This window comes from Rhipicephalus sanguineus, chromosome 1 (genome assembly GCF_013339695.2).
Source record: "Rhipicephalus sanguineus isolate Rsan-2018 chromosome 1, BIME_Rsan_1.4, whole genome shotgun sequence".
Classification (NCBI taxonomy): Eukaryota; Metazoa; Arthropoda; class Arachnida; order Ixodida; family Ixodidae; genus Rhipicephalus; species Rhipicephalus sanguineus.
The window spans coordinates 111,800,482-111,922,377 of record NC_051176.1 but is presented as its reverse complement, the minus strand read 5'-3'; the positions used below and the strand labels follow the sequence as shown (position 1 = coordinate 111,922,377).

General features: G+C 45.2%; 3 protein-coding genes across 4 annotated transcripts; 2 read left to right on the top strand and 1 right to left on the bottom strand.

Annotated features, from left to right (window-relative positions):
* Window positions 1-624: 624 nt before the first annotated feature.
* LOC119396195 (carboxyl-terminal PDZ ligand of neuronal nitric oxide synthase protein) lies at window positions 625-50,854 on the top strand. Of its 2 annotated transcripts, XM_037663297.2 has the most exons (11): window positions 625-1,277; window positions 1,577-1,648; window positions 1,818-1,907; window positions 2,326-2,384; window positions 3,209-3,317; window positions 16,611-16,761; window positions 21,315-21,562; window positions 25,172-25,393; window positions 27,385-27,537; window positions 28,166-28,408; window positions 38,240-50,854. In XM_037663297.2, exons 1-11 carry the CDS (start codon window positions 1,170-1,172, stop codon window positions 38,597-38,599), a joined length of 1,815 nt encoding a protein of 604 aa, XP_037519225.1. In that variant the 5' UTR covers window positions 625-1,169; the 3' UTR covers window positions 38,600-50,854. The 2 variants fall into 2 exon arrangements, with proteins under 2 accessions (XP_037519225.1, XP_049271850.1); XM_049415893.1 differs by lacking the exons at window positions 625-1,277; window positions 1,577-1,648; window positions 1,818-1,907; window positions 2,326-2,384; window positions 3,209-3,317 and adding an exon at window positions 12,946-13,366.
* An 8,983-nt stretch (window positions 50,855-59,837) lies between these two features.
* LOC119386527 (uncharacterized) lies at window positions 59,838-60,711 on the bottom strand (the record flags this gene model as incomplete). The annotated part of the gene is made up of 1 exon (XM_037653798.2): window positions 59,838-60,711. A coding segment is annotated over exon 1 (750 nt), but the record flags the coding sequence as incomplete, so codon positions are not given.
* Window positions 60,712-81,919: 21,208 nt separating this feature from the next.
* Window positions 81,920-83,373, top strand: LOC119378949 (trichohyalin-like). The gene is made up of 4 exons (XM_049412008.1): window positions 81,920-82,070; window positions 82,423-82,506; window positions 82,893-83,265; window positions 83,364-83,373. The coding sequence occupies exons 1-4, from the start codon at window positions 81,920-81,922 to the stop codon at window positions 83,371-83,373; spliced, it is 618 nt and encodes a 205-aa protein (XP_049267965.1).
* The last annotated feature ends 38,523 nt before the right edge of the window (window positions 83,374-121,896 follow it).

Here is a 121,896-nt window from a genome sequence, read left to right as displayed (position 1 = left end):
CCAGCACGTCGTAGTAGTCGCACATGGCGAATTCTGCGACCACTGTGGTGAAATGCTTCAACTTCTTGCGATGAATCATCAGAAACCGATAATAGCACACACAAACGAGTGGCACTTGATCATATTGTCCGAAACCGCGGGAAACATCACAATGAGGAAACCAGAGAAACACGTGCACGTGCGTCACAGGTCCGCAGCTGCTGCCCATTCATTCGCATTGGGGAAAGTTGAGAGTAAAGTAACAAACTATGAGTATCGCAAGTGACGCCATGTCATTAAACATAAGTTAAACGAAAAAGTAACAACGTCGTAACGTTGCCGTCTCTGAACTCTGTGAAACATGTGAAGCCTCACTCGTTCAGTGGGAACTGCTGAGCGAACGTTTTCAGTTTTGGTTTTGGTTCTCTAGTTTTGGTTTCCACTCCAACCATCGTTATGCTGAGCTAGCTGAGCCGAAAACCGCGAAAGCTACGTTTGCTAAGCGCAAGCGCGCTAACTTTTCGCTGTTGCGTCTTTATTTAGCAACTATTCTTGAATTCTGGGCTATGGTCATTAAGGAAGTGGGTGTACTTCCGTATTGAACATACCGTTCAATGTTTACTATCATCATCATTAGCGAAAAATACAAAAGAGAGCAAAGTTGATTTTCAATAGGCCAAAGTTGTAGCGGCTTGACGGTCGTGTAAGGTCTGTCGAAGTAGAGAAAAACAAACGTAACATGTCTTCCTGCAATTCGCACGCATTATGAACCGGGCACGTTTTGCAACGCTTCGCCGTGACCATGCGCCACTGTGCTGTGGGTGCTGGATAACCCGGCACTTAGATCAACGGCACCGATAGAATCGTTTCACCTGCACGCTTGTACAACGTGAGCATCAGAGGCGCGCAAAAAAGGGAACGGCGACGAAACTCGGATCGCTGAAGATTTGGAGATACGAGAGGAGCATCCTAGTGCAAGAGCATCCGAGGAGGGCGTCTCTTCGGCGGGATCGCTGGATGTGAAAGTGCTCCGGCGCATCTTTTGCAACTTTCACCTGCTCGTTGTGCGCCTTGTATCGAAAAGATTCCAAAGCTCAGTCTTGTGATGTGCACCGTCCGGTGCCTTTCAAGTATTCGGGTGCCAGTGGCCGAGGCGTCATAGCGACAAGTATGGTGTGCACAGCTGCATCATGCCATCCAAGAAGCAGTATAATTTAGTAAGCGATGATGCGTACGACAGCAGAATTCCCCTGCACAGTGAAGAAGCTTTTCAACATGGAATATCGTTTAACGCCAAGGTAAGCACTTCTTGCTTTCACCGACTGCCTGCTCAGTCTCCTTGCTTAAGGAGAGTAGCTATTTGCTGTTGCTGAGAATACGGTGCAAAGGTCATCGTGCGAGAATCTAGCCAGCGTATTCCAGGAACCAAGTGTGAGAGTTCAAGAATCGCCAGTTTTCTCTGCACGTTTCTTCGTGTGGGGCGTGTCACGCTAAGTTTTCGGCTCTGTTGTTGCATGTAAAGGACTGTGCAGAATCAGTGCCACTTAGAACATTTCCCGTTTAAATAGTGGCGTAATGTTGTGCTTTTCTTTGCAAGTACATTGGCACCATGGATGTTCCTCGACCCAGCAGCCGAGTTGAAATCGTCGCAGCTATGCGCAGAATTCGGGTGAGATCTACGGTCGTTCGTGTTTTGTTGTGACATTATTTGCACAAATGACTTATTGTGATGCGTTACAAACCCCTTTGCTGTTTTGGGACGTACTGCAATAATTGGGCATAGATTCGCCTCCTTAGCTATCACTGGTGTTGAGCGAAAACATGTTAATCTATTTCAGTATGAATTCAAAGCAGAATCTGTCAAGAAAAAGAAGGTGACAATTACCATCTCGGTTGATGGGGTGAAAATCATCTTGCGCAAGAAACATGTGAGTGTCTCTCTCACTTCCATGTTAATAGTCTTGGAACATATGCTCGGAAGCATATAACTGTGTTACGGTTGTGTGTCTTTTATACCATTCAATTTTTTTACTTTATTTTTAATGCATACATGTATCCGAAGGTGTAATGTAGCAGAAATTTACACATTTCCCCCTTTCAAATGTATATTGCAATATTGTTTTGTCATACACGCTCCATTAATTGTGAAACACCGTATATCCAACTGCAGCAACTGTATCATTTGTATTAGTCATCCCCTTCATTTTGTCTTGCGTATATATATATCAGCAAAAGTTTTAGACCATGTGCATGGGTTAATTGTCATGCCGTCTTGTGTCCTTGGTACTTCATTAGTTAATGTACTTTAATGAAGCGATTCTCATCTGAAACCCATTACGTTTTTAGAAAAACCAGTGGGCATGGGATGACAACAGATACCTCATAATGAACCATCCGATCTATAGGTGAGCCCTCACTCTCTTATGCATGTAATAAATGTAAAGGCCATGCAAAAGTGATCACAGCTGAAGTGCATTAAAATAGCCTAGTCATTTGTGGCATAAATTTATGGTTTAGGCTAGTTTCTGTACTATATACTGTAAAAGTTTAGTGCTTGATAGTTTCCATGGGTGTTAATTATAGCTCTGTTGTTAGCACTCTATCCACGCATTAAAAGTTACTCCTCCCTCTCATGGTAGGAGTAACTTTTAATGAAAGAAATATAAATGATGATGATTTCACCGTGTTTAACTGCTCTTTGTTGTTGCACCTGAAAAAGACAAAACCAAACCTTGTTCCTTGGTGCCTTACATCAATAACAGCTGCATTTTTGTCACTTTGTTATTGTTGTATTTGACTGAAAGTAATGGTGAGATGCAGAACGTACACGCGGTACAGTGCTACAGTCCAAATTGAGAATAGTGCCAGTCTGACGCTATTCCCAATTACCACTGCACTTTTTTATATTTCAAATGGATTTGGTGTTGTGTAGTGTTGAGTGTAATTTTGATAATGACAATTTGAATTTTGTGACGACGTTCATTGGTCCGAGCATGTAACTTGTGGTTTATGTATTTTACTGAGACAGCCTGAATATATATGCTTACACTTCCCTATTTTTTTTATACGAGGTGACTTAGGTTTACATATGTGTCCGTATATGTGTACATATTTTGTTTCATTTTCCTATTCAAGATTTCAGCCCTGTGACATTATCATTTTGTCTCTGGTACTTTTGTCTGACCTGTTGTGCCTGCTGAATTCTTACCGATATTTCTACACATTTCAGAATCTTCTATGTTTCACATGATTCTCAAGACCTGAAGATCTTCAGCTACATTGCACGAGATGGCGGTGGCAATGGGTTTAAGTGCAATGTATTCAAGTCCAAAAAGAAGGTATGCCGTGACTTCTTATTTCGCTTCTCTCTATTCTTCTTTGTTATTTTGCTGAGTCTGTGGAAATCCTTTTACTGTTGCACATTTCATTTCATTTCATTTATTTTACCCTCAATCGCAAAAGCTTTACAGAGGGGAGTGGGGTACATGAAATAACAGATTATAAACAAATCAAACAAAATAACATCAAAATAATAACGATTACAATACATATGAAGATACAATGTAAGGCTAATACAACTTAATACAAATGCAGGTACAATAAGAAATATGGAACAAAAAGTTGAAATAAGAAATATATATATATATAATACGAACTTCACGCGTCATCAAGTAAGTAATTCTGTACGGTGGAAGAAAACAGAGCATGATTTGAAATGGAAACGATGTCGAAGGGAAGGTGGTTCCAGTCCGAGGACGTGCGTGGGACAAAGGAATGATAAAAAGTGTTAGTGCGGCAGCTAATGACGTGTACCTTATGTTGATGATCTAAACGAGCTGAGCGATAAGATGGGGTCGTAACGAACTGAGGTTTCAAAAATGGATGATTGAAAATCTTATGAAAAAGTATGAGACGAGATGCTTTGCGACGTGATTCAAGTGACTGCAAGGAAAGGGTGCGTTTCATTGACGTGACACTGCTAGTGCGATGGTAATTAGATAAAATGAAGCGTGCTGCGTTATTCTGTACCATCTCAAGCGAATGAGTTAAGTTCAGTTGAAAAGGGTCCCAGATGGAGCATGCGTATTCAAGTTTTGGACGGACTAATGTTTTATACATTGTTAGTTTCACGGCTTGAGGGGCGCGACTAAAGTTGCGTCGCAGGTATCCTAACGTACGGTTACTATTGTTAATAACGTAGTTTGACAGCTTATAAAATGTGATATTCACATTGCCAGCCCATTTGAATGTGAAAGTGTTAATTCATATAGTATTGCTATTAATAGTGTGAGGAGCAATTACACCACAGTTTTCACCTTCTTTTAAACTCATGAACTTGAGCCAGGCGCAATGGTAGTATCACAACAACAACAACAACAAAGTTGTAGTTGGCTGGTTTATTACGCTGTTTCAGTTCTTTTAAGAAACATGCCACGTCCTTTTCAGGCCCTTTATTAATGAAATTTTCTGACATCTGAAGCATTTGTGGAGACTCAGCATTTTTAAAAATTATGTTGACTGCAAGAAATGAATACTGTAGATCCTCATTGATATGTTTCTGTTTCGTGCGATTTCCTGGTGCCAACATTTACGATATCGTTATCAAGGGAAACTGCGCAATGTTTTAATGAATTTGAATTGTATGTTTTCTCGGATAATACATTCTTTCCCGTGTCTTTTTAAAAAGCGTACGAGCGAGGTTCTACTGCATAATCCATAATCGAATTATTTGAGTTCAAGCACAACATTTTACTGTAGCATTCTGCAGCACTGTACTGATGAAGTTGCCGTGGTTTCTTCATTCTTTCTCATTGTGCAAATGGATGGCACAAGCCAGAAGAAACACACAGTGCCAGCATTTTGCTGTTATGACTTTCAGTTAGGGAAACATGCGACCGACATTGCGATACAGAAGCGCAGAGCTGAGGTGCTGCTAAATATCGAATGTGTAGTATTTTGCAAACTTCTGTCATTACTGTGGAAATGTTAGAATACTTGCTTGTACCTGAATGCTAAAGGCGTGCCCTAGCTCTTCAACTTTTAATCATTTAATCATTTAACGTCGTAAGTGGTACATTGAAACTGTGAGGATTTTTGTTTTGTTATCTATATGTTGTCGCCTCTGCTACATTGGTATCTTGTAGGTGTGTATGTGTTTTTTAAGTTCATGTTCAAGTTTATTCACTTTTTCATGAATACACAATTAGGGATGTTTGTTACCTTTGAACATTCCATAGTTAGAAAAACCATTGGAGGCACATCCCAATACTAAACACATGTATGTTGAGTGCTGATTACAGCATGAAATACAAAGCCTACATCCACAATAAATATTACAGAAAAGTTTGGGAAAATGCAAAAGTAAAAAACAGAAAACAAATTAAACAAAAACATGGTATAAATACATGAGTGTACGCAATAGTTAGTTTAAACAGGTCACATATAACACAGGCATCATAAAATTATTGAAACAAAATGAGTGCGATAAAACCAAAGAACAAACTACTATACAACACATTGCAGCTAAAGAACAAATGCAAATTGAATTCTTCTAGGAACAGTAAAAAAATTCCATATTGAGAAATAGTGATAGGAAAAAAAAATAAAAGCAACAGATAATATTGATAACAAAAGAATGTCAAAATTGTAAGTTAGTGCAAGTGTTCACATAACTTGTCTAGAAAATATTTCTTGTTGAAGCATGGAAATATATGTACCGATGACAGTGATTAAATTTTTTATTGTGTAAAAATCCAAAGTGCTGTTTCAGAGAATAAGGCAATTAATTTTATAACAAGGTGGCTGCTTGGGTTGGTTGGTAAAACATGCTTGACAAGGAAAATTTTTTTTCAGTGTTCATAGCATTGTGTGCCCTGTCCTATCTTGTCCTTTTCTTCAAATGTTACACATACTAAAAAAAGGTTTTCCTTGTCAAGCAGTTAATTTTCCATAGTTTGCCTGAATGTTGGGATGAATAGATTATCGCTTGCAAGAAACCTGCTAATGTTAGTATTCTTAAGATCACTTGGATAAGCTGGGTTGAGCTGAGGTTTATACATATGGCCATAAAGCACATTACACTTCTCAGCGGCACACGGTGCTCTTATATTTCCATTAACTGCTACACTGTGGTGGAATAAGCCACCATAGCAGATGGAAAACCAGCTACATAGTGCAAAAAACAAAAAGAAAAAAGCTGCTTGCGCTGAATATGCTGTACTGAAGCAGCATTTCTATATGTCCCGAGCTGGAGACAATTGGATGAGATATTTTCGTATACACCAACTTGTATGCTATCCTTTATCGCTTGTTGCTCAGATTTTGCCAAGCATTGTTCTTGAATGGTGAAGTTAGTTGCATAATGTTATTGTTCTTGTTTGATAAAGACGCAACTGCGTTTTTTGTACTTCAGCGTATAATTCATGCTGGGGAAACACTGATTGTGCTTTGCATATGGTTGCTAGTGCAAGCATCGTTCTTTTATTGTCAAAGTGTATGCACAGTGGGTGTGGGATGAATTGCAGTGGCATGGTCCTTAGCATGGGGCTGCTGCTGTGTGCATTGCTTTTGTTCCATGGCAGGTGACAGTCATGTTGATGCATTTGCTTTATCTCATTTGGTGCTTGGGAATTGATTTTTTTTAAACGTTTTTATTTCTGCATGAACTAGGTTAGAACTTGCGGCAAAATGAAATGATTATGTCCTGTTTATTTGTGACTAGAGGCTGTATGTTTAGGCAGTAAAGGAGGGTTTTGACACAGAAGGAGGCAGAAGTGGGTAATGTAAGAAAAGTATTTCCTGGCCAAAGGGTTCATGGGTGTCACTGAAACATGGCAGTTGGCTCATTTGTGAGTTGCTCATTGTCTCTGTCACAAACAGCTGGTAACGAGGAGGATGGCAACATGTTTTAATGTGTTTGTCCTGGCTGAATGTCCGGGCCATGATTCTTTGTAAAAAATGAATAAGACAATCCGTGTTCAATCGCATCATGCAACAAGTGGGAAGTTGTCAGTAAAATTCTTGAAAAATTGTGAACTGCGAAAGAAATAAGCAATAACAATATTCTTGGAAGACAAACCAGAAACAATGTATGCCACAGGACAAAGATTGTGGTATCTGAATAGAGAGTGCTATAATATTATTTAGAGAATAGTGACCAGAATTTTAAGCGTGGTAAACTTCCTGGCAGTCCTTGAAGGAGGTATGACTGTTTTATATTTGTTGCCATTAACCAGTAAATATACTAATTACCATTTAGAGACAATCCAAAAAAATTTTGTATGTAGAATAATGGCTTGCTTCTGATGATTGAGCACAGTAAATTTCTTCACAGAAATCGAACAATAAATATTAAATTAAAGCAACAATGTTTAATGCATATATTGCAACACTTGCAGCTAGAATGATCAACATCGGTTTAAGAAAAACTTCATAAGTCAGTGGAACTTTTCTACTTTGCCTGTTGCTGCAGCAAGTTGTTTGCGGACAGTTTTGAAAGATGTTGGAGATTATTACAATGTTTGCTTTGTGAATCATGTAGTTTTGAGTGTCTGTTTTCTTCATTTCAGCAGGCATCAGTTTTTGTGTCTTTTTTTTTTTGTGGGGGTATCTGATATTCGCAAAAGGAGATGGAGGCTGTTTATAGCTTGAAAACAGAGGTCCAAATGTTTTCTTTCTTTTTGCAAAGTACAATGGTCACTTGGAAAATAAATATACAGCTCACTGAGAGGTCATATGCATAGAATGGGTACATTCCTGTTGACAGTAAAATAGCTGGAAAAATACTGAAGGATGTAACTTGTTAGCTCGAAGGGTGGGCAGTGGTATAGAAAGTTCTGTAATCTTGTCTGATCCGCAAATATTGTGTATGGCACTGTTGGCCATTAACAACAAATTCATCAATATGAAGCACAACCTCGTAAGGTTGTTTTGCAATGGGAAATTCTGGGTGGTGGGGAAAGTCACAAACAAGTCAAGAGAGCCGGTCAATGCGGCCAGGTTCCCAGTGACTGAAAACCAAGATTGTGCCCTGGTATGAAATCTTTTTTTGGGGAAAGAAAGCGAAAATTGCAAAATTTTCGACCCGAAAATTTATAGTAGACAACTTTTAGTTACAAACATCCAAAATAGTCCGAGTGAGTTATTGACTCATAATTTTTGCTCAAAAGAGGGCAATAATAATAATATCTGGGGTTTTATGTGCCAGAACTGCGATATAATTATGAGGCACGCTGTAGTGGAGGGCTCTGAAAATTTCGACCATCTGGTGTTCTTTAACGTGCACTGACATTACGCAGTACTCGGGCCTCTAGCATTTCGCCTCCATCAAGCAAAAGAGAGCAGACATAGCATGAACAGAAAAGGGGCGCCACTAGTCTTGTTCCTTTCTTCCTTGGTCCTTGTTTCTGTGAATGCTGCACGCTCAACAAGATGGCTATGTACCAACTAGCTCAGTTAGCAATTTTAAGGGCATTCGAAGAAGGATCAGACCTTTGTCACTCTTTTTTTGTCTATGCACTTAATGACTAATTGTCTTTAAAGGAAAGTGAGATTGAGTTTACAATACTGTCTTTGTTGTACGACTAGAAATGAGCTGAGCATATCCTTTCTGTTGTAGAGTTATGAGTTGGTGTTATAAAATGCAGCAAAATATTTCACTATGCGCCCTTTCTGCTTTACATTCTCCTAGCATTAATATACTGCTTACCTTGGCTAACACGGCCTGAGAAAAAAATAGCCCACATAAAGGAAGAAAACACACCAGAAGTTCTCTTTTTCTTTCAGTGTTCCGACTTGTTCATGCTGTGTTTTGTAATAGACTGCATTGCTTAAGTCAATTTGGGCATTGTATATTGGGTAGGGGTGTGCGAATATCAAATTTTTCGAATACGAATCGAATACGAATATCCACCTTCGAATATCGAATCGAATATCGAATATCAAAGGAAAAATGCCTCCACAGCAACAATATTTCATTTAACATGTAGCTATTTGAAAAAAAAACACATTAACACCCTGACTGGCAACACAACATACACTGCTATCTCCAGAATACAATGTCCAGGCTAGCACAATGCACAACACAAGCAAGTAATACGGCACAATGAAAGTAATGACTAGATGTTGTCATGAAGCAATATGAGTTGCTCCACATGATCAGGCAGCAGGCGCTCCCTTCTAACAGAGACACCCCCCCCCCTGCCACTGAAAAGGCACGCTCGCTTGGAACAGAAGTGGCTGGTATAGGGAGGTACATGGGGCAAAGCTATGCCAGACTGGGGTATCTGAACAATCCGCCACCAGTCACATGGGTCACTGTCTTTCTTCAGAAGTGGTCCCGCATAGTGAACGAGTGGTAGTGCGGCACGTTACGGCCGCATAATATTGAAAATGTACGGTTACATGATCGCGAACAGCGCTGCACGTCGGAGATGCACCAGCAATAAATCATACGCATTGGGGCGCTCGTCGCAGGCAGATATCATGCCTCCGTGTAGTTACGATGTGTATCGCTCCTCTCGGCAACGTGTTTAGCTATACGAACGCAGCAATGTGGAAGACGAGTTATTTTATGCATGATAATCGAATCGCATATTCGAATTTTTCGAATATTCGAAGTTATCGAATATTCGAAACTTTTCGAATACACGATTTTCGAATCGAATACGAATATTTCGAATGTAATATTCGACGAATATTCGAAACTTTCGAATATTCGCACACCCCTAATATTGGGTGAAGTTCTTGTGTGGTGTAGATCATGAATGGCTTTCCTCCTGAATCACGTTGTACTTTACTAAAAAAAAAGTAGAACTCTTATATGTTTTCTTCTTTTATTGAACAAAGCTATGCTAAGCAGAAGAGGTAGACCGGTTTGAAACTATTTGTTTTATGCATAATGTCATTATTTTATAATTGGATTCCTTGTTTTGACTATGGGATGTATCAGAATTTTTAAACGTTCAAAACTTTCTTTTAGTAAACAAAGCAGTTGTGCTGAAAAGAAAGTGGTGGGTGCAGGGGTGTTGTCGTCATGGGTAATGATCTGAGCTTTTTTTATTTTATGTGTGTGCTACACACGGTATATGAAAATGCACGTTTTGTAGTAGGTTTGCTTCTGGCTATGGAAGGCTCACCAAGTTAAAAGGTCTTAGCAGTTTTGTTTAATATATGTGACTGAGTTTTTGTTTATCTTGCTGCGAAATCGGTCGTGGCAGACAATATGTAGTAGTAGTAGACAGTATTAAGAGGAAACTTTTATCTCGGACTCTTCTCCGATTCTTCTATTCAAATAATACATATGAAATACAGAACTGCTTTCATGAGATAACAGTTGGGTCTCTTTGAATGAGATTTATTGCATTTGACAGAGAAAGTTAAATTCTGGTAACTTTGTGAAGCGCTAACTTGATTTTGGGTATGAAAAATTTTTTTTTCAAGTGTTCCAAGAGCTTAGCAAGCCAAAAAAAAAAAAATTGCAGCAATAATTTACAGATGCCTAACTTCACACATATTGCAGTTCTGTGAAGTACATTTTCTAGAGCACCCGTAGTTGACAAATTTGATATATGAGTTCATACATTACGCACAAGTTCTACAATGCTCATGAGGGATTTGCAAGAGTCATATGTGCAATATAGAGGTATATTTCAGAGTGGTGTTTAACACATCAAATTTTGCCTGCTTTGTTTGTCTTGTGCAATTTACAGAATTTCGATATTGTTATTTGTAGCACAGCTACAGTATTGACATATTTGTGCTGGAATTTTCTTTAAATTTTCTAATTTTTTAATAATGTTTGTGAGAAAACTGGCATTCAAAGCCATGAAATGCTTTCTACACTCCATAGATTTCAACTTTCTCTTTTGAATTCAACAGCCCTGATGAAATTCTATGCAATGGGTGCCAAAAAAAAAGCTATCTCTTTGATTTTGTGTAGTATGGAGGTAGGAGCTCTCATGCTAAAGCTTGCTCTTACAGAGAGAAAACATGAAAAACATTTTTATAGGACTGATTCTTTTTGGTTCTGCCCATTTTTCTGCAGTAGTTAAAATGAAATGTGGTACTTTCTTTTGCTACTGAATGTATTCTCTTTGTAAACTAGAAATGGGACTATATTTGCTTCTGTAACAATTTTGGTATCTCATTATGGGAACAGTCTTGATGTTAAAACCTTTCGTGCTCCATTAAATAATTTTTTGTGAAATAGAATATTTCGTTCTATATTTGTGAGTGGTATTAAATGCAGTGACTTCATTTTGCCAATTTAGACAACTTAGTTTGTTTTACGCATCTTGTAGAATAATAATCCTAAAAGATTGCAAGCCTAGATATTTGTTGTGAGCAACAGCGTAGTTTTATTCAGTAATTTTCTTTTACTTCAATATATTTTATGCTTATTACGTAATGCACACGAGAGAAAAATGCACCCAAAACATTGCAATGAAAGAAGTTACAGGTTGTCATTATGGTGTTTATAAATGGCACACCTTGTAGGAAACTGCCGTTGGTTACCTTTGTACTGCTGCTGACAGCATTCATATTATTGGCTGTCAAAAAGGTTCTTTTATCCATACTTGCACCACAATGCAACTGAAAAGTTACTCCTTATAGTCTGTAAATAACTTGAGCTGCTCTGTGACACTGCTCTCTGTATGGAGAAAAGTGCAGTCTTGTGATACTCTTATGTAAATAATTTAAAATATAAGCTTTGTTTTTGCCTTTTAATTGAAAATGCTGCTGCAATCACAAAAGGGTGTAATTAATCTGTCCTGCACTTAGAAAATAGTTCTTTTATGCAATATAAAATGGTTGCTTCTGTTGAAGGCATTTCAGTGTGGCTTATTTTTTTATGAAGCTGCTGAAAGTGGGTAGCAGGCCAAATTTGTTTACCAGCACAGATTACTTGACGTTCCGCAACTGTGAGGGATGTAGTCTGACACACTCTCCGACACTTCTAACTATATGGTCCTCCTTCATGCCCCTTATTCTGCGAAAGAAAAGGCTTAAAACAACAAAAGCAAAAACAATTGGCCGGGGAACAAAGGAGCCAGCTGCTCGTGGACTCGGAAGTTAGAGATTGTTTTTACAGCGTGCCAGGAACAAAGTGCACGCCCTCATACACTGTGCGTGTCGCATGCGTCGCCACAGCAAGGGAAGGGAGGCGGAGCTGAGCTGCTGGCCTCCCCCTGGAGGGTCGGTGGCGCGCTATTCCAGTGCCTGCGAGGGAGAGGGCCCAATTTAGAATGGCTGGGGAGAGGGGCTGGCCGGCTCACGACGCATCTGACGTAAAGCTGGGCAATCTGCCTCCGGCTTTTCGTCTGGCCAGCGAGAAAAAGGCATTTTATGCCCTGTGAAAGCTTGTGCGAGGGAGTGTTGGACAGTTATTGCTCATGCAGTGTTTTCATTCATTCATTTGCGTATCTGAAAACAGATTGTCTACTGTGTTGCCCTCCAGCTTGAGGAAATGATTTTGTGTGCTGTTGGATGAAAGAAGACCGATGTCACTCTCTGACGCTTGGTTTGTTGGTGCACATCGAGGGAGCTTGTTCCTATGTGCAGTGCTAATTTAGTGTAGCATGAACTGAGTAGGGACACCGAGTACTTGCTTTTCTCGAACTTGTGTGGTGGAGCGCCAGCTCGTGAAGTGATGCATCCTTTGCTGGAAGAAAAGGAGAGTGATTCCATTGTGATTATCGATAGAGAGCCTACTGGCCTGGTGCATGCATGAAACCTTCAATTAATGCATGCAGAAGTGCAAGTTTGGCCTTCAGAATTTATGCACTATTCTTATTGCTTTGAATTTCTGTGTGCACAACTGGCTCTTTTTTCGTGGGGCTCCAGTGGCACTTGCTGATTGAGCACAAATTAAGTGTGGATGGAATGCTTCATTTGTTGGTGGTGTTGCCATCTTCTTGCTGCTCCGTGAGCAGCATCCCTCTAATGAATTTTCCCAGTTTATTTAAGCCATTTTCTGACTTTATGCCATAAGAGATACCCTGTGGTGTGACAAACAAGCTGGATACATGGTGATATGGAAGGCTGCCAAGAGTGATGGCAGCAGCCACATGCTTCAAGGATGCGTAGAGCATTTTCGCAAAAGTTTGGAAGGGCTGGCTCCCGCACAGAGAAGGGAAAGGCAAGTCAAGAGAAAGAATCAGCTGCACAGACAAACAAGGCAGTCAAGAGAATTAGCTTTCGCGAACCAGAAGTGGACAATGGGTATGAGGCAAACACTGGCTGTATTTCAACCAAGTCGACACGGAATGTGATACACGGCAGCAAAGCTCTTGTCAGTGCTGGCGAAAGAAGCTCTGATTCACAGAAAGACTTTGCAAGGACTTCAGGCCTTAGGAGAAGCATTAGTTTAGAGGACATAGAACTCCAGGTGAGGGATGGCATGCTGTGAGTTTAGTAATTTATATCCCTTTTTGTCTTTAAGTTTTTTCAACAATGGAGTAAAATTGTGCTTGAATTAGCGAAGAAAAAAAAAGTCCAAGATTACTGCTGGGTGTGTTCAGATTAGAATGTTGGTGCATGTCCGCGGACCCCCTTTAATTTCGCTGAAAAAAAATATATGTTGTTGTTCGAGTTTCCAGGGCCACGAAACCATTTTGTGAAAAAAAATTTGGCCTTAGTCAAAAAAATTGGGAAGTCTCGCCCGAGCAGAACCGCTTTTTGCTAATTGCGCGAAAATGGGATTTTCACGAGGTCCTACGAAATAATATTGTAGCTGCGAGTCTCAAAATTTTTCTTGGCATACTATGAGTAACGTGCATTTACAAAATGTCATCTTGCAGTTTTGTTGCCTATTTGCTCAATAATGCTCTAGTTTCAGATTTTATTGCTTCGCTTCTATAAATTAATATTCAGAATTTCCAAAATTTCCCAGGGTGTTGTCACACATTAGTTTAACAATTTTGTTAAATATGATTGCCGCGAATGATGTCAAACGCAAACCAAAGATGCATAAATGAAGGCATGTCCAAAAATACAATAATGTGAAATGCAATAAAAAAAAGCCATCTTTGACTTTCTTTAAACTCCCCAGAATTAAAGCCCAGTGCGTGCTCTAATTTAATCTTTAAAAACATGTTGCATTATTTTTGTGTGATTCGAGTTACAAAGCCGCCAAAGTATCCAAATTGATGTTCACGCGCAACCACTTAAATCAGCGAGCTTGTACCTATAGTTGTCATTGTCATGATTTTTAGGTCTTAAGTATGTTCTCTTGTGTTCATGAAACATCAAATTGACAGAAAAAAAGACGAAGGGTTGCTTTAAAGTGCAAATTTGTACATATGCGTGTTTGTACTTGTCGTAATATATTGTTCCTGGTGAGAGCAATTATTGGGAAAAGTTCGTCTAGATGCATACTCGAGTCGGGTTTTCGCATGCAACAGTTTATTGTGCCCTAATGCATATGAAACGCGAGACAGGCAATGAAGGAAGATTGAGTTCGTGCAGAAAGTGTCCTGGAGATGGCACCCACGATCTCAGCCTTCTTGTGCCTGGCGTAGGACGTCCGACAATGACGTTTCCCTTCACTGCCATCTTCAGAGAAGACATTTCTGTTAAGTAAATTACTAAGTTTAGCTCCTCAGCACCATTTTGCTCAGGAACAAAATTTTTGACAGGCACAGATGCATCTGTACATTTTACGACGATCCGTTTGAAGAGGCTGAAGCAGTTTCCGAGACGGAGAGAGTTTCTTCTGGCATAGCTCATGAACAAGGTGTTATCCAAATCTTTTATACTCCGAAAGTTCTGCTTATAGCTAATCTTTTTCTTGTGCTTGTTCAGATAGCACTCAACGCTCGCTTTGAGCTATGCAACTGAGCCATACGTCTCAAGAAGCGCATGAATACTCGCATAGCCATCTCAGTAGAGGACTGCCGGGCAATCGACGACACGACTGACAGACGTGATAGCTCATGCGCTGTAGCAATTTCAACCTTTCTGAAGTGTACTTAGCTGTTTATTTTTATGTATCTCTTATTATCCTTTTTTTTGTACTTTTCAGCGCGCTAGGGCTGCAGAAGCACAGCCTGCACCACCGCAATTTCTAGGCTGTAAACATGTCCTCTCGTGTTCACGAAACGACAAATTAAAACTAAACGACAATAAAAATAAACAGCTCAGTACGCTTCAGAAAGGTTGAAATCGCAACAGCGCATCAGCTTTTGATTGAGGGATCACGGCGCCGAAATCTTGCGGCAAGCACATTGCGCGTTTTCTGAGCAGGAAGCACGAAGGCATGAGTGGGCTTGGATCCTTGTGGTTGGCAGATAATTCAACGGGCGGCTGTTGGAGCTGCTGATGGGACTGTTGCTAGATCAGGCTCTGCTGTTTTATCTGTGCTTCTGCTGCTGAAGTTGCTGGCGATGCTGCATCGTCAATTGCTGCTGATGTTGCATCTTTGACTTTCATAAATGCGGCATGAAGAAGCATATGACAGTGTTCTGCTGACAATGCAAAAAACAATTGCGAAGCAGTACACTTTCTTTGGGTGCTTCATTAAAATATTTTGTGTTGGCAGTCGAACAGTGATTTGCTGGGCAATGCATAAGGTCAATATCAGAGATTGCAGATTTCAGGAAAATTCCAACTTCGAGAAAATTGACTTCCTAACCTGCGTTTTCATGATTGCGTGACAAGATTGTTAGGCCGTTCTAGAGGCTCACGAACACTGGAAAGAAGATGAGAGACGCCATGCCAGTTCTGCCTGAAAACAGCGTTCTGGGGACGGCCGTTACCTACAATAAAACTGAACACTTATGTTAGAAGAGAGCATTTTCAGTGCGAAGGAAGGAAAGAAAAGCAGTAGGTCAGGCATGCCGACACCAAGCTTCGCTTGCCCCCCATTGGCCCGAAAGTGAAGGGCTCCTGAACTTTTTAAAGCGTGTTGAAATAATATTCAAGCATAAAATGTTAACATGTGGATCAGGCTTGTTCACTTGATAGTCCTAAGCTGGCCTTATGCTTGAGCCAAATTTAAAAAAAAATCTTTTATGTAAAAACATCTCTAAGGCACCTCTGTTCTCTTTATTCAGTGCTCTCTGATCATTTGTATATTAGCATTTATGATTATATTTAGTGTCTAAATTAATGAAAGAAGAAATTTGTATAAAGTGAAGTACTAGCGTTTTTTTGTATTATGTCACTTCTGCATAGGGTAGAAATATTACGAGTAGACCAAAGTTCAAGTGTTTATGTCATAGAATGTACAAAATTATTAAATTAATTTTAGCTATTTTGGCAAGAATGCACAGCGTGCACTGAAATACACGAATAGCAAAAATGCAATAGTTTCGTCATGTGTATCAAATGAAAATATATAATTTAAAGGCAGGTGATAAACCGATATATGGGGCACATGCTCAGTTGGAAATTTTGCTAAGTCACATGAATGCTTCCGGCAGCCATCGTTTGGGGCATGCTGACAAAAATAACTTGAGATGAGACCTCCATGTTTTACTGTATGGATGTTGCCCCAACACCAAGTCAATTAAAAAAAAGTTACGTGCTCCTCTCAAGGAAATAATTCTGTGTGAGATGTAGCCATAGTACTGATGCAGCGCTATTCAGGTGCTCATCACGTCAGGCTAGTAATTTCTGTGTTTTTGTTGCAGAGCCAGGCCATGCGGGTGGTGCGCACCATTGGGCAGGCCTTTGAGGTTTGCCATAAACTGAGCCTGGCCAATGCCACGTCAAGCTTGGTCGCCAGCGACAGTCTCCCGTCAGCTACTCGGCACAGCAGCAGCGAGAACTCCATTTCCAGAGGTTTGCCAAAAAACTTGTCTCCTGAGCACTGTAACAGAGCAAGCGTAAAACAAGTGCCTTTTTTTTTACTTGCTGAGCTTAAATGAGCACATGGAGGCCTACCCGATGAAGGCTTATATGTTTTTGTTGTTGTTAGAGCATAGGAATAATAAATATTGCATGTAGGAAACTACATGTATGAAGGGGTCACATGCACGCCAGTTTTCTTTTTAGTAATTTCTATGCGGACCTGCATGCTTTAAACACATAGGGAAAGTTGGCAGAGCTCGGTGAGTTTGTGTGGTAGCATGTAAAACATATGTAACAAATGCAACTTATAAATAATACATTGTGCCCATTAGTGCACTAAATGGAATTTAATGACTCTTTGGGCATATCTGGCACATGCTAGTAGTACTGTTGAAAGCAGCCTTAGTCTGTAACTGTCATTGGGCCATAAAGGTTCACTAATGATTAGCCACTATACTTTAATGCTGCTGAAAATATTTAGTTGGACAAACTCTGCCTTTAAGAAAGGGGAAATTGGCTTTCACAGGGTTTGAACTCGAGGCCAGACCTGAATATGGCAAATCAATTCTCCATATTCAAGTGTCCATGTGCATCTCAAGAGACACGTTAATGAGAAACGCTGATATTGTGGTTTTTATTCCCGATTACAGCAGCCACACATGGTGGTGGTGCAGCACAAGAAAGATTGTGTATGTACTTATTCAGGTGGTTGCTAAGCATAATTCTTTACAAAAGCTACATAGAGGAACTGTGGTGCTTGCATCTACGGGAGATGTTAGTATGTCGATGCAGCCAGCATAGGAGTAATGGGCTGCATATGGATTTTCATGGTTTATCGTTCCAATTCCAAATACCTTAGTGACCTAAAATTGATCATTATTAACTAATGCATTATGAATGCAGCAATTCGCAGTAATTATGCCTGCGTGGATTGAGTCACTGCGCTTAGAGAACTACGAATGGATTTCAACATACACATATTACTTCAATTGAGTGCAATGGTAATATGCGGGAACTACATCCAATTAGGTGCTTCCCAGAGCTTTTATGTAATACATTTTAACACACAATGACACTTTCACAAAAAGCAACTAATATGTACGTTTTATGTTTGCAGTACCATTTGCACATTTTATTTAGCACATTTTGAGAGCCCTTCATCTGTCATTATCAACATAGGTACAAGCTTCCATTAGCTGCTTGCAAAGTAAGAAAAGTTAGAAGACTGAATTTGCAACTTTGCAGTGTCAAGAAACCAAAGTTAAAACTAATCCTGTCACTTGCATTAAAGCATCTCTCATAAATTACTCTGCAACATGGACATGAATCTCCACTGAAATATTTTATTGAAAAAAGAACATAAATTGTTGAACACCAAAATTTTTAGAGAGACAAAAAGATCTCAAATTTTAACTTCAAGCCAGAACACTGCCAGTAAATGTCTTAGTGAAACCTTGTTTAGCAATGGCATCGGTAATTAGAAGTGCTGAAAAATATAAAGATCCCAGGTGAAAAAGTTACTGTGTTACAGAAAGATTGTTATTAACATGTCACCATTTCTCTGATAAAAAAGGTTCATTGGGGCTATGAAGCAGTGATACATTGCACATCTCTGGCATGAAATGCTTGTTCTTTGTTTTTTCTTGTGTTTTTCTTTAAGCTGGTTCTGGGGCACTTCTGGGCACCTTCTGGTTCTCTTAATTGTGATCCCCATGATGTAACGCCTGAGTGTCTAATCACCATGACCTGGAATGTGTGACTGTACTCTTTCACCACATAAAACATTAGTGCCCCATTTTAGTATAGTACAGTGGCAGTTGTGAATGAGCAGTCAAAACAAGGAGAACGAAGGGTCTGAATCTTTTGGCATTGTGTGATTGAGGGGAGAGACATGGGCTGGTTTATGAGAAAACTGGTATTTTGAAAGAGGCCTTGAAATGGTTTTAATGCGATAGCATTAAAGAGCTTGTTTCGCAGAAATTCCGGTGTCAGCGTTGTTGGTTGTGAGCAAAAAATTGGCATTGTCCGTGGGCGAAAATTCGAAATAGATGCAAATAAATAAATGAAAATGTTTGGTCCAAGTGAAAATCAAAATCGAGTCTTCTGCATGGCAAGCAGGTGTTCTACCACGGAGCCACACCAGTGCTTAAAACAGCTTCGTTAAAAAACGCTATAAGAATGTCATGTAGGGGGAGGAGTCATCTTAACGCATGTAATATTGCGTTGCACAATCATAGAATTGCACCAGGTGTTAAAACACGTGAAGTGCACAACGAGTGGGTGGTTTAACCCTTTGTGCGACAACGGGACACATGTGTCCCACTGCCCCACCCGTGCCCCACCCGTGTCCCACCCGTTGCAATTAGCGCATATCTTATCCATGTCTTCGTAATCTCAAGGAAAATTCTTTCACCACGCTTTCGAAGAGCGGAAGTAGTGTTACAATGGCGTTAAATTTCCATCAATTTTTTTTTTGATAGCTTCGAGTTTTCCTCCTCTTCAGATAGAAAGAACCTACCAATCAAAATGCCGGATAATTTACTCTTTTTCTGGTTTTTCAGAGAGGTGACTTTACCTTCTAGTCATCCCGTGTTTTTGTAAATTTGCGCAATAACTTCACAGATAAATGCATTGAAACACAATCCCTTGCGAAATTGCCACGCTCATCCCTCAGCGTAATTGCGGATATTGGTGCGTGGAAATATTTTTCTTGATATCAAATACCTTCTAAAAAGTAGGCACATATTCAGGGACAACAGCCGTACTCGACAATTTCGACAGCCAAAGCAAGGACAGGCAAATGGACAAAAATATGGTTGGTGCTTGCGGTGAAGTAAGCTTTACAGGAACAAACCACAGCGCTAAGAAGGCTCACAAGAGGCGCACATGCAGGTGGTGCTCTACTGCTGGAAATGAGGTCCGCACAACTTTCCTCAGCACAACTTGAGAACTGATACTCTGTGCCATTTGCTTTGGCTGTTTCATCGCAAATACCCGTTGATGAAATCGCGAGATGGTGCCCTCATGAGTCAGTGGGACAATGTTTTCCACTTTTTGAAAACACTCTCATGAGCAAGTGGGACATATATGTCCCACTTTTTTTCAGTAAACTACTGGCTTGATTTTGATGAAGTTTGTTTTATACTATTTCTTTGTACTTTATATCAAAGTACCACAACCGGTTTTTATATCATCATCATTCATGTAAAAAATATAGGCAAACCTACAAAAGGTGAAAGCTGCCCACCCACTACAAAGTGTGCAGCTGCGTGTGGCACCTTACGGACGCGTAGTGGGTACCTCGCCAATTTGCAAAAGGAAGAATTATGGCGTAGTGGGCACTTCGCAACTGCACTTGCACTAGGCATTCTAGAATAGTTTGAAACAGTCAATGTTACACGCACAGATGTCCCTTCTTGTGGCATGTAGCTCAAGAAGAGTGCAGCTCAAGCTTCCCATAAGTTCTTTAAAACTTTTTTACAAATCCATTGAGCTGGTAGCATAAGTGCTTTGGATCATTAACAGATCGATTGAAATAATGTGAAGTTTTAAGTATGTGCATTACTACAAGTCGCAGTGCACTGCCACATGGAGTTTTCATCCGCCTCTGTTTTGGGACGTGGCACTTTTCAGGGATGTCACTTGTGTGACTGATCTGATTGGATCTGATCTGATTGACAGGAGGAGAGAGCGGCCTAGCGGCAGGGTTTATTGTAGCACCTGGTAAAGCAGGTATGAACCAGACAAACATGGAGCGTGGCATTTGTGGTCTGCCGGGTGCGGGCGGAGGATTGTGAAAGCAGAGCTTAGCCCCCGACCGCTCAGCAAAGAAGTTAAGGGAAAAAAAAGCACGACTTGGGAGGAGGATAACCTTTAATTGTTTGTAGCTCCTTTGATACTAGGTGCTTCACTTAAATTATTGTGCTAATGAATTACTCGAGTTGTAGCCTAGCCACTTACACAATTTAAAAGAACCATTTCAGGGACCCTTTAAGGCCAAATTTTAATTAGGGTCTAGTGAGCCTTTCTACTGAATGTGTTTTACTACTGGAGGCAGTAGTCGCTAAGGCAGCAGGGAAGGCAGTTGGGAATAGTGTATGCAAGCTTCTTCACTTGATTCAAATCCACATGCTTTGAATAACTTTAGACTTTTTTCCAAGGTTGCCATTGTGCTGGAACATTTACACTATAGCACCCAAGTTTTTGTGCAAGAGGCTGGTGTGTAAGAATGCCATAAATAGCAAAATCTTCTAGGGAAGAAAAAAAATGAAGAGACAGAGACAAACAACATAGCTGCCTTTCTCTTTTTCTCCTTAACTTTGTGCCCGTTGCTTCTTTTTTTTTCAGCACTTAAAGTAGTGTAGTGTTTGTTGACCACCAACTCGCCCAAAGATGCAGCATAATGAGGAGTGCCAAGTTTGATGTGTCTTTGTCAGCATAATTCTTCACATTATGAAAGACTTTGTGCCGTTTTTTTATAGTATCACTTGTGGCTTTTTTTACTGCGGGTTTAGAAATAACCACTGTGATGTAACTGCTTGCAGAAAAGGACCAGAGTGAAAAGTTTGACAGAGACAGCACTTGCGACGACACTAAGCCACTAGCACCACAGTCGGGATCTAGCCCTGTTGAATCGCCACACCAAGAGTCTCACTGCAGTTCAAAGGCCTCATCCTCATCCCCAGCAACAGGGAGCTCACAGCAGACTCTGCTGCAGCAGCAACAGCAGCAGCAGTCACAGTCACAATCACCTAAGCCAGCTGTCAACCAGATTGCTTGCACCCAGCCTGTGGTGAGTAGATTGCTCATCAGGATGCATTGTGGTTATGTTCACTTAAGTTTTGAAGGGTCCTTGTTCGGGCATGTTGGTATATTTCATAACTGCAGCATGTATTAGTGCGACACATATGGAAAAAGAATCACGACACACGCAAAGAGACAGGTAGGTGCTAAACTTCCAACTGTTTATTTCATGCCCTTCAAACTGCTTCTTATATATGCACGGAAAACACAACTCATCTTGCATGTGCTCATAATCCAAGGTGCAACATCTCCATTCCAGACAAAGAAATAAAGCTTTATGGAGTGAAGTTGGTTAGGCAAATTTTCACTAGAATGGAGACTTTGTTAATACAACACATGTAAATAATTGACATTGGTTTTTGTTTCTGTTCCACGTAGAGACATAAATGTGGGGTACTCTGGATAAATTTTGACTGTCCGGGGATCTTTAAGGGTCCCCTCATCAGGTTTGGCATAGGCGTGCGCAGGGTTCTCCATTAGAGGAGGGGGGAGGCAAAATTTCACCGAAGCGCCTCCCCCTCTTATTGGTCGAGTCCAAAGAAAAGAAGCTTCGCAATGGATGCAAAAGTGAAAATGAAGGTGATGACGTGCTTCTCACAATGACTTGCCCTTGGCCCCGGTTTTCCGAGAATAACGATAGGAAGTAAGTAGTTCTTGGACTGCAACGTCAGGCGTCCTCTGTCGCCATTGTCGTCAAAAACCTGCGTGGCCATAGCCCTGCACTTTAAACAATGACGGGACAGGTCCAACTGAGTTAAGGTGCGGGGCAGACGGCTGCACACCTATGACATTTGGGCATTGTAAATGAACATAACTGAGCATAGAAATAGAACATACAGTAACGACTGTGTTTGCAAAGTATGAATTTGATGCATGGCATGAAAATGGCAGAAATTTTCAACCGCAGGCTGCAGCTGTCTTCTCTCAAGGGAGCCCATCATTGACCACAGCACGTGTCTTCAGTTAAAAATAGGGCACACACAATGCCACCACTGGAAATTTGTCACAAAGCAAAACAGGAAGAAAAAGAAAAAAAGGAAAAGGGCCTTTTCGTGTGAATGCAACATGGTGCATTGGCTCTGCTATGTAAGAAAAAGTAGTGAAGGAACACTCTTTGTGCAGGCTAGTTGAGGAAAAAGAAGAGAGTGTCTGAAGGAAATTTCAACAGCGCGGGAATAAACACGAATGCACGAAAAGAGAGCTGACACAAAAAGAGTCTGCACTGACAGTGAAACACATCTCCTCGTGGCATGGTAATACGATAGGTCAATTTACTTTACCTCCTCTTACAATTAACCGGTTTAAAAAATTATTTTGTTAAAATGCTGCCTAGACCTTACAACATTAGTGTGCAACTGAAATTTGTGATGCCCTTTAATGTTCACTCAATGCACGTTGTGCAAGGGTCATGCATTCCATTCCATCAGAGTGCGTGTGCCGCAATCTGGGATTGAACACGCATCCTTACTTGCTGTTGTGGCTTAACAGCTAAGCTGGTGGCTGCTAAGCACAAAAACGTGGGTTTGATTTCTGGCCATGGTGGCTGCATTTCAGTGGGGAGTGAAATTCAACAGCACCTGTGTACTTGTATTTAGGCGCTTGTTGAAGAATCCCAGGTGGTCCAAATGAATTAGTGCCTCATAATTATATTGTGGGTTTGGCATGTAAAAATTCACGGCCTCTTGAACACCAACTGTCATGCTATGCTATTCTCACAGCATAGCCCACACGTTGTGCACACAGATTTCTTATTCCAGGAATGTATTGTGAGGAAATAATTTTCATTAAAGGGGCTATGACACCCAATTTTCGATCATAATCTGTGTTATGTGGGTTAATCCTCGTGCATTCGCAGACAAGCTGGCAAAGTTTTAGCATACTTGGTCAAAAACTTCATTTATAACTGAATATTTTTTGAAACACATGAGTGGCCTTAGAGTCCGGCAACACTGATGCACTCGCGAGCCGTGACATAACAAGATGCTTACTTTTCGAGCGTTTGTATTTCGGTGAATGATTTTGTTCCGAGGTCAGCTGTGCGTGCAGTCGAGCTATTTCAGCTTTCTTCAGCTTGGCATTGAAATTGAAGATTTGCAACGGATGAAACTTTGGTAGAAGACAGCGGCTTTGCTACATGCAGTGTATGACGTCACATTAGCCGTGGCAAAATGGCGGTCTCGTAGGTGGGCAGGGTTTATAGCCGGAAACTTCTAGGGCTCATTTTGCATTGAAATGTTCCTTTACTGTCCATTTTTCATATATATACAGGCACAATAGACCCTCTACTTCTTTTTTTCCCGGAAAACCACAAATTGTTGGGTGACCGTGTCATGGCCCCTTTAACGAGCGTGTGAAAATACATGTTCGCTATAGAGTGAGTTTAATAACTGGAGGTTAGCATAGCAAAAGGCTCGGCATGCTCATTTATTATGTCATAGTAAATCAAAGGACAATAGAGCAGGAGATATAAATAAACGTTTATTGATGAAACAACTAACATAGCTTATGCCAGTTTGAGGTAAGGGGAAAGAGAAAGCAAACATTGACTTGAACACAGACCTGGTAATGTAAGCAACAATGAGTGCCACAAAATGAACAAAGTGGTTGTTGGAGCTTTGAGGCACCATCAATAAATGTCCGTCTTGTTCGTTTCATAGCAGCAAGTGCACCCTGTTTGAAATTATTAAAAAAAAAATCAGTTTCGCTGCGAGGGTGAAGCAGTGAATGTTATAGCAACAGCTTGGAATGTTATGCGACTAAGGCTGGCAGCTAACTCTTCTGGATCTGATCTCACGTAACTCAACAAAATGCTGGTTTAAGGCAATACAGGCTCTTCAGAACTGAAATGGTTTTCATGCTGTCAGTCCTGTAAACGTGAAGTAAGCGTTGAGAGCATAGCAGGTGTGATGTCTGTCGAGACAGCATGCATGCCAGCTCTCGTGGCCACACCCTTATGAGCAAACTTCGCAGTTGCTGCTCGAGCGACGCAGCCCTCTCCCCTTCCCAGTAGTGCCCCCTCACGCTTCTTCGCGGGGCATTTCCTCTCTACTTGACCAGCCATCAACGCCAGGCCTCACATGCGATGTCATCACATGTGCCCTTCGTGCGACGGAGATGGCTGGCTCTTTTAATTTCTGCTTCAGCCGCGCTCGTCCCAAGCACTCGTGCGCTTTTACTAGCTCGTAGAACATATGATGCGCAGGATGATGTTATCGATTTGGATTTTATACAAAGCATGACGTCGATGTGAACGGCAAAAACCCCCAGAGAGTGCCCATATATTTGCTATTGCAATAATAATAGACAGCAACTGATAGTTTAGAAATGTAGGTAATGAATTCTTCACAGAAAATCACGATATGCTACATTTCATTCACTACTTTATTTTCAACTCAGAAAGCAACGCAAACACTGTTGTGTGGTATGGACTTGTAATACCTGATTTTGTTTGATGGTTGTCAGTAGTCGTTGTTTAATCCGCCATGTTTTGTGAGCTAGTGTCCATGTACCATTTGCTGATATGTCTTTGTTTCTAATACTGTATATCAGTACCCTGAGCCGTGAGTGGGTTGTGATGTGGGTGGGAATGGTTGTGCAGGTGAGTGCTGCAAGTGATGGCGGGTCGAGCCTGTCCCCACCATCACCTGCTGCGCCTGCCTCTCTCGTGCCAGAAGGAACATCACTGTCCCTGTACCACCAATTGCAGCTGATGCGTGCTCAGATGGAGCATCAGGCCCAGCAGGCCCAGTCAGCTATCAGCCAGGCCCGCCATTTACGTGACCAGCTCTCGGCAGAGGCAACAGCTCGTTCTGAAGCCATGGTGGGTACCTTACTTCAAAATGCTCAGTGGTTTTTTCCTTCTTCCATCCTCCTGACCCAGTACACATATTTATTCTGTTATGTTGCATGTGTTATGGTGAGTTTATCCACAGCATCTTTTTGGAGGGACTCCATTTAGTCATGAAATTATGCTGAGGTTAATATCCCTTAGTTGTGTAGATCGTTTTTCATGTTACTGCAGCATTCATTGTACTCATTGGCTGAAGTACTTTAGCTAAACGAGTCCCAACAAGTAAGCATACAAACGACTTTAGTTAGAGCGTACTTAAAAAGCACAAATGACCAAGACGAAACACATACAACAGTCCTGTTGTATCTGTTTCGTCTTCATTGTTTGTGCTTTTCAGGTATCCTCTAATGATGAAACAACCCGTCTAAATCAAGGTATTGTGACTTTAGTTAGTTGCACAATGAAGTACTTTATCCTCTCTCATCTTTCCACTCCCCTTTCCCCCAGCGTAGGGTAGCCAACTTGAATGCTTTCTAGTTAACCTCCCTGCCTTTCCCGTTTGTATTACCTCCTTCCTTATCTTTAATTCGGTATAAATTGATAGCAATGAAATAATAGTTTGTGCACCTGTCTAGACAAGTTGCAAAACAACATTCTGTTTCCGTGGTTGCATGAATTTATATTTTTCAGGTTCATAACCTGAAAAAAAAAATTAATTATGGGGTTTTATGTGCCGAAATCACATTATGATTATGAGGCGTGCTGCAATGGAGGACCCTGAATTAATTTTTTACACCCAAGGTTCTTCCACGTGCACATAAATCCAAATACACTTGTGCTGAAGAATTTCACTCCCATTGAAATGTGGCTGCCATTGCCAGAAATTTAACCCTTGTGCTCGAGCTTTGTACCACACCTTAGCTGCTAAGAGCAGGTAGTTTATAGCCTCTGCTGGTGGCTTAGTGGCTGTGATGTTCTGCTACTGAGCACAATGTCACAAGCTCAATTTCTAGCCACTGCAGCCACAGTCTAATGGGAGTTGTAAGGAAAAGTGCTTGTGTATTGAGACCTAGTGGCACATTTTGAATACATATGTTCCAAATTAACTTTAACTGCTCTGCTAAACCATCTCGATAGGGTCATTCCACGCCAAATGTCCCAGCCATTTCGGTGACCATCTCAAATGTACTTCAAAAAAGTCCTGCTCATTTGCTGCATTGAAAACAGTGAATTGCTAGAATATTTCGCAGAGAAAAAATTTTTTGGTTACGCAGGAGCCTTCCGAACTTCGCAGAATATCGTTTAAGTATTGTTTGTCAGAAAAAATATTCTGAGAGTATCGTTTCTTGTTTCAATACTAAATTTGGGTTATATATTAAGGAAAGGCATTCGTATAAGGAGTTCGAAGCCCAATAATATTACTGCAATTTTTCAGTCTTATATGCCTATAGCAAATTTGCCAAAATGTTTCATGTTTGCATTTTTTCCCTTATAATATTGCGCTATGTATGAACATCTGAGTAATGAAAACTTACTCTACAGAAGGTATATTCTGTGTTAAATATATTTTCAGGCCACTGATATTTCTAAATTTTACAAGAAAAAATCACAAATTTGAGAAAATCATCATTTTGGTCCACATTGAGACGCAATTTACGCCACGTGGTTCTCCAAATAAATATTAGCTTTATACTTCAATCTAAATGAAATAAATAGTTCTTCTTATTTGGCTAGTTTTATCTTTACAATTTTTTTTTTTAGGAAAAAAAATAATTTGTTAAGTTCTCCATTGACGGCTATGGGGAACTTCAACGAGGAAGCTGCCGTATGATCAAATGGGAAGATAGGCATCAATGGGGAACTTCAAAAATTATTTTTTTAAAATTGTTTTTAAAGATTCAACTTGCCAAATAATTTTACTAATTCTCTAGTTAATGATGGGCAACTGTATGTTTAGTAGAGCTGGCAAACAGTAAAAAAGCAAACCAACATCTTCTGTGTTTTCTCATGCCCATGTGCAGTCACAGAACCAGCAGCTAATTGTGCACAATCGGGAGCTGCTGCAGCACATTCACTTGTTGGTGAAGCACATCCAGGAGCTGGAAAAGAAGATAAACCGACTTGAAGGCAAAAGTGACCATCTGCAGCCTGACCTGTCGCCATCCCCACTTCAGGTGATATGCTTGTACTGCCTAGAGCAGTGCTCTTCCAACTTTTCGGCACTTCCGCATCTCACTTCATTCAATCTTGTAATGTTAGAATTCCATGGCTGGGAACCCTCTTGGTATAGGGTGAAAAAAATTTGAAAGGATGTAAGAATGGGCTCGTTGTTGGTGATAGATGGTGAAACTTGTGGCGCACAAAAAAGACACAGACAAAGAAAGTGACGACTGGACCATGCGAAAAGCATTTCCCTTCCTTTATTTTCATTTTTTTTGTGCAGCTAGAGGTTATGTAGAGGCATCCATGCAGAATTCTTTGCCATTTTTTTTTTTCATTGGTATTATCACATTTAAAATTGTCATTGCAATATCTAAATGATTCTTTTGAAAGGAATTTTTATTGCTTGTACCTCTGGGACAAAGCCTACAGCTTTTTTCTATTTGCTTTGAAAGAAAAAATGATGCAAACACGCACTTGTGTGTAGTATTTTCTTCTTGTACATACACATACTACTGGGGATGTTTGTGCTTGTCGGCATGAGAAAGATGTAATCACGTTTCGGCGTGGAAGAGGCTTTGTTCTAGTCGGTATTGGTCATTCTGTTTGTCTTTGTGTGAAAAGGGTGTTACCACCTTACAGATTGGTCCACCACCCCGGTTCTTGGACCTGCTTTCTGGGGCAACAGCTGCAGGGAAGACGCCATCTCCAGTGCCCCCTAGTGGAGAACCCTTTGAGCTGGGAAGCCTAGCTTGGCTTTCAGGGCCATCGGGAGCACCAGCCAGCAGCAGCCCCCCGCCAGCCACTCCTCCACACCACAATTTGACTGCTGCCTCCACAGCCAACTCATCCCCTTCGGTCACCACGAGCAACCTTCAGTTGCGGGTCAGTTGGGCATTTATGGCTGATTTATTTGGCTCCATAGCCCAGCAAGCTTCTGTGTTTGGCTAGTTGCTGATAATGTTGTTACAAGGGAGTTGATCGAAGTAAATTGGGAAGCAGCTCACCACTGGCCCAATCTACATTCTATTTCATTGTTATAGATTATGGACTTGTTGAGTTATACGGCGCATGTTTTACTTATTCACTGTGACAAGGTGATTACATAGCAGGCATGTGCATAGGATATGCATACGTAAATGTTTAACACTCCCCTTCCTGAATTTTAAGTTTCTTTTTCCTGGAGTTTGTGACATTGTTTACATTTGTTATGAGTAGAGCTGTGCGAATAGCAAAATTTTTGGTGCGAAGCGAATTCGAATATTGAAGTGTGAGTGTGAATTGAATCGAATATTTTTCGAATATTTCTAGAATATTTCTCGAATATTTTTCTAATACTTCGAAGTGAAATTCCAGAAAGAAAAGTTGGAGAGGATTCCTAAGCATATTCTTATGAGATAGCAACATGAAAGTGTTTCTTTTCGCTGGGTTGATGAAGTGCTGGCAGGGTGGTGTTTCGTAGTTGTCTTATCAAGAATGAGGCAATGTAGAGGCCGAATTGTATTTATGTACATGATTTGGTGCAGCCAAAGTGTTGCCGACAACACTTTACACGTGATAGGCAAAGATGCCATTTCCTCAGCTTCTCCTCCTCTTTCAACTTCTGTGGAATCCCAACTGATGTGGCGGACAAAGGTGTGCTCCCTTGTCCGCCACATCACGGAGTTCCAAATCTGCCTCGTAGACGTTGATATATAAGAACATCTGAAATTTTGGATGCTAAAAAGCTTTGGCACCCGATTTTTCGGACTTCCTGCCCAAATTTTAGGTCCAAAACAGCATTAATTGAGGCACCACCTCTGCCACATCTTTCATCTCCATGTTGGATGAATTTCATCTCCATGCTGGAACCAGCGTTTTCTGGAGTTGATACAAGTGCGACCATAGCGGAGATTGAAAGGCAGCTTTGCCGCAATACGGGGGTGCGATGAGGTGAGGCATATTGAAAATCTAGGGATTACTTCCAATGGGACGTTGACTGGGTCTTGGCTAAGTTCGACCGTAATGGAGCTTGAAAGGCAGCTTTGCCGCAATACGTGAGTATAATGAGGTGAAGCATATTGAAAATTTGAAGGAGTCACTTTCAATCGAACGTTGACTGTATTTGTCTTTGGGAAGTTTGAATTGTTCGAATAGTAAAATTCCAGTGTGAATCAAATGGAATAGCAAACACTATTTAAAAAATATTCGAAATTTCGAATATTCGCACACCCCTAGTTATGAGCTTTATGGGCAAAGTTGTTGGGTATCTACCATATCTTAGGACTGCCATAACTCTGTTGACTGGGAGAAATGATGAAAGCTGCCTGCTGTAAGATAAATATATCCACCCTGCCTGAAGAATGAGAATAGGTGGAAGAGATTGATAGTGAGCACGAGCAGAGTCCTGTTGCCAGTACAGTCAAACCTCGATATAATGAACCTTAATAAGACAAAGCTCTCAAGCTAACAAACTTTTTCCTTTCCGATTCCTGCGTCCATTGAAAGATATTTTTTTAATGATATAATGAACTAGTCTTGCAAAGCAATATTGATGTAGTTGCGAAGCAATATTGATACAATGAAGTTTTTGCGAGTAAAAAAAGCAAATTTGGAAAAATTGCATGAATGTCAAAACATGAAGGGTGTTGGTACAGGCATGACAGGTAAAAAAAAATTTTTCTCCCTCTAGGTTCGTATTGAGTATTGCACCATTGAACGTCGTCTACGTTTTTGATGAACGGGAGGTCAGGCATTGTGTCTCGCGCAGTGGACGTGCCGAGGCGCGTGGTATACGACCTCGGTAGTGATCATTCGATCCTCGAAATCACTCTTCTCCACCTCACAGCACTAATGACAAGAACAAGGGGGTTCGCATGGGTGGACTGGGACGCCTTCCGCGAACATCGCACAGCAAAAGGGACAGACACCCCAATTTCCAATATGTATTGAATTACGGTCTCGTGACCTTCAATCAGACACCAAACTGGCCACGTGCACTATCCAGACCGACGCTCCAACCGAACGCACGGACAGCCGGCTTGCTTATCTCATTGAAGCCAAGTCGTCCATCCTCACTCACTGAAGGGCCAACGACTTAATAACATAAAGGCTCCAGAAAACGGTGGCGGTACTCAATAAACATACAGTTAAACCTCGGTGATACGAATCTTGCGGGGTTACCAAAAGTATTCGTATCATCCGAAATTCGTATCACCAGAAAACATGAAAAATTTGTATGCGACAAGAGAAAGTTGGCATACGTTTTGATTCAGTGTTTCTCAGGGCCGCGGTGACGTCATGAACAGCTCTGAATGATTGCCAGTAAAGTTTTTAGACGTCAACGATCATATCTGTACTCGTAAATATACGGTGCATGCGCACGTGTGTAATTAATCAACTAGATGTGTTGTGCCCCGTAACCGCTAGTAGCCCCTTCCTAATCTTGTACGCTTTTCTGCATGGCACCAGAGTGCTGCGGCGAAAGTGACTTAAGAAGCGCTTTGCACACGACAGATAGAGGCCAAGCTCCATCGCCAAGACCGTCCGCTTGGTCTCTCGGGGTTTTCGTCCACCTTTAATGGGACTTCATGACGGACCCGCAGTCCAAGTTTCAGTCTTGTTTCATAGAACGTCTGATTGCGGGGACATGGCTTGCATTGACGTGGCAGGCACATGTTAACACAGCACAAAGACGCTGCTGCCTCGAGCACAGGAGCACGCGTCAACGCGTCCTAAAAAAAAAGTGCGACGTTAACATCATCTGCAATCTAAACGTGAAGGCGCTTAAAGGCCTCCAAGATTTGCGTGCACACTCTCGGAGGAAACGAGGCATCGTTGATGGTCACACAGTGCGCATGCCCGCGCCCGCGCGTGACTGCCACGTCATCAGCGACAGCGCGGGCAGCACCTGCTCGTACCTGTGTGCTAGCGTACGTTCGTATCACACGTCGCAGGAAGCAAATCGGTTCGCAACAACTGTACTCCAATACATTGCAGGCTAATGGGCCTTGGCCGGGACCGCAGAAAAGTTCGTATCACCCTGAAATTCGTACGAGCCGTGATCATATCACCGAGATTTTACTGTATCAAGGAACACTGCCGCGTCCTCAACCAACAACAGTAGGCGGAGCTTTGTAACTCCCTCGACGGGAAACTCCACCACTCCCGCTTGTGGAAAATCCTCAAGAATCTTCTCGACAACACCAATACCCGTTCACAACAACAACCAAGGCACACAGCCAGGACCACGTAACTAGTACCTTATGCCAAAAGTGCACCCCTTCTGGTCCCGCAAAGACTCGTGAGATGCGGCCTTTGAGATAGCTGTTGACTGCTGTGTGGGAGTCGCTCACGATGGTGTCGCAGTCTGGGTCGAGGGCGGCCAGGACGATGGCCACCTCTTCGGCCGTCTCAGCTTTGTGGGTTACGATGCTCGCAGCGTGTCTGAGCGAGCCGCCTTGAGTGGTAGCTGCGGCGAAGCGGTGCCTGTCTTGATATTCATCCCGCAAAAAGACTGGTCCTCAAACGTGACCCTCAATCAGGACTTCAGCGTGGCCGAGATACACGCTTCCCTGCGCAAGCTGAACAGCTATTCAGCCCCCGGCTCAGGCAGCGTCACCAACAAAACCCTAAGAAACCTAGACGACCCTTCTGTGGAACAGCTCACTGCGTACATTAATGACTGCTAGCACCAAGGATCCATACCCCAGTCGTGGAAAATGGCCAAGGTAATCCTCATTCCAAAACCCAGCAAGCCGTCCAGCCTGGCCAATCTCCGTCCCATTTCGTTAACATCGGGAGTAGGCAAGGTTATGGAGCACGCGCTCCTCACCCGCATAAACTCCTACCTTGAAGACACTACCGCCTACCCCCACTTGATCTTTGGCTTCAGGGCGCACTTCTCAACTCAAGATGCCATGCTTCTAGTACTCAAACACCACATCCTCGATGGCAAATCCTGACACACAAAGGCGATCTTGGGACTCAATCTACAGCGCGCCTTTGATAACGTCGCGCACTCCACCATCCTCCAACGCATATCACTACTCAACGTTGGCGAGCGCACCTATAACTACGTTCGAGACTTTCTATCCCACAGAAGGGCGTTCCTCTCGGTTGGGGACATTCAGTCGGAAGAACTCGCTCTCGGTGGCATGGGCACCCCGCAAGGCTCTGTCATCTCCCCAATGTTGTTTAATCTAGTCATGATCGGTTTAGCACAGGAACTCCAGAAGATCGACGGCATTAAACGTACCATTTATGCCGACGACACTACGATTTGGGCCGCGAAGGGCAGCGATGGCCAATTCGAAACTGCTCTGCAAAATGCTATTGATACCGTTGAAACTTCTCTCCAAGACACAAGACTCCGATGCTCGCCCAGCAAGTCGGAACTTCTCTTATACCACCTCACGCTCCGCGGACGCCTACCGCAGCGCTACAGTCGAGCCCACATATAACGGCCCCACTTAAAACGAACGGTACCCGCGTGACCGTGGAAATATACATTATTTCAATGGCACATAATCACACTTACAACGAACGCCTTTGAACCCTGCCGATCGGTTACAGCGAACGGAGTCGGCCGGCGACTGCGGAGACACCCCTTTCGACCACCTATAAGCCATCGGCGAGCCAAACGCCGATTCTGCCCCCACAGGCTTCTCATTGTCGTTCTCCCCGACAGTTTTTCGTTACGCACCCCTCCGTCCTTTGTCCCCCTGCTGCTCCGAGCACCCTGCATCGCCAGTGGGTGTGGGGTGCTCACCGACTTCGATATTTCGCGATTGGTTCCGTGTTCTCGCTCATTTTGCACTCCGTTCAGCATGCCCTGCACGCGTGCGGAAGGGTAAAAATGGCTTACGCGGAACGAAGTGCGAATTATCGAAGTCGGTGGGGCCGCGCAAGGTGGGACGCGTGGGCTCGGAACATTCCGATAAGTGGTTCTATAATGCTGGCCAAAGCGAAAGACTTCGCATTTCTGTTGGATTTTCCCGACTTCTGCCCAGGAAATGGCTGGCTACATCGGTTCAAGGTGCGTCATGGCATTGTTTTAAATCGATTGTCGGTGAGGCGGCCTCGGCCAGCGACCAAAACGTTGCCTCGTGGCTTGAACCAAATCGAGACACTATTTTAAGCTATGCGGAGCGATACGTCTATAACGCAGACGAAACTGCGTTATTCTACCAGATGCTGCCAGGAAAAACGCACGCTATGAAAGGCGACACGTGTGCTGGCGGCAAGCACAGTAAAGTGCGCGTCACAGCGCTTTTGTGCACTAACATGGATGGCAGCGACCGGCGCGTGCCCTTTGTAATCGGCAAGTCAAAGAAGCCACGTTGCTTTCGGGGCTATGTGCCTGTGCGTTACAGGCATAGTGCTAAAGCGTGGATGACGCGCAATTTATTCGCAGAGTGGCTGAGCGAGTTAGACCGCGACATGCACAAGCAAGGCAGGCGTATGCTGCTTGTGGCCGACAATTTCTCCGCGCACCACGTACAAGCCTCTCTCACGGCAGTGACCCTGCTTTTCCTGCCGCCCAACACAACGTCGAAAGTGCAACCGCTTGACTTGGGCATAATCCGTGCGTTTAAGGCTTATTATAGGCGCCGCGTTGTGGAGCGCATGCTCATAGCTGTTGACCAGCCGGCAGCCAACCTGCCGTTTCGGGTGTCACTGTACTCAGCTCTGGAGATGGTAAAAACTTCGTGGGTGGAGATAACGGCTACATGTGTGCAAAACTGTTTCCGCAAGGCCGGCTTCGCCGACGTCGGAGCCGATGCCGACCCTGAAGCTTCCGAAGAGGACCACTCCGGCGGCGATTTGTGGCAGCGTGTTGTCGACTCCGACATGGGAGGGAGGGACATCTGCTGGGATGATTTCGTTATGGCCGATGATGATGCCAACACTGCAGAACCGTGCACGGATGAGGGCATTGTCAATGAAGTGCGCGGCAAAAGCGACTCGGAGGAATCAGATGACGACGACGATGAAACGTTGGAGCCAGCGCCCACAAGCGTGCCTGTAGCAATTGGCTACATAGATAGCCTCAGGCAACTTGTCTATGCCAAGGGCCTCGGCGAGGAGCATGCTGCCTCTTTAAATTAACTGGAGACCACCCTTATCGCATTGGCACTCTCGAAGCAGACGTGCATCACGGACTTTTTTGCGAAAAAATAAATTTTGGGTTTTCACTTGTAACTTTTTAAAAGCTGTTTTTTCGATTTATTACGAACTTCGGGATACAACGAACGGACGCCGCGTCACGCTCAGGTTCGTTATAAACGTGCTCGACTGTATACGCACAAACGCCGCTATGAAGAAATCCAGCTCCACAAAAGGAACGGTGGCACCATAACCATAGTTTCCGCCATCCGGGTCCTTGGCATGACTATCGAAGCCAACGGTGCGAAGTCAACGGCTGTATCCAAGATCTTCCGACAGATAACCAACACGTCGTGACTGTTAAAACGGGTGACAAACCGAAGGCAGGGCATGAAGGAAGAAAGCCTCATCCGCCTCGTATACTCATTTGTTATCTGCCACATCACGTACGTCGCCGCCTTCCATACCTGGTACAAAGCAGAAAAGACGAAGCTGGGCATCATCATTCACGGAGCCTACAAGCTTGACCTCGGTCTACCAAACGACACCAGCACAGAATTTCTTCTACAGTTGGGACTCCATAACACCCTCGACGAATTAATCGAAGCGCAGCGTCACTCATTTGGAAGGCCTCTCCCTCACAGAAACGGGACGGCACATTCTGATGAAACTCGGCATCACTTACCCCCGCCAGCACGGAGACAAAGACCCAATCCCAGGACGTATCCATCCAGGCCTGGCTACACGCCGACCCCATCACCAAAAACATGCACCCTGAATACAACAATGAACGGCGGAAGGCACGGGCCGCACCCCTCGTCAAAGCTTACGGTGACACCACAGGTGTCACCTTCGCCGACGCAACTGAATATCAAGACGGGCACTGCTTCGCCGCGACTACAACTCAAGGCGGCTCGCTCAGACATGCTGCGAGCATCGTAACCCACAAAGCTGAGACGGCCGAAGAGGTGGCCATCGCCCTGGCCGCCCTCGACCCAGACTGCGACACCATCGTGAGCGACTCCCGCACAGCAGTCAACAGCTGTTTCAAAGGCCGCATCTCACAGCAAGCATTACGCATCCTACACCAAGCCTCTCACTCAGCAGATAACCAAATCACGCTCGTCTGGATTCCAGCACATGCCGGCAACGTTCATCCGCACCTGACCAACCTCATTGAGGTCGCACGCTCCGTAGCACGAGGCCTGGTCAATCGTGCCGGAGACAGCACAGGTGTACCCGCGGAACGTGATTGCCTCACCAGCTACGACGACATCACAAAAGCATTTTACCTCGAAAGAAGAACCTTCCCTACCCTTCATCACAAGCTAAACGGAGCACAGGCAACCACCCTCCACCTGTTGCAGACAAACACGTACCCGTCACTGCATCGATACCACAAAATATACCCAGACATTTATCTTAACCACACTTGTAAGATCTGCAAGAGTCAGGTCACCTCGCTCCCGCATATGCTGTGGGAATGTAAACACCAATGCCCATCCATTAACACTAAGATCCTCTCGTCGAGATGGCACGCTGCACTGTGCAGCTCCCACCTCAACGACCAGCTTTGGGCGACCCAGCAGGCCTGCGAGGCGGCGGAGAGCCAAGACCTCGACGTCCCCACGTGGGAGGCCTTGGCCCAGCCATCCAAAATGCTGGTTTCAATAAATGTTTATTCCTCCTCCTCCTCCTCCTCCTCCTCCTCCTCCTCCTCCTCCTCCTCCTCCTCCTCCTCCTCCTCCTCCCTCTAGGTGCTTTGCACAAGCAGCCAATTCAAATTGGTTATGTTTAGGGGTGTGGGAATATTTAAATTTTCAAATATGAATGAATGAAGAAACGGTCTTCGAATATTTGATATGAGTGTATGGTTAAATAGTATCAAAACAGGAAGTAACAATAGCTCTTCTTACTTCCTATCCATGATGATTACTGTAAAAAAATATAGTGTGCATTTTTTTTGCTGTTTAGTGTCTGTTATGAATTGCTTTCTTCTCGCCACAAATGCTACAAATAGGCTGGTTACAATTTTTTTTTCCTTAGTGTCTTTAGTGTCTGTTGTATGCCTCTACTGCTAGTGTTTCACCTTTGCTGCATGAAGTCTGTAAAGTAAATCTTTCGAAGGGAAAACACATCTTAGTGATCTTATTTAATTTCAGAGGTCACTATTGCCTTTACTATAATTGAAGTGACCATGGGGTCGATATGTTATTGTAACAAGCATGTAGTGTAGATTGCCAGCTTTGTGGCACGCTGTGCGGTCACATTTTGCATACAGCACAGATGCTGTTCACTAGTAGGGACAAAGGGCCACATAAGGCTATTGCTTAATACTCGGTGTCGCCTCAAAAATGGCTGTGGCATATACTATACTTCGGACTCCGTGTTTTCGAATAAATCCAAAAAAGTCCGATAAACACTCGCTGGTAAAATTTTTGGCAGTTCGGATTTATCCGATAATTCCAATTTTAACAGCCAATATGACGCTGTTTTAATAATAATAATTATTAATTGTTTGGGTTTAACGTCCCAAAAGCACGATATGTGATTATGAGGGACGCCGTAGTGGAGCGCTCTGGAAATTTCGACCTCCTGAGGTTTTTCAACGTGCAACTAAATTGAAGCACACGGACCTCAAGCATTTTCGCCCCATCTAAGATGCGGCCGCTGTGGCCGGGATTCGATCCCGCGACCTTCGGGTCAGCAGTCGAGCACCATGACCACTAGAACACCGTGGTGGGTATGACCCTGTTCCGTTCTTTATAGAAAGGGCATGTTCTAAGCGGTCATTGATACATTGGCTGGCTTGGTCGATATAAACTTACCTAACATCAACAGCATCGGTCAGCAAACTCACTCATTGGTCGACTCACTCAGACTCAGATCGAGCCGTGAGTCCGAGTCTGAGTGAGTCCGAGGGTGTAATGTTTTCCGAGTTTGAGTCCGAGTGAGTCCAGTTGAGGAAACTTTTGGCGAGTCCAAGTCCGAGTGAGTTCTAAGGGCAAAATATATTTCATGAATGAGTCTGAGTGAGCTCCACATTTTTTGCTGACCTATGATCAACAGTATCTCGTCGATTGCACACATCGCACATTTAACAAAGGGCTTGTCGCACACAGAGGGAGAGACGTCAATGTAATGTAGGTCCCCCGGGAGCGCGAGACGACATGTTGATATATGGTCCCCTGGCGGCACTAGGGCGCGCCAGACATCGAATATATAGACCTTGTAAAGTATGCTTACGTCTATTACAACAAGCTTTAAGGTTATAATACGCACAAACGTAGGTGCTTTGTATTTTGAGCTTGTGTGTATATGTTTTTTGTGCATTCAAACTTTACAGACGAACTAAAATAGGCTTCATATATTCTGATGCTTTCGTGTTGAGATATTGTGTCATCTAAGACATTGGAGTATTGAGAATAATGAAAACTAAACTCTGGTTTACGAAAAATAAACTCCGATAAACGCTGAATTTCTGCCAAAAAATGTAAACTCCACAAAACACCGTCCGAATTTGAAGGAAAATAAAATCCGAAAACACGGAGCCCTAACTATACTATACTAGACTATATACATAGTATGTTGCTAACATGAGGAATGACTGGAAGTCAATGACTGCTGCAGCTAGATGACCTGAGCTTCTCGGGCGCCATGAAGGGAGGAGTGAATGAGGAGGCGCGAGGGGTCAGCCGGTCGCCAGCAGCCCGTGCAGCCACAGGTCCTGGCAGCCTGCCGGAGCTGCCTGTGTTCGCAGACGGGGGTAGCAGCACATCATCCGCATCACCACCGCCTTGGTCAGCAGGACCTGTGCCACCATTCTCTGGGGGCAGTGGGGGCTTGTTTTTGCGGCAATTCAGTGCCCCCTTGCCAAGCTCGCAGCCACCTCTGAGTCGACTTCCGGACATCAGCCGGCTTACCATCGACGAAGGCGAGCCAGGTGGCCTGCAGAATTTTCTTGGAACTGGTGCCATTGGCAAGAGCTGAAGGGGCGTGCTTCACCTCTGCACCATGACAGTTGCCCTTTTCCTGCGCCAACTACAAGCTCTCCTTCTGATAGATCCTGCTTGTTCTTGGTGTGTGGCATATTTCCTTCTGCTGCCTCGAGGAGCTTTGTGTCTGCACATTTCTCACCTTGAGTTCAATCTTTTTCGTTATCGAGAAATGGAGATTGAGAGAACTTTCCTTTCTGTAATGGCAGTAGTTAACTCGCACTTTTGATCACTGTCAGACTGATTTCCTCTCACCCCACTGGCCTTCCAGCATGCATGATGCTTCATATTTATATAAAGTCTCACAGACATTTAAAACAGCATGTATATGCAAGTTAGGGGCCTCATAGTGCTTTTGTGACCATACTGCCTACTAATTTGACAATGGACTCTACGTTCAATCCCCTTCCCCCTTTTTTTTTCTTTTCCTTTTTTTTAATGTGTTGAATTGCATGATGTGACACCTCTAGAAGCCCTGCCTAAGAGCGACATTCACTGTGAGTCCCATCACTGTCATTTCAGTACTGATTGTTTGATGTCTTGTAAGCAAAACATTGCTCGGAAATATTCCTCGCCTCACTGCTCTTCTTTTTAAATTGCATTTCTTAAGTTCGCAACCTGCACTAACGAAACCTTTAGTTGTACTATGTGCTAGCTTGAGATGTTCTCTGTTATCTACCACGGCATCTACTGCATTTCTGCAGCAATTGTGTCTGCAGTTATTCTAAATATTACTGCAGTGCTCATCATAGTGATTTCTTACGTTGTCTGAGACACCTTTGTCCAAGTGATATGTGCTTACTGCCATGGTGTTTTTAAGTTTTGTGTGTGCTTATAGGTACTTAACTATTCAAAATCTACTTCACATTCAAAATCTTCTCCACGAAGTTACTGTTGAAGTGGGCATTAGCTTTACCTGAGCACACGAAATACACCGTTGTTTGTTAATCTATAAAAATGCCTTGATAAAACTTAAGTGGTTATGATTCTGGTGCTTATTAATTTTTATTTTTGTTGACAAAATAATGAATTTTCTGGCAGGCATGACATCTAGTATCATATTTCTTGAATTTAGTTTTACGTGAACGAGCCATGAGAATACCTGCTCATTGCATATAATTTTTATAGATGAAATATGAGCTGAAGCGTAACGTTTTAGCACGTTTAAACTATACATGTGCTTTGTATGACCGTATGCTGCTATGCATCTGTACGCTTCCATTAAATGTTCTGTAGCCATTTTAAATCTGGTAAATTTCTATTGCATTTTCTGGGGGAAAGAGGAGGGGGGTGCCAAAGCTGTGCTGCAAGTGTGGTTTATCCAATGTTCATACAAAATGTGTGATCCATGTGGTATCTTAATACTTATATGCTCTATTAAAGGGGCCCTGCATCACTTTTTCAGCATGGTCAGAAAACGCTGCCGATCGGTAGTCGAGGCTCCCGAGAACACGCAAGCCAAACATTATAGCGCAGCACGTGGCCTGGGATTTACAATAAATTCGCAAAGTCAGCTAAAAAGCGCTTCTTCTTCTCTCGACAAAAAATGATGCTTACGGCGTCACAGGCAGTTTCCATGCCATTGGCTGATTTGAGCATGGCGTGCTCTGTAGTTACTGCGGCCGCCAGGAAAGGCCGCCTCTCGACCACGCGCACGATCGCCCTGAAATACGCCATGCGTTAGAAGAAAAAAAAAAGAAAATGTGCTCAAGGTCAGAAGGCGCACGTGACGTACCTTCTTCCCCCGTGCCATCCCCCCCCCCCCCCTTGCTCAGCTTCCAGCACTTTCGTTGGGGCGAGAGAAGAGGGAAAGCAGTTACAGCGTGTGACAAATCTTTGCAACTTCGCTTGTACTGGACGGATTCTAAACATTTTTGCGGCGTTCGATTCGTGAGGCAATAAGTTCCTTCAGTGAAGCCATTCCATGGCTACTTGGAAAAGTGTTGCAGGGCCCCTTTAAGCAGGAAACAGCTCAAGAGATGTACTTCATAAAATGTGTATATAGTATTGTTTAGCTGTCTAAACACTTTTAAGCTGAAGAAGTACTGACACAAAATTAAAAAAATTAAGTACTGGTTCCTCGATTGTGGTATGGGAGAAAGCCAGAAATATAAGTTGGTTGTGGATGCCAGTTGAGCCAGGAGGACGTAATGTTTATGTTGGCAGTGAAGCCTGCCTCCTGGTAGCTTAGCAGCATGACATTTCAATTTTTCCTATCTTTAATAATGGACCAGTTAAAAAAAAATTCTTGCTGTAAGACATTACCTAGACATGGTCATACAACTTCCAGTGTGTAACCAAAATCGGCAGTGGGACCTGGAAAGAACTCTCTTAAGTCTGCACAAGCTTGAAACTGTTGTACCTTGAACACTGATGCCGCTGCCACGGTGGTACAGTGGTTACGGTGCTCGGCTGCTGACCCGCAGGTTGTGGGCTCGATCCCGGCCGCAGCGGTCGCATTTTGATGGGGCGAAGTACTTGTGGCCCGTGCACACGTTAAAGAACCCCAGGTAGTCGAAATTTCCAGAGCCTTTCACTACGGTGTGCCTCATAATCATATTGTGGTTTTGACACATGAAACCCCAGATATTATTAATTATATCGACACTGATGCCAGTGTGATGTGTTCCAGTCCCCATCAAGGTCCTATAAAATAGTGATGGTGGCTAATATCACTGCTTGTGGTGCATGAGGAAGCATTGCTGTAATCATTCGCCATCCTACTTGTTTCAAATGTATGGTGTTGCTCTGCTAAGCTCGAGGATGCGGGTATGAGTCCGGGCCACGACGACTGCATTTCTATGGGGGCAAAATGCAAGAACACCCATGTACTTTGATTTAAGTGCACATAAAACAGCCCCCCCCCCCCCCGGGAACGAAATTAAACCCGAGTCCCTCACTACGACGTGCCTCATAATCATATCATGGTTTTGGCACGTAAAACACCAAAATGAAAATTATTATTATTGTTTCAAACCCCTGACTAACAGTGTAGTGCTTCTTACTACTGCCTCACCATATGCACCATCGTTTAATGTCTAGAGGCATGGATATGTAATGTCATGAACATGTATAGGCAGAAGATAAAGTGCATATGTGCTATTATACTGGATGATCTATCTGGAAACAGCAGTGCTGGCAGTGGCACCTTGGGATGCTGTGGTCAAATATAATGTATTTGAAGCATTCTTTTACAGTACAACTTGTATCTTCAAAAAGGGACAGATACAAAAATATCTTGGATAGTTGCAGGCAAGAAACGCGGAGCTCACTCAGACTCACTCAAGAAATATATTTTGCACTTAGGGCTCACTTGGACTCAGACTCGCCAAAATTTTCCTCAACCAGACTCACTCAGACTCAATTTCACCCAAACTTTCCTCAACCAAACTCACTCAGACTCGGATTGAGCTGTGATTCTGAGTGAGTCGACTCACGAATGCGTTCGCATATAACTAGCATTTTCGGTTGGTGTCAATGCTCTTTAACACCAATAGTTCACATAATGAGTGCTCTACGTGGTGCCTTTTGATCTTGTATCTTCAAGTATGAGTTAGCAGCGGTTGCAATCCAGTTAAAACATCTTTATGAAAGATGCAACTCTTATGAGATATTTTTATCAAGACCTTCTCGTGAAAGTTTGCGGGAGGAAGTCAAGGCACCCCCCATCTGTAACTCGTGCCTCTGATCAATAAATATTGAGGTGGCGTATGAAAATTATTGAGTTGAAATATGTGTGAGTAGACGTGACTAAAAACATGAGTAGACATAAGGCTGATAGTAATGCTGAAGATCAGTGGATAGGACCATAGGTTGGCAAAAAAAAAAATGGAGCTCACTCACTCATTTAACCCATATATGCCGAAACTCAGAAAAAATGACAAAACAAATATTTTTTTCACAGAAAGTGTACTTCTACTCTCAAAAGAAAGCACAAGTTGTTTATTTACTGCCAGGTAAACTCAACACTGTTTTTCAAGCCGTCCTATACATATAGGACACTGGGCGTTAGGGGTGCTATATGCGGGTGTGGTAAGCCTTGAAACATTTCACGTGCACACCGACGTTGCACTTCTTCCTCTCAATGACATCTTTCGTACAAAGCACGCGTTTGCCCGGAGAAAACGGTCGGCATTTCACGTGCATTTCTTCCTCCCCATGGCGTCTTTCACGCAAAGCACGCGTTTGCCTGGAGAAAGCGGTCGGCACGTGGCAGCATGAAAAGCAAGCAATGTCTAGGCTTGCACACGTTGAGAATGAGGCCTGCTTAATGTGCTGTAATTGGCGCTAGTCATCAGCTAAAGAAATAGCGATGTTAGAGTGCATCAGAGAAGCGTCCTATATGTAGGACACTGGGCATATATGGGTTAAGAAATATATTTTGCACTTAGGGCTCACTCGGACTCAGACTCAGCAAAATTTTCCTCAACCGGATTCACCCTGACTCATACGCACAAAAATATTTTACAACCGGACTCACTCTGCCTCATTCTCGTCAAAATTTTCCTCAACTGGAGTCGCTCAGACTCACTGTCATGGGCTGATATGAGTCTGAGTGAGTTGACTCATGAGTGAGTTTGCTGACCTATGGTTGTGGGTCTGCTAATGTGCTTACATCACCAGACTAGTGGGGTGCACTTGGGTAGTGATGTAACAGTTGCTTTGGTAGCACAGTGGCTGAGGCATTATACTGCTAAGCTCAGGTTCCCAGCTTTGGCACTTTTATTCCAATAGGGGTAGGTACAAAAACATAATATGATGCCCCCTCCCCGATTGTGTGCTCAATTTTTGGCGCACAGTAAGGATCCTCAGGTGGTCATAATGAATCTAGAACCATTTACTATGATGTCTCTCACAGCCCTCATGTTGCTTTGGTATGATGGCAACTCTGTTGATCGATAAAACTTTATCAGCTTCACTCGACAACACTTCAGACAGCAGTGGCATAGCACATGTGCAGCCACTAGATAAATTCTGTTAGTCATAAGCAACTAACAATATACTGTGCTATGAGCCCATGTGATCATAGCATCTATCATCATGGATTCAGCACTCATTTTGAATCAGGGCTTGAACTGGTCATAATGATATCATAAATCACTCATAACATCAAATGAGCGAGGTTTTACTTGGGAAACAAAAACTGTAGTTTTTACCTCTACTTGGGATTGGAATGAAAAAGTGCTTGTTCTCTGTTAGCTTCAGTCAGCACAACTCTGTAAAATCTCTAGATTGCAGCTAATGTAAGGTTGTTGCATTTGATCTCTTCATCCAACATTATATGTTGCATAAGGCACATTTTCCGCTTACCTGTTTTTGTGTCAATGCCATTGATGGCATTGAGGTACATGGGCTACACCATCTGGTGGCACTTGCAAAAAGATCACTTAAAATAAATGTGAAGCTCTGACGTAAATTGCAGCATTTCTTCATACAAGACCGATGTACCAAATTTGTCTCAGTAAGTGCAGATCTATGAACAGCTGCAGCAGTATTACACTAATCCTGTACCTTTCACAGTGTCCCGTGCTAATGCTGCTGGCTGTGTATTCAACACACAACACTGCTATGAGGCAGACTAAAGACCATGGTGCTCCAACATTGCTTTCTGCAGCCTTATCTTTTAATGCATTATCTGTAAGTGTGTGTCATGTTCTCAGAAGTTACCTCAGAAGACATGCAATCTATATTGCATGAAAATGACATGGAATTACCCTTCTAGCACAAAAAAAAAAAAAAACCATCTGCTGCCATTTTCTGCTGTTGGCTCCCCCCCCCCACTCCTTCTTTTTTCTTCTACATTTAAGGTTTCTCAGTTTCTGTCTTGCCATGTGCATACACCTAATGAATGTGAGCCTAAACTTCTATATGCAATCCTCTTCGGAACATGAGCAAAAGTAGACTGCTGTGATGCCAATTTACATGCATTTTAAGAGTGCAGAAATGAATCTCGCAAACTTTTCACAGGCCTTTAGATGCATTTGAATGGAACCTGCTGTCAATCAATGATATGAGCTATGGAATTTTGTCTGCCATAAATTGCCATGCAGAGTTTTTTCTCATGACATTATAAACAAGTGCTAATGAAGTGTTTGTAAGATGTTACAAATGCCTCTCTTGGAGTTTGCAAATGTTTTTCAGACTGTGCGCGTTGCGGTTGCTGGCTGTTTGTGCTTGAAAGCCTCTCATTTGTGCCAAACATGAGCCTGGTGCCTTGTGTCACGTTACGTGCTTTTGTTTTGATGCAGCAAGAATTGATGAGAAATTTAATGCCTTAGGAAGCTTTTGTGTGCAGTGGCTTTCAGCATGGCGGTGTTGTCCCCATTGATTGGTTTGATGTGAATCTCATGAATCGTTATCGAGAGTTTTAGATTGCTTATGTATAAAAGAGATATTGACGCCGTGTTTTACGCGTGGTACCATGAAAGAAATATGGCACTTCATTTTGTTCCTACCTCTTCTGGGTCATCCACTACTCATTTAAAGCAAGCTTTAAGTTTTGTGCCCCAGTTTTGTTTTAGTAGCCACGTTTCTTGTTTGTCTTCCCTTATTGTTGCATAAAAACATTGCAGTCTATTGCAGCATTATCTGGTGTCGCTTCAGTGGACTGGCTACTGTATTACTCATTAATTAAGGGGGTCACATTCACACATTCCTAAGTCCTGATAGCGAGCCCCTGAAGATTCTAGTGTTTTCCTCTTTCAGAATTTAGCTTGCTGAACTCTTTCTTTGTGTGTGTGAGTGTGTATTCATGCTCATTCAGTAAACTTATCCTTTGTCATATCAGTGTAGATAGACATATTCTGTTAAGTTCCTTAAGATTACGAACTCTTGCACTTTTGTACTTGCATCAAAGCCTCTTTGTGTTGCATGAACGTTGTTCAGGCAACCATTACTCTGTTGTGCCAAATACTCACTACTGCTGTCTTTTTATTTTTTGTAATGCCTCTCTCATGTGAAGACATTGTACCATGATTCTGGTACATCATTCTTTTTTCAGTAACCAATACATTGGTGTCAAATCTGTCACTCGAAAATTTTACTTCTTGAAAGAGCAAAGTGATATGCTGGCTAAATATGTACCCTGAAAAATCGCTATGCTCAACAGTGCCTTTACACATACTATGTCCATAACATCAACTATAGGCAAGTTACTGAACAATGCTTAAGCCTTAAGCAGTCTGCCTACAAGGTGTGGCTGTGTTGCATATTTTTTGCACAGTGAGATTCTATTACATCACTGATTTCATACTGAAAATGGCAAGATAAAAGTTACAGCCAAAACAAGTTGGGAAAATTGCTTTTAATAACGTCCAAATTATAAGACCTTTTAGCCACTCGCACATAGATCACTGCCAAAAAGTACAACTGCTGTTCATATTATTGCATATAAAGGCAGTGAAAAAACAGTTTCAGCATGATGCACTTTTTATTATGGTTGCTAGACGTGATAACTTTCATATGAGTTTTCTGCTCTGCACAAAGCTGGGTGCTTTCATTTGTAGTGAGTGTTTCTTTTTTTTGTGTGTGTACTGGTTCCTAAGAACCTTTGGTTCTCCTCTTTCACGCACTTTGAGCCCCATTCACTTTACATTATCATTGAGGAAGGTGCAAGGTGCTCTGTGTAAAATACTCATTGCAGCATTGGAGGTGCTGCCCATGTTACAAGTGCCCACAGTGAGTTCAACAGCCATTTTCTGAAAGTTAGCCAACATTCATTTCTCTCGCTTGCATGCAGGGTCATTTTTTGTTTTATTGTAACTGTTCTTGGCAAGGCCATTTAGCCAACACCACATACTCATTTGGAAATGCTGTATTGATCTTATGTTCTCCTTTCCTGTATTTAACATCAGTGCTTTCTGTCCTGAAATGGAATGTTTCTTCTTTTTGCATTTATTTGTTTTTCTCTGTACCTGTTTTCTTGCGTGTGTGTTCGTGATGTCCACTGTGTAACTGCAATGTGCCAGTGAACTGATGCAGTACTAGCTTAACGCTAAAACAATAATTTGGTTTGTATAAGCTATCAGTATATGATAGACAAAATTATGTAGGTAACCTTCATTTGTTAATTTGCTCACCTCTTGAGCAGTATGTACCAGGTGTTTGAGGTTGTTGGTTTTCAAAGTTTTTAGTTTTGCCTTTTGAGCCAGTGTGCAACTCCTAGTAAAATTGCTTTGTTTTTTTTTTTCCCTGTTCCATCCTTTTTTTTCTTTGCAAAATCTCATTTTGAATAGGCAGGATGTAATTAGGCAGTTTTAGTATAGCGTATAGCAACAACCCCAAAAAGTTAACTTATCGTTGTGTATACCACACAATTATTTATTGGCTCCATTTTTAATATATGGGCTCGATGAGCGGCACAGAAGGCTTAATGAGATAGCTTGCTCATGTTTACTGTAACTGCATCAAGATGGCACCATTGCCTTATCTAGTTTTAGTGAGATAGCGTTAAAGAGCTCGTTTCGCAGAAATTCCAGTGTCGGTGTTGGCATTGTTGGTTGTGAGTGAAAAACCGCTGTCGTCCATGAGCGTAAATTAGAGTCAAACACAGGCCTTCTGCGTGGCAAGCAGGTGTTCTACCACGTAGCCACGCCAGTGCTTGAAACTGCTTCCTAAAAAAACACTATAAGAATGTCATATAGTGGAAGGAGTCTCCTTAACAAATGTAATATTGCATGGCACAATCGTAAAATCACACCAGGCATCAAAAACATGTGAATTGCGCAACGAGTGGGTGGTTTAAAGCTGCCCACCCATTACAAAGTGTTCAGCTGCGCAGGTGCACGTGGCACCTTACGGACGCGTAGTGGGTGATTTGCCAATTTGCAAAAGGAAGAATTATGGCGTAGTGGGCACTTCAGAACTGTGCTTGCAGTAGGCATTCTAGGATAGTTTGAAATGGCCAATGTTATGCCCACAAATGTTCGTTTCCTTGCGGCACGGTTGAAGGCGATGTGCACAGGGCCCGATTACGCTGTCGTGTTCTACTCTTAAAGGCAAAGCTCAAGCGTCCTCCAAGTTTTTTTTTTGTTCATTTGCACATTTTAAAGCATACAGCCACAAGCCAAGCCAAGACATGTCATGTTTTCCACAGCAAAACAAAGTGAAATGTGGTCGTATGGATTTGGTTTGAATACTTTGTTTTTTACATCTGGCTGGTGCCATATATGTTCGTGTTAGTCACTCCCTTCCACTATTCTAATGGAGTTTGTGCCATGCAGCCTATCTTAGTGTTAGTATTCCATCACATGCTAATGCAAGTGTTTTACACTGTACTACAGCTCTCTATTGTTTGCTCTATAAGGAAGCCACCCACATTGCTCTCAATTGTGATTTGACCTCTTATTTTGATTAAATGTGATTTTTTTATTTCGATTGTCTCCAGTGGGCAAGCTATACTAAGAAATAGCTTTGGTTTGAAAGTTCTAGGAGTTGCAGACATGTCAGGTTGGTCTCTAGCTGACCTAAATTATTCTGTTGGCTTGAGTTTAAGGAAAAATCTAAGTAAGTAGAGACTGGATTATGGTCAAATGCCTATTTGTTTGTGCACAGCGGTGCCCTACCCTGTTTTTTGTGTACAAACACAAATTATGTTTTACAAAACAAAATTCTATAGCAGTGACTTCATAGAGCCTATAAATGTCTATTTGTGTTCTTTGTGCCTACAGATACCACATTTAATTTTAGCATCTGAAAAATGCTTCTTGAGGCACTCTTTGTTTCAAATGCATATTCAGTTACTTCCTTATACTGGAGCTGACAATGTTAGCAGGTGCTGTTACTAATGGCAGGACACCTGGCAATGTGAATTGGCAAATATGTGCTGTATTGTGAGCATTGGTTGAGATTTTGAGGGCCTCTCACCATGAGCTTGACAGAATTCAGCAATACCAGAGAAGAAATGTCATTAAAGTCTATATGATGCGTTGTATGCAAGGATTTGAGAGAGAAAGACACAGCATTTTGAGAGATATATGCTATAAACTGTACCTTGGAAAGACTGCGACTGTAGGTTGTGCTTTGCATCTGTTAGCGGAAGTGTCTGTCAACTGTAGCTATGCACTCCCAGTTATCAGTGCCTCCTTTCCCTTAGTGGTTGTATAGACGCACTAACTGGTCGTGGTTAATTTAAAATCTCCAATAGGTGAGCAATAAATTCTGCCCCTCACTCCACCCTCCATTACTCTTTCTATTTAAATAAGTGTACATAAGAATATACATCCTCCTGTGTTCCAAATGTGATATACAAGAAGACTCAGTGAAGAATGAAGTTATTGCAGTATACAATAAGTGCTTGTTTCTTGTGTATATTTCATCAGTTGTGCCATAGCTACCACATCGTAACACAAGTTTAACGTGTGAGCCAGCTGCTTCAGAAAAGCAGCCGTCAAAGGTGCTCAATGTTTTGAAAAAAATTATAGATTTTCTTCTGCCCAAATAAATTTCAGCAGTTCTTGCAGGCTAGCACTGAGTCTCAGATTGTGTGAAACTGTCAAATGTGTGAAATTCAAAATGCTTCTTTTACGTCTGTGGATGTTTAGTGTTTGTTTTCAGCCAACAACTTTATTCTGAGTGAGAAGTCTCATAGCTTTTAAAAGGGCCCTCACAAGGCCCCATTGCAAATTTCAATTACACATTTAAGTGCCGCCAAGGCAGTGGTTTACTGAAAGGATTTTTCAAATCGATTCATTATGGGACAAGCGTGACAAAATTTTAACTGTAATGTTACCATACTTCCAGGAGGCAAGAGTTTCATGATTATGTGACGAGCCTTTTTGGTCAGTGGAGGTCATAGATGTGCAGACGCCTTCTCTACGTGTTGGTTCGAAAGCTCGTATCTCCTCTTTCTTCTGTGCTTTCAGTCCCTTACACCCTTCCCAGTGGCACTGAGGCATGCTCCCTTGTGGGCTGCATAACATAGCACCACTTCTAGTTTCCTAGCAATAAACAATCCCCCCGCCTCCCTTCTCTTTCTACTTGCTTCATGGTGCACACATTGTACACTAACTCGCAGACCACAGTCAGTGACGTTCCAAGGAGCACCTGTCACATAGGTACTGTCTACAAGTGAGTCTCCTGCTGGAGTGAGGAGGTGCGACCTTCTGTTTCAAATTTCGCCAGTTTTCGTGCTGTGCAGGCATGTCATATTTTCCTGGCATGATTATTGCCAACTGATCTACGCACTTGTTCGTTTGCAATGACCAAGACTGGTGAGGGGCCCGTTAACTCCAAAATCTATGCTTTACGAGGTCTGTAAACACACACTATTCAATGCTTCCATTCTTACTGTTGGCTAAAATCATCAGGCACAGATTTTAACTTCTCTCATTAACCATTGAACAGCTTTCCTGGTGTATTTTGTGTTTTTTATCTTTGATCCACATGAAGCAGCATTACAAACAGGAAAGTACTTTCTATGAAGTATGCATTGATTGCTCAAAATGGCAGAACAAGTCTATTAAGCATGTTGGCTGTATTACAAGGATTGACAACAAAAATGCTCTCATGCGCTTTGGGAAATGTCTGTGAAGGGATGGCTTGCATAATATGGTTGCAACCTTTCAGTCCATGCTATGCCAGTGTTTTAAAAAACATGAAAATATGCTGCACAAATTCAGCCAATAAACAGGTTGTGGTTTGCAAACAGTTTATTTTTGGCCCCTACTGTGTTTAAAATAAGGCTCTAAGTGCCTGTTTTAGATGCTTAAAACTCAGTTTTAGCACGTAAACATCCGGTCTCTACTTAAGCCTAGTCGCTCTAATGTCAAAAATGTGGCTAATCGACATACATTTGCATTCATACTGTTATCACCACAAGCACATCTTTCACTGCACTGAGTGTGACCTGAATTGTCTAAAAAAACAGTTTTCTTGCATGCTTGTTCAGGTTGGATAAAAATGGGCATTGCACCTGACAGTAGAAGCATATTTACATCTCCTTCACTTCAATGTTTTCTTGTTATTCTGTTCTTGGCACATTGCTAGGTGTGTTGCATGTGCTCACTTTGAAGCACAGTCTCTCACAGGAGACCACCAATTGCCATTGTCACTATTTATGAAGGCATTGTTTTGTGCCATAAGGCAAGGATTTTGTATAAACCATACACAGTTTGCCACGTTTTCCTGTCTACTTAACAAATGCCGCACACATTTTTTTGCATGGTTTTCGGATATTTTTGTCTTTTTTAATGGAGATGAGTGGTGTCATAGACTCCTCTCTAGTGCACTACTAAATAAAGTGTTTTCAGCAGTTCTGGCTTTGTGTTAGTCTTATTGCATGCAATGAAGAGTGCTGTTCAATTGCTGGTCTAATTGTCTAAAAAAACACCCTGTACAAATGCGCATGGTAAAGATTTCTCAATAAGTCCGAGTCTCGACATTGTCGATGTACAAAAATGTTTAACCTACTCCTACAGCTCTTCTTTGACATACTAAACTGATTTAGTCACTGGGAAGTACTGTCACCATCTTCCAAGTAAAATAAGTGGTGACTTCTGCAAGATTACAAGCTTTTTAAAGTTCGTATCACGATCTTAGTTTCGAAAATCACCGAACATTTTTTAGTGATTTAGCAAAGTACCATTGTTTCGCAGTTTTGAATAAATAAGCATGCCTACATGTACTACGAGTCTTAGTAGCAATGACAGGCAATATAAAAGACATCGCTGAGCAGTGAAATATAGTCATTTACACGCATACTTTCCCACGCAAACATAAAGTGTGAAAGAACATCGAGTGAACGACAAAATTAAAAGTTCTGAGAGCTCCCACATGTTTGTGAACCCCCTCCACCCCCCGCCTCAAATTTTGGTGCCCTCACATACCCCGAGGCCAGAACCCTGAATGCCTTAAAGTTTTGTTTCACGTTTAATGACCCCCTTATACACCAGCGGCCAGCAGCAAAAAGAAAAAGTTGCAAAGGATCCCGAAGCATATTCTACGCTAAAACGAAAGCATTTCCTTTCTCTCGGTTGTTCTCTGTAGTGTTTAGCGCAGATTTATCAAGAGGGGCAAAGTGATATTTCCAAGCTGTGTGGAAGGCCAACTGATACGGCGGACCAGGGCGCGCTCACGTTGTAGATGTTAACACGCGTTGCAGACGTCGGCACGCAGTGCGCTGACGCGCGTTTATATATGAGTTTACAACAGCTGAGGGTCACGTGACCTGAGCAGAAACGTCGTGTATGACGTCATTGGTGGCACGTCGCTGTCGACTGGTCCTGGCAGCAGGAGGCGTAAATCATGGGGGGGGGGGGGGGTTCAGAGGGGTCCCTACACCCCTTGTGTTCAGGCTGGGTTAGGGGGGCGGGGACACCACTTCAGGTGTCCACCCTTGAGATTTAACTTCCGAACATCATAGTTTAAATGCCTGACAGTTAAATGTAGCGCACTCTCTGTAAAAAAAAAACCAACTATGAAATCTGAAGCCCTTCCAAAGGGCAGAAACGATCGAAGTAGTGAAAGCTGCTTCCCGTTTCAAAAGGCACTGTACAGCACGAGCTTTCTGAAATGTTACGGGTTACTTATTACGTGCTGCAAATGTTTGTTATGTGTTTGGGGCTTTAAAGGGGCCCTGCAACACTTTTTCAGCATGGGCAAAATATGCTGCCGATCGGTAGTCGAGGCCGGCTTGCCGTTAGGCGGATTTGAAAAGGAGCCAGAACTCAAGCTAAAAGTAGCCGAAGTAGCCATGCTATTTAGTTTTATCACCAAATTTGTAGCCGAATAGAAGCGAAGCGGTTTTAGGATTATAGATTTCATTATTAAAGATATAATTTTGAATAAGCAAAAGCATATAAATAAGAACACAATTTCTCCCTCTCGCTTATTGGCCTTCAAGAGACAGATAAGTTGCAAATAGATGAATTTATAATAAAGTCAGTGCGCCTGCATATGGTTTATGTGTAATAGATAGCGTCCTTGCCAGACACAGGGTGACTTTGGAACATTCCAGTTAACAAGTCAGTCGGAACTTTAAACGTGAAACAGTTTTTTTCCCTTTGAAGCCGCAGACTGAAACTGATTAGTAGAGTTAACACTAGTCTAGGTTAAAATGCTGAAATCTGGTTCAAGATCAACAGCCCAGCTTCATTTTGTTGCGGATCACTGTGTTTGTCAAGTTCACACGAGAACACGTACGTGCTGCGCATCAGGATTACAGCCTGCACGTAGCATCAGCATAGATGGCTAGCCACGCATCAGCACCAGCATATAGCTCGTGCTCACGCTGACCCCCCCCCCCCCCCCACTTTCAACATAACATGTTCTACGCAACTTCGCCCCTCCGTATTTGCAGGCGCGCCGCACGTTGCGTTGGATTGCCTCGATGAGCACCAGCCTGCTGCTGGGCGGAGGAGGCGCGCTTGCATCGTCTGGCACGCCAGAAAAGCTTGCAACCAGTGCATCTTATCTGCAAATATGAAAAATAGCGACATTATGCGCCAAAACAGAAGTTCAAAAGTAGCCAGAAAGTAACCATGGGGCGAACCTCAAAGTCAGATAGAAATCGCTCGCTCTTTTTTCAACAAATGATGCCATAAACTCGAATGACCGTGCCAGGGGCGTAGCCAGAAATTTTTTTCGGAGGGGGGGGGTTCAACCATACTTTATGTATGTTCGTGCGTACGTTTGTATGTGTGCGTGCCTATATACGCAAGCAAAACTGAAAAATTTCGGGGGGGGGGGGTTGAACCCCCCAACCCCCCCCCCCCCCCCCCCTTGGCTACGCCCCTGGACCGTGCCATAAACCCAAGGTCCATGGCCATTAGCTGATTTCAGCATCGTGAGCTGCATAGTTACCGCCGCCGCCACGTGCCCACGCACGCGCTCGCGAGCACACGGAAAGCCGCGCGTTCGAAGAAAAAAAGTGCTCAAGGTCATGACGCGCGCTGACGAACGAACGTAGCTTCTTGCCCCCCATGTCTGCCCCTGCGTAGCTTTCTGCGCGCTCGCTGGTACGAAAGGAGAGAGAAAGCGAGGGTGCGGCAATTACCTCTCATACTTGACGGATTCTCTCCGCTCATACTTGGCGGATTCTAAAAATTCTTGCGGCAGTCGATTCGTGAGGCAATAAACTCATTTAATGAACCATTCGATGATTGCTAATTGAAAAAGTGTTGAAAGGACCCTTTAAAATGCAGAGTTAATAAAGAATACCCAATCATTTACCATTGTTTATGTCGACGGTTTTGTGGAAGCCATTGACGATGAAGTAAGAATCCGATTGCTGGACTATGTTCACCAATGATTTCTTTTAATAATTAACACATCATAAACGTGCTCTACAGGAAAGTTTTCAGGGGTTAATCGTGAGTGGCTATGTATACGCGATAGGGATCATGCTTTGAAATAAAATTAAAAAAAAGCGAGCATGGGCGTATGGTCGTTACAGGCAACAATTAAATGATCGTTACAGGCAACAACCTTTGATTAAATCCAAGTTTTCTGCAGCTGCCGTGTAAGCGCGTCGTAAGTAGTTGAAGTTTAAACAAGAAATAAAAAGGTTGAGAAAACGTGTGAAAACGGGATGCACGACGGTAATATGAAATATTACGTATGTTGTGCGGCGTTATTATTTTTTTGCAGCATATTTTATCCCTACGTTAATAAATCAACGTTTGGTGACTCGTCAAATCTGGCACTCGTACGCGGCAAGGACAGTTTACAACCGGAGCGCCAGTTGCCGTTTTCTCAGGCGCCTTCCCTCTTTTCATATAGACGCGTGTGATCACTCTCTTCGGAGCTGCCGGCGCCTCGTTTTCGTCATGGAGGAGTGAGTGAAACAGCTTTATTAGGTCCCCAATATATGCGAGTAAACTGAACGTCACCTGGCTAGGCCCACTCGGGGACCATCAGGTTAAATCTGACGGCCCTCGCGTGGGCCCTCCAGTATTTGAGAGGTCTGGTCCTGGGCCTTAATGAGTTTCTTCATTTCCTCTTGGGTGAAAGGGGGACCGGCAGAGGCGCAGTCCCACAGGACATGCTCGAAGTCCGCATAACCACCACACAGGGGGCAGTCCGGGCTTGGGAACCGTTCAGGGTACATTGTGTGCAGTGCCGCGCAGGGCTCGCGGGTACATGATTGTTTGTAGAAGTCTGAGAGTAACAGCTTGGGCGCTGCAGGGGTGTGGCAGAGGCAGCAGTCTTCTAGACAGACAACGGTGCTTGCATATCTTGTTGTACGAGCAGACAGGCTCGGGTCGCCCAGGAGATGACGCATTAACCGGCACACGGTCAGTCAAACCTCGTGCAGATGCGCCTCCTCGTTGGGATTGAGCGAGGCACCCTCAATGGTTCCAAGGTGCGCAGGAAACCAGACCAATGAATGATTTTTGAGGTCTTTGGCTTTTTGAATGATCTGTAGGACCTGGGGAACCACCATGCCCATCTGAAAGGCCTTGATAGCGGCCTGGGAGTCTGAATAAATTGTGTCATGTACACCGTCCGTTAATGCTAGAGCAATGATGACTTTGGAATCACAGCCGACAAACACTGAGCAGAAGGCTTCTTGAGCGTACGAGGCAACATCTACGAAGCAGGCTCGATCCTTGTCCAAGCGGGCACTGGAGAGCTTTAGCCCTCGTCTTCGTGCCTCGTTGTAGGTCGGATGCACCCCTGAACTCGCACATTCCTTCATGTCTGCGTTCGGAATAAGGAATGCAGAGGTTTGGTGGGAAACTCGAGGTATAGGCGCTGTCCCATGCCGACTGCACCCAGTAGAAAGAGTCGGCCGAGGCATCCCCTTTTGTTCCAGTCAGAACCCGTCTGCGGCTGTATTTCATGTCTACCTGCCCATGCGGGCATAAGCTCCCGAAACAGGCCGCGCTCCGTGCCTTCCTCCTAGCGCCGGCCTAAGAAGAAACCTTATAAGTGGCAAGCGTGACCGACATCAGTGCGCATCATGGCGCCGGCCACGTCGCATTCCAAAGCCGATCGTAACAGACCTTACGTTGTTGGACAGCTTCATAGCGTCAGGACCGACGACCGTGGGGTTGCGTCCCAGCAAGTCGAGTATGGCGTATGGCTCTACCCGCTGGGGTGCCGGACAGTCTGACAAACTGTGAAAACTCTTGGTCTTCGACAATTTCTTCGACCGTGTTGTGGATTCCCAACTTGGAGAGGTCTCCCGTGTGCGTTGCAACGGGAATTCCAAGGGCCACCTTGAAGGCTCTTCTAATTATGGCATTGATCTTGTTGCGCTCCGACACGAGCCAGTTGTGCATAGCCGCCGAATAAGCTAGGTGGCATAGCACGAATGCGTGGATAATCCGGACCAGATTGTCCTCCCTGACTCCGCGGTGCTTATTAGCGATTATTCGAATCAACCCGAGGGAGCTTTCGGTCTTGGAACAAATGCGTTTGACGGCGGCTCCATTGGCTCCGTTAGACTTGATAAACATTCCTCGGATCCTGATAGCAGGGACGTAGCCAGAAATTTTTTTCGGGGGGGGGGGGGGGGGTCAACCATACTATATGTATGTTCGTGAGTGCGTTTGTATGTGTGCGTGTATAGTATATGCGCAAGCAAAATTGAAAATTTTCGGGGGGGGTTTGAACCCCCCCCCCCCTTGGCTACGCCCCTGCCTGATAGTGTCCACCAGCGGAACTGGGGAGCCGTTACCGGTGAATAACCTAATTTAGCTCTCCTTTGCTGGCTTCCAGGACCGGTGAGAACCGCTTCTGGGCCTCTTTTATAGAGTAAGAGCTCGGACTTAGCGGACGAGCACCTTAGCCCGGTGGGGATGACATAGCGCTCCGTCACATCGATGGCCTCTTGCAAAGCACTCTCGACCTGACCCTCACATCCGCTGAGGCACCAGATGGTGATGTCGTCCGCGTAGATCGTGTGGTTAATGTTCGGTGTCTTGTTCAAGGCCCTCGACAGGTTCATCATGCAGATACTGAACAACGTTGGGGAGACCACCACCCCCAGACGTGTCCTTTTTGGCCCAAGAGTAATTTCATGGGTCAAAAATTACGTCAATCTTCAGTCTTGTGGACCTCGAGGAAAGAGAGAAGCGCACGAAATTGTACGTCCGCTTGCTGACGTGAAACTCAGACAAGCTCTTGAGAATAAATATGTTGTCAAAAGCCATATCCAATCGAGAATCACCTTGGTGTTGGCGGAGCCGGAGTCAATGACCTCGTGCTTGATCAGCTTCATGGCATCTTGAGTCGAGAGCCCCGACCGAAAGCCAGTCATGTCAGCCAAGCCAGTCAGCATTTGTTAAACTCGAGGGGTCAGTGAGGTGGCTGAGGAAGAAAAAAAAGAGAGGCGAGCATTGCGCAATTCGATTGAAGCCCGCTGTGTCGGTCCAACACGTGATCAAAACGACAGAGCGCGCGGTAGGTTTTAGTACTCTCGGTTGAGTTCTGTTTTTGAACCACCTCCATGCACCGGCCGAATTATTGCGCGATCTCTCCGCGAAATGTCACGTGCTGGGCCGACACTGCTGGCTTCAAAACGGGTTGGCTTGCAAGGCTGACTGCGTGATGTAATGCTCCCTCATTTCTTTTATTGCGATAGTAATTATATGGACACTCTCGGCGGATTTTTTGCTGTGGCCGTCATGTCCCGGATATGTATATGTATACACAGGGTGTCCCAGCTATCACGCAGCACGATTTTAAAAAAAGAGGAACGGCGTTACGCGAATCAAACCTACAGCATATTGTTCCTAGTACACTAGAGTAGCCACTGCTATTTTTTTCGTTAATGAGGTTTAATGAATTAGTCATAATTATATTTCTAACTCGACAAGTACTCGCCTAATTGTCAAAATGTCAATGAGGCGTATGTAGGCATGTTCAAATGGCATCTAACTGCGCTACTTTCAACAACGTGCTAATTGCGCGCTCATTTTTTCCGGCTGATAAAGAAAGTCCGCTAAATATGAAAAATAACACGTGACTACGTTCCCACCCGCAGAGGAAACCAGCGCCCTCAAATAAGCTTACTGCAAACAACCGCTTTGCCTGTTGCCTGTTGCGAAAGACAGCGTTCCGCATTTTGGCAAGGGTACAGGTCGGGCGCCAGCGATATGCGTGCAATTTCGCTGGAATTCAATCCGTTCGATAGTACGCCGCAATCATCCATATCTCACGGCCGACTGTTCTCATTGATAACGCGGCAGGTGTTCCGATTACGGCGTGACTCTGTAAAACCAAGCGGTGCGTTTCTAGGCCGGGGAGTGGCAGATAGGGCGATACGTTTTTTTAGGGGCGTAGCTCCTCTTAGTCTAACCTTGTCACGTCTCCGTTGTCCGGCGTATCTCCCGGCAGCCGGCAGTAAACGGCAGTATCTGTCCGGTGGTGGTGGTGGTGTGCGGCGTGACCACCCTTACTGCGCATGCGCATACCCTCTCCACACAACTCCTCTCCACTCCCCTCACCATTCCCCATATCCTCTACCCCTCTCCCCTCCCCCATACCCCTCTCCACTTCCCCTCTCCCATACCCATTCTCCTCTCCCATAACCAGTCTTAAAAACGGAGGGGGCGTGCACACATGAAGGCTCCCTAAAGACAATACGCTTCCCCCTCTTCCTCCTCTCCTACGGTCCCCCCCCCCCTTATCTTGCCTCGCGGCGCAGCGGCGCCGACGCAGGCAGCGTCGCGAGGCAGCGTCTTGATTGAAAAAACCGACCGCTCGCGCTGCACAACCGTTCACTGACCACCCGGTATATATAGGCACTGGATTTTGACCTCCAAGGTAGTGCGTGTGTGCGATTTCTCCTGTGCGTGATTAAACAAAGAAAATTCACAGCGTACATGTAAAATTAAAGTGAGCTGCAAGTCGTCATAACTCTCATCGGACCTTTAAGGGGTATTCAGACGGAGGAGAAATGCTCGGGGGGTAAAGGCGGAGCCTAGTGACGTCAACTCGCGAGGAGAAGTCGCCACAAATGCCCCCCACTCACACGGACGGGGCGAACGGAGGGGGAGACCAGTGTTACCAGACTACTCCTGTGGCTTGTACCGCCCGTTTCACCAGCTGCTGACGACGATGACCCCAGCTACAGATGACCCCAACTGCAGACTGGACACCCGCTGCCGCTCTCTGCAGGAGCAAGTGCAACAATGTGGCCAAACAAGAGCCAGAAATTCCGCCACATCCCCCACCGCCGGGGGATTGTTTGTCCTTTCGGGGAAAATGTCCCCATCTCCTCCGAGGAGGCGCGGGGGGGTCACGCCCACTCGCTAATCCGTGACGTCGTGGTCACGTGATCCGCAACCCCCCCGTCTCCCCCGAGCATTCCTCCCCCGTCTGAATACCCCTTTAGTATAAACGCGTCCGATTTCACGTCGGTGATGATGTACTGGGCAGAATTCACGGAAGATTCACGGTTTACCGATGAACCTCCGCAGCTTCGCCCACTCATCATCATTCACTCCGTGGATATGCTGTGATTTTTTTTTCTTTCTGCATTTTTTCCTTGATAGTACTGTTTGCCTCATAGGGAACCTGTTTGAGGGCGCTGGTTCCCGACGCGCGCGACACTCTAGTCACGTGTCACTTTTCATATTTCGCGGGCTTTCTTGACCAGGCGGAAAAACTGAGCGCGAAATTAGCACGTTGTTGAAAGTAGCGCAGTTAGATGCCATTTGAACATGCCTACATACGCCTCATTGACATTTTGACAATTAGGCGAGTACTTGTCGAGTTAGAAATATAATTATGACTAATTAATTAAACCTCATTAACGAAAAAAATAGCAGTGGCTACTCTAGTGTACTAGGAACAATATGCTGTAGGTTTGATTCGCGTAACGCCGTTCCTCTTTTTTTAAATCGTGCTGCGTGATAGCTGGGACACCCTGTGTAAAAAAGGCACAAAGAAAAATAAAGCAGGAGAAAAAATTCTGAAGTACACGACCGGGGATTCGAACCACGACCCCTCGCTCCCCAACGCGCTGCATTAGACAACACACCCACACGGCATGTTTTTTTTTTTTTTTTGATCATGGTATTTAATGGAATGCGTATGAATATAGTACACAGTATCACAACAGTAGAGTTACACTACTACAGACACTTAGCGACAATGAAAGTACAAGCACTTCCACAAAACTGGAAGACTAACTTATAGTCCTTCATTCCAGGGAGAGTTCTTCATCAGGTGTTGCACAGAAAAGGTGGCGAGGCTAAGCACCTCGCGAATATTGTGTACCAGTCCGGTCTGAAATCAAGTTCGTCGTAAACTTCTTTTAAATTAATAACCATTCGGGTGAAATGTATACGTGACGAGGTGATCGGCTCTGCGTTACGGTCCTGCATTCGCGTCTTCCACAAACTGTGCATACCAATAACAAGGAACATATCGTACGGCACTTCATCAAGAGGTGTTGGCATCAAATAACGAATAGTGTACGAATTAATTTCAAATTCTTTCTGCAGAGTTCGCTGAAGGACATCCCAGAAAAGAATCGCATCTTTGCAGCTCACGAAGCAATGCTCTATTGTTTCAGGTACATCACAGAGACGGCAGTTGACCGAGGATACAAAAATGCCTTTTGTTTGTAACCATGTTTTTACGGGGAGTGTTTCAGAATGGAGTTTATAAAAGAATGTTTTTGAATTGGGAGATATATACATTTTTTGCACTCGTTTCAACACATCATGGCCTGGAAGATCAAAATATGATGATCGGTACAGCGGAGGTGGGAAGAGCATAGATATTAAGTCCTTATATAGTGTTTTGCGTGATACAGTATACAAATATTCTGTTGAAAATCGGGCTTTAAGAAATCGAACAGCAGAGTAAACTTCCTCCATAAATCCCCACAGGCATGGGCGTGCGGAGATGTTTGAGGAAACAACCAAGTCAGGGAAACAATTAACAAAGTTAACTTGCAAGAACGAACGAATGATGGGATGGGAATTGTCACGGAAAAAGAAGAAGCGTGAAACTGTTTGCCATAGATACAAATGTATTAAACCCAAACCACCGTCACTAACTTGTCTGAAAATGTTGTCACGACGCATGGGCTCAAAAGTCGAAGACCATATGAAAGTTGCAAATATACGATGGAAGCGTTGCACGTAAGACCTAGCACAATGAATAAGCTGCAGCACATAGTAAAGCTTTGTTACTAAAAAAGTATTACAAGCTTCGGCTCTCCCAAAAATTGAAAGGCGATATGGAACAAATGCCTGGGCCTGCCGTTCAATCAAAGTGACACGTTCTTTCCAATAGCGTGCACTGAATCTATACGCATCTAGTGGTACACCAAGGTACTTTGGTGGAATGCGAGTCCAGTTAACCCCTGCAAACTGGTTCGGCGTACTGCCCCATGAGCCAAACCATAATCCTAAACTTTTTGAGGAGTTTAAACGAGCTCCAGAAACAATGCCAAATTTCTCAATTTCAGATATCGCATTTTCAACACTTGGTTTATCGGTGCAAATGATCGCTACATCATCTGCATAAGCTAATATTTTAACTTCATTGCCTAATATACTGAATCCTCGGATACGACTCGATTGTACTATGCTCAAACACAGTGGTTCAAGATAAAGGGCAAACAAAAGTGGTGACATTGGGCATCCTTGCTTTACAGACGAGCCAATAGCAACTGATTTCGAAAGGTGACCATTAACAATTAGACGAGTCGAAGAATCGTTATAACAAAGTCTGACTCCGTTAAATACTATGGAACCAATATTGACATGTTCAAGGAGAGAAAAAAGAAATGAATGGCTCACACGATCAAAAGCTTTTGCGAGGTCTACCTGCAACATCGCCAGCTGTTTTTGACAACTGTAGCAGTACTGAAGAACTGTACGCATGACGTGTATATTATTTTGTATGGAGCGACCTCTAATTCCACATGTCTGATAAGGACCAATAAGAATCGACATCGCAAATTGCAACCGATTTGATAGGACTTTCGCAAAGATTTTGTAATCAGCATTTGATAACAATATTGGTCTGTAACCCTCAACACTACGCAGTTTTTCTTTATCAGAGCTTTTTGGTATCAAGACCGTATGACTTTTACAGAAAGACCGTGGGAGCGTCTCCATGTCATAGCTTGTTTTGAAGATATCCAGCAAAATCGGAGAAAGAGTAGTTTTAAACGTTTTGTAAAACTCGGCTGAAATTCCATCAGGGCCAGGTGTCTTCGATAAAGGTAGTTGATCTATTGCCTGTTCAATTTCCTGTATTGTAATTGGACTGTTCATGGCAGCACAATCATCGTCATTCAATGGGTTCAAAAGAGAAACAAAAGTAGCCTTTAGGTCGACATCCGAATCGCATGAAATGGCACTAAACAAAGCTTCATAGTACCTTTCAAACTGAAAAATTATGTCTGTTGTGTTTGTTATCAGGGTTCCGTTAGCATATAGATCAGGAATTGCTTTAGAATTAGCATGATTACGTTCATCTAGCAGAGCTTGACGTGTCGGTTGCTCAGAATTTAGTGTCCGCCTGTTTCGTGATCGAACACGTGCCCCTCTGTAGCGGATAGTCTCATAATGTTGTAGTTGACACTTAATGTTTTCGATGTCATTGGTGTACTCGCCTGGCTTTTCACATTCCATCTCATACAAGTTACAGAGGCTTTTAAGAAGTGTCTTTTCCTCATTCTTCCTGTAGTAAGATTTCACAGACCCAATCTCGATGGCTATTGAGCGAACCTCTTGTTTAAACAATTCCCAAGCAGCGAATATATGCAACCCCATAGAAAACGATTTCATCTTCGCCGCTCTAACTCGATAAATAAATTCCTGATCGCGTAGAAGCTCTGAGTTTATCTTCCAGAGCGCCCATTGTGGTCGGAATTGATTTCGGCGGTTGGCACCCATTTTTCCAATAACAATGCAATGATCTGAGAACGAAACCGGTTCAGAGTTGCATGAACATTCACGAGAGATAAGTGATGATGACACGTAAATCCGATCAAGGCGAGCACAAGAGCCTCCCTGTAGTCTGGTATACGCAGTTACGTGACCCGAAGCATCTATGTCAATAAGCCCTGCGTTAGCTACAATGTCAGACAAAAGCTCGCCACTCTTATCTCGTCGACTATCAGGATTGCTGCGGTCGTTAGGATCACACGCACAGTTGAAATCTCCCATTAACACAGTACATCGATCAGAAACAATTAGGCCAGATAAATTGTTGAATAAATCAAGGCGCTGTGAAACCTCATTAAACGCATATAGGTTAATGATTCGCCATGGCACCCCTTGCAATACAAAGTCACAGCAGATATATCTGCCTTCGTTATCGGCACTGGTAGTAATGGCTGAACAGGGTAGGCCTTTTCGCAGAAACAACCAACAGCCCGCAGATAAACCGTTTGCATGTGAAACACAAACATTATAGTCACACAGGAAAGGGCGTAAGGCCCTCTCAGTCTCTTCGTCACTCTCGATCTTTGTCTCCTGAATGGCGACAAAGTCGAGGCGCTTTCGTGCGATCAGTCTACGGAGCTGCGCCTGTTTCTGCGAAGACCTAAGACCACGTACATTCAAAGTCGCAAAGTTGAGTCGCTCGGAGTGCGCCATGATGGTTACCTACAGTTATGCTTATTGTCCCATGTGGTCAGTCCTGGAGGACGACGGTGAAGCTTCCCTTGAACCTCCACCAGTCTAGGACACCCACACGGCATGTGTGCGCCGGCGAAATAACGGCGAGCTATTTATGTTCACCATTCACCGCTGGTAGTACGCAGATCTCGGAGGAGCTTGAGCGTGTTTTCTATCACGCAACGCTCCTACATTTTCTTTCAATTTGAAAACTATAGGCCTTGAGGCGCGCACGATAAAGTGGCCCCTTTCTGTACCTACTGGAGATGTGGAATGAAAAAAAAAAAAAAACACTGGGCGCACCTTGCGTCAGAGGCCCTAGTGTGGCAGGAGACTCAGAGGGGTCACTCCACGCACCGCAGTTTAAAAGAAAAAGAAATATCTAAGAGCGTCTGAGTCTCCATTGTCGACACGCAGTCTTAGGCGATTCCCCAGAGTGGCTTTGTGCCATAATTTTGAGGAAACAACCAAACATTACGCGTTGCTCAAGCACAAAGACGTAACAACTGTGACAGTTGTTAGTTCACGCTCGTCCTGCGTAAACCTGTGCGTTCATTTCGGGCGTCCTTCTTCGTACTTCAGCGGAGCGCTGCAAGTATCGAGCTGCTTGTCGTTCTTCGTGTGATATTCCAGTTTCTTGCTATCACATTCATTACTTCGCTCTTGCGGCGAAACCGTGACTTCAGCGAAAGCTGTTATGGGATCACAAGGGCCGTTTTTTGGCGCCGTAGTTGTCCGCGACCGCCGGTGTCCGTAACCACTATCGCGCCAAATAAAAAAAAAATGAAATAAGATCCTGGATGGAACAAGGTTCGAACCTGGGCCCACTATAAGGGAGTCCAGTATTCTAGCTCAGAGCCATGCCGGTGCTTCAAAATTCTTTGCAAAAAGACCCTATACAGGCTTCATGTCGGGAAGTTAAGTTAGAGGAGTAAAATAACAACCAGGCGCCACATAACGCGAATTATGTAACCAGGCGTCACGCAATGCGAATTAGAGGTGTGCACGGGCTCCGGGTAGCCCGAAAGCCCGAGCCCGACCCGGCCCGCGGGCCGGGCTCGGGCGGGCCGACGTATTTTCACCTCGGACCCGGGCCGGGCTCGGGCTACTTGGAGTTTTATCGGGCCGGGCTCGGGCCCGGCGCAAAGCCCGACTCAAGCCCGAAATATAGAGAATGAGCGGGAACTGTTTTCCAGCACGCATAGAGCGCCTTTTCCGCGACCACCCTTCACCGCTTTTCCTTTCCATTCGCTACTTTAAACAACACGGGAGCCAGTAGCGCACCCAGGAATTCTCTCAGGGGGGGGGGGGGTTGAAATTCTGAGAAGCCTACAGGAGTGTGGGATGGGGGGGGGGGGGGTTGCGGGCACATTGCATAATACGCCATTTCGTTGCTTAGGCTGGAGGATTGCAACGACAAAGAAAATATGAGATACCAAATAGTAATAACAATACTACTACTACTGCTAATAATAATAATAATAATAATAATAATAATAATAATAATAATAATAATAATAATAATAATAATAATAATAATAATAATAATAATATCAAATGTGATGATGATGATGATCTTTCAGCATTTTACAGCAAGATCTTGAAAAACTTGAGAGGGCCAAGAAACTGTTCAGTGAAGCAGCGCACGGAGAAAATAAATGGCAAATTGAATAAACCAACGCGTAATATAGTTCCAACAAAGATGCCTGGCAAATACTTATTTTTGCTAGTTCTTCAGCTCCAGGTAGTGATAAGGGTGCTGACGTGCCGGCCTGCTGGCGGTCGCGCATTGCTGTTAAAAAAATTATTACTATGTTAGCGCAAACAAATGGGACGCAAGAAAGGCACACGAGGACACCCAGCGCCGTGTGCCTTTCTTGTGTCCCATTTGTCTTGTGCCTGATTACCACAGTAATCAGGAAATGTCATACAAACAAGTCCCATTGGTAACTTTAGCAGTTAAAGAACTCTGCAACTGAGAATTTTGTGCACAATGTGAGCAGAACATCCTATATTATACTTCCTTCAGGCTTCGCCAAACTACAAATCTGGAAGTACATCGTAAATATTTGCTATAAGCTTTGTGACATTGATTATAAACATTATATACGTACAGCTCAATGCAGCACACGTACAGTACAATTCTCAGCTCACGGATAAACTGCACTGTAGCCACGCTTACCGATTTGCCATGTCATTCGGGTGCACAGGTTCGGCGACTGAAGTATCCTCGGTGATAAGTGACTGATCGATTGACGCATCTGAAGGCGATAAGTGCTGATTCATCGCTTCCTTTTTTGGCCGCAATCGGGCATTCCGGTGCTGTCGCTGCATCTCTTGAATCTGAACACGGAATCTTTTTCGGGAAGTAGTTGAGGATCGTGTTCGACTGGCGCTTCAGCGAAATCCCTGTGATGTGGTAGCTCATTCGACGCAGATTCGCGCAGCAGACACAGAAGCAAGTACTAGCGAGCGAAAAAAAAAATAAAAAAAAAGTGCGCGGCCACCCCGCTGGCGACACCATTTGCCTGTAGAAAACGCAAGCCCCGAAAAAAAAAACAAAAAACACTCTTTTCGAAGCGCCGCCGACGCCCTCTTATCTTTGGAACTTTGAGTGAACATTTTTCCCTACTTTTCGGAATCCATACGGTTCCTTCTTGAGCGGTCGAGGGAGGGATGAACCGGGCTTCTTTTCGTGTTTGGTGGGTATGAAAGGGTGAGGCAGGCGGCAGCAGTGCTCTTCGGTCAAAGAACAGAGGAGTGCGAGGGATTGACCGGTGGGAATGAGTTGAAGAGTAAAATGTGGTGGGGAGCACCTTTGCCGTGTGGATGTGTCGAGGTGCACTGTTAGATGAGAGACAGGGAAAGGGGGATACTTGGAGTGCCGGACTGTGAGGCTGTACGCGTACATCTTTTTTTCCTTTTCTTTTTCTTGCGCTTTGCTCGGGGAAAAGCGATGTCCTGCCAGCATTCATTTCCGGTAATTGGCTTCAGCTGCGATGGATTGGGGAAAGGCTGTCCAGAGGGCCCGGGCCGTCGCCGAAGGACTCTGTCTACCGGCCCCGACCTGGGTGGAGCCGCCGGACTGATTGACGGGGCCTTCGGCACCGCTTTCTTTCACCTCAGGACCTGAATAAAGTTCGTACTCACTCACTCACTGGATTGGGGACGTCTTTTCCGTCTCTCTCAGTTCCGCTGATGCAGCTCGCGTCGCAGCCAGTACAATCAGTTTTGTTGAAGATGGCTTGGGTACGCTCTTCCGGTGGCCGGTTTTTGGGAGAAGGCATAGAACGCGCTATTGTGTTCGTAATGCTGCAAACATTTTCACGAACCGCCGGTACCCATCGTCGGCTATGGGCCACGCGCTCGGAGGAGTGGGGTGTCAACAAGACCGTTTTTTTTCCTTCTTTTTTCGGCAGCCTAGTACGCCGGCGGCTTTTCGAACATGTGGTTTCGCTTTGAAGTCGCGCGCGCCACCGTTAGCGGTTTCGAACTGGCTTCGGTCAGGTCTTTATCCCTCCCATTTCGGACTGCACGTGTGTATGGCACAAAGGCGGCAAAGCGCAAGAGCCGACGGGCCATTCGCGTTCTTACTGTCACGTTACTCAGCCGGCCGCAGAAACGGGCGATGGTTTTGCTGGCGCCACGGATAGCGGAGATATGTATTTCTGTCGTGATGTTGATTGGGGGACACCTGTTACTGGATTTCTCAGCTTGCGTCGTTGTGTTTTTGGAAGCGAAATGCTTCCTGAATAAAAGATTTTGGGTAGCCGTTCCTGGCGCGTTTCCTGAATATATCGCGTTTTTCTTGTTTTTTTTTTTCTAAAGTTGTGTGCTGCAGTGCGTTCCGGCTCTTCTTTACTACTGATGTATTGCGGATTTTTGTGGGGTTCTAAAGTGAACTGAAAATATCGACTTGTGTAGGTGTGTTTGCACAGTTTCATTTGCAAGTTACAAGGGCATCTAAAAACGACAGGGAGTCTTCTGTTTCAAGGGTGAACTGAATACTCGTTGGATAAATTTAGATGAGAGAATAATTGTGACTTATGACCTCTTGACACTCGAATGACAGTCGTTGAGACGTATCTGTGAAAGATTTTTGACTGCGGCTGCAATGAATTAAGAGCTTGTTCCTCGATGTGTTTCATTGTTATATTTGCTATGGCGACAGACATGGGCACAGGGTTCCAAATAGTGAAACGTTTATGAGAAAGTTTGCATATTTAGCAAAATTAATGCATTGTGATAAGGCAGAAAAAGAAGATTCGCACCATATGTCTCTGGAAGGGCCCAAGTGCTTCAAATGCTTTTCTCCTTTTTTTTTCGTTTTGGAGGATCGATAGTTACCTTGGTTCGGTCCTGCCAATTAGAATTACGTTAGAGCTCGTCTGCACGTAAAAAGTGGCGCTAATTGGTAACACCGTGAATATAAAGGGCATTTTAGCGGTGACACGTGGCTATATACTTTAGAGCTTGCCGTTGAATGAGTGCCTTCATTTCATTTTGTGTTTTGTCACGGCCGCTAGATGAAAAAGCTTCATCCAGAGGGCGTGGTTTTGTAGAGCCCATCTATATGATGAAAAAAGAATGTTTGTCGGGAAGGAGAGCGTACATTATTGACTATTTAAAGGAAAACAAAGGTGCTCCGTGACGGACACAATTCGTGTTCACTATAATATCAAGCATTTAAGAAAAAGTAACGAGAATGCCACCGGCATCGCAACAGGAAATGTTCATTCTAAAAAGAGACAGGGCGTGCAAACACGGACACAAGAAAGAGATCAGGACACCACAAACGCCGCTTTTCTCCTTTTTACGTTAGAGCGTTTGTGGTGTCCTGATCTCTTTCTTGTGTCCGTGTTTGCACGCCCTGTCTCTTTTTAGAATGAATACGTACCAACTAGCTCAGCTCTCTGTTATTCTAAGGAAATGTTCATCACGCTTAAGCGAGTTTTGTTTCCATGGCGAGTAAGGCATTGAATGTACATGAAAGCGCTTGTTATTTCTATAAAATGAGTTTTATGACGTAGAATTTGAAAGAAGTTGCACATTCAAGACAAAACCACCATATATTCATTGCGCAATTTCGTCGTCGCGCCATTAGTGCCAATAAATCAAGCCATGTGACACCGACAATTTAATGGTATTTAGGCACTTGATATCTTAATCTCTAATTACATTAGAAGCGTCCCAGTGAACCAGGTATAATTTGCATGTGCGCAGGTAAGTGCATTAGATTTGCCCGTGTGAACATGATAATAACGTTACAAACGGTAAACAACACTGCGAACTCTTGTTCTGGACAAACATGTATGTAGCACTGCGTACACAGCTGGATGAGCTGCTATACGTAATATTTTTCATGTCACATGCACTGTGCACCGACGTCTGTGGTCAAGTCACGCGGCGCATTGTCATTGTACACAGCCCCTTTTAGACTTCCCCCGAGAATCAAACAAATAAAAAAAAAACAATAGCTTGTTTTGAAGATTCCGAAATATCTCCTTGCTCTATTGCAATAATCAGAGGGGGCAAGAAAAGAAGAGGGGTCAAACTGACGACCCGTGAAAGCATCTTTTCTTTCGTCCAAAGCCGCTTCACTGGAAGTGAACGCAGAGCCACAGAGCACGCGGTTTGCGCTCTTTCAGTTTAGGAGTAGATGGGTGAATACTACGTATTTCTGGAGTAAATGAGAGAAAATCGACCTCAGACCACCTCTTGAATTGAAATAACAACGTCTGAAAGGCCCGTGAACGTGTACGCTGGATTCTCGGCGACAATGACCGTGAAGCAGTTACGGGGGGGGGGGGGGGGTCAGGTCGGCCTCAGGGGGGGGTTACAACCCCCAAACCCCCCCCCCCCCCCCCCGTTGGTGCGCCACTGACGGGAGCAGGTAAACCACTGCCTCTGTTGCACTACGACAAACAGCGAAGTAACACCACCTGAGCTAGTGACGGCGCCACGCGACTGTTCGCGTTAGATTTAAGGCCAAATCCCATATGAGTGAAAATGCACGCGACAGCGACGAGCGACCCGACGTATATCGCCTTCGTGCAAGCTGACGCTTGCATGGGCATACCCCATACACGTGACGGCTTTGGCGAGCGAACTCCATTGTTGCTGGCATGAGGCCGTATGCTTGTATAGCAAGAGCGCCGCACTTCGTTGAAGCCGGAATCGTTGGACTGCTTGCTGTTTTTGCTCGACAATTTGTAATGTGTGTATTATAGACTATTCTTCGTCTGTCGTTTGATCATATTTGATATGCTCAACAATGTGCCAAATTACCGGAAAACGATGCTTTTTTTTCGCAGCGAACCTTCAAAAAGCCGGGCCGGGCCGGGCCGGGCCGGGCCGGGCCCGGGATTGTGTTTTCGTACGTCGGGCCGGGCCGGGCGGGCTCGCAGCCCTTTGCCGTCAGGCTCGGGCGGGCCTTCGACAAAGTCAGCGGGCCCGGGCCGGGCTCGGGTTCGGAAATACGGCCCGTGCACAGCTCTAATGCGAACTGCGCAACAAGTTGGTTGTTGAATGCATGCAACCAATTACAAAGGGCTCTGCCATAATTCTTCATCGTTATCAGCCATAGCATCAGCAAAGGGCACAAAATGCCTTACAGGTGTTTAGCGGGTACCACGGCTCTCCGCAGAATGACGAAAAATTGCATAGTGGGTGCTTCCCTACTTCACAAAAATTATGATGATTTTGGAATTATGATGATCATGGAAGCCCATAAGGCTCCCATGATCCATTTCCTCAGGGTCTCAATAAAGTTAATTCTCTCTCTCTCTCTTTCTCACTTTAACATGTGTTATAAAGCGTGGTGGGAGAGTGAAATAATGACCGGGCGTCACACAATGCGAATTCAGTAACTTGTGGGTCGTTTAAAGCTTAACCATTACAAAAGGCTCAGCCATAATTCTTCTACGTCATCAACCGTCGCATATTAACAAAGTGCACACATGGTACCTCGCTTCTCCGCAGAGTGACGAATCATGTCGTGGTGGGTGCTTCCCAACTTCACAAAAACTATGATTTGTGTATGTTACTTATGATTTATGTACGTTGCTAGTGTACTTGTATTAGTACGCCCAAGAGAGTTTATACGGGCTCTAGAAATGCCGCTCTTCCAGCTTATCGCTGTGTCTGTGCTGCGCTTTCCGCGCAGGCCTGGGTTTTTTTTTTTTTTTTTTCTCCGGCTCGAACAATTGACACACATTTACTACTTTAGTTGCCGAGCCGTTGTACTATGATTTCGGCCCGATTCTGACAACTGATCTCCGCAATACATCACACGCTGCTCTACGATGTACTACGCGTATATATTAACTGGACAAACTTGTGCACATGAATAAAACTAATATTGGTGTGATAAGAATAATAAGTTGTTGCGTCGTCCCCGCAATTTCAGAAGACAATGCAGGAATGTTGAAGTAAATTTTATTCTGGAAAATTACACTTCGCCAGAGGAAGAGGCTCTTTTTACCAGGCCCAATCAAAACCAGTTCTAATATTGGCTCCACCTGTCTTACTTTGCCCCTCGCGTGCTTGGTGGTCTTGCCGACAGTCGTGCGCCTCCCACGTCTACTTGACGACCGGCTGCTCGGAGACTTCCTCATCTTCACACGCCTTGCTCCGTGCCTTGATGACGCGTGACTTCGGGCACGGCGACGTTTTTTGCCGCGCTTCGAGGGTATCGTGGTTGCCGAGGTAGAGCTTCTGGATCGGGCATGTCGGCTAGAGCACTGCACAGGCCCGGGTAAGGGGTTGTTGGATCGGGCCCGGGCCGGGCTCGGGCCCATGATCTTCGGGCTCGGGTCGGGCTCGGGCCTGAGCCAGGCCCGTATTAGGCCCGGGTCACATACGTATATGTTTAATTGCGTGTGTACGTTGTGTGGCTTTGTTTTTGTTGTTTTGTGGGGTTTAATTCCCGAAGCAACCCAGGCTATATGAGACGCCGTCGTTGAGGGCTCCGGGTAATTTAAACAACCTGGAGTGCATTGGCGTGCATAGAAATTGCACAGTACAAGACGTCTACAATTTTGCTCCATCGGTATGCTACACCAGATTTCAAGAAACGCCTAATATAAGTTTCCGCCATTATAGTGAGTGAAAGACGTTCTTGGGTACCGTGTAAGGAAAGCAACGGTAAACTGCCTAGATTAGTGTATATAAGATGTGCGCGTTCGTATCTAGGGAAACATTTCGAGTATGCAGCTACGCTCGCATGCCCGTAGACTGGCCAACGCGACTTGTGAGTCATTAATATCTCAGGAGCTGTTTTTCGTGCATTTTGAGTGCAATATGCGGAGCGACTCTTATCACAGGGCGAACGCCGTTGTTGATTTTGCCATTACTAGTGGTGAGGCGCCAGACCATAGAGACACCAATTTCCCCGAGTGTGGCTCAACTGGAGTGATCAGGATAGAGAAGCAATCCGGGAGTCTGGGAATAACCAACACGCAGACTGATTAGTTTTATTTAAAGCACCCTTTATTCAACACACCGTTACTGTACACACGTCTGACACGAGGACGGTGGCTCGCTCGTTAACGGGTGTGCCTTGCTTTGACAGATCTATGGCCCTGCGGTGGCGGTGACTCGGGGAAGAAACTACGTTTTCATGCTCAAAACAACAAAGAACCTTGTTGTTTTGAGCACGAAAACGTAATGTAGATTGGGTGCAGTTGCCTGCCGAGGAGTCAACACGACAGCTTTAATTTATGTAACGCTGCCCAGCCTGGTGTAATCCTCCCAGAAGCAGCTAGAGCACGTTTTTTTTTTTTTCATTGCATTGTGCGATAGATGAAGTTTGCAGGAGACTTTCTACTTTTACTCAACAGCCCTAGCTCGTATGCAGTTGATGTAGACTCAACCTAAAAATGTCTGCCATGCTTTTTTTCTCCACTTCATGCAGGTATTATATTTTGTAGTTGTTCTTTGAATGCAGAAATGAGATGGCGTGGTTAGCACTGCGTGCGTACATGAAAGAGCCAGCTATGACTCCAATTATATTTTATATTGGCCTGCAATCATTTCGCAAGAGTGTTACGCGCGTAATTCACCGAAAGTATACACAGTACCAGTGAAAGTCGTGACATTGAAATAAGTTCCTAAAACAATCTCTAGAGAATATATTAAATGCGAAGCATTTCTTAGCGAACTTCTGCGACTTTGAGCGTATCTATCTATCTATCTATCTATCTATCTATCTATCTATCTATCTATCTATCTATCTATCTATCTATCTATCTATCTATCTATCTATCTATCTATCTATCTATCTATCTATCTATCTATCTATCTATCTATCTATCTATCTATCTATCTATCTATCTATCTAGCCGCCTACGACTTTGTGCTCTCCTGGCCGTTTCGTTAATCGGATGTATACCAAAGTTGGTGTGTCATAATATGGCCTTATTACGAACATAAATGACAGGTCATATCATGAAAATCATGACACGCAAGTCATGAACAGCATGATTTACATTCCACGGCCTTAGGCTCTTGCGGCCGTTCCGTTAATTTCATATACACCAAAATTGGTACGGCGTGACAAGAATTCATGACGAACATAATGACAGGTCCTAACATGCAAATCATGGCTCGCATGTCATGTGCAGCATGATTTACATGACATGGTCTCTGGGCGCTCGCGGCCGTTTAAATGAAGGGATATATACGAAAACTGGTATGACGAGACATTTCTGTATAACGAAAGTAACTGGCACGTGGTAACATGAAAATGATGACATGCATGTCATGTACGACATGATTTACATGCCACGCTCATGGCGCACTCGCGGTCGTTTCGCTAGATTGATATACACCACAATTGGAATTGTGCGATGTGACTGTACGAAGAACATGAATAACAGGCGGTAGCATGAAAACCATGACATCCGTGACATGTATGTCATGATTTACATGCCACGCTCATGATGCATTCGCGGCCGTTTCGCTTGCATGATATACGCCAAAATTGGTATTGCGCGACACGACCGTATGACGAGCGTACGTGAGAGGTGGTAACATGAAAATCATGACATGCAAGTCATGTACGACCTGATTTACATGCCACACTCATGGTGCGCTAGCGGCCGTTTCAGTAGATTGATATACACCAAAATTGGTATTGCGCGACGCGACTGCATGACGAACGCAATTGAGAGGTGGTAACATGGCAATCATGACATGTAGGTCATGTACGACATGATTTGCAAGCCACACTCATGATACATTCGCGGCCGTTTTCCTAGCTTGATATATACCAAAATTAGTATTGCGCGACGCGACTGCATGACGAACATGAATAACAGGTGGTAACATGAAAACCGTGACATGATGTCATGTATGTCATGTTTTACATGCCGCGCTCATGGCGCATTGGCGGCCGTTTCGCTAGCTTGATATAAACCAAAATTGGTATTGCTCGAAGCGATTGTATCACGAACGTAAATGAAAGGTGTTAACATGAATATAATGACATGCATGTCATGTACGACATGATTTACATGCCATGCTCATGGCGCACTCGTGGCCGAATCGCTAGGTTGACATGCACCAAAATTGGTATTGCGCGATGTGACTGTATGAAGAGCATGAATAACATGTGGTAGCATGAAAACCATGACATGCTTGTCATGTATGTCATGATTTACATGCCACGCTCATGGTGCATTCGCGGCCGTTTCGCTAGCTTGATATACACCAAAACTGGTATTGCGCGATGTGACTGTATGATGAACATTAGTGACAGGTGGTAACATGAAAAACCATGATATGCATGTCATGTATGGCATGATTTACATGCTACACTTATGGTGCACTCGCGGCCATTTTGCTCGTTTGATATACACCAAAATTGGTATTGAGCAATGTGACTGTATGACGAACATACATGATAAATGAGAGGTCTTAACATGCGAATCGTGTTATGCATGTCATGTACGCTATGATTTACATGCCACTGTCATGGTGCGCTTCCGGCCGTTTTGTTAACTGGATATATACCAAAATTGGTATGGCATGACACGAGTGCGTGATGAACATAAACGACAGGTCATGCATTGTATATACCAGAATATGCGTTTCATTGGCATGGTGTATACTAGATTGTGCATGCATGCGTGCATGGCAAACATGCGATATATGGTGGACTAGATGCCATGGCATGAATGATTTCATTTGGCTCAAAGACAAACAAGGCGATGTATGCAGCTCTTTGCTGGCTGCTTCGCATTACATCGATTCTCACAGTGCGTGGGATCTGCCGAATTTTTTTTGTGCGGCAGGTATCTTAACAATAACCGAAGTTTGGACAGTGCCTCCTTTATGCTCAAGGCATAACTAGCTGAAACGGGCCGGGCCGGGCCGGGCCGGGCCCAAACCTTTCGGGCCCGGGCCGGGTACGGGCCACATTTAAGAACACCGGGCCGCGCTCGGGCGGGCCGGAGCATGGCATTTTCGGGCCGGGCCGGGCCCGGGCCGGAAAAATCGGCCCGTGCAGTGCTGTAATGTCGGCGGCGTTTGCTCCGTCTCTTTCTTCCGCGGCTTCGCTCCGACCGAGAGGCCGAACTTCCACGGCTTCGGCCTTTACGCGCTCTTCCTCCATGACGACTGCGGGATGAGTGCATCGATCGGCCGCGGCTCACCCTCCTCTTGGCCCTGCGACGCTTTGGAGCGTCGCTAGCCGTGTCGACGGTGCCGCTCGGAGAGGAGCTTCTCGGGCGCTTTCTACGGCTCAATCTCCGGGCTTTAGTAGGGACTGCTTTGCTGGTGGTAGGGCTTTCAGCCTCGGGCTGCGCTACATACTCTGCCTTCCGCAACTTCCGAGCCGCTGTTGCCGCGATGGGCTTCGGCGCTAGCGGCTCTACGGACACGGCCTTGGGTGGTCGACCGCGTGGCCGCTTGGCAGCCGGGGTCTCGTTGGAGGGCCCAGGGGCATCGTCAGCAGCTTGGGGCTTCGCTCGCCCGGCCTTGGGCGGATCCTCCTTGCCGTCTTCCTGCTTCTTCGGCATGGCGGCGTCGTATCGGGTCTTTTTGCACTGGCCACGATCCCGAACTGCCCGCTCTCCCTTGAGTAGCCGCCGGCTGGGAAGCGGGAGCCAGGAGAGGGCTTCGGTGCAGCAGCGGCGAGATGCCAGCTGATGCAGCCGGCCGGTCTGAGCGCAAGCCGCGTTCTTGTCTCGTGCACCGCGTGCCTGTATTTCTTCTTCCTCGGCGTCGCCATTCGTCGCGTGGAGATCTTTAGAGCATTTTAATACACAGCGCAATGTGCAATGTTAATAAAATCACATGCTCATATGCATGACAGGAAAACGCAGGGAAGCAACCCAAGCAACATTTTATCCTTGGCAAAGTGTCGACCAGACGTCGCTGGCCAACTGCACAGTCGTTGGCCCAAGCTTGGCACCCATTGAGGGCCGGTCTCGGGGATTGACATTGGCCTCACGTGGGCCTGCGTCGGCACCCAATGTAGGCACGTCCACCGTGGCCGACGAGGCTGAGTGCATGCCGCTCGCGGGTTGACCAAGGCCCGACCTTACATAAGCGTCGATTTACCGACGGCCGTAGGTCGGTTGCGGACGTTCCTCGCAAGTAGTGCTCTGCTTTTTTTGTGTGCATGTTCTAACGAAACGCATCAATTGTTTTTCTGGTGTGTTGGTGCGTGTCGTATTTAATGTCAACGGGCAGATTATAGAGGCGTTTAACTCTGTCTGAATTACGGGCGGAGTGCACATGTAAGACGGAATTAAACGCCTCTAACGGTCTGCACTTGTTAGCGTGTTAATACGTAACACACAATAAAGAAAGACATGAATATAAGTTTTCTCTCTTTAGATATTTATTTTGCAATTGTATAAATGCACTAATTTTACGTGCAACGTTGTTCGCACGGAGCGTTCGCATCAGCCCTTGTGCAACGCAAGCTTACAGTCCATGGGATCGCTGCATGATAGCGCTGACATACATATAAGACGGACGGCATTCCTGTTGGATCGGCTCCCTTCTTTCGGCCAGTTCTCGTGCTCTTGGCCCTGAACACGTACGCAGATGCGACGTTTTACCGCCGAGATGTGAGACTTGCATTGTTGTTCTGTCGGGAAAAACTGAAAGAAACAACAATGAATAATACTGTGAGAAAGGTAGACTATTTACTTGAATAGTTGCACAATCATGTCGCGTTATAGTAACTCTATTCACACAACTAAACAAAATAATTTTGTCACAGTACAAATAAGAAAAACACTGCACTTACAATAAATGCGATTGTGCTGAAATTCTGAGAAGTGCTTCAAGCTCTACAGCGCACAAACTAGAAAATATGTGGGGACAGGATGGATCGAGGTTTTCGTGGTTGATTTGGTCGTAACGGCACTGGAAAACAAATGATACAACAAATAGATTAATGAGAACACAATCGTACCTTCAAAGCGGCCGCGGGCCAGTCACATATACGCAGTCGGCATTTACAGTACACCTGCGACCAAATTCAATGTGAAAAGCGATTGCGTGAGACTTTTGTAACCAAGCATGCATCTTACCACAGTTATTTTCAGTTGGCAAGACCATCGCAGCACGCTATCCACACTTTACAGTCCTTGTTGCAGTGTTCTCTAGAAAAAACGGCAAAATATGTCACGGTCTTACAATATATTGTAAGACCGTGACGTATCTTGCCGTTTTCTCTTATAAGATGCCACAAATAAAAAAGAAGAAAACCTTGTATATACAGTGAAACCTCGGTGATACAATCGCAGCTCATACGAATTTCGCGGTGATACGAATTTTTCGTTGGTCCCGGCCAAGGCCCATTGGCCTGCAATGTAATGGAGTACGGTTGTTGCGAACCGATTTTCACCCAGCGACGTTTGATATGCTACCACCCAGGTACGAAGAGGTGCTCTCCGCGCTGTCGTGGAAGACGCGCCAAGAATGTGCGAGCGCGGGAACACAAGCGTGGGCATGCGCACCGCACCGCCAAATCGTCAGAATTAGGGTGTAAGAAAAACTTTTTTCTTATGGTCAGAATAAACCTTCAGAGACGCGTAACGGCCTCCGAGATTGTGTGCGCGAATCTTTGAGGATCTTATGTGCCTCCGTGTGGCTTCGCGTTTAGATTACAGAGGACATTAGCGCCATGCTTTTTTTTCTTACGCATCGACGCGGGCTGCTGTCGTAGTACTGTGTTTACACGTGCCTGCCTCGTGCATCAGACACCCTATGAAAAGTGGTCGTGGACCGAAAAGTGGTCGAGGACGGTCTTGGCGAAGGAGTCAGGATTCACAACATCAACGTGCGCGACCGTTGAGGTCGCACTTGTGCTGCCACGGCCGTAAATCTCGTAAAAAACGTTCGCAACATCTCCGCGATAAGAAAATCATAACACAGGACCGTGGTACTGTAATTCTGTGGCCTTGATCCATCGCGTCAAAGCGCTTCTTCTGTTATTTTTGCTGCAGTGCTCCGGTGTCATGCAAAAGAGCATACTAAAATTTGGAAGGATCGAGCTACTATTGTCGCGGGTCACAACGCACCTGGTTCATTAATTAAATACGCGCGTACGCGCCGTATATTAAAGTAAGAGTGCCAACATCTAAAAACTTAACTGACAATCATTCAGGGTTTTTCCTGACGCTGCTGTGGCCCTGAAAAACAATAAATGTATATGTACGCAAGCTTTCTTTTGTCGCATGCTAATTTTCCATGCTTTCTGGTGATACGAATTTCGGATGATACGAATATTTTTGGTGGTCCCGTGAGATTCGTATCACCGAGGTTTCACTGTATATTTGCCCGTCAACGAAGTCTGGGGTCCACAGACAAATATAACCGCCGTTCGCCTGAACATCTGATCTGTCAGCTAGAAGAGATTGACGCATCAATTGTGCAAATAAAATTTAATTTTGTCGCTAGACAAGACTCACCATGTGATACACGTCAGGTAATAGAATGCCACTTAGGAGTTCCCTTCAAATCTCGACAGTGGGAGACAGCCGCGCGCCTCCAGGATCAAGTACCATAATCAAGGCAAACGAAATGCTTCTCTTTGTGTAGTGTTTCAGCGCGTCCTCGCTCGAAAGAGCTACGATTTGGCGGGAACTCACGCACGGAGCTTGCTCCCCTTCCCAGCGTTGTGACAAGGAAAAAAAAAACAGCGAGATTTCCAGGGTGCGTCCGGCTGCACGCCCCGCCTGCCTCGTAACAGGACGGAGGCCGGCACATTCCGTTCCTCCTTTCAGGTCTTGTCATTCTTTCTGGGAGAGGGATGTGATGCATGTAGCGTGTGCTTTGGCGTGTGCTCTCTCTCCAAAGCCGAAACCACAAGGCCCCATCTCGCCACTTTTCTTTTTCGGAGGAACGCACGTGTTATATCAACTCTGTCTGGAGAAAAAAAAAAAAAAAGGGGCGCGACATTTCCACTGAAGCACGTGCCTAAACATTTTAGGGCAGCGCTAATGCGTCCAAGAAGCGAATCGAATTTGAACTGAATTGCTTTCGTTGTTAACACAAAATATCGTTGGCAACCCAACATTAACAAAAATTAACATGAAAACCAGAAACTGAGTATCAAGTACGAATTTTAAGCTTGTTCTTTGCGCGCAGTGTAACTCTTCAGAGTGTGCGGACTATCGAATTCTGGCTCTGCAAGCGACGTATAGCTTATGACCGTAGAAATTATCGTATTTTTACGCTAATTTCGTGTTTATTAAATGCGAAGCATTTCTTAGCGAACCTCAGGCACTTTGGCCGTTTCTATCTACGTATCTATCTATCTTTCTATCTATCAGCCGCCTACGACTGGGCGCTCCCGTGGTCGTCTCCATGACTGGTAGTATACCAAAAATGGCACAGCAGGGGCTGAATGTATGACGAACAAGATTCACTGGTCATGACATTAATAACGCAAAATACCTGTCGCGTACGTCAAGAAACCCTTTCTCTCAGTCACGTGTGGCACATACCCGCATACCAGAGTTCATATTATGCGGGTATGTGCCACAGGCGATACATAGTGTGAACCAACTCAGTAACGGCGAACACGCACATTCACGCGCAAGGATAGTGATAATAAAAATTGTTGGGGTTTTATATCCCAAAACCACGATATGATTATGAAAGACGCCATAGCGAAGGGCTCCGGAAATTTTGACCATCTGGTATTCTTTAACGTGCACCGAGGTCGCACAGTACACTGGCGTCTACTATTTTGGCTCCATCGAAAAGCGACCGCAGTGGCCGGGATCGAACCCACGACTTTCGGGTCAGCAGCTGAGCACCGTAACCGCTACACCACCGCGGCGGACGCAAGGAAAGTGACAGAGCTGAAGACAGAACACCCCTGGAAGACGCTCAACTACCATCCACTCGTCCACGTGGTTCGCAACGGTGACCACGTGGATTACAAAAAAACCGGGGTCAATGCATTCCTCTCATCATTACCGGTGACTTCAACATTGACTTATCGAGACCCAACAACGCCTGGTCCTTATACTGCGTGAAAGACGGCTTGGATGTGGACAGGGCATCAAAGAACCTGGCTGCCAGGTCGCGAGGACAGGAGGCATTACAGATAATTTCGTCGTAAGAGGCATCCAGGATTTCTACCAGCTGTAATATAACTCGCACTTCACTACACACACACCCCTCGTAGCCGCGATCACGAACGGATCCGATAAGAAGTCCGGTCCAGCTGCTGGTACTCACTGATAACAGTGATGACCTTGTTCAAGAACTGGCAAGAACCCTTTCTACACATAGCCCCGCCACGGTGGCCTAGTGGTTATGGCGCTCGACTGCTGACCCGAAGGTCGCGGGATCGAATCCCGGCCGCGGCGGCTGCATTTTCGATGGAGGCGAAAATGTTTGAGGCCCGTGTGCTTAGATTTAGGTGCACGTTAAAGAACCCCAGGTGGTCGAAATTTCCGGAGCCCTCCACTACGGCGTCTCTCATAATCATATCTTGGTTTTGGGACGTTAAACCCCAGATATTATTATTCTACACATACACACAGGTTCGTGAAACGTGCGCGCGTTCTCCGTCATAACGGACAAGTATAATCACAACTCTAACGCAACTGTAATAACTGCACCTGTGACTGTGACGTACGCGCAGTGCGCCTGCGCGTGCCACTCGGCTGCGTGCAATATGTCCAGGAAAACTTTCCTGAAAGAAGGTTACCTGCGAGTAACGCCCGCCCTGCGCATCTGTGTTCCTTCTTTGTCCGGTTCGGATTCGCGCTATCCTGTATTGAAGAATATAAGCACTACATATGAGCTTACCGCGTCTGGTGTTGGTAACACCCATGTTGCTGTTGCCATCGTTACGGAACTGTACACAACTGGTTATATAATATATATTCGGCTATTCAACACATGAGTGTGTATGTATGCCACTTCCACATTTCTTTAGCGTCATTTCGCAACGTTTCGCTCAATGGGAAAAATTACGACACAGTCACCATCCCACGCATGCTTCGCATAACATCGATTCCCACGGTACGTGGGATCTGCCGAATTTTATGGGAAAGGAAAACTTTTTTGGACATAGATGATATTGTGATATATTAGTATTAACGCTGTTGTGCCAGAGCACCTTACCGAACGGGGAAACGAATAAACACGTGCACTTCGTTGGAAGTTCACGGCATCGCGGTCAGCGTCTGCCCTGCGTCCAAGAAAAGGCCAGCACCTGCCACCTGGAAGCAGGGATCAACCCCTGCATGCTTTGTCTGCAATCTCGGAAAACGGCGTCTTCGCCCAGCCGGTCCCGTCAACCGACGCCAGTCGTTTTTCCAAGCTACTCAGCTACGGAAAGCAGCATTCCTGAGGACGATGGAAAGGCTGGTCAGCACCATAAGGGGAGACGTCAACACCTGCTACCTAAAAGGCTGGTCAGCACCATAAGGGGAGACGTCGACACCTGCTACCTAAAAGGCTGGTCAGCACCATAAGGGGAGACGTCAACACCTGCTACCTAAAAGGCTGGTCAGCACCATAAGGGAGACGTCAACACCCGGGACCAAAGAGCCACCCTGTCAACAATGGACTGGTCCCCTATTTAAGACCGGCCTTGTCCGTTGTTAGAGAGACGCCCCAGCCGACTTGGTCGAGCTGGCAGGCTCTATCCTGCTATAACCTGCTATAACCTGCTATTACCTGCTATACCTGCTATAAACGTTGTTACCGTTTTATAAACGTTTGGCCTCCTTGCTCTTCTCCTCAACGATAAGTCCGATCATCGGCTACATCGGTCCGCCAGCCTCCCGTCTTTCCTCGACACGAAAACACCACTTCCTAACAGTGGTGGCAGCGGTGGGATACGCTACCTTCATCTCATCGTTCGACACGCTGGGATACGCTATATACTTCATCTCATCGTTCGACGCGCTGGGATACGCTACCTTCATCTCATCGTTCGACACGCTGGGATACGCTACCCTCATCTCATCGTTGGGCAAGTTGGGATACGCTACCTCAACATTTGGCTGCACGGGGATACCCTGATCCCTACGTTTGGAGAGCCGGATCGAATCCCTACAGGCCCGAGGAGCGAGGACGACCACGACACCGCTCGACGGCAGCCACGAGTTCGACCGGAGTCAGCAACTTTGGTTGGGTGAGTGCCCAACGTTTACTGGTCATTTCGCCAGACAGGTAGATGTTAGGAGAGAGTTTTGTGTTTTTTGTTTGATTAATTTTACTCACTTTAAACCACGATATTAGTTTTAAAGTAAGAGTAAATGTTGTAGAAAGGCATCACGAGGGACGAGATCGCGATGGAGAAATACCTAGTACAGGACCTCCTTGAAATTTGTGACGACTTGGGCATTTCCGCCGGGTCCGCAAAAACAAAGCAAGCGATTCTCGCGGTGATGCGGGCGGAGAATGTGACGATCGAGGAAGCTGACGAGACTTGGGAGGATATTTGTGAGAAAAAGGAGCGCAAAAAGCGAGAGGCGGAAGAACGCGAAAGGCGCGAGGAGAGGCAGCGAGACCATGCTCTTAAAATGAGAGCTTGATCGTAAGATTCAGGCGCTGAAATGGCAACGAGCACAAGGCCAACTCAGTATCTTCGAGATAGGCGATGACATTGTGTCTTTTCTCGGTAAGTTTGAAAAGGTCTGCGGGGAGGTTGGTGTTAGCCAAGACCTTTTGGTAGAGAGGCTTGTCACGTTGCTGCCGCGCCAAACTGCATGCGTTTTGGAGCGCTTATCCGCTGAGGAAGCGCAAGACTTTAATAAGGCCAAAGATGCTTTATTGCGCCACTTCGCTGCTCCAGGTCCCGCTGACTGCGAAAGTCAAGACGATAAGTACAGTGCCAGGGCGCTGCAGGACGAGGAGCGGAAGATTGAAGAGCGTCAAGGCGCGAAGAGCAGGATGCAGTTGGGCGTCGCGAAGAGAGGGAGTTGGAGGAACGCGAAAGACGCGAAGAGAGGCAGGCTCGGGAGCGTCGCGAGGAGCGAGAACATGCTCTCGAAATGAAAAAGCTTGATCGTGATATTCAGGCGCTTAAGTGCCAGCGAGCACAATGCCAACTCAAGATCTTCGAGATAAGCGAGAACATTGCACCTTTTCTCGTTAAGTTTGAAAAGATCTGCGAAGATGTCGGTGTTGGCCAAGACCTTCTGGAGAGGCTTCTCGCGTTGCTCCCGTGCAAGGTCGCATCTCTTTTGGAGCGCTTATCCGCTGGGGAAGCGCAAGACTTTGATAAGGCCAAAGATGCCTTATTGCGCCACTTCGCTGCTCCAGGTCCCGCTGACTGCGAAAGTCAAGACGATAAGTACAGTGCCAGGGCGCTACAGGACGAGGAGCGGAAGATTGAAGAGCGTCAAAGGCGCGAAGAGCAGGATGCAGTTGGGCGTCGCGAAGAGAGGGAGTTGGAGGAACGCGAAAGACGCGAAGAGAGGCAGGCTCGGGAGCGTCGCGAGGAGCGAGAACATGCTCTCGAAATGAAAAAGCTTGATCGTGATATTCAGGCGCTTAAGTGCCAGCGAGCACAATGCCAACTCAAGATCTTCGAGATAAGCGAGAACATTGCACCTTTTCTCGTTAAGTTTGAAAAGATCTGCGAAGATGTCGGTGTTGGCCAAGACCTTCTGGAGAGGCTTCTCGCGTTGCTCCCGTGCAAGGTCGCATCTCTTTTGGAGCGCTTATCCGCTGGGGAAGCGCAAGACTTTGATAAGGCCAAAGATTCCTTATTGCGCCACTTCGCTGCTCCAGGTCCCGCTGACTGTGAAAGTCGAGACAATAAAGACAGCGGTGAGGCGGGTCGTGAGACGCTAGAAATCGAGTCTCGTCGTAATGCGCTTGAGGAAGACGCGCGTCGCGGGGCACTAGAAGCCGAGACCAGCCGCGAAGCGCTAGAGGCCGAGGCCAGTCGCGAGGCGCAGGACGCCGAAGTGCGTCATAGTGAAGAGGAGGCCGACTTCGAAGGCCAAGGAAAGGGTTGTACCCGCGACATTGGTACACCGCCACCAATAGAGACAGCTCAGGGCGAGCTAGCTGACTTAGATTGTGTCGGGACTGCCGTTGGGTCAGATGCACAGACACCTAGCCGCGGCCCCGAGAATCAGTTGAGCCGTCTCAAGCCTCGGCAAAGCAAATCGAATGCAGCGTACTTGCGAGTACGAGTGCCGATGCTGCGAGCATTCAAAGCAGTACCGAAAAGAAAAGGCGTCGGCGAAAACGCGTGAAGGCGAACGCGAGAGCGACGAGTGGCGTTAAGCGCACTAAAGTGGCTAGGCGCGATGACGTCATCTCTAGAGACGCCACGTTAAAGGCAAGGCCTCAGAAATCGAAAAGGCTCGCTAAGAAAAGATTGAAGTTCCGGCCGCTGCTGAGATCTAGATTAAGCGTGAAGCATGTCGCGAAGACCCGAATTTCAAGTAAATTCAAGCGCCGTAGTTATCGCCTAATCTCTCCTCCGCGAAGAAGCGGCAGGAGCGCAGCGAGGTGTCGCGTACACCGGATTAGCGACAAAGGCTGTTCCCCGCAGTGGAAAAAGGGTAACGGCTTAGCCCAGAGGGGTACAATGGGCAGACAAAACCGCTGGTATGCCGGTTTGTCTGAGTTCGGCGACCACGGTACAGAGGTAGCCGCTACTAAGTGTGTCGGACGGGTTTATTCCCTGTCCCTTTGTCGAGATCGGACCCCTCGAAAAGTGTGGAATGCGCGGCTCCCCAGAGTTCGTCTAAAAGGGGTGCGTTTGGAGACACCCCGGGATAACCGCAGCCTAAAGATGGATTGACATCTTGAAAGAACTTAGCGTGTTAATGTGCACTAATGAATTGAGGAGTGAAATTTTGTCATTTGTCCCTTTCCTCCTCATTGTAGCAGACTTTGAGACATTTGTTTGGTTATTTGTTTCTTTTAATATTTAGAGCCATGACCGTCAGCGCTAGTGTAAAAAGCTGTTAATTGTTTTGAAGGAGATGTAGGCTGAGTTAAAAGCCTCCGTTTTAGATACGTTGTTTGTCTTTTTATAGCTAGAAACATAACCGTTAGCGCTCGTGTAGAGAGCTGTGAATTGTTTTAACGACGATGTAGGCTGAGCGTTAAGAGCCTCGGTTTAAGATACCGTTGTTTTGGTATTTAGAAGCGCGAGCGTTAGCACGCGTGAGAGGAACTGTTCGTTGTGCTTACAGGGATGAAGGCTGAATGTGAAAAGCCTCTGTTTAACATGCCTTCTTACGTATTTTGCAGTACGTGTTGGTATACGCGTCAGTGTAATTTTGGTTTCTCCTTGATTTGTGTTAAACGCGTGAGTTTGATTTTCAGTTTATTTCGTTTTGTGTTAAACGCGTGAGTTTGATTTTCAGTTTTACTTCGTATTTAGTTTGAAGCGCTTTGTTTTCTTGATGTAATACTCATTTGCCGAGTGCAATGAGCGAGAGCGTTTCAGCGCAAAACTAGTGTTGTTTATCTTGAAATATTTGTTGATAAGCATTCAGAACACTTGCGAGTGGTGCCATGGCGCACGATTTAGGGAGCACTTAGTGAAGTGTTTGTAGTTTTGGGGCAAAATTGAGTCTTCTCCAGCTGCTTCGATCGTCCCCAATCTGCCGATGTCACCCTTGAGAATCGCTCGCGAAGAAATTCTGATTGGTTTTAGCAGTGTCACGTACTGACACTTAGCTAGAGGCACGTCCTCATTTTGGTACTCTTCCTGAGATACGTTGCTCGTGATGTTTTAATTTTAGCTTAGCGTAGTCTCTAGAAAATGTTTTGATCTTTTATGCTGGTCTGGCGATTTGATCAGCATTTGGAGGGCACTTGCTTTGGCCAGAGTGGTTTGGCTTTGTGTTGCTTCTTGGCAGTTCCAGGAAACTGCTGCTGTGCCGCGGAGGTCACTCCTGGTCACTCACATTTGACAAGGGTCAATCAGCATCGCATCGTCCGAGCTGCGTTTGACAGCTCGAACTCTGGATGCATTGTCTTGTGGCGGGGGTGCTGTTGTGCCAGAGCACCTGACCGAACGGGGAAACGAATAAACACGTGCACTTCGTTGGAAGTTCACGGCATCGCGGTCAGCGTCTGCCCTGCGTCCAAGAAAAAGGCCAGCACCTGCCACCTGGAAGCAGGGATCAACCCCTGCATGCTTTGTCTGCAATCTCGGAAAACGGCGTCTTCGCCCAGCCGGTCCCGTCAACCGACGCCAGTCGTTTTTCCAAGCTACTCAGCTACGGAAAGCAGCATTCCTGAGGACGATGGAAAGGCTGGTCAGCACCATAAGGGGAGACTAAAGTCCCTAGATTTTTCCCTGTTCTTTCTTAAGTACCGACAACCATTGAAGCGCCGGCGACGAATCTCATTGGCTAACGCTCGTTTTCGGTAGCCATGTTCTTCCTAACTCTTTTCCAGCAGCTGGTGAAACGCGTCCCCCATTCACTAATGACAGGGGGTTGACGGGAGGAGAAAGGCGCGTCGCGGTAGCATATTGTCCGCTGAAAGATGCGTGGCTAATGTACTTATACGCACATGGCTTTGTAAATCTTCCAAGTTAGGAAGAAAATGGCGTCGGACGCCAGCTGCGCGTGAGAGAGGGCAGTGAAAGGAGGCAGTTGTCGGTACTTTCTAGGGACTTTAGGGGAGACGTCAACACCTGCTACCTAAAAGGCTGGTCAGCACCATAAGGGGAGACGTCAACACCTGCTACCTAAAAGGCTGGTCAGCACCATAAGGGAGACGTCAACACCTGGGACCAAAGAGCCACCCTGTCAACAATGGACTGGTCCCCTATTTAAGACCGGCCTGGTCCGTTGTTAGAGAGACGCCCCAGCCGACTTGGTCGTGCTGGCAGGCTCTGTCCTGCTATAACCTGCTATAACCTGCTATAACCTGCTATTACCTGCTATACCTGCTATAAACGTTGTTACGGTTTTATAAACGTTTGGCCTCCTTGCTCTTCTCCTCAACGATAAGTCCGATCATCGGCTACATCGGTCCGCCAGCCTCCCGGCTTTCCTCGACACGAAAACACCACTTCCTAACAACGCATAGGGGCTATTGCATCCGAAGACCGAATCAAGCATGACAATATTCGATTCGATATTCCAAATGTTTAATATTCTCACACTTCTACCATTATATCTGATGTCCTCCCTTTGTCATGCGGCTCGATCAGATCAATCATATATTTATATTCACGACCGTGCTAAAGCGTGAGCACCGTGCTAGCGTTCCAGAGTGCCGAACTGTTCCACTTAAACTCATAGACAAGGCGGAGGCGGGGACCATAATTTTCGGTGAACAGTTCAAAATCGTAGATATTTTAATATCTACGATTTTTTATTTTGATCGCGCTATAGTATCGCGATCAAATTAAATTTCTGCTCGGCACTCGCATTTATTCCCATTTATTGCTGTTGTTCAACTCAAATGCTTTGCATCTAATGCACGCAAAGGCGGCACGTTTTCTTGAGCTTCGAGCAGAAACCGTAACGCTCAGTACATTTGAAAAACACTCATGTCGTACCACTGCACATTGAGCATATAAGTGCTTCATCATATAAGAGGTATAGGGCTTGAAAGGTACTCATGACAATGCGGTGGAGGATTCTCGGCGGCCCGATGGCTAAAGGTTGTGAAGTTTCTTGCGAAACAAGTGAAAAACTTCGACATTTAAATTCCGCATCCTAACCAACTCCATAATTGTACCTTTTCCTAGTCAAATACTTAACGTGCACATCAGAAATATTCGGCTGGATTCGGGAAAACTGAGGTACAGCAAACATAACTTTATAGTGCTGGGGTTATTGATTGGAGCAGAACTGCAAATGCGACATCATTCTTAGACAAGTGGACGTGTAATAAGCTACAAGAACGCCAGATTTTAAGATCACTTCGCAATTCAGCTTTGCATATAATCAGAGCTTTCGCACCCCTGAAACACGCAGCTGAAATTTTCCACCAAAGTTGTACAGTCCACGAGAACTCTATTTCGCACGTTTCGTGTGACGAAATTAATAATTTTTGGGCTCGATATAAAGCAACCAAAACCTTGCCGATGGGAGAAAAATTGTATTAATTCATTTTCAATAAAGTTTATTAGTAATCGATGGTTTAATATACGTGGTCGCTTACAATCAACGTGCCTTTTGCGAACTATTTCAGTCAATTCTCTCCGCAGCACAACGGACCAATGTAAAGCCACATTAAAGATAAATTCGCGTGACTTCACTTCCTTATCCGTTATGTACTTCCTAGTGGCAAACACATTGATCTCCAGAGTGTTCAAATCTTGCGATTTCTCAAGGTTATAAAAAAATTTAACGATATGTCTCTGATCGAATAACTTCACAGCGCCAAAGAACTCCAACTTCCATATTGATGCCAATGCATGCGCTCATCATTGTGGCCATTGCATGTGTAACCAGCATCTAATTAATAGTTTAACTTCAGTCAGTTCAGAGCAAAACTCGATGTTATTCCTTAGCCGGAAGTTGACAGTCATCCGAGAAAATTTCCCTTACGTCTGCGGTTGACGGTCATTGCTGTTTTCCTTGTTTGACCAAACGCCGTCATCGCTTTTGTAGCTACACTACATGACTTATTCCTCAACATACTGCCCGAACGCGCTCGCGCTTGTTAGCTCGAAACCAAAATGTTGAATTTAAAAGTAAAATTGTCCAGCGTTCAACTTGTCACTCGACCAGAGACGAATACTTTTCACCACGTCGCGTTATTTTGCTCTGTTTTCGATAACAACGACGTTAGATTGATGAGCTCTGCTGACAAATCCTCATCACTCTATGCAGCCGATGTAACGCTGGAAAATATATGAATCAATCTAACGGTGTCGAGCAGTGCACATGGTCCCATGTGGTGCGTCAGCAAGGGACTTGATAATTAAGCTCTCATATGTGTAGAAATTTCGTACGGTGCACTGACGTCGCGCAGCCTCTATACACTCCAGTCAGCCACACACATTGTCAACGGCACGTGAAGCTTCTACTATTAGTAATGTAATTTTATTACTTTTTTTTTTTTCGTTTTGCATGCGAGAACCGCCGACGACGGCAGATTGCCGCCAGGCACATAGCTATGCATTTGTCTCACGCCTCCTAATTTCAATAATAGAAATATAAAGCTACAGCGTCCAGTTTTAAGCACGTGTAAGTTGCTCCCATTGATATTTATCATTCTGTGAAATAACGGAACTAGTAAACATTTTAGTAACAAATTGATTCAACAGAACAGCAGTAGGCGTTGCGCATTACCCGCTGCAAATGTTCCATTATGCGATTCTTTTATACGTATGATGAGTCAGAAGATTAGACAAATCCGCGGAATGTTTCTCATGCATTTCTATGCGTCCTATTCGCTTGCTTATCTTTTTGTATAGTATTTTCAAGGCTTATAAAATAATCACAATGGGATTTCTGACTGGCATTTTTTCGTATCTTGAGGCAGTGCATCGTTAGGATATATCCTAATTGTGCAGTATTTTAACTTCTTTATAATGTAGGTTACGGTGTACCGGCTTTGTCTTTTATTATTAAAAACGAGGGTTCATATTTATTAGAAATCCTGTGCTAAAATGATGAATGTCGCAAACATACAAGGCGACCTCTGACAAAGTGATGGGATAACAGAAACTTTTCAAATAGGCATATCGAGGAATATACCCGTTGTAACTGCATAGTTCCCTGGTTTCAGCCAGAGCTATTATCTATGGGAGGTAAAGGTGTAACTATATTGCACCTAAAAATATATATATATAAATTCGCGTTAACTTGAAAATTTGTTGCTACGTATACACGTAAATTTTGACGAACGCAAGTACTTTAGTGGTGCTGTTTTGGACATGTGTCCCATTTTCTTATCTTGGCGGCCAAAACACTGCTGGGCACTGACGGCGTGCCTGCAGATGTGCGGCTTCTTCGAAAGAGGAGGCGACTCCACCATTTTGCCCTTGCGGCGCTAGAAAACGCTGGGAAAGTAAACCGGGGAACAGTGGAAAAAGAAGAAAAAAGAGAAGTTTCCCTCTCCCACAGGGAGCTCCCGGGGCCGCAGTAGCGCATGTTTTTTTTTTTTTTTTAACCGATTGAGGTGTCCTTTTCGAGAGACAGTTATCGTGCACACCAAACCCCACTTCTTATTTCTGAACAGAATCACCTACATAGCGCACGTTTTTTTCTTGCTTCTTTTTTTAATGTGCTTTCCTCTCCATGCACTCTCCCTAGCTAGAGCAGCGCGCGATTCCTTAGCCTTAGGCTGACCCTCTTTCCCGCACTTTTCCACCGTCTGCGTTTTATTGTCTATGGTACGAGTCGTCAGTGCAGATTGCCATTGCTACGTGTTCGCTCTAACAATCTTGAAGGTATATTTCTTGTTTATATTGTTCGTGTATTGGTACTAAAATCTTACATTGCGGCCACGCCTTTTGAGTTTTTTTCACATAGCATATATGGTATTTCTGTTTGCCTATTTTATCCGTCAGCGAAAGATAAGAACTTTGCGCAAATTACATAATAAGAGACTAGCCTGTTAGAACAAAACACTGCGTCTCTCTTCACAGACTAGGGTTTGGGTGCAGCGCTGCTCGGGCAGCACGCAAAAATTTTCATGCTTCATGTTGTCTGTATGCAGATGATGCTTCTTTTAAGTTATACAGAATGGTTTTTAATGGCCGTTTTAGTTCAGAAATGACATAAATGTATTACGTGAGCTCGGTTTATTGCAAGCGGGTGACATTACTTGCATGAAAAATCAAAATAAATAATCGCCTATCTAAATAAAGTTCATTTATGACCTTCAAATTACAGTAAGACTTTGGTCTGGGCGAGTTGGTTCATAGCAGTGGGAAGGCACAGCGCAACTGAGACAATGGACAATGTTATCTTGCTATGTTGGTCAATTGGCTCTTGGAAAGAGCAAAAATCAGGCTGTTAGTATATAGTGGTTGATAAACCAAAAGAAAAAGAGAAAAACTATCATTTCTGTTTGACTACCGATGTGTCATGCGTCAAGTTTAAGCGCATTTATAAGGTAGTTTGGTGCAATTGTAAGTCAGCGCTCGTGTGTGTTGCGCGTTCTTGTCCATTGTCTAAGTTGCGCTGTGCCTTCCCATTGCTTCAAATTACACTGCCTTACCTACTGCAACTGACTAACTGTAGCCACTGAGTTTGCAATGCATATCCAAATTGGAATGAAATCTTGCGATTTAATATTTACGCCATCAAATTTGAGAAAGAAATTCACTGTTGCTTCAGTCACCTTTATTTTTATAAGAATCCGTTTTAAGCATCGAACAATGACAAAAGCCTATTTTAACGCTCATGTATATAAATACTGTCGCACACATGGCGAATGATGGTGTCGAAAAAATCTCTTAAAGTAGATACGCACGCCTGGCGAAACTATGCACGTATTAAATGGCTCGCCATTATTTTTGGTATTTAGTCAACAGTGTATTTGGATTGTTCGCACAAATAATCTCTACCACTTGGTGTAATCACTGCAGCTCAAGGACCACAAGCATGTTGTGTCTCACAGGTGATTTTTGTAATGTTTAAAAAATCACTGTAAGAGTTGTTTATACTTCCTACAGTGTTTTATGCTTCCCTAAAATAAATACACGCTGTTCGAATCCTCTGTCGGCAACCAAGGCTGGCACGACGTGTTGCCGACTTGTAGACCTGACAATCGTTTGGCGCGCTCGGCGTTCACTCGGCCACCGGCGGTGGCGCGAATCGTGCAGCCGACCTAGTGCCGACGTAGCTGGCAGCGCACCTCCGGCCGACCTTTTCGGATGCCTGGTGGGGCCAGTAAAGTCGGCTGCCGGCTATTTCCCAGTGATCAGCCAAACGTCGGCAGTCGGCCAGGGTTGCTTGGGAATTTGTTTGACGAGTCTATATACACAGCTTCAATCATTGAAAAATCATCATCGTAGAGCAGATACGAAATAACGGGCACATCTGAGAAATCTGACAAGGCTTCGAAAATGTTGTTTCATACGTCGATCAGATCGATTCTCAAACACTTCCTCATTGAAACTTGATTGATAGCGTGTAATGAGTGTTATGCCCTTGCAAAAGGATGTATTCGCGTAAAAATTCTTGAAAGTTACTTAAAAGAGTGGTGACATAAAAATTTGGACACCCTTTCACTGTTGCATCACACTAATGGGTGCATATAGGTGCCATATCTGTACAATATCAGCCACAAATACAGCCTAAAAAGTATTTTAATTGAGTCTTGAAGTTCGTGAAAGTGCCGAATCGGAAATAGAAGCAAAAAGCGATGATGCCATCGTGCAGGGCCTTTTTGTAAACAACGTACGTCACGAGTTCTCGCCGGGTCAGAGGCGTGTACGAGGCGGACAACGCTGGTGGCGACACCTGATTGTCCGCAAATGTTAGGAAGTCTACAGAAAGCTTTCTACTTCCGGAATCGTATCGCATAGTGGACAGATAACTGCTTCGGCGCTCCGACGTGCGTACGTGGGATTGGTATGCCTTGTGAACGCACCGTTGGCCGATCTAAATACGAGCCAGTAGACCGTACATCACGTCACTTACATAAACACTGCTACAGAGCGCCAATGTTGTGATTTCACATCTTCCTTCGTCACTTCTCAACCTGCTACTTTACAAATGATCGAAGCGAAATGTTTTCAGCTCGTCTAATGCTGCGGTTGATCCAAGCCTCAAGGAAAACGTCGCCTCAGACGATGGCTACAAGAACAAAATCGCAGCCACCGACGAGATTGGCGAAGTGAATCGAGCTTTCCCGACTTATTTATACACTCCTCCCAACTTTTTAGGCCATCGCCGCACTAGATAAGCAACGTTGTTTGACGATTGAGGAAACAAGCACTCACAACGCTCAACACAGCAGACGAAACAGCAGCGATGACAACATGGCAGAAGCTGGTCCGTGACGTCACTGGCTGTCGCGGTCACCTGATAGTATTTGTTAACGAGTAGGCCGACTACGTCACGGGGCCACCGAGTGCTCTTCGAAATCGAAACTGCCTCCGGTCGTAACATACGAGCATATAATTAAACATTCGTCTCGCGCTAGGACAAATGAGTTTCGTTGCCGCTATTAACGAGTCAGTAGCCACTGATTAAGAGCAAAAAGCAGAGGTTCACAAATTTTCTGTCATCACTCCTTTAAATAAATACAGCAATGTTATAGTGCACCATTTACGTTCAGCATGCTCCCACATTTCCTCGCATTTTATGTGCTATTCTGGACATTGTCAAATTCCGCCATGTTGCCTCATTTTATTGGTCACGCGAGGTCTTTCGTAATGTGGTGCTAGTGGTGCTGCAATAACTCTACGACTAGAGCGCGCGGGCATCAAGGCACCCTATCTACGACACAGGATTTTACGATGACGTATCGTGATAAAAATAGTTAATGATTGCGATAGCAATTATATGGACACTCTCGGCGGATTTTTACCGTCGCCGCCATGTCCCGAATATGTATATGTATGTGTATATATAGAAAAGGCACAAAGAAAAATGAAGCTGGTGAAAAAAAGTCTGACGTACCCGACCGAGGATTCGAACCAGCGACCGCACGCTCCCCAGCGCGCTGCATTAGACAACTCAACCACACGCCATGTATGCGCCGGCGAAATAACGGCGAGCTATTTATGTTCACCATTTACCGCTGGTAATACGCATATCTCGGAGGAGCTTGAGCGTGTTTTCTATCACGCAGATAGAATCACGCACATTTTCTTTTAATTTAAAAACTGCCCTTGAGACGCGCACGACAAAGTGGCCCCTTTCTGTACCTGCTCGTGATGTGGAATAAAAAAAAAAACACTGGGTACACCTTGCGTCAAAGGCCCTAGTGTGGCAGGAGACTCAGAGGGGTCACTCCACGCGCCGTAGTTTAAAAGAAAAAATTACACCATCTCCCGCTAAAGGGAACCATGTGTGGATGCGAATCAGCGGGGAGATGGTTCGCTTGAGCGGGAGATGGTGTAATTTTTTTTTCTTGCGTTCTCGAGCTTGTGCCTTCCTCTGGCGTAGAATCAGCACTGTCTTCCAGGCTCCATCCAGCTCGCGCTGCGTGGAACTGCCGGCGTCCGAGGTATCCGACTCCCGCAAAGTCGCAAGATCATGTGCGTCTGCCTCTCTGCAGTCCATGCCATTGGTGTCGTCGTGGGATTCTTCAGCGAGGTAAGCGGAGCACGAGCGCCCCGCGTCTAGAGCCACAGAAGCCACCTTTTTATTTCTTGTTTAAACTTCAAGTACTTACGACGCGCTTACACGGCAGCTGCTGAAAACTTGGATTTAATCAAACGTTGTTGCCTGTAACGACCATTTAATTTATTTGAATGACATCACACGTCGCTTGTCATGCGCTTAAAACTCCGAATAAAGGAATTGAATCGAAGGAGCAGGCTTGGCAACCGAACACGCGCAGCACGCGGTATACGTATATTGCGCTTTAACGCAGACACGGTAGCCGAAGCCCGAACGCTGAAATTAGTGTTCCACAACCATAGGACAGTCGCGAAAAGAAATCGTCGCCATACGTGCAGATGTACACATTGATGGCTAGCAGACGACACTAGGAGCAATCGACACTGAACGTGCTCCTTACGGCCACTCTGCTCGATTTCGCTGGGCATTTTGCTTGAACATTCAGTACAAATTGCTTTATCAACTTGTCCACTAATGTTTGAATAACTCGAGCAGGAGAGACTGGCCGGTAGCGTCGAGCAGCCTTCACGTAGCGAACGCGCGCGCGAAGAGCGGCACCCGAGTCCCCTCTCTGACGTCACACGCGAGAGGGCGCTACTCAAAGATCTCGAGGCGAATAGTAAAACTCGTGCACAACCACTGTGATTGTGCAACTCATGGCGCATGTAACCAAATAACTGGCATTTTTACCTTCTTATATACGCCAAACCTCGACAAGGCACAAAAACACGTATTTCGCCTTCGCTTTCACCACGGCTAATGAACGCGGAAGAGAACTCTGCATGGGTAGCGTTTTTCATGTGTGCCTCTTTTCCTCTTCGTCGCATTCGGGCACGTGCAATCCTGCCATCCCGCCCCTTTCTTTTTTCGATCGCATCGCTTACGGACAAATCACCATTATTATTTTTTCTGGACGGATGCGAGGGAAATATCAGAGCCGTTGCAGCGAACTTTGAAATCACCATCCAGCAGTCCGCGCGCACTCTGCTTCCTACGCGTGGTATGGTCCCCGTGAATAACGATATACACGATTACCAAAGAACAACTTAAATTTCGCTGCTAAAGGAGAAAAAGTAACGAACAAAAGCAAAAGAATATCGGATGTGAAGAGCAAATAAAAATAGTCAGAGAAGGGAACAGAGGATAGTTTAGCACGTCGTCATCGCCAATGAGCTTTATCTTCTTATACCATGGCGTTCCGGGTGCATTTAACGTGTGTAATCATCTGTCCATAAGAGCGCTTATATACATAAAAAAGCAAAAAGGAAAAAGAAACCCCGAAGTTGTGAATACTAGTAACATGAGGTCAGCAGTTTTTTTTTTAAATCAATGTTGCAGATGTTAATTAACACATGCCGCCGCACTCAGTAATGCATCATATATATATATACACGCACGATCGTTGAGGGCACTAAGTGTATATATTTCTTTATACATCGAGATCAGCATGCATGAACTCCCTCGCCAACTAACTGTTTGACGCCGTGGGTTTCATGCAGCGTTACTACAGGAATTTTTCAAATTTATGTCGGCATTTATTATGCAGCCTTTTGTCTCGTGCGTTCTTACTTATACGGCGCACTCACTTGTTCGTTGCTCGCTCATGTCTGGCATATACAGATAACGCGTTCAAGAAAACGTTTATTGTAAGTGCGGTTTAGCATGATATGATTTCATTGTTTCAAGCATAGGCGTGCGCAGGGTTCCCCATTAGGGCGGGAGAAGTCTCACCGCCTCCCCCCGCCCCCTCCCCCCCCTCCCCCCCCCTTCACTGGTCGAGTTCGAAGGAAAACAAGCTTCGCAGTGGACCAAGGTGTGAGAGCGGGCTAGTTGGTATTCCATAATACTAAAACTTTAGCGCAAAACGAGCACGGCGGACAAAGAAACGACGAAGACAGCGCCTGTCTTCGTCGTTTCTTTGTCCGCCGTGCTCGTTTTGCGCTAAAGTTTTAGTATTTCGCAGTGGACGCCATAATTGAAAATGAAGCGACGACGTGCTTCCCACAACGACACGTCTTTGGTTGCCGGCTTTCCGGGGATAAAAATGGGAAGTAAACAGCTCTCGGAATGCAACATCAGTCGTCCTCGGCCGTCATTATCGTCAAAAACCTGCATCGCCATAACCTTGCACTTTAAACAATGACGGGACCGGTACGACTGAGTAAAGGTATGGGGCAGACTTGGCGCCCCCCTCAGACGATTAGGGGGGGGTAGCCCCCCCCCCCCTGTTCCCTTCGTGTGCACGCCTATGATTTTTCATGCACAACACATAACAAAAAAGAAACAACGGGTGATTCCACGAGAGATCGAACATGCCTGTCCGGTCGCATTTTTTGTTTTGCCTGGGTTTTTTATATGTTGTGTGGGCACATTCAAAGTGCACGGAACTGAAAATTTTATTTCCAAGAAACGCTCCCAGCGCGCCAAAAAAATATTTGAAGGTGGCGGCGCGTGCCTCCTGTTTTTGCTCACTGCAGTGTTTTCGCATTTCACGGCCGAATTTAGCGCGAACTATAAATGATGTGTCGAAAATTTCTTTTGCTGGTTTTAATACGCATTACTGTGAATTACATCCATGCTTTTTTTATGCCGTCCTCAAAAAGAAGAAAATGTGAAAAAATGGCAAACACGGCCGAAATCAAAAAAGGATCCTAAGTTTGAGGCGCCTTGGCGCCTTTACTATTTCAAACAGAAACTTGAAAACAGTGTCAACTATAGAAAAGATCCTTTGCAACATTTATACGGAAGATCATTTTCCTACGGGCAGCGAAAAAAAAGAAAAAAATAGTTAAAGAAGCGAGTTTTTTCAAAAAAGTACATTTTCAAAAAATAAAATAAAAAAAACTCCGTTCTCAATTTTGACGGCAATTTTTTATCGAAGAGCGCTTATGTCAATGAACACACGGTTTTAATATCATATGTCCTCATTTGCTTTGTTTACGAGATATAACTGGCCAAAGTGACCCTTGCTGTGAGTGCTCACTTCAGTGTGACTGATGGTTGTTAATAGCTTGCATTGTGCGTAAATCGCAGTTTTATTTGTTCTGCTGCAGCAAAACCTTGCTCTGGTGGCTTTTCGTCAAGAAAAATGTGTTCTGATATTTTATTTGTGTCTAGCGTGTGCAAAAGTGGGCTGCTGCCGCCCTCTAAATGGCTCACGTGTAAACAGTTTGCAGCCTACAACCTCGCCTACAATCATCAGAGGAAAGATGGGCGCGCCTGTTGAAGATATCAATCGCTTCTTCTTCCTGGAGGAATGCCTGGTCTACCTCATCGCGGTTAGATGTAGACAGGTTTTCCTTGAGGAGCCTAAAGCAATGCGAGCAGACCTCGCAGGTGTCGCGAAGATCCTCAGCCTATGACAGTAGCTTCTGGAGGTAGGCAACAACAAAAAGAGCAAAGAAAAAAAAATGTGCGCAACGAAAACGTTTTCCTCAGCAATCTTCTTTTTGTGAACGCGTAAATAATCGGCACAGAACAATCGGACGTAGCCATGGGCCGCGCGCATCGCGTGTAGTGAACAGCTATAGACCTAGAGCAAGTCGAAGCGTTTATACTGAACGGCGCCGCACAAATTATCTCACATCTGCGCAGCTGTCATGAATGCCTTTCCAGAACTGCTTACGGTTTAAAATTTTATGACTAAGGGTGTCTAAGCGCTTTGGGCTGTAATGTTTAATTTGTAGGCCGCACTCATTGTCAAAACTAAGGGTAATGTCCGTCTGGTGCCACCAATGACCTTTGCTGTCCTCGACGTGGGAAAACACTTTAGTAAAGTGGCAACAAAACATCATAAATTGGGCAGCTTCGGCCACTCACGGCTTAATCATGCCGCACCGCACGTTTTCTGGCTGCTGAAACGCTGAGGTAAAGGTCGAGATGATACAGGAAGACGTTATCTGCGACGCCGAAAACATGTGATAGCGGGAAGTGAAATAAACGGCTCGGAAATCATTGAGCTAACTTTTTTACAAATGTTGTTTAGGCACAGTGTGCGTCGAATGGGGAAGATGGTTAGAGCTTACAATGCATGTAATGGAAGGGAAGCAAGCAGGCAGTGAGAAAACAACTGCAGAACAGCGTGCCTGCTGATTGTGGCATTTAGTTACAGATTAAGTTGGCCTTCGCTGCATACAAATGCTTTATCTTGTGTGCAAGGAGAGTTTTGACAAAGTGACCTAAACCATGTGTTCGCGGTGTCTCGTGTGCTTCTGATTAACGAATACTGGCGGGTAAGTTGAGGTTGTAAGCTGCAAACTGCGTACGCGTTCGGCCTTTAGAGAGCGGCAGCAGCCCACCCCACACACGCTAGACACAATTAAAGTTTGAGAATGCATTTTTTTTGACGACAAGACACCAGAGCAAGGTTTTACTGCAGGAAAATAATTAAAACTAGATTTAAGTGCAATGCAAGCTGATGACAACTATCGATCGCACTGAAGTGAGCACACACAGCAAGGGTAATTTTGGCCCGTTAAATCTCGTGAACAAAGCAAATGAGGACATAGATATTAACAGGGTGTTTTCACTGACATAAGCGCTCCTCGACAAAAAAAATGTCAAAATTGAGGCCTGAGTTTTATTTTTTGAAAATGTACTTTTTTGAAAAAAACTCGCTTCTTTAACTATTTTCTTCTTATTACTTTTTATTATTACTTATTATTTTCTTCTTCTTATATCGCGCTGCCTGTAGGAAAACGATCTTCCGCATAAATGTTGCAAAGGCTCCTTGAAATACTTGGAAAAAAAAGCATGGATGTAATTCACAGTAATGCGTATTAAAACCAACAAGAGAATTTTCGACACATCGTTTATAGTTCGCGTTAAATTCGGCCGTGAAATCCCAAAACATTGCAGTGAACGAAAACAGGAGGTCTGCGCCGCCACCTTCAAATACTTTTTTGGCACGCTGGGAGCATTTCTTGGAAATAAAATTTTTGGGTTCCGTGCACTTTGAATGTGCCCACATAACATATAAAAAACCCAGGCAAAACAAAAATATCGACCGGACAGGCATGTTCGATCTCTCGTGGAATCACCCTTTAGAGGGCGGCAGCAGCCCACTTTCGCACACGGTAGAACCAAATAAAATCTGAGAACACATTTTTCGTGACGATAAGCCACCAGAGCAAGGTTTTGCTGCAGCAGAATAATTAAAACTGCGATTTACGCACAATGCAAGCTATTAACAACCATCAGTCGCACTGAAGTGAGCACTCACAGCAAGGGTCACTTTGGCCAGTTATATCTCGTAAACAAAGCAAATGAGGACATATGATATTAAAACCGTGTGTTCATTGACATAAGCGCTCTTCGATAAAAAATTGCCGTCAAAATTGAGACCGGAGTTTTTTTTATTTTATTTTTTGAAAATGTACTTTTTTGAAAAAACTCGCTTCTTTAACTATTTTTTTCTTTTTTTGCGCTGCCCGTAGGAAAATGATCTTCCGTATAAATGTTGCAAAGGCTCTTTTCTATAGTTGACACTGTTTTCAAGTTTCTGTTTGAAATAGTAAAGGCGCCAAGGCGCCTCAAACTTAGGACCCTTTTTTGATTTCGGCCGTGTTTGCCATTTTTTCACATTTTCTTCTTTTTGAGGACGGCATAAAAAAAGCATGGATGTAATTCACAGTAATGCGTATTAAAACCAGCAAAAGAAATTTTCGACACATCGTTTATAGTTCGCGCTAAATTCGGCCGTGAAATGCGAAAACACTGCAGTGAGCAAAAACAGGAGGCACGCGCCGCCACCTTCAAATATTTTTTTGGCGCGCTGGGAGCGTTTCTTGGAAATAAAATTTTCAGTTCCGTGCACTTTGAATGTGCCCACACAACATATAAAAAACCCAGGCAAAACAAAAAATGCGACCGGACAGGCATGTTCGATCTCTCGTGGAATCACCCCAACGCATTATGTAATGCCTTGCGAAGCTCGGAGTTTACACGCACGTGAAAATGAGGCCGTAGTTTAGGGTGCGAAACATTGCGCGAGTCGGCGTTGTATATAACAAAATGCAGCGTGACCCATGCGTCCACAATGACTTGGGGTTGCCGGAACAGTACTGGGCCTATCCTGGAGATAATGAAGTGCAGTGGTTGAGTTAGCAACAGGACATATATCAGATGGGGCTATATCAGATCATATGAAATCAGGTCGAGGTAGATAAGATGGGACTCCACTTACATAAAACAGTTCCAGCGTTATATTTATTAGGTTTTTTTTTTTACGCTGAACCGAAATACTGGCGAGACTTGGCCATGCGACTGCGCGAGCTTGTGTAGAGGTTTACAACGAATTCTTCGCATCAGAGCAGTTCAACGAATTCGGTTGACCGTATAGAAACTTAATCGGTACTTCATTCGTTTTCTAGGGTAAAAACTGTATCATCCGGCTCCCCAAGATTGTCTACTTGGAAAACGACCGGCCATCGATGTGTGTCAACGCTGTCGCGAGGGTTTTTTTCTTGGGAACAGCGAGGATGCCAAAGGGCGTTTGCTACGGTTTACTCGCTCCATAAGTCGTTGCATGTGGTATACTCAGTCATTTTGATGCGGCAAGTAAACATGTTCGTGGATGACTTTCCAAGCGAGAGTCGGCAGACGACAGTTGTCACTTTTTGGGATAGTGGATGAGTAGTCTCAGGAATGGGTCCAGGCAGAGCAGATTGGTATACAGGAAACCTGGCGTATTGCACATCACGCGCGGCCACTCGAACCTTTGTTGCTGCGTCAACACTTGAAAGCGGAACGGGTTCTCGCAAGCCGTCTTCGCAGCATCATCGGCACATATTTGTTGCTACTGATGTGGGAGTGGCCTGGAAGTTACTGGAATGTAATGTCATGTTCTTTTTCTGCTCATCGATTATATAACTGTTTTATTACCAGCACTGGTTTGTCTATGGTCAACGACGTAGACCGGATAGCAGGCATGGCAATGCTCCCTTAGAATCTATAAATATGCTCAATTTCAGCGGGGGTTCTCGTTGAATCATGTGAACTCCTCTGTAAAGTGCAATAAACTCCACGGAAGTCAATATTGTCTGGTGTGAGGGTTGATCAGGGATGATCAGATCAGATCTTCTCGCAAAACTGCAACCATTCTAGCATATCCATCAACACTCGTCAAGCTATCAGCGTATAGATATCAAGTTGGACTTGTCATATTCATGCAGCATCATTAGAGACAGCTACTTTAGAGACGGTGATAAGAATCCTGCTTTCGCTCGAATTCCTGATACTGTAATTCGACGTTTTCATTGGGTCAAGCGCCAACAGTGGGTCAGTGCATATTTGTCTCTCGGCAAGCATGTAAAGAAACCTTTAAGGCGGCAGTTGAGCTGAGCCGATATCGGCTGACAAAACGAGGCTAACCATTTACTTATTCTTTGCTGGGGATCGTAATTAAGTGACCCAGATCGATGACATTATCAGTGGAGCAGCAAGGACGTCGAAAACCTTTGTAGGCTTATCTTTGAATAGTCTTTGTAGCTTTCTGTGTGCTCCAATCTTGCAATGATCATTCGCTTTATCACATTTACCTTTATACACAACTATCTAGCCCGTTTGGGCTTAACGACTTGAGGTCTAGCGGGAACTTTCCAGGTTTGAGGATCGGAACCAGACAGTGTGTCTTCTGTTTGCTTGAAACACATCTCACAAGGGTTCGTTGAATATATTCAGCAATGCGTTTCGTGTCAGCTCACCGACGTCGCAAGGTGCAGTTCAGTAATAGCTCTGGTTCAGGCTACGAATACCCAATAACACAAAGTGGTGGTGCGGTGGTGGTGCTTGCGGTGGTGCCGGCGGCAAGGGGAGTGTTCTCGACTTCTCGCGTTCTTAATTCCTTATGGTTGCGCTTTGAGACGGTGTCGTTGAGACGCTGTGCCTTTGGCAAAAGACGCAGACGCGGCATGTGCTTCCGAATTGGTCTTTAATTAAGGAAGGGTGCTATCACTATCAGTTGGATTCCACGTATAGTTAAGGCTCGGTGGTAGCCACCTCCATAGACATACATAGTGAACGAATATTTGCAGAGGAACCGGTATTTGTTCTTTTTAAGATGTTTGGTAAGAACAGAATGACGGAAATGGAGCGGAGCAAAGGTCCGTTAAAATTTGCAAGGCTATATAGAACCATCATTATTGCAATGATCATATCTGACCGCGATGACGACGCGCTGCGAACTTTTCTTGGAAAGGTACGCGGAGTTATGGAGTTGTTATCACGGAAACACCGTTGGCCTGCGTAGTGTTCCAGTTTTTAGCCGTAATACAGCGCAGGAAACGAAGATATGCAGAGGAAAGAACACACACACCACGACATGTTTTGTGATGTGCGTTCTCTCTTATTCCGCCCATCTCGGCTTTCTCCACTGTTGAGTCAGCTATACGGCGTCGCACGCTTCTGTAGTTTTCCAGTTTCTGTGTTGCTCGATGGTTTTGTAAGACCTGCCGGATTACCCGCACAGGAACGGTATGTGGGTCCTCGCAGGCGGTGCGGAGGTTGCAGAGGCGCCACCGGACGAAGCAGACGAGCCGCGAAGTGGGTCGGCCGCTGGGGCAAGGCCGCCGGCGCACTTTCACTGGCCGCCGGAGCGAGTCTTGCTGTTTTATTTCATCGCCCCATCTGATCGCCGAAGCTATATGCGTGGTCGCGGTCCTATCAGCGATTTCAGGTTACGCTCGAAGCGGACGGCGAGGGGCAAGTCACTTCCATCCGAACGAAGCCATGGGACACGTCGTTTGTCAAGCCCAGCCTCGTGAAGGTCGGTGGTGTCGCAAGCGTGCAGTGTTTTTACTCTGTGGTCGCGACTGTGTAGCACAGTGATTCATTGTAGAGGTCACCCGTTTGGCTGTGCACGCAGCCTTCACAGTCGGTGCGTGCCGCTTGCCCGGAAATAATCAGCTTTGTGTATCTATATATATACTTGGGCCCACAGGTCGCCAAAGCTGACTCTTGCTGCGAGGAAAATTCGTGCTGCTAAACAACTGTATTAACTGTATGTCGGCATTTTAGCCAGCTCGTTACTGTGGGTAGCTTGTACTGACGTCATCGTGGGCCACCATTTTAGGGGACGCTGAGAAGCGTCGCGTGAGTGAGACACTGGAGAGCATGACAGGCGAAAAAAAATTTTTTTTGACGCTGAAGAGTGACAAGAGTGAAAGCGATGCACGCGTTACAGTGGCGTAGCCAGGGGGGGGGGGGGCACATTGGGCCCGTGCCCCCCCCCTCCCCATTTTTTTTTTTCACATGGGATACAGATCACAAGATGACACTCGACACACTTATCTGCCCAGACCCAAAGTCGGATCAAAGAGGTGCCCCCCCACGCGTGATAATGTTGCGTACTGACTTCACCGAGATCGCCATGTTTATATATGTTGAGAAGCTGTTTCCGTATCGTCACGCGAAAAGTACATCCACACTTTTGTTTCCCTCATGTGACTGGCCTGCTTTACAGTACACACAAATTCCTACCCGTATTGCGCGTTTCATTTTGTGAGAGTTGTATTTTTTTTCGGCCTCTACTGCGGAGAGTGAGTGACGAGCAGCAGTGTATGCGTCCAACCCGTGAGCAGCCCCTTGCTACGTATAATCGATAAACTTACAGGGCTGCAGTTTTGTTACGGATCAATTGGTTGATTTCTGCAGAAGATCCCAGCATTTTATTAACGAAGGGCCCCAGGCTGCAATGATAAAAAGTAGAGGGAGAGCGCTAGGGGCGTAGCCAGAATTTTATTTCCGGGGGGGGGGGGGGGGGGGGGGGGGGGGGGGTGCGTGGGAGATCTCTGCTTGGCGCGTGTATATATATGTACACGTTCAAAATGGAAAAACTTCGGGGGGAGGGGGAATCGATCCTCCCAAACCACAAGTCTGGCTACGCTAATGGACAGCGCTCTCTTATGGGATGACAGCGAAATAATGCGTTAAAATGAAGCTCGCGAAAGCCTTAACGACGAGCTACGGGAAGAGGTTTCAGGTAAAGGTTTCTGTGAATGGTTTGGCTCTGGACACGCGGACATCAATTGACAGGGAAGCACGAGCTTACACGATCACGCCCATGTCGCATGGCAAGAGCGTATACGGTTAGGAGTGCCAGTTGACATACGAAATCTCTCATGCAGGCTTAATGTACTCAGACGTCATGTTTTTGCCCGCAGTGGTAAGCAATAAGCATCATCATTTGCCATACAGCGTTCTTTGCTGGTTGTACGGTCGATTTGTTACACGATTCGGCTGATGATACAATGCTATAGCCACTATTACAGAGCAGTCAAGGTTCGTCCCCCTTCACATTCTTCCACCCTATCCGGACATGGACTGCTCCTCAAACTTCCGTCACCTTGGTCTGTTCAACCTCACCTGTGGTGTCGGCAGTGTCGAGATGGTCTGTGTGCTTTTTGTATAGTTTTTGCATTAGTCCTCTTACAATATGTGCTGAAGAATTGGATGTTTTCCAGGATTGCATCTCTCAAGTCGGGACACGTTATTGAGAGGTGGTCAACGATATGACATTATTGGAAATTTCCACAGTTGCGAATCGTGCGCATAAACACAAGTAAGTATACAGAGGAAGGAGCCTGTACCTAATAAGCGTGTACGAAACGGAACATCGTGATAAAAAGGGCGAGAAATCCGTGTGCTCGAAGGTCGCGTTGCTGCTGAACTGGTCTCTTGCTCACCTCGCCCCCTACAGCGGGTTGACGGCCATTTTGTGGCTGCGTATAAGATCAAGGGCCCGCGGGGAGCCTGCGAGCATTTCTGCACGAGAAATATCAGCCGCCTTGCTCCGCAGCTCGGCAGTGCAGGCTGCAAACGAGCTGGTTCATTGATAGCGCACCGCAACACAGCCGCTGCCGGCCCGACTCGGTCTCGCACACACCATGGCGAAAGTGATCCTAGCGTGCGTGCTCTCTTTGCTCCTTGTGACCACCGCGTTGGCCGTTGAGTTCCTCTGCGGTGAGTACGCAACTCTTTCAGCACGGCCAACGCTTTGGGGAGACAGATGCACTGGTACCAGTATACGTCAAGCGGTGGATGTGTTCGCATTTGATTTCCCATTTGCTGAAACGCGCCAAACATGGCGCTAGGGCATAGTGATGGCACACCACTGTTGTGCGCGGTGTCAGCAGTGTTCAGCCGCTTGCACTTGTGCTGCGACTTGCGCATCAGGGACGCAAAGCGTAAGCTCGTAGCATGCTCCTTGTCATTGGTATGCTGCCTTCGTAATAATATGGTCAGCGTCGGGATTGGCTAGATTGCGCTCTAACGAACAATTTAGCGTAAGATATTTTATTATTATTATTATTATTATTATTATTATTATTATTATTATTATTATTATTATTATTATTATTATTATTATTATTATTATTATTACTACTACTACTACTACTACTACTACTACTACTACTACTACTACTACTACTACTACTACTACTGCCTGGCGCCGTAATCATAGAATAAAATCTTGCGGGGATTTCACTTGCCAGTTTTCCAGAATCATAGAGAATGACTTTCAGAAATAATTCTTTGTAAAGCTGCGTTCTAAAAGAAAGAGAGAGAGAGAGGGGGAGGGAGAAAATTATAACAGCCTATTATGAAGCAGCTTAACGTGAATCCCCGCAGGAAATCAACAACGGTAAGTCCTGCAAACCTGAACGCGTTAATTCAGTTCATTTCGTATAGTTAATAACATTTGAGAGCTGCAGAAGACAGAAGTAGCGGTTAGAGTGGCTAAAGCCCTCGAATTCGTTATGCAGGTCCGATTGGCCGCACGTACGCGCAGCTCTTTAAGATCAGAATTGTTCGAAATTCTCTCCGGACGGACGGACACATTCAGCCTGTTCCCTAGCTCACAACCGCTACAACGCGATGTATAACTTTCATTCCTGCTATATAATGAAGACAAAGCACTACGAGTAAAGTGACGACAGAGCGCGCTCCTTGGTTCAAGAAGCCAGGCTTTCCAGCTAAACCACCACATGCAGTCACTCGCACTCAAATTTCGTTCAGATGTGGCATGTGACAGCGGATATTGTTTGGCTGCATACAGTGCGGTAAATGTTCTCTTTGCGCTCGATTTGATTGTGTTTAATTGCAACATTATTCCATATGCTAGCGACACTCACGTGACCATTCCGACATGGGGAAAAGAATGATTTCCTTTTTTTTTTTTCGATGATACCACCGCGCATGCGGCGCGCGCATTTCTCATTTCATCTAGAATGTGTATCGACAGATGCTCACGTGAATGAAACATTCGGAGAACTCTCCAAAGTGTAGTAGTGTTCTAGCTTTTACGGCCGTTAGCCACCACCCGTCGTGGTGGCTAACAGCCGCCACACCGCCAAGGACGAAGGATGTGCTTAAGAGGGAATAGTATGCTATAGGAACTACCAAGGTACGAATGGATTAGACAGATAGCTATGGGCATTGTTCACGGACTATAAGCTAACTGGGCTATACCATACTGCGATTTCGACATGACAAGGACCTCCAAGCGTTTATTATTATTTTATTACGATGTAAACTTGCAGGCGTGATGTATGTATGCTACAATACACGCATGCACCACGCCTTTATTTAAACACGCGCCATATAGGGCAAGCCGAACGAAAAAAGAAAAGTATGAGAAGAGACTGCGCTATTCTCACAAGACTCATTTTACAACTTCATTCTGATAATGCATGCGACCACGAAGAATGCTGAGCATAGACGAAAAATCTGCTCATCTGCTTACTGCAAAAATCTGCTTACTAGCGATAGATTTCAGCTTTTAATAAAGCTTGTTTCACATTGAGCAGTGCAATGAAAGAAAATTTCCAATATTGCGTGTACTGGAACTTGAACGGTGTTTCTGTCCTGGTCGAAAAAAAAATAATAGAGAAAGGTTGGTTATTATTCGAAAAAGTATTCGTTTTACTTCTGGAACTCTTCCATTCAGATTCCACTCGGTACCAAAAATCAATTTTCTTTTGCAATACAGACTTGCCCAAGGCCTAATGCTTGTTGTGGCGGTGGTGGTTGTATCTTTATTTCTCCCAGAACAGAAAAAAAGAATTAAAAGATAGAGGGGACCAGTACGAAGACTGGTTGCGCTATTTCAGAGGAGGTCGGCGGGGATCCCTTGAGATGGCGCAGCCTCCACCGCGCGCTGGATGAGCCGGCGTTGGTCTTCTGGCCCGGAGGCTTGTTGTGTATGCGTGTATTTATGGGTGCTGCAAGGCCAGTGTTGCGCATGAATCGAAGCAGTGTTTTCGCACCCCTGTGTTGGGTGACATGAATGGCAAAGCGACTAGCAAAGCGTGAGCTCTTATTAATCGCGTGTGCACAGATCGCGCACATAGCCAAAGCAAGACACCGCAGCAATGCCAATTAAGTACATCGACTGCACAGTTAATTGGCTTGGCGAGCGGCGGCATTCCGCGTTACCTGCTTTGTTCGGTGTGGTGGACGCAATTAACCTACACCATTTTAATCTCAGTAGCGCGTTCAGAGTTCCGCGCGGCTCCGCCTGCACACTCGGCGGCAACCTTGGGGTCCTCCCCTATTGCGGTTAACGGACGGAGAAAGGGCTCGCTGAGCACGGCCTCATTCGAGCTTCCGTCTCGAACACGCGCCTGTGTCCGGTCGAGGATGGGGACGGTGAACTATACAGAAGGGGATAAACAAGTTCTGGCCATGTGTTCTACGTCCATGTCACCGTTCACATTCACGTTCTCCACCGCAGGCTTTTATTCGTAGGAGTGGGGAGGCGCGTATCTGCGATTTTAAATTGGCATTATTTTCGAAATGGGACGCCCATTTTTTGAAGTTTTCTTTCGCGATAGAATCAGAAATGAATCAGAAACGCTTCTATTTTCCAGCGAAATTGTTGGGGGTCCTTCAGGCTAAAAGCTGCACTATACAGCTTGAATGTGCCTGAAGGCCCTCACATGGCAGCAAACGCTAAAACCAGCACATATACACACGTTTAACATATATCCAAATATAATACACTATTTTAATGCAACTCAGAAAGTGCAACATCTTCAATAGCACTTGTGCTTTCCTACGAACACATGGTATTTATAAACAACATAGAAATCTAATACATTTAGTGAGAGGAAATGTCAAAAGACATTGTCATACATCAGAAACAGTGGTATTTACAACACTAAGAAAAACACTGCTATGAACATGACCATAATGCACAATATGATGATACATTGTATATTGAAGCGCTGAGCGCGAAACAGATATTACAAAAGAAAATTCGAAAATGTAAGAACGGTTTCGTTTATGTCTTCATTCCGATTTACAAAAGTAATTTCTAATCTGTTTGCGAGTCAAAGTATTTGGAATAAATCTTTCTCCTTCCAATTTATTTAACAACGTAGGTAGGCTATGTCGTAGTGACTGCATGAGATAATTCGTGCGTCTGTATGGTACGAACCACATGTCTTGGCTACGAGTGCGCGAATCACTTTTTTTTTTGTATTCGAGTCGTGACGTATGTTTTAAGAAGGATTTGATGTCGTCGGAGCCACAACAAAATCAATATAGAAGTCGGTATTCCTAAAGACTTGTTGCACGTATTATATTATGTTTTTGAAAAAGTTGCGCGCTGGGATGAAAATAAGATACATTCGCTATTTGTCGAAGCGCGCGTTTTTGAAGTTGAAGGAGTGCACAAATATTAGCTTTTGTGGTGGTGGCCCGCACAAGCGCATAATATATGGTTCAGACACATTCGCGCTCTACGAGCGTTGGCGTTTAGCGCATGACAGGTAAAAAAAAAAAAAAAGTTGGTGTTTAGCGCATTGGGCAGGACACTCGCATACGGAGCGTGAGGCCCCAGGTTGAAAGCTCAACACCATCAAGAATGTCTCTTTTTTTTTATTTCTTTACAGCGATTCGTCTGACGTGAGATATGGACGGACACACAGGCACAGTTCTGTCGTTGAGTCGGCATCGAAATACCTTCGCACTTGAAAAATTTACGCCGTAATGCTCGAGATTCTGTTCATATATAGCAACATCTAGATGGCAGACGAGATGGCAGTATACCATCGTCACGGACTCTCAGGCCGCCTGTCGTCTCCTATTACGAGGAAGAATTCCCAAAGGATGTCGCGCTGTAATGAAACACCGCCTCCATAACTACCACACGATTTTCTGGTGCCCGGCACACCAGTGCTTGGAAGGAAATGAGAGGGCGGACGCCGCGGCTCACGCACTAATTTTCCGAGCAGCGACACTGGCCACCTCAACAGACTTCCAAATCCCAACGCCTTGTCGTAATTATAACCCTACAATCGCAAGGGACCTGCATGCCCATCAGCGTCTTACCCGACAAGTATACACCCCTCCCCACAAACAGCTAACAGGAGAGGAGGCCATCAATTGGAGATAAATTCAAACTGGGGTTTATTCCTACCTAAACTGAGATTACATGCCATGTTCCTGACGTGCTATCGAGGTTTCTGCCCCTGGTGCGGAGGAAGTCCTACGTACACTATATCACATTACCTGGGGCCGCTCAAAGCATCCTCCACACCTTACAGACACAGAACTGTCACCAACACACACGTTGAAGCAGCGGGAGGCGCTACTGTCCAGCTCTGACCTGGCCGGCCAGCAAGCGCCGATAGACCAGTTTTAAATGGTGGCTAAGGCCAATGGGGCCCTCGACTAAGGTTCCCCCATAAGAATGGCTTACATTTCTTTAAAGTTTTAGGGGCGAAGCACCTTAAGGCCGAGGCTTGTCCGTATGGCGTCCGTGCGCACGGCACAGCACCGTGTAAAATCGAAACATCAGGTTTAACAATAGACTAATATCAATCATAATTGTGAAAAAACAATATAAAACACCTACAAGCACTAACCCTTTATACTTGGCGGCGACTTTAACGTACACGTTGTGGACCTTGGGAGTTGGGACCTAGCTTAATTTGTCGTCGACTCTCACTGTCCGCTATCACGGTATATAGAAAACCGTTGCTATAGCCAAAACATATATATGTGTATGTGAATAAAAAAAAAGGTTTACAACAGACGGACATTAAACATAATTTTGACAGAACAATATAAAACACCTACAAGCACAGACCCTTTATACTAGTCGGCGACTTCAACGTAGACATTATGGACCTTGGGACCTAGCTTTGTCGTCGACTCTATATCATATGTCACTTTATGTCACTCAATTTACATTAAATGGGGCAACGCTCGGGTAACGTACGGTTACTCACCCATTCGATACCCTGAGCTTCGTCCACTCGTCATGGTTCACTTCGTGGAGATGCGTGGTTTTTTTTCTGTTCTGTTCTGTTCTGCGAAAACTTAGTGCCAAACACGCGTTTCGATTATTGCGGGATGGGCCTTAAGTTCGGCCGTTCCAGACGTTGACAAACGGTAGAAACAAGAAGACCCCGAGCCCATGCCGCCCGAAAACAATGTTTCAGGGAACGCCGCAACTAATGTCCCTAGATTTTTTTAAAGTGAAAAACCTAGGGACTTTAGCCGCAACCATGGAGTTTCCCGTGGTGAACTCTGCGCTTACGCATCACTTAGACAACTTACAAAGAACAATGTGTGTGGAATTTTACACCGGAGCTCTCTCTGCGGATCCTGTGCCGGTGTCGTAGTCGTTCGCTAAAACAGGTCGCGTGACCAGGGGAAAAGGATGAGCCTCGTCAGAAGTGAAATGGTAGGAGGTCACGTGATCGGCCGCGAGGAGGAGATGTAACAGAAGGGGGAGTGAGTAAGAAATAAATGAAACAAAATGACCTTTCTTAGCGAGGCAGGGTTTGAACACAGACCCTCACGGTCCGAAGGCAAGCGTCATAACCACTGGGCTATACACCCACGTTTGCCGCAACATGAATTTATGGGAAGTATATGAACGCGAAAAGGGAGTGGCCACGTGGGCCAATCACCCCTCTCCTCTAGCAGTGAATCACGCGCGCGTCTGCGGGGGTCATTCTTGCACTGACGTTGCCATGTTCATTATAATAAATGTCGGGGAGAGTTCCTCCGCTGGTCGAGTCCTCGGTGTAAGAAAAAGTGACCTTCGTGCTCTCAACGCAAACTTGCGGTGAGAGCACAAGACGTACACACCACCGCCATCAAGAGATAAGCCCGCGAACGAGCGACCACGCCCTGTACAGGCGCGCGCTCATCTGCGTGGGGCGACCACCTTTAATTAAAGTGCGCTCTTCTCGCTCTTCGAGTCCTTCGCGCCATCTCTCTAGTGATAACGAAAACACGCTGATCTACCACCGATCGCCGAGTTCCGCCACCGGCAAATGGTGTATATAAATAGCTCACCGTTAGCACGGCAAACAACGTGCCGTCTGTGGCCGAATCGTTTCGCGCCCCGCGTTGCGCAGAGAGGGGTGGGAAGTTCGACTCCCGGTGGCGAAAATTTTTCTTTTGCTTTTTTTCTTTGCCAACTGTTAGTCTATATTTTACAACGTCATATCCGTGGCGGAAATACGTCAGTGGAGCCGTAGTGGACCCCGGCATAAAACACGTTTTTGTTAAAAAAAAAGGAAAATACTCTTACACCGTGGTCAAGTCCGAAAGAAAACGAGCTCCGCAATAGATGCAAAAACGAAAATGAGGCGAGCACATGCTTCTCCCAAAGGCCCGCCATTGGTCCACGGCTTTCCGGGGAAAAGATGGGAACTAAACGTACCTTGGAATACGTCGCCATTACATTATTGTGAAAAACAGGGGCGTAGCCAGAAATTTTTTCGGGGGGGGGGGGGGGGGTTCAACCATACTTTATGTATGTTCGTGCGTGCGTTTGTATGTGCGCGTGTATATATACGCAAGCAAAACTGAAAAAATTCGGGGGGGTTTGAACCCCCCCAACCCCCCCCCCCCCCCTGGATACGCCCCTGGTCAAAAAACATGCGTTGTCATAACCATGCTCATGAAGAGATGACGTGAAAAGTCCGACTGAGTAAAGGCATGGGGCAGAGTAGACCTTTTTCAAGCACACGAGCGCCACCAAAAGGCGCGCAAGCGCTCATGGGAAATGTGTGTACGCCGCAGCAGCCGCCGCGACGAGCGCGCGGGACTCGAGCTGTAGCTTTCCGCTTGCGCCGTGCCAGGACTTCTTAGACACAGTGAATTTGACAAGGTGCAACATGTTACTGCGCAATTCAATCACGAAATTCAGTGCTTAGCTGCGACGGCCTCTCGACGATTTGCATCTCTCCCACTGTTGGGCCACTTGAGCTATAGAGTTACTGTATATGCTACCTTTAAGCATATACAGTAACACTAAGTTGAGCGGCTCAGAAACGTCCCCTTTTATTTTTATTGTTTTGCCCCATTGCGCCTTACGGCATAAATAAAAAAAATACAGCTCGGTTGCCTATGAAGTGCAGGAGCGGTCTTTGATTCGCGGATGCATTTGGAATCAACGTCCATCGACACTGTCGACGACTACAGTGTGAGGTTCTGATATCTATAGAGTACACTAGAAAGTGTAGTCGGCATTGGGGGAAATGGGATACATCCATTGCGTCGCTCGCACCATATATGTAACGAACGAGAAGTGCCCACTAACCTTCGTTGGTGCTATAACTATACAGGTTGGAATAATACTTAAAAGTTCAAAATGAAAGGAGCAGTACAAGGAGAAGGAAAAGCACAAACCAGCGCTCACACACAACTGAAAGATTATTGTACGCGTGAAAAAAAAGCATAAAAAAAATGGGAGTGCGTCGCGCGTGTCACAAAGAGGTACGAAAAGTCAAACAACCAAGGCGTGTGCTTACAGTCGATTAATAAGGTAGAATTCCTGGTCTTGTAACGACTGAGAAGGTTGACTGACACAAAGTGTGGCGTTATTTGGGACATGATATGCCTCCGAAATTTCTCGCGTTGTCCGATTAGGTTGATGGTACAAAATTACTGTGCTTTCGAAGATGGGATTACATTTTCATGACTGACATAGAGAGGCGAGATGAGACGGCTCCATTCAATGAATTTCGATGTTCGCTGAGGCGCGTATACGTATTAATACATCGACCCATCTTGCTGATGTACAGGGGTGGTCAAAAGTTCCCAGGCCGCAACGCCCGGCCGCGGAGCAGCGGCTCGCTGCTATCGGGGCGCTGGCATCGCAATCACGCCTTGGCGCACGCTGGCGTCCAGCGTGTTCGTGGAAGGGGAGGGGGGAGGTGTATCCCTTGTCTCTTTGTTGCTCTCCTTCATAAGGAAGCTAGGTATAAACTACTACGGTGCAGCGCTGCTTATTCCACCAAGATGTTCCAACCATCCCCAACACAAGCTCTTCTGAATACATTTCGGGCTCCGACCAAGCTCGTATGCAGCGAAATGGCCTGCGAAGACGGCTGATAGAAACACCGCAGTGCCAATGGAAAGTTAAACACACGATATTGTTATCCAGGAAGCCGAAAACCACGCTAATGTATATGGTGCCTAGCTAAATGTGGCCGCAATCATGATGCGTCAGTTTTCGAGAAGACTGCCGCCTCGCTACACGCTGCACAGTAGTAAAACATCGACGAGCGGACAGTGAGGGAACATGACGCACCAAGTTTATACGTCGCTTTCTTATCGAGGAGCGCAAGAAAGAGAGAGGGGTGCCCCTCCCCCTACACGCACACGCTCGACGCCAGCGCGCGCCAAGGCGTGATTGCGATGAGAGCGCCCCGATAGCAGCGAGCTGCTGCTCCTCAGCCGGGCGTTGCGGCCTGGGAACTTTTGACCACCCCTGTACATGTGGACACAAGAAAGAGAAATTTACGGTTAACTCCTACACAATTTACAAAACAATCGACATGCCTCTAACCGCATTTTTCTTTGCCAACCGCAGACTGAGCGTATTTGGGGCGGCAAACACAACCTTCACCCCCACATCGCTTCCCTACGTTCTTCAGGCCATGCGACTGAGGAACGTATTATACATACGTGGAATAACTGCAGTATTTCTAGTCTCTTCATTATTTACGGATGGCCAACGTCCGTGTTAATCCTTCTTTGCGAACAGATTTTCGCGAGCCGATACAACGATACGCAGGATATCCCGCCTCTTTGATCACTTTGCAGCTGGAAACTACTGCTCATCTTATGTGCGCAAGCTTTTTTCCAATGCCTTGCGTAATCATGACATCACAATTCTTCGTTTAACAACATTCGAATGCGCCGACGCGAAATTGAACACCGATTTCACTGAACGCGGGCTAGAGTGTCCGCGAACATGCTCCGCATTGAAACTTAAAAGCATGGATCAAGAAATTGCAAATTGTCAGAGCAAGGCATCTCGCAAGTGAATTCTAGTCCAATCCCTTTTTCTTTGAACACATTTAGGATGTGCTCACTTCTTTGTACAGCGCATGACTTGTCGATTACAATAATATAATCATCTGTATACCTGAACACTGTAACACCTCTCTTCAGTTTAGTTAAACCCTATCACGAGCCACTATGGCATTAAATGCCGTAGTGGCTTGTGAACAAGTAATCATTGAATAAATACGAATTTGGTGTTCCAGCTCACATTGCTCACGATAGCACGTTTTTACTGCATGTATACCGGCACGTGATAACTCGCATGCCGCTTAACTACATCCGGTATCCATCCGCTCGGTAATATACCTACACTGACTGCACCATTTCTTTCGCATTTCATGCGTAGAGATACATGCAGGTGCGTTCAGACGTGTAGTATTTAGGATTTAATAACAATCAACCAGCGGCGACGCGTTTTTTTTTTTTTCGTTTGGTGCTCCCACGGCGCCAACGAGCGACGGAACAGCCGGTGGGCTCACCGTACACACTTTTCCCATAGTGCTTCGCGCGCCCTCGGTGGGTTCTGGGATTGCTTGAAAAAGGTCTGTTGGCGCCCCCCTTTCGATATATAAGGGGGGAGGGGGCTGATCCCCCTATCCCTGCCCCCCTCGCGCGCACGCCTATGACGGCGACGACGCTGTCAGTTGCGTCGCCGGTGCCAACACGAGCTTACGAAGAGAGACGCTTACCACGAGCCAGCTAGGGGGTATACCAAATAGTGAAAACTTTGCCGAAACTTAGGGGGAAAATGCAATGCCTGATGAAAGGGGCGACGTACAGCTTCGCTGTCCGACGGTTTTCACGGCGAGGAACTGACTGGAATTTTTAAAATGCATAACCATTTCTATGGCGACTCAAGTAGAAACTGTGTGGCCTTCTGTCCGTACATCCATCCGTCCCTTCCTCACGTAAGACGAATCGCTATAAATAAAAAAAAACGTGTAAAACAAAATATTTCTTTCCCTTGGCGGCGCTGGATTTCGAAGTTAGGACACCTCGCTGTCCTACCGACTACGCTACACATCCACGCTTGCCACAGGTTTAGGCGCCGTGCAGTGGAGCTCTCGAATGTGGCTGCAGAACGCACAGCCTTGCGCAGACAGAAGATGCGAAATTGAGCCGTGCCTGGACAAGATGCGAACGCGACTTGTGCGTCTCCGCCTCGACAGGAGTGGACGGACCGTGGCCGGTCTCGAAAGGGGGACGCTTGCGCGCGTCTCATTTTCTTCGAGTCCCTAGCGGCAAATACCGGTGACACTTGGTCGTCCGGTGAAAGCTACGTAATGCCCTATGGTCTGTGGACGGTGCCTATTCAAGTGGAAAACACAAAGAAATAAACGCGTTCCAGCCGTCCGCTTCCCTTTGTCCGAGCAAGGTGGGATCACGCGATCCAACTTAGCACGTACGTTACAACGATTGCAACGCCCGTGTCTCCAGCGTTGGGCGACGCTCCCGATAACGTTTCATATCTGACGAATCGCAAGGTGCCCGCTTCAAGGTAGCAGCTGCATTTCTTGCTGCATGTGCATTGTTATTTACTCTACTTGGTTGTCACTATACAGGATACTGACACAAAAATATTGGCCTCGCGTTTTTTTGCTGCAGTGCTGCTGGGGGCCTGTTAGTCATAACACTGCACATCACTTGCTACAGCGCGTGACAGATAATTAATTACAGGCTCCTCATTACCAACCCGCCTCAGTTTCGGTTTGAGAGAGCTAGCTCCAAAAACGACAAGCCGCCGGGGGTAACTGTCACCACCTAGCCTGTGCAACGCTCGACTACGTCAGCACACAGAACTGTGACGCTCTTCCGCGCCGTCCGCAGCCCAGACAGCACAAGGAAATCAAGAACTTCTTTCGAAAAGGCAACGGGAAAGCAGTATCGCCAAACACAAAACTTTGAATGCGTGCACCGAGGCCACGGACTCGCGAGCAGCCGCCGAAAAGTACTAGTCTGCTGGCGCAAGCGCGGCAAAAAAGAAATGGCGCCTATGACGTCATCATAACTTGTTGTATCGACTGCAGCGTGGTGATATCGGGGAAGTAGGGGGGTTGCCTTCGAGGCACTTTCAAGGGGTGTCAATGTCGTGAGGTACGGCGTATATAGCGCTGGATCGCGCACGCGAACTTGAAAATTCATATAAAATACCTTCCAAGCTATATTCGCTGTTGATATTTTGCAAACGATGTAGGCATGTCCACGGAAATCGATCCCGCAGGCTATCTTGGCCGCGAAATTTTGTAACGTAAGAACAAGGACGGGCAACGTGTTCCTTTGTCGACTAACGGAACTAACTCAACCCGTGCGCCCGAACGTAAAGGAAAACCCCCCCATTAACTTTCTTTATTTCTCAGTAAGCCTTTCTTCTTTTGTGTCCGTGTCGCTAGTAATTAAGAAAAAGTGTGAACACAATGGCCCCCCGTTATTATTATTTTTTTTTGCCTCAAAGCAGCCATCGACTGTACAGTGGAAACAAAAACGCAGGTGATATCAATAATACAAACATACTCAATATAAAAAAACAGAAAGAAAAACAATTTGCTTTGGTTGAAAGAAAACAGGAAATAGCTAAAGAAAAAAGGATGACCTTCAATGAAATGAAGGTCATCCTTCATTTCATTGAAAAAAGGATGGCCTTCAAATGCAGCAGCGTAGCCCGCTCTCACCAGTAATAATAACTGTTGGGGTTTTACGTCCCAAAACCACAATATGATTATGAGAGACGCTGTAGTGGAGGGCTCCGGTAATTTCTACCACCTGGGTTCCTTTAAAGTGCACCTAACTCGAAGCACACGGTCCTCTAGCATTTCGCCTCCGTTGAAAAGCGGCCGCCTCGGCAGGGATCGAACCCGTGTATTTTGCGTCAGCAGACGAGAACCGCAACCACTTCACGACGGATACACTGCTTGCGAACTCGCCGGCTTACAAGTCGCAAAAGGGGATATGTCCCGTAAAAATATACTTTAAAAGTTAATTAATGAGCTTTTGTTAATTACTCAATTATTTGTTTTTATAGCTCGCTCTAACAATGTTTCCTCCACTTAGAGTAATCCAGCTCAACGACTACAATTGTGATATCCGCCACAGGCGATTTTTAATTTTCTTTTTTTTTATGACAGCAACAACAACAGCAGCAGCAACAACAACCGCATAGTGGTGCAGTTCCCTCTGCAATAATTCTTTGCAGATTATCGTTGGTTCATACGCGGCAAGTCGAGTTCCCTCTGCAGTTATATTTATGGGAAACACTAAAATACATGCGAAGCGCGTTTGATGGTATACGAAATAGGTGGACTGGAGTTTAAGAACGACGCTTGTGCCAAATCATATCGCTGTGTTTCCACGTGTTCTTCTGCGCGTTGCATCTCGACAACACGTAACGATTGGCTGGCATTCGCTCTTACCAACGGTTGCGGGTTCGACACGCGCACACCTATAAGACGTGCATGGAAACGTTATATATACAGCGCACACAGACGGCGACAATGGAAGAAAACACGAGGCATAAATGAAGTAAGAATACGACGCTCGTCATTTCGCGTTCTGCCCATTGCACATCAGGATTAAAAAAATCAGCCTCTCTTTTTTGAGAGCGCCACGGAAAAAGCGCTCACGCAATTTTCTTTGTCACGATCAATTTCGTACGCTTCTATCACTTCTCGGGTCAGCTTATCTTCCTCTTTCTTGATCACCGAACACTGTCCGAAAAGCGGTTCACGGGCACAACTTCTACATTGTAACGACAAGTGGCCTGAAACGGCAGTCTTTCCAACAAGATTCTTGTGCTCCCTGAGCCTGTCGTTCAGACACCTACCCGCCTGTCCAATATACCTTTATGTCCAATATACGACGCCTTCCTCGCAATTAACAAACTGCTCCCTGTGTGTGTGTGTGTTGTTTTTAGCATCCTGCTTTCTTTCTGGTATCAGAATTGACAAGCGAACACAGTTTTGGCAGTTTGTTAGGGGCGGAAAAGATAGCGTCTACACCAGCGCGCGTGCCTGTCCCACCAAGCCATCCTTGTGAACTGATTAGGCGGTTGGGAGTCTTGCGTCTATATATACGTCACTGTTCTGTAAAGATATAGTGCGTCTGTAAAACCTGCTAGTACGAACCAACCACAGCCTGCGGCAACACGTATAACCTTGCGAACATTTCTAGCATATCAGAACATGTGTTTGTGGGGCCGAGATTCGCAGACGTGTCTTGGCTACATTTTGTAGCACTGCACGCATGGTTGTTTGATGGCGAATGTGACGTGCCACGGTGTTCTTTTCACGCATGCGCAGGCCTGAAAGAAGAGGAGCTGGGAAAGGTTCTCGACTGCGTCCAGAAGAACGTTAAGCCGGAGGTGAGTCGGACAGTCCGGTCCTAAAGCTTAAACATCGTCTGTCTATACCAAAACAACAACAACAACAACAACAACAACAACAACAACAATAATAATAATAATAATAATAATAATAATAATAATAATAATAATAATAATAATAATAATAATAATAATAATAATAATAATTTTGTTGTAGATGAACTTTTATGGCAATTTGGGTTTAACTTTCCGATATAAAACATGCAAAGCTTTAACTAAGAAGCTAAATGTAACTTGTTTGTTTACTGAATGGCTTTAGTTTATTCTTTTTTTGCGAAATATGTCCGGCTGGACTTATAATTTACTTATTATGACGCATTTCTACAAATTTTGTACTCCACTAAAGAAAGCGTTCGAAGTAAAAAAGAACAGGCACACACATGTACAGCGATGGTCAAAAGTTCCCAGGCCACTATCCCATCTAATCCTATGGCAGCGCGGTCTGGGAACTTTTGACCACGCTCTCTATCTCTACAAAACACACCAACCTCTTAATGGAGCAGCGCAATATGTACAGTACTCACGGATTCAAATGTGGCATCAAATGTTTTAGTATGACGACTGGTGTTCGCAATTGCTCGAGGTAACCACGTCGTGTCGCGACGAATCTAGTCTCTAAAGAGGATGTTGGCTTTCACCTACGCATTCGAGTCGAAATTACACCAATATGACCTGAACTGAGGACGGTGGAAACGAAAGTATGTGCATTACTTAGCCCTAAATTGTCCTCTTTCAATCCGTGAGTACTGTATATTAACGCGACGAGCCCATGCATGCCGCAGAAATTCCGGTGTCAGCCTCGGTGTCGCCGTTGGCGGCGTTGGTTGTGAGCGGAAAATAGCGAAGGACGCAAAGAATAAAAGTCAGGGGTTCGAGCCGCAACCGAACCCAGGCATTCTGCGCGGCAGTCAGGTGCTCTACCACAGAGCCACGCCAAAGCTTGAAACTGCTTCGAAAAAAAAAATAAATAAACCTATACAGGCGTCATGTCGGACGAGGCACATATGTTTACACGTGGCAGAAGCATAGATTCGCACCAGGTGGTCCCACCATGCGAATTGCTCAAAAGAGTGGGCGGTTCAAAAGGCCCACGCATTACGAAGCGCTGAGGCGTAATTTATCGTCGTAACCGTCAGCCATGGCGTCAGCGAAGTGTGCAGTTGCTTAGGTGCGCGCGTTGCCTTACGGACGCGAAGTGGGTACTTCACCACTTCGCAAAATGATGAATTACGGCGTAGTAGGCAATTCGCAGTTGTACTTGCAGTAGGCATTCCAGGTGAGCTGAAAACGGCCAATGTTACGCGCACGGACGTTCCTTTCCTCGCGTCATGTTAAGGTATCCACCAAGAAGCGAAGCGGGGCAAGCAAATGAGAAGGCGATGCGAAAGGGGCCCGATTACGCCATCGCGTTCCACTCTTGAAGGCAAAGCTTAAGCAGCCCCCAAGTTTCTCCCGTGTTCTTTGATTTGCGTGATTTTATGGGATTTATCCATTCTGTATGTGTCAGTGGATGCGTGTCCATCCTTGCAGGCCAAACCTCAAGAATGGGTGTCACCATTCTGACACACATTCTGACAAGAGGTCAGAAACCTTCAGTGTAGCTATGTACCGCACGCCAGTCATCACCATTCGTCCCTCAACAAGCATCACACATGACGTTCTCTGACGTTTCAGAGTATCGTTCATACCTCTGGTACACAGCGTAAAGGATAGGGACGCCGTAAACACGGCATATTCGGTGGTGGGTGAAAGAAAGCGACCCGCCGTATCTTAGCAAGTATAAGGTGTCGCGCATGCGAAGCTCCAGGACGCGGGTTCGATTCCCGGCCACAGCGGCGGCATTTCGATGGGGGCTAGAAGCATGAGCACCCGCGCACTGAGATTTAGGTGCACGTTAAGTAACTCCAGCTTGTCAAAATTATTCCGGAGTCGCCCACCACGGCGTGCCTCATAATGAAATCGTGGCTTTGGCACGTAATACCCAGGAAATTATTATTAAAGAAAGCGCACAGAATTTGGCTCGAGCGTGTTTTCTCTTCCTGGTACTTCCCGCCAGTGCGATCTTAAGGACGGGCATTAGGTGACGGTCTCGAGGAAAACAGGCTGCTGCTACTGCTGCTGCTGCTGTTGCCTTGTAAAGCCGCTGCTTTCTTTCTTCGAGTCGAAATGAAGCAGGTGTAAATGCGGGCTATAACCAAAAAACCGTCTCCCGAGGAAAAGACGGAAACAAAGGGTGATTTCCCTTCGCCGCCACGCAACAGAACCGCGCATTGTCTTCGGTTTTCCTTTGTTCTTCGAAAAAGAAAGTTCCTTGCCTGTCGTTCAAGGCCCCTCGCGCGATGGCCCCATCAGTCTTCAACAGCGCGTGTTCAAGTGTGTATGTTCACTGCGGCAGAAGGCAGAGTTGCCCCCCCCCCCTCCCCGCGACTGGCTCTCTTCTCTGCCTTCACCCTACCTCGCGTGTTGTGTGCCGGGTCATTAATAACTGAGAGGGTGTGCAGGCAAAAGTCAATGCAGATGACTACCATAGACGGAGCTGTACACACTGTAGCTACGCTAGTTCTGTCAAGGTCGCCTCTCGCAACATTAAAAAAAGAAAGAAAAACAACTTCGATGAGCTCGGAGTTTGAGTCTTGTTCGGGCGGAGATGAGGTGATGTCAGATTTGAAAGAAGCAGCAGAGCAGGGGCATATCTCACAAAACCTCAGTGTCGAGTAACTGATACTTAAAGGGCAGTAATTTTGTCTTGTTAGTCTGTCGCCGGGGGACTGAGTTGGGCTAAAAGGACAAGCATTGGTACGACACGACGCACAAACACCGTATGATATGACTTGTCCTTTTAGCGCTACTTGGTCTTTCGTGAGAAGAGCGAATTGCTCGGCGACGTGCAAGAAGCTGATCGAGAACGGCGATCCCGTTTATATAAACGCGACGCTTTGCTAAAACGCCAGTCCAAGAAAACTCCTCTTCTCTCTATTCTGCCTTATTTTCATAAATCTGGAACGCACATTTCAGAGAAGATAAGTACATAAGCAGGTCTAAGAGGGCTGTTTGGCTTGAATGACGGCGAAATGAACTTTGCAGCCTACTGCGCAACCTGCACGCGCACGCATCACTGACCGAGCACTCTATAAAGACAGTGCTGAATTCTAGTAAAACGAATCAAAGAGAGTTCCTTATATGTGCACAGCGCGTACATTAATTTGCGCTGCTGCTCCCATGGTATCTGAGCGCCATTCGTTTTGCGCGAGTTAGTCATCTCGTTTCGTCTTAGTGAGCTTCCGGACACGTATACAAACATTCTGCATGAACAAACGAAATGTCTACGAGTAATCTGTATGACTGCGATCACATAGACCGATTGTACTTGTCTAAAAGGTCGTGCGCAAAT

Coding starts and splice junctions, on each gene's coding strand:
- LOC119396195 (XM_037663297.2), top strand. CDS start 1,170: ATGCCATCCAAGAAGCAGTATAATTTAGTAAGCGATGATGCGTACGAC. Junction 1,278..1,576: donor GAATATCGTTTAACGCCAAG/GTAAGCACTTCT, acceptor TTTCTTTGCAAG/TACATTGGCACCATGGATGT. Junction 3,318..16,610: donor TATTCAAGTCCAAAAAGAAG/GTATGCCGTGAC, acceptor TTTTTGTTGCAG/AGCCAGGCCATGCGGGTGGT.
- LOC119378949 (XM_049412008.1), top strand. CDS start 81,920: ATGGAGAAATACCTAGTACAGGACCTCCTTGAAATTTGTGACGACTTG. Junction 82,071..82,422: donor CGAGACTTGGGAGGATATTT/GTGAGAAAAAGG, acceptor TCGCTGCTCCAG/GTCCCGCTGACTGCGAAAGT. Junction 82,507..82,892: donor GAAGATTGAAGAGCGTCAAG/GCGCGAAGAGCA, acceptor TCGCTGCTCCAG/GTCCCGCTGACTGCGAAAGT.